Raw genomic sequence first — 144,179 nt, 5'->3', positions numbered from 1 at the left:
GGTCTTCGCTACATATTTGTCGCCAAAGCCACTGACTCCAGGTCATCTATAAGTCTTTGCTAGGTATATCTCCGCCTTATCTCAGTTTAATGGTCACCATAGAAACACCCACCCTTAGCACGCGCTCCAGCAAGTATATTTCACTGGTCATCCCCAAAGCCAACAGCTCCTTTGGCCACCTTTCCTTCCAGTTCTCTGCTACCAATGACTGGAATGAATTGCAAAAATCATTGAAGCTAGAGTCTTATATCTCCCTCACTAACTTTAAGCATCAGCTGTCAGAGCAGCTTACCGATCGCTGCAGCTGTACACGGCCCATCTGTAAATAGCCCACCCAGCCAACTACCTACTTCATCCCATATTTGTTTTGGTTTTTCTGCTCTTTTGCACACCAGTATTTCTACTTGCACATCCTCATCTACACATCTATCACTCCAGTGTTAATTGCTAAATTGTACTTATTTCGCCACTATGGCCTATTTATTGCCTTATCTCTTTACTTAATTTGAACACACTGTATACAGATGTTTCTATTGTGTTATTGACTGTACGTTTGTTTATCCCATGTGTAACTCTGTGTTGTTATTTTTGTCGCACTGCTTTGCTTTATCTTGGCCAGGTCGCAGTTGTAAATGAGAACTTGTTCTCAACTGGCCTACCTGGTTAAATAAAGGTGAAATAAAATGTAGAACAAATAATAAAATAAGAACAATAGGTGTGAAACAGTATTTACATCCTGGTGTGAAGTCATACATAGGTGTGATATTCAAATCCTAGGCAGAAGTCCCGTCCCAATCATAAATCAACAAGGTGTAAAACATTGTTTGACAGAAACTACCCTACAATAACTACTCACGAGCAGCGAGCATAACAATGACAGCTGGAGCGCACCTGATTGGTAGGGCTAAGCATGAATAGTATTAAAAAATAGTGAAAAAACATCTCCTACTACATTCCCATTAAAGTGAGATGAGAAAATTATGGTTAATATAGCTATTACGTCATCCATTTTAGCCTGATTAATACTGTAAAACAAAATATTGTGGTTGCGCAACATTGCGATGTTGACGCATGGTTCATTTTCATAAATTACGAACCTATAGCATTAATTATTCAAACAGACACAAACATGAAATTATGGCTGATAATACATTTGTTGAAAGTAATGAGCATTACAAACTACAAACATGGAGGTAAGACAGATATTGTGCACTTCTCGCCAGCTGTCCCTAGGCTGTGTTAATCCCGCCCCGCCGGGCAGGTACCAAAGTAACATTTCAGTAGTTCTGTTCTCAGACTATTTATTTTCAACCATTTACCCTAGACATTAAATTATAATTGCTAATGGTAGAGGACACATCTAAATTGTTTGGCATACAATATTATGGCGTCTTTAAGCTAACTAGTTATCTAGCTAACTAACTAGCAACTTGGTTAGCTAACGTTAGCTTTTCCAGTCTGTTTTCTCATCATGAAAGAAGCATCTGGAGTAGCTACCTTGTGGAATGGCTATGCGAAATGCCAATATTTATGCGTTGACAGCTTTGGAGTGGATCACAGACCAACACTCTACCACCACATTGGGTTTGGACTGCGAGGGACCGCCGTTGATGACCCAATCTGCACCCATCGCATCGTCCATAATAACAAGCAGGGCAGCCAGGAGGATTGAGGGTGTGCAACTTTTATTTTCTGTTAAATCAATTAATGCTGCATTTAAAATTTAAAAAATGTAAATGAAATAGCAGAGATGTGCTTTGGAAATAGCAACTTTAATGAAATATGACAATGTTTGCATTTTGTGCCTACTACTGAATATGTCACCTTCATGTGAAGAAGCATAATGATTTTCAACGCCTGAATAGGTAAAATAATTTGTGCACTGGACATTTAGCCCATTTTCGATCAGAAATACGAGGATGAGATATTGAAATATCTATGATTCAAGGAAGTCATAGGATATCTTTTGAAATGATGCATATTTTTATATGTGGAAACATATATGATCAGGTAATGACTACAGATAAAGGCTTAGATATGTCAGCATGTTGACACATACCTTTTCCGGAGTTAAAATATTCTACAAATATGTAACGTTAAGCAGGTGCACGCGTATCAGGTGCGTGTCTTCAATGTATCTCACCCCAGACTCATATGTTAGCAGGGAGTTTTCGGAGGTCCAGTTTGAATCCACGAAGAAACTATCCCAAACTATCCCAATATCCTAGCTCCTAATATGAAATGAAGGACATGCGTATCTGGAGCATATCTAGTCCTTATATCTAATAAAATGTCAGACATCCGGAAATACTGTATACGGAAATACTGTATATAGATAAAGATAACCCCTGATATGACCCTTTTCACCCAGTGTAGTTGCCAGAGATCTGGAAAATGTCTTTAAGGCTTGTCTTACTGTGTTAACCTCTTTTGATGTCTATTCTGGATAAGAGAAGAATGGGCACAAATATGATGACTCATGCCATCATGTCTTTTTACAGTCTGTATGTCTGAGATTATTAGATACATACACGGGAGGAAGCCATCATTGAATGTTCAATGTTGTGAAATGTTCTAGTTGTAATCTAACTGAATTCAACTGAAATCAACAAAAAATGTCACCATATCATTGGATTTATGCTAAAAGTTGTGTAAAAAAATACGAAATTCCCTTACATTGATGAGTTTATTACCACCCCAAAATCCCCGTTGATTCAACGTTTTTACATAAATTTTTTGGTGGAAACCATGTCAATTCAACCAGTGGGTTATTACGCAAATGACGTCCCCCCACCTCTCTCTCTCTCTCTCTCTCTCTCTCTCTCTCTCAAGATAAGACGCGCCGTCGACTGTCTCTCCCCTCCTTGCTTCTCCCCTCCTTGCTTCTCCCCATGCCCCTCTCGTTATAAAGCTGCGTTTCCGCGCTGTGAGTCCCTCCACACAGAACAGCCCAGAGGCGGCAGAGAGACGCACCAACACATCTCACACGAGAGGGAGCGCGCATCTGTTCTGTCCGCGTGGCTACATACAGCAGGTGACTGGCTGAGCATTTACAGATAAACATAAGGTAAATTTCCGCTCACTCTCACATTTGACTTCATTCTTCAAGATGTTTGTTGCCTAGCTCTGATGCTCCGATATTGTCCCTCTGCTTTGACGGGTATTAAAAAAGTGAGGGAATAGAGCTACGGTTTATTCAGTATTCTAGTTGTTGTCGTCTTGAAATATTGTGTTTTTTTAGACGCTGTCAATCAGTCAGTGTGGGTTAAAGATATGTTTCAGCGCGAGGGAACCCTATTGACTCCAGTAAAACGTGGATATTCTGGTTTACCGATGACCAAACGCTAATGAATTACCGGCTACCGATGTGTGTGTGTGTGTGTGTGTGTGTGTGAGGGGGAGAGAGAGAGACATAGCGAGAGAGAAGGGGGGCTCGGCTCTTTCTCCTTTCCCTCCTTTCTGTTGTGAAGCCATTTGACAGTTTGAAAATCATTGGTAATTGTTTGCAAATCAAATTGTATTGGTCACATACATATTGTTAGCAGATGGTAATGTGAGTCTAGCAAAATGCTTGTTCAGTGTAATCTGTTTAGTTCTCGATCGTTGTCAGTTTAAGGAATTTAAAAAGTGTATAATTTAACCTTATGTGGTGTAGTTAGCCTACGAGAATTTAGGTAGGCTACAGAAGGCCTAAGCTATTGTAGCCTATATCAGTGGTTCCAAAACTCGGGGGCGTGCCCCCTATAGGGCGAGGGGTTGGCAGGGGGTCAAAAAAAGAACTCAGTCTGGCTTTAAACTTACTCTTGAAAGTTGTAATAGTAGAATGCACAAGGTGCCGTTTCAAAATTGGGTAGTGCATCATCAGTTCCTCTTGTCATGTTAGTCATTTCATACCTTAGTGCTATTTATAACTTGTCAGAACTGTCCAGATCAACTAGCCCATGTCAGCTAATGTTTTTTTTGTTTGTTTTTTTAAGACCATAGATATTGTTGTAATTTTTTTGTCACTCAAATATAACATGAATACACATTAGACATGGTAAAATGTATAGAATTTCAAGAAAATGTGCTTTAAAACAGTAAAATTGTCTTTGCACCCCATGACAAAATGTGTAGAATTGCAGGAAAGAAGCTTTAAACCTGCAAAATTCTCTCCACCAACAAGAGGGATGTGAACAGTTTGTGTCATGAACAGTCATGCTTATACCCATAGAAATAGATGTGGCGCTCACATGCAGGGGGAAGGGGGATGTTCCCCAATGCTGGAAGGGGGGTCTTGTGTGAAAAAGTTTGGGGAAAGATTGGGAACCCCTGGCCTATATGATTGTAGCTAAATTTGATATCAAATAAAGATTCAGGACAGGTTAGTCTGTCAGCAGAACTCTGGTAAAGGCTATAAGGCAGAGACACAGAATTATTTTCAATTATTATCCAGCATTTTGTCCTCCAGGAGTGGCTGTCTCACCTCAGTTCATGGGCCTTGGTAGGACCGGAAATCAACCAACCAAACAACCAATAAATGTGTATGTATAGTTGGTCTTTTTATGAGGAAAAATAATAAGTGTGTGTTTGTGTGTACTTGTGTGTGTGTGTGTGCGGTGTATCTCACTCTGCTGTGATTTTAAATGGGTTCTGCTCTTATCAGTGTAGATAACGCCTGGCTCTGATTGGTAGATGCCCGAGTGTTCCAGGCGTGCTGTGTACCCAGGTTACTCCTGAGAAAGGATCAATACCATGCATCCTGTAACTCTGTGTGTGTGTGTGCCGCCGTGCGTGCATGTGTGTGTGTGCGTGTGTTATAATATGTACAGTGTTGAAGGCGGCACATTTTCAGTGAAACAAATGACAGTTTATTGTAACATGTACAGTGTAAAAGCAACACATTTCCCAGAGCAGGCCAGCAACACACATAATGAAGTGTTACGCAATAACACAGCAGCTAACACCACAGAATAGAATGCTGAATATGGAGGGAATAACTGCAGTGGAAATCACAGTTTGTGTGTGTCTGTGTGTTTCTCTCTGTGTCTGTGTGTATGTATGTGTGTGTGTGTCTTTGTGTCTGTGTGTGTGTGTTTATGCCATTAGTCATCGAGTCAGACAGACCACAATAGCCTGCTCTATCATTTCACCTGCAGTTTTGACTTAATGCTCTTTAGAATCTGACATAATGTGTGTCACACACACCCATACACACATGCGCACACACAGACACTTCCATTTTACCTGTGGCCCAGCCTTAATACTCTGTAAATTAACTGTGGAGTGGAGAGCCAGAGACATTAACAGCATCTTAGAGGGGATTAGAGAACTGCCCTGCACACACACACACACACACACACACACACACACACAAAGTTAGATGGGGCTGCAGCAGTTGTGCTACTCTCCCTGTTACTGTTTAAACCCCTGGTCCTGGAGTGCAACATGCTTTAGTTAGATCTACTTTAGTTCTAGACCTGGTCCTGGAGAGCCACAAGCTTTAAATCAAATCAAATGTTATTCGTCACATGCTTTGTAAACACCAGATGTATACTAACAGTGAAATGCTTACTTATGGGTCCTTCCCAACAATGCAGAGAGAAAGAAAGTAGAGAAAGAATTAAAAGTAAAACACGTGAAAATAATAAATACAAAATGAGTAATGATAACTTGGCTATATACACAGGGTACCAGTACGGAGTCAATGTGCAGGGGTATGAGGCAATTGAGGTAGATATGTACATAAAACTATGAATAAAGTGACAGATAACAAATGGTAGCAGCAGCATTTGTGATGAGTCAAAAAAAGTTAGTCCAAAAAGGGTCAATGCAGATAGTTAAATAGTTAACCAAATAGCTACCCGGACTAACTATTTAGCAGTTTTATGGCTTAGGGGTAGAATTTGTTCAGGGTCCTGTTGGTTCCAGAATTGGTGCATTGGTACAGCTTGCCGTGCAGTAGCAGAGAGAACAGTCGATGACTTTGGTGCCTAGAGTCTGACCATTTTTAGGGCCTTCCTCTGACACTGCCTGGTATAGATGTCCTGGTATATATAGATAGAGCTACAGGCTTTACAGAGTCAAAATGACAGAGTACATTTGACTCTAATTGAAGAATATTTTGCCACAGATAACATTTGGTGCCAGTCTACGAAGGGTAAAACGTACTCTGGCAACAGTTATTTTTTCACAGTTCAACATGCTCAATTTAGTGTTGATATTTAACTCTGCGTCATTGCGTTTCACTCTGTCAGTGTTAATTAACAATATTTGTTACTTTTTTAACTCAATTCCGTTTTCAGTATTCTACAGATAATTATTTGGAGTAATGTTTACTCTCACAATATAATCACAATAGTGCATTCAACTCCTATGGAGTCAAACTCAACACCATTTTGGGATTTATATGGTCCCATTTGGGGTGTAATGGTGTAAAGTCTCATTTACAGTTGAAGTCGGAAGTCAAATCAAATCAAATCCAATTTTATTTGTCACATACACATGGTTAGCAGATGTTAATGCGAGTGTAGCGAAATGCTTGTGCTTCTAGTTCCGACAATGCAGTAATAACCAACAAGTAATCTAGCTAACAATTCCAAAACTACACACTTGTGTCTATAAGGTAAAGGGGATAAAGAATATGTACATAAAGATATATGAATGAGTGATGGTACAGAGCGGCATAGGCAAGATACAGTAGATGGTATTGAGTGCAGTATATACATATGAGATGAGTATGTAAACAAAGTGGCATAGTTAGTGGCTAGTGATACATGTATTACATAAAGATGCAGTAGATGATATAGAGTACAGTATATACGTATACATATGAGATGAATAATGTAGGGTATGTAATCATTATATTAGGTAGCATTGTTTAAAGTGGCTAGTGATATATTTTACATACACTTAGGTTGGAGTCATTAACTCGTTATTCAACCACTCCCCAAATGTCTTGTTAACAAACTATAGTTTTGGCAAGTCGGTTAGGACATCTACTTTGTGCATGACACAAGTAATTTTTCCAACAATTGTTTACACACAGAATATTTAACTTATAATTCACTGTATCACAATTCCAGTGGGTCAGAAATTTGCATACACTAAGCTGACTGCCTTTAAACAGTTTGGAAAATTTCAGAAAATTATGTCATGGCTAATTGACATCATTTGAGTCAATTGGAGGTGTACCTGTGGATGCATTTCATGGCCTACCTTCAAACTCAGTGCCTCTTTGCTTGACATCATGGGACAATCAAATGAAATCAGCCAAGACCTCAGATAAAACATTGTAGACCTCCACAAGTCTGGTTCATCCTTGGGAGTAATTTCCAAACGCCTGAAGGTACCACATTCATCTGCACGAACAATAGTATGCAAGTATAAACACCATGGAACCACACAGCTGTCATGCCGCTCAGGAAGGGGATGTGTTCTTTCTCCTAGAGATGAACGTACTTTAGTGCGGAAAGTGCAAATCAGTCCCAGAACAATAGCAAAGGACCTTGTGAAGATGCTGGAGGAAGCAGGTACAAAAGTATCTATATCCACAGTAAAACAAGTCCTATATCGACATAACCTGAAAGACCGCTCAGCAAGGAAGAAGCCACTGCTCCAAAACCGCCATTAAAAAAAGCTAGACTATGGTTTGCTACTGCACATGGGGACACTTTTTGGAGAAATGTCCTCTGGTCTGCTGAAACAGAAATAGAACTGTTTGGCCTTATTGACCATCATTATGTTTGGAGGGAAAAGGGGGATGCTTGCAAGCTGAAGAACACCATCTCAACCGTGAAGCACGATGTATCATGTTGTGGGGGTACATTGCTGCAGTAGGGACTGGTGCACTTCACAAAATAGATGGCATCATGAGGATGCAAAATTACGTGGATATATTGAAGCAGCATCTCAAGACATCAGTCACGAAGTTAAAGCTTGGTCGCAAATGGGTCTTCACAATGGACAATCACCCGAAACGTACTTCCAAAGTTGTTGCAAAATGGCTTAAGGACAACAAAGTCAAGGTATTGGAGTGGCCATCACAAAGCCCTGACCTCGATCCTATAGGAAATTTGTGGGCAGAACTGAAAAAGCGTGTGTGAGCAAGGAGGCCTACAAACCTGACTCAGTTACACCAGCTCTGTCAGGAGGAATGGGTCAAAATTCACCCAACTTATTGTGGGAAGCTTGTGGAAGGCTACCCGACACGTTTGACCCAAGATAAATTTAAAGGCAATGCTACCAAATTCTAATTGAGTGTATGTAAACTTCTGACCCACTGGGAATGTGAAGAAACTGAAATGAATCACTCTATTATTCTGACATTTCACTTTCTTCAAATGAAGTGGTGATCCTAACTGACCAAAGACAGGGAATGTTTACTAGGATTAAATGTCAGGAATTGTGAAAAACTGAGTTGAAATGTATTTGACTAAGGTGTATGTAAACTTCTGACTTCAACTGCATATAGGTAGATATGCATTGGGCTAAGGTGACTTGTCATCAGGATATATGATAAACAGAGTAGCAGCAGCATATATGTCTGTATGTGAGTGGGTGTGTAGAGTCAGTATAAATGTATATGCATATATGTGTGTGAGCAAATGTTGTGTTTGTGTGTGTGTTGGAGTGACCGTGTGTAGGGCCCTGTGAGTGTGCAAAAAAAAAGATTTAGATATTTAGGTCAACTCAGATAGTCCGTGTAGCTATTTAGCAGTCGTATGGCTTGGGAATAGAAGCAGTTGTTTTTGACCCCCCTCAGCTCCCAGCTGTGCCCTGGACAGCATATGTGAATTGATTGCCCCCCATCTATCTTCAGAGTTCGTTCTGTTAGGTGACCTAAACTGGGATATGCTTAACACCCCGGCAGTCCTACAATCTAATCTAGATGCCCTCAATCTCACACAAATTATCAAGGAACCCACCAGGTACAACCCTAAATCCATTAACATGGGCACCCTCATAGATATCCTGACCAACTTGCCCTCCAAATACACCTCTGCTGTTTTCAATCAGGATCTCAGCGATCACTGCCTCATTGCCTGCATCCGCTATGGGTCCGCGGTCAAACGACCACCCCTCATCACTTTAAAATGCTCCCTTAAACACTTCTGCGAGCAGGCCTTTCTAATCTACCTGGCCCGGGTATCCTGGAAGGATATTGACCTCTTCCCGTCAGTCGAGGATGCCTGGTCATTCTTTAAAAGTAATTTCCTCACCATCTTAAATAAGCATGCCCCTTTCAAAAAAAATTTGAACTAAGAACAGATATAGCCCTTGGTTCACTCCAGACCTGACTGCCCTCGACCAGCACAAAAACATCCAGTGGCGGACTGCACTAGCATCAAATAGTCAAATCAAAGTTTGTCACGTGCGCCGAATACAACCTTACAGTGCAATAGTGCAAAAAAGGTATTAGGTGAACAATAGTGTCCCAATCGTCGTAGTGAGGAGACCAAAGCTCAGCGTGATGCGAATACATATTTTTAATGAAAGACGAAAAAACACGAAGGTCACTAAACAAACAAAATAACCAGATGAACGTGACCATGCAACATCACATAGACAATAACCCACAAAATACCCAAATACCCACTGGGGGCACTGGGGAGACTGTGGGCTCCACCGCATAACCTCCTCCCGCGTAAGCACGGGAAGTTGGCGCAGGTCTCCTACCTGGCTTTACCACACTCCCCGTGTGCCCCCCCCCCAATACATTTTTGGGGCTGCCTCTCAGGCTTCCAGCCACGCTGCCGTCTCACACCGGCGCCTCTCTGCTTTCGCTGCCTCCAGCTCTGCTTTGGGGCGGCGATATTCCCCTGGCTGTGCCCAGGGTCCTTCGCCGTCCAGAGTCTCTACCCAAGTCCATGAGTCCTGCGTTCTTTGCCGCCTCTGGCCGTTACCATGCTGCTTGGTCCATTGTTGGTGGGTTATTCTGTCACGAACGTAGTAGTTAGGAGACCAAAGCGCAGCGTGATGTGAATACATCCTTTCAATGATAGATGAAAACAAACACGAAGTACACTAAACAAACAAAATATCAAACGCCCGTGACCACTATCAAAACTGAGTGCAAACATGCAACATCACATAGACAATAACCCACGAACCACAATACAAAACAGGCTACCTAAAATGATTCCCAATTAGAGACAACGACAAACACCTGCCACTGATTGAGAACCATATCAGGCCAAAACACATAGAAACAGACTAACTAGACATGCAACATAGAATGCCCACTCATATCACACCCTGACCAAACAAAACATAGAAACAAACAACTCAAATAATGGTCAGAGTGTGACAAATAGGTAGGTTTACCCACAACGTACGTTCAGAATGCCTGTCAGAGAAGTGAGGAGAGTACTATTGTTCGAGACTACCCATCATGTTAACTGGAACAGCCTTCTCAGTAACGGTTGCAATAAATCTGCCCATTTACAGGTTAGGTTATTTTAGAAAATACACATTACATATCATTTTTTAGAATAAGATCAAAAACAATTAACAGTCGCTAGTGAAAGTCTACACACTCCCCTTGAGCAGTCTCCACATTTTTCTGCCTAAAAAGTGTATTTAAAAAATATTGTTTTCCTACCGATGAACACAACCTACTCTACATTTTCAAAGTGAAAGAAAAATTATAAATCTTCAAAAGATAAATATATTAAGATATTGAGGTATTGATTGTGTATGTCTTCACAGCCCAGAGGTAATACTTGGAGGTTATAGGTAATACTTGGTGAAAGCACCTTTGACAACAATTACAGCTGTGAATCATTTTGAAAAATATTCTATCAGCCTTGCACAACTTTTAGGGCTACATACAATACCAGTCAAAAGTGTGGACACACCTACTCATTCAAGGGTTTATCTTTATCTGTACTATTTTCTACATTGTAGAATAATAGTGAAGACATCAAAACTATGAAATAACACATGGAATCATGTAGTAACCAAAAAGTGTTAAACAAATCAAAATATATTTTTTGCAACCCTTTGCCTTGATGACAGCTTTTGCACACTCTTGGCATTCTCTCAACCAGCTTCACGAGGTGGTCACCTGGAATGAATTTCAATTAACAGGTGTGCCTTGTTAAAAGTTCATTTGTGGAATTTCTTTCCTACATAATGTTTCTGAGCCAATTTGTTGTGTTGTGACAAGGTAGGTGTGGTATACAGAAGATAACCCTATTAGGTCAACAACCAAGTCCATATTATGGCAAGAAAAGCTCAATTTTTTTATTTATTCATTTTTATTTTACTAGTTAACTGACTTAAGAACAAATTCTTATTTTCAATGACGGCCTAGGAACAGTTCAGGGACAGAACGACAGATTTTTACCTTGTCAGCTCAGGGATTTGATCTTGCAACCTTTCAGTTACTAGTCCAATGCTCTAACCAAAATAAACGACAGTCCATTACTTTCAGTCATAAATGTAAGTCAATGCAGAACATTTCAAGAACTTTGAAAGTTTCTTCAAGTGCAGTCGAAAAAACCATCAAGCGCTATGATGAAACTGGCTCTCATGAGGACCGCCACAGGAAAGGAAGACCCAGAGTTACCTCTGCTGCAGAAGTTCATTAGAGTTAACTGTACCTCAGATTGCAGTCCAAATAAATGCTTCACAGAGTTCAAGTAACAGACACATCTCAACATCAACTGTTCAGAGGAGACTTCGTGAATCAGGCGTTCATGGTCAAATTGTGGCAAAGAAGCCACTACTAAAGGACAACTGTCATGTTGTGTCTTGTCTCTGTCCTTTCCCTTCACCCTGTCTCCCTCTGCTGGTCGTTGTTATGTTACCTTTTCTCCCCCGCTTTCCCCCAGCTGTCCCTTGTCTCCTCTAACTACCCGTTCCCCACCTGTTCCCTGTTTCCCTCTGATTAGGTCCCTATATCTCTCTCTGTTTCTGCTCCTGTCCTTGTCGGATTCTTGTTTGTTTGTGTTTCATGCCTGAGCCAGACTATCGTCATGTTTGCTGTAACCTTGTCCTGTCCTGTCGGAATCTGCCGGTCTATCTGAGCCTACCTAAGTTTGGTTATTAAAGAAGCTCTGTTTAAGTTAGTTCGCTTTTGGGTCCTCATTCACTCACCATAACAGAAGAATCCGACCAAGAATGGACCCAGCGACTTCGGATCCTCTCCACTCAGCCGTCGGAATCCAGGGAGCGATGCTAGGCAGACACGAGCAGGAAGTGTCTGCTGCTCGACATGCCGTTGAGACCCTGGCCACCCAAGTCTCCAACCTCACAGAACAGGTTCACCATCTCCGCCTCGATCCACCGGCCACTTCCAGGGCTTTCGAATCTCCGGAGCCCAGAATCAATAACCCGCCGTGTTACTCTGGGGAGCCCACTGAATGCCGCTCGTTCCTCACCCAGTGTGATATTGTGTTTTCTCTCCAGCCCAACACTTACTCCAGGAGCACTGCTCGTGTCGCCTACGTCATATCTCTCCTTATTGGACGGGCTCGTGAGTGGGGCACGGCAATCTGGGAGGCAAGGGCTGAGTGTACTAACCAGTATCAGGACTTTAAGGAGGAGATGATACGGGTTTTTGATCGATCTGTTTTTGGGGAGGAGGCTTCCAGGGCCCTGTCTTCCCTATGTCAAGGTAATCGATCCATAACAGACTACTCTATTGAGTTTCGCACTCTTGCTGCCTCCAGTGGCTGGAACGAGCCGGCTTTGCTCGCTCGTTTTCTGGAGGGTCTCCGCGCAGAGGTAAAGGATGAGATTCTCTCCCGGGAGGTCCCTTCCAGCGTGGATTCCCTGATTGAACTCGCTATTCGCATTGAGCGACGGGTTGATCTGCGTCACCGAGCTCGTGGAAAGGAGCTCGCGTTCTCCGTTGCTCCCCTCTCCGCATCACTACCATCTTCCTCTGCCGGCTCGGGAGCTGAGCCTATGCAGCTGGGAGGTATCCGCATCTCGACTAAGGAGAGGGAACGGAGAATCACCAACCGCCTCTGTCTCTATTGCGGTTCTGCTGGTCATTTTGTCACTTCATGTCCAGTAAAAGCCAGAGCTCATCAGTAAGCGGAGGGCTACTGGTGAGCGCTACTACTCCTGTCTCTCCTTCAAGATCCTGCACTACCTTGTCGGTCCATCTACGCTGGACCGGTTCGTCAGCTTCCTGCAGTGCCTTAATAGACTCTGGGGCGGAGGGCTGTTTTATGGACGAGACCTGGGCTCGGGAACATGACATTCCTCTCAGACAGTTAAGGGAGTCCACGGCCTTGTTCGCCCTGGATGGTAGTCCTCTCCCCAGGATTCAGCGTGAGACGCTACCTTTAACCCTCACTGTTTCTGGTAATCATAGCGAAACCATTTCTTTTTTGATTTTTCGTTCACCTTTTACACCTGTTGTTTTGGGCCATCCCTGGCTAGTTTGTCATAATCCTTCCATTAATTGGTCTAGTAATTCTATCCTCTCCTGGAACGTCTCTTGTCATGTGAAATGTTTAATGTCTGCTATCCCTCCTGTTTCCTCTGTCTCTTCTTCACAGGAGGAGCCTGGTGATTTGACAGGGGTGCCGGAGGAATATCACGATCTGCGCACGGTGTTCAGTCGGTCCAGGGCCACCTCTCTTCCTCCACACCGGTCGTATGATTGTAGTATTGATCTCCTTCCGGGAACCACTCCCCCCCGGGGTAGACTATACTCTCTGTCGGCTCCCGAACGTAAGGCTCTCGAGGATTATTTGTCTGTAGCTCTTGACGCCGGTACCATAGTCCCCTCCTCCTCTCCCGCCGGAGCGGGGTTTTTTTTTGTCAAGAAGAAGGACGGGTCTCTGCGCCCCTGCATAGATTATCGAGGGCTGAATGACATAACAGTTAAGAATCGTTATCCGCTTCCTCTTATGTCTTCAGCCTTCGAGATCCTGCAGGGAGCCAGGTTTTTCACTAAGTTGGACCTTCGTAACGCTTACCATCTCGTGCGCATCAGGGAGGGGGACGAGTGGAAGACGGCGTTTAACACTCCGTTAGGGCACTTTGAATACCGGGTTCTTCCTTTCGGCCTCGCTAACGCTCCAGCTGTCTTTCAGGCATTAGTCAATGATGTCCTGAGAGACATGCTGAACATCTTTGTTTTCGTTTACCTTGACGATATCCTGATTTTTTCACCGTCACTCCAGATTCATGTTCAGCACGTTCGACGTGTCCTCCAGCGCCTTTTAGAGAATTGTCTTTTTGTGAAGGCTGAGAAGTGCACTTTTCATGCCTCCTCCGTCACATTTCTCGGTTCTGTTATTTCCGCTGAAGGCATTAAGATGGATCCCGCTAAAGTCCAAGCTGTCATTGATTGGCCCGTCCCTAAGTCACGCGTCGAGCTGCAGCGCTTTCTCGGCTTCGCGAACTTCTATCGTCGTTTCATCCGTAATTTCGGTCAGGTGGCCGCTCCTCTCACAGCCCTTACTTCTGTCAAGACGTGCTTTAAGTGGTCCGTTTCCGCCCAGGGAGCTTTTGATCTCCTCAAGAATCGTTTTACATCCGCTCCTATCCTTGTTACACCTGACGTCTCTAGACAGTTCGTTGTCGAGGTTGACGCGTCAGAGGTGGGCGTGGGAGCCATTCTTTCTCAGCGCTCCCTCTCTGACGACAAGGTCCACCCATGCGCGTATTTTTCTCATCGCCTGTCGCCGTCGGAACGTAACTATGATGTGGGTAACCGCGAACTGCTCGCCATCCGGTTAGCCCTAGGCGAATGGCGACAGTGGTTGGAGGGGACGACCGTTCCTTTTGTCGTTTGGACTGACCATAGGAACCTTGAGTACATCCGTTCTGCCAAACGACTTAATGCGCGTCAGGCGCGTTGGGCGCTGTTTTTCGCTCGTTTCGAGTTCGTGATTTCTTATCGTCCGGGCTCTAAGAACACCAAGCCTGATGCTTTGTCTCGTCTCTTCAGTTCTTCAGTAGCCTCCACTGACCCCGAGGGGATTCTCCCTGAGGGGCGTGTTGTCGGGTTGACTGTCTGGGGAATTGAGAGGCAGGTAAAGCAAGCACTCACTCACACTCCGTCGCCGCGCGCTTGTCCTAGGAACCTTCTTTTCGTTCCCGTTCCTACTCGTCTGGCCGTTCTTCAGTGGGCTCACTCTGCCAAGTTAGCCGGCCACCCTGGCGTTCGGGGTACGCTTGCTTCCATTCGCCAGCGTTTTTGGTGGCCCACCCGGGAGCATGACACGCGTCGTTTCGTGGCTGCTTGTTCGGTCTGCGCGCAGACTAAGTCCGGTAACTCTCCTCCTGCCGGCCGTCTCAGGCCGCTTCCTATTCCCTCTCGACCGTGGTCTCACATCGCCTTAGATTTTGTCACCGGACTGCCTTCGTCAGCGGGGAAGACTGTTATTCTTACGGTTGTCGATAGGTTCTCTAAGGCGGCCCATTTCATTCCCCTTGCTAAGCTTCCTTCTGCTAAAGAGACGGCACAAATCATCATCGAGAATGTTTTCAGAATTCATGGCCTTCCGTCAGACGTCGTTTCGGACAGAGGTCCGCAATTCACGTCTCAATTTTGGAGGGAGTTTTGCCGTTTGATTGGGGCTTCCGTCAGTCTCTCTTCCGGCTTTCACCCCCAGTCTAACGGTCAAGCAGAACGGGCCAATCAGACTATTGGTCGCATCTTACGCAGTCTTTCTTTTCGCAACCCTGCGTCTTGGTCAGAACAGCTCCCCTGGGCAGAATACGCCCACAACTCGCTTCCTTCGTCTGCGACCGGGCTATCTCCTTTTCAGAGTAGCCTCGGGTACCAGCCTCCGCTGTTCTCATCTCAGTTCGCCGAGTCCAGCGTCCCCTCCGCTCAGGCTTTTGTCCAACGTTGCGAGCGCACCTGGAAGAGGGTCAGGTCTGCACTTTGCCGTTATAGGACGCAGACTGTGAGGGCTGCTAATAAGCGTAGAACTAAGAGTCCTAGATATTGTCGCGGTCAGAGAGTTTGGCTCTCCACTCAGAACCTTCCCCTTAAGACGGCTTCTCGCAAGTTGACCCCGCGGTTCATTGGTCCGTTCCGTATTTCTCGGGTCATTAATCCTGTCGCAGTTCGACTTCTTCTTCCGCGATACCTTCGTCGCGTCCACCCGGTCTTCCATGTCTCCTGTATTAAGCCCGTTCTTCGCGCCCCCGCTCGTCTTCCCCCCCCCCCCCCCCCCCATCCTTGTCGAGGGCGCACCCATCTACAGGGTCCGCAGGATTTTGGACATGCGTCCACGGGGCCGTGGTCACCAGTACCTTGTCGATTGGGAGGGGTACGGTCCTGAGGAGAGGAGTTGGGTTCCCTCTCGGGACGTGCTGGACCGTGCGCTGATCGAGGATTTCCTCCGTTGCCGCCAGGTTTCCTCCTCGAGTGCGCCAGGAGGCGCTCGGTGAGTGGGGGGGTACTGTCATGTTGTGTCTTGTCTCTGTCCTTTCCCTTCACCCTGTCTCCCTCTGCTGGTCGTTGTTATGTTACCTTTTCTCCCCCGCTTTCCCCCAGCTGTCCCTTGTCTCCTCTAACTACCCGTTCCCCACCTGTTCCCTGTTTCCCTCTGATTAGGTCCCTATATCTCTCTCTGTTTCTGCTCCTGTCCTTGTCGGATTCTTGTTTGTTTGTGTTTCATGCCTGAGCCAGACTATCGTCATGTTTGCTGTAACCTTGTCCTGTCCTGTCGGAATCTGCCGGTCTATCTGAGCCTACCTAAGTTTGGTTATTAAAGAAGCTCTGTTTAAGTTAGTTCGCTTTTGGGTCCTCATTCACTCACCATAACAACAACAATAATAAGAAGAGACTTGCTTGGACAAAGAAACACAAGCAATGGACATTAGACCGGTGAAAATCTGTCCTTTGGTCTGATTAGTCCAAAGATTTTTTGTTCCAACTGCCGTGTCTTTGTGAGACACGAAGTAGGTGAACGGATGATCTCCACATGCATGGTTCCCACTGTGAAGCATGGAGGGTAGGTGTGATGGTGTGGGGGAGCTTTGCTTGTGACACTTGTGATTTATTTAGAATTCAAGGTCCGCTTAACCAGCATGGCTACCACAGCATTCTGCAGCGATACGCCATCTCATCTGGTTTGCGCTTAGTGGGACTATCATTTGTTTTTTAATAGGACAATAACCCAACACACCTCCAGAATGTGGAATGGCTATTTGACCAAGAAGAAGAATGATGGAGTGCTGCATCAGATGACCTGGCCTCCTCAGTCACCTGACCTCAACCCAGTTGAAATGGTTTGGCATGAGTTAGACCGCAGAGTGAAGGACAGCAGCCAACAAGTGCTCAGCATATGTGGAACTTTAAAAAAATTAACATTTAAGAACAAAGTTAAGAACAAATGAACAAATTTGTATTTACAATGATGGACTACCAAAAGGCAAAAGGCCTCCTGCAGGGACGTGGGCTACATCAAACATCTAACAAAACAAAACACAAGTATTAACAAGAAAGTACTTAAACATACAAAAAATAAACAATTTTAGTGCAATTGTATTCACTCTCAAAAAATTGTATTATAATGATTCAGGAAGATGTTATTCTTGTTGTTATTCACTAGGGTTAATGTTTTAATAAGATAGTTGAATTCAATCAGAAAAATGTGTAATTTGGGAATTTTTGTTTCTGTATGAAGTATTTGGCAACAAGAATAAATAAAAAATAACAATAATTTCAGTGGTCTTGTTATCATTGCAATAGTAACATATTATATCTTTCAGGTCAAAAACATAGGCAGTGTTCATAATGCTAAATAAGTATTTTGCAAGATTTTCCCAATATTCTGACACCAATTTACATTCAAAGAACAAGTGAGACAGATTCTCACCTTTTTCACAGAGAATGCGGATATCATCAATAGCCACAAATTTGGATATCACAGAGTTACATGGATATATATTATGTAAAATGTTGAAGTGCACTTCCTTAACTTTGTTTGGTATACAGTATTTGTAAGGCCATGCATTTTTCCAGACAATGTCAGGAATAAGCATGTTCCAGAAAAACTTTCCTCGCAGTGTAAGTTGGTTTTGTGAATGAAGAATTTGTCTTATATATTTATTACAACAAGATCTCTCAAGTAAGGCCACGCCTTCCAATCTGAGTTCTGGATAAACTTTGATCATTCCCAAAACTAAGATGAGTTTTCATTAGTGTAGTTAGACAACTGGGAACGGCTTTGATCACAGAAATAAACTCTCTGAAAGGTATTGGAAACTCTTTCAATGTTATAAATTGTTCATATGTGAGAATATTAACCTTGTTGTCGAAAATATCAAGAACAAAGTCAATATGCCTCTCACGTCAGCTGGGGTAGAACAATTACTTATTCCTTATAGTTATGAATTATTCCACAAAATAGCTTTATGTGGGTAAAAATTGTGCATTAAACATATTTTCCAGGCCATTAAAGCTTGTTGGTGAAACCTTGCTAATTTAGCAGGTAATCTTTCATGAATGTAATTACATTTCAGTAAAATTTGAAGACCTCCCAATTCATTAAACACATTATTTGGAATGAAATACCATATTGAATTAGTATTGATCAAATATTCTTTCAACCAGTTTATCTTGAGTGTTTATTTATGTCAACAAAATCCAACACTTCTAGACCGCCTTCAGCTCTTTTGTTATTTTTTCAGATGAAGTCAAGAAAGGTCTTATTGATCTCTTTACAAGATTTACACAAGGATAATGAGGGGTACACAAAATGAGACTCCCTCTGCCTTGGACAGAAGTACTCTCCCAAGTATAGAAAGGTCTCTTTGTAGCCAATTATTAAATATATTTTTAGTTCTCTTGATTTTAGGAGAGAAATTCAAATGTTGTCTAAGTGTTTTTTTTGACAGATGTATTCCTAAATATTTAACACAGTCCTTTACAGGAATATTTTCAATTTCTTTATCATCAGAGTCAAATATTTAGAAACATTCAGCATTTAGAAACATTCACTTTTAATCCTGATGCAATAGAGAATGCAGTGATAGCATTAAGGGCATGGGCGACTTGGTCTTTGTCTCTTAAGAAAAGAGTAGTATCATCAGCCAGTTGGGAAATGTTGATTTCTTTGTTAAATATGGTTAAGCCATACAGATATGCATTATTCAGAATATCTAGAGATAGAAGTTCCACAACCAAAATTAATAAAAATGGCGAAATTGGGCATCCCTGTTATACACTTCTGTTGATACTGAATCTTTTGGAAGTATTAAGGTTTAGTAGCACATAACTATTTAGATCTTTGTAAAACATGCAAATTACTTTAATAACATTTTCACCAAATCCAAAAAGTTTAAGGGACCTAAAGAGAAATTCAAGTTCAATTGTGTCAAAGGCTCTACAGAATTCCAAAAATAGGACAACCGCATCTGAGTCAATTGCAACTGAATAATCTATAAGGTCCAAGACTAAACAAATGTTAGAGCTTATGTGACGGCCCTTCATAAATCCTGTTTGAGTCTCAATTATAATGGTATCTATTCCTTTCTTTAATCTTTTGGCACAAACCAGAGCAATCAATTTGTAATCAACATTTTAATAAAGTAATTGGTCTCCAATTGTCAATGAGAGAAGGGCTTTGGAATCAATGAAATAACGCCCTGTTTCATAGTGGAGACCATTTCCCCATTTTTAATGCAATCTTGAAACATATTGAAAATCGGGTCTTCTAGTAACTCCCAAAACTGTTTATAGAATTCAACTGACAGGCCATCAGGGCCAGGTGATTTCCCTTTTTTCATTGAATTCAGAGACCCTCTAATTTCTTCAATTGACACAGGTGAATCGCAAACTGATTGGAAATCATCCTCAATTACAGGGACATAATTATGAATGTGGCAAATGTAGCTTTCACAACCATCTTCCTGAAATTGAGAGCTGTAAAGGTTGTCATAATATAAATTAGCAGCACAACATTGCTTAGAATCAAGGGCAACGGTGACATCATTGAGGACCTTTTAATGTTGCAGTGACACATCCATAACCTGAGTTGAAACCAGATTGCGTACCAGAGAGAATACTATAGACATCAAAGCCCATCAGTTGATTATTGACAAGTTTTTCCAACACTCTTGATAAACAGGACAAAATAGAAATTGGCCTACAACAGTTCGGATCAGCTTCATCTCCCCCTTTTAAATAAAGGACCGTGGCTGCCTTCCAAGCAATGGGAACCTCCCCAGAAAGGAGAGGTAGATTAAAAAGGTCAGCGTTTGACTTGGTGATGATAGGGGCAGCAACCTTAAAGAAGAAACAGTCTAAACCATCTGACCCAGATGTTTTGTTGGGGTCAAGTTTAAGGAGCTCCTCTCTGGGATAGGGGGATGCAAATGTCCCACTTGGCCAATTGCCAGGGAAAATGCAGAGCGCCAGATTCAAATAAAATACTGTAAAACTCAAACTTTCATTAAATCACACATGCAAGATAGCAAATTAAAGCTACACTCGTTGTGAATCCAGCCAACATGTCCGATTTCAAAAAGCATTTTTGGTGAAAGCATAAGAAGCTATTATCTGATGATAGCACAGCAGTAAACAAAGAGTAGCATATTTCAACCCTGCAGGCGCTACACAAAATGCAGAAATAAAATATGAAACATGCCTTACCTTTTTGACTTCTTTTGTTGGCACTCCAATATGTCCCATAAACATCACAAATGGTCCTTTTGTTCAATTAATTCCGTCCATGTATATCCAAAATGTCCATTTATTTGGCGTGTTTGATCCAGAAAAAAACACCTTCCAATTTGTGCAAAGTCATTACAAAATATCTCAAAAGTTGCCTGTAAACTTACTTTGCCAAAACATTTCAAAATACTTTTGTAATACAACTTTAGGTATTTTTAAACGTTAATAATCGATCAAATTGAAGAGGACGAGAGGAAACTAACGCTACTTTTCAAGTCTTGGCCAACTCTCAACAGCATTCCCCTTTTCCAGGATGGCTGTACTTCTTCATTGCACAAAGGAGTAACCTCAACCAAATTCCAAAGACTGGTGACATCCAGTGGAAGCGGTAGGGACTGCAAACAAGTGCCTAAGAAATATTGTTTCCCCATGAGAAGCCATTGAACAGACAGCGACTTCAAAAATAAATCATTCTGAATGGTTAGTCCTCTGGGTTTTTCCTGCTACATAAGTTATGTTATACTCACAGACATGATTCAAACAGTTTTAGAAACTTCAGAGTGTTTTCTATCCAAATATACTAATACTATACATATCTTAAATTATTGGCATAAGTAGCAGGAAGTTGAAATCAGGCACGCTATTTATCCAAAAGTGAAAATGCTGCCCCCTATCCCAAAAGAGGTTATTAAGACCTCGGACTCAGTGACCGCCTGCCGGGAGAAACTTTGTAGCGGGGCAGGGGAGAAAAAGGGAGGAGCATCGGGCTAGTTGCATTAGAAGGGTTGGAAGATGAGGATGGGATGTGCAAGAAGGCATGGCTGTGTCAAATAGGAATCCTGACTTGGTGATTTAAAGAGCTCAGCCATGTTCTCCTTGTCAGTAACAACCACATCAACATTAAGGGACATGGGCAGCTGTGAGGAGGATGGTTTATTCTCCTTTTAACCATTTTGTAGAACTTGGGGTTAGACCCACAGAGGGAGAACTGCTCCTTAAAGTAACTAACTTTGGCCTTCCGGAGAGCCTGAGTGCACTTATTTCTCATTTACCTGAACAAGAGCCAGTCAGCCTGAGTATGCGTGTGTCGAGCCTTTCTAACTCTGCCAGATCACGGTCGAACTAGGGGCTAAACATGTTTTCAATTCTCATTTTATTTATGGGGTCGTGTTTGTTAACAATACCACTGAAAATATCAATAAAGAAGGTCCAAGCGTCTTCGACAGAGCAAATCAAGCTGATTCAATACCAATTTACAGAGGCCAGGTCATGAAGGAAGGCTTCCTCATAAGTTTTTTAGCAAGCGTCTATGACAAATCAGGACAGGTCCTTTCACTGAGCAGCCATTATGAACACAGGCTGTAAAACAGTGATCACTAAGGTTAATACAGAAAACGCCAGACTGATTGACTAGAGCGTCAACTCACTTGGAGCCTGTTCTAGTGGGTACTATTATATTAAACGGATATGATTGTCTGTCATGTATAATAGGGAATCATGTTAGCTTAAATAACATTTCTTAACATTTTACCTTACCGACTACACCTCACTTGGCACAGGTCTGAATCATCTCTGATTAGAGGGGCTAGATTAAAAGTGCTGCGGAGGTTGTGTGTCTGTCAGAGAGGGGGTTAGGTTGTTGACAAATATTTGGTTTGATCTTGAGCAGCCTGTCCTCCGTCTGCTGAATTATGTAAATATGCGTGTGTATGTTTTAAGATAAAGAATGGTCTCTTATGCAGAGTCGGCGTGATGAGTGATCAGATGTGAAAGACAGTCAAACTCAATCAGGACAAATATGCTATGAATGTGACACACACACACACACACACACAGTCTTGTTTAACTGACCCTGTGGGTACACATAATTCAGTCCCATTCAAAATCCTATTTTCCCTAACCCCTAACACTTAGCTTAACCCTAACCTTAACCTAACCTTTACCCTAAACCTAACCCTAGCCACTAGAGACAATGCTGAATTAACATAAAGAAGCATTAGAAGGGTTACATCATGGTGAAAGTACAGGAAGTAGCAAGAAGCACCAGGAAGTACACATTGCTTCTTGCCCCATATAGTAAAATGGTTATATGGGGAATATGCCTCAAGTGAAAAGTGGTGTACTGTATGGGGAGTAAGGCTCAAGCAGAAAGTAGTATGTTGCATGGGAATAGGGTGTCATTTGAGACTGTATTTCGGTCTACCTATTTCGGTCTACCTAAGGTACTACTGAATTACTACACAAAATCTATTCATGCAGTAGTGACTATGTAGAGACTCGTAGGGATTGTGTTGTGAATGTGTAGTTTATGCACTACTCAACTGGAGTTTTGTAGTCTTTCCGATAGAGGTTTTTGCTGTTTGATGTTGGTAGATGGAAGTAAATAAGTAGTCAAAACATTACATCTTTACTACACAGGCACGGCATAATACACACTTGTACATGAAATAGGACAAATATAAGCACCCACCTAATTATTTATAGTTAATATTATTTTTCTTAAACAGTCTTTCTTAATAGTAATCAGGTACAGTTTTTACTACTTGATGTTAGTAGTAAATTAGTAGGCACAACACTACAACCAGACTACACTGGCTTTTCGTGACCGCAGAAGAAGGCAAAACAGCAAGTAGTTGATTGTTATCTCCTGTTTTTGGCAATCCTGAATGTAGTCATCCTCATTGTTTATCAAATGTTTTTTCTGTGTTGTCTTATGTGACCTCTGTTAGCAGATGATTAATAACGGCTTATAATTAATTGGTTGTCTCTTGTGCCTGTCTTTGGTTGTGCTTGTCTTTATTTTCTAAAAGGTTACGTTGTGTAGAAATGTGGCTGCAAAAAAAAGAGTGAGGATCTGAAGATAGTTATGTCAATGCTGAATGAGGACCAGGCCGCAAAGAGATTAACAAAAGTGTAAATATGTCATTTAATATGTAATGAATTTCATTAAAAAAATGGAAGTTATTATGTGTTGTTTGATAATATAACTACAGTTAGAAACTTGAGGAAATAACATGTGCAATAGTCAAGTACATTTAGTCAACTTACAGGAGCAATTAGGGTTAAGTGCCTTGCTCGAGTAAACATTGACATATATTTTACTAAGTTGTCTTGTGGATTTGAACCAGCAACCTTTTGGTTAGATGATACTTGCCTTCTCATTTTGAGATTAGATTGAGATGGCGTAGGCAACTATTGTAGGTTCATAATTTGTTTATGTACAAGTTTTGAAAACGCACAGAAACCTGTTTATTTTCATACACTCTAGTCGTGGCTGCCCATAAGGTTATGGCATCACATTGCATTTAAAACATGGTTTATATATTATTGTTGAAATCAGTGATTGCAGTATGGTTGAAATCCACTATTATTCTGGACTGAATCCTCCAAGGATTTACATTGGGAATCATTTATGCATATTGCCACCATCAGGAGGCGCGATATGAACATCTCCCCTCCCCTCAACAACACTCGAAGAAAGATGGCTGTGACAACTCAAACCGTTTATGGTGACAACTCAAACTGACTCAAATCTCCTTTTTCTTCTGTTAAACAGGTAATGTATGTGGTGTACACAAGCACATGATCTATAGAAAATGTTAGTCTAAATAGTTGTCTGAGTGATACTTATCGTTTACGTTGAAAGTATAAAGTTTAAATGTGTAAATTGATTGAGTGAAAACCGTTAGCAATCTTGACATTGAGATGACTGGATTTTGCGTCTAAATCAAATCAAATTTTATTTGTCACATACACATGGTTAGCAGATGTTAATGCGAGTGTAGCGAAATGCTTGCAACTAAGCTTGGCTAGCCCATAGGATAACATAAGAAATGGCAGAAGCTAATATTTTGGTTTGAACTTATTGATTTATAGCTCATCTGAGGTAATACTGTGGTTTATTTTCTACTTCGTTTATATTTTCTAGGCACTATTTCCCCATCCAAGTGTTCTATATTACAGAGTTGTATTTTGTAGAAAAACAATATGCTAATGCTAAGCTAAATGCGCTAAAACTAGCCTGTCAAGTCTATAGGGTTGCTATTAGCTTAGTGGCTACCGTTAGCTTGCTCCGTTTTGAGATGACTGCATTGGTTTATGGTTTATTTAGCTAAAGGTTAAAACAGGCCTCCTTATATGTGCATTTATTTTCATTAAAACAGTACATTATTGTTAACTTTTATATCATCGGAGTTTAAGATAAATATTGAGAAGGTTTATTTTGTAGTACAAGTCAATTCACAGTATTAGCTAGCATGTCTATTTTAAATACAGAGGATGTATGTTACTGTACTTAAAGTACTTTCTAGTCTTTCACAGCATCTGGCGGAATTATTAATGTTTTCCAGGCTCAAACGTTATGGTTCCAAAGAACATCTGGAGGGCGGCCATGCAACCAGGCCAACAGTTCCACTGATGGCAAGAGCGCTGTTGGGTGCTTTTGATGTTGACATGTTGCTGAAAAGCAACCTGCGAGGTAGGCTACCTAAGTATGGTTCTCAATCAGAGACAACGATAGACAGCTGTCTCTGATTGAGAACCACACCCGGCCAAACACACAGAAATAGAAACCAGAACACAAAATCATAGAATGCCCACCCCAACTCACGCCCTGACCAAACTAAAATAGAGACATAAAAAGGATCTCTAAGGTCAGGGCGTGACACTGTGCCTTGACATGTTATATTTCATCACTGAAAATGTCTGTTCACATACATAGGTTGACACAAACAGTACAAACATCTTATAATCTTTGGAAAGTTTTGTTCATTGAGAGATGCATAGAACCTCGTCAGTGACATTGTTTTGAATAGTTCTCCAATCACTGCATCAGACTGAAGATCGATAAGCTCAAGTTGCAGGTCAGTGGGAGCGTTATCCACATTGAAGGTGGAAGGAGAGGAAACCAACAGCATGTCATTTTCCAACACTTTGAAATCCTCAACACAACGAGAAAACTCACTGTTCAAAGTACGCAGCACCGATGTATACTTCTCCCGCTGGTCATCTAATAGGGAACAGACTAGTAATGTCGGAAGGTTGGTGAGATTGTTAGCTTCTACTTGGCGGATCAGGAGGAGTAATTTTCCCATGAAGGCTTTGACAAGGCTGTACATTTTATTATTATTTTTTTATTTCACCTTTATTTAACCAGGTAGGCTAATTGAGAACAAGTTCTCATTTGGAACTGTGACCTGGCCAAGATAAAGCATAGCAATTCGACACATACAACAACACAGAGTTACACATGGAATAAACAAAACATAGTCAATAATACAGTAGAACAAAAGAAAACAAAAACTCTATATACAGTGAGTGCAAATGAGGTAAGATAAGGGAGTTAATTAAGGCAATAAATAGGCCATGGTGGCTAAGTAATTACAATATAGCAATTAAACACTGGAATGGTAGATGTGCAGAAGATGAATGTGCAAGTAGAGATACTGGGGTGCAAAGGAGCAAGATAAATAAATAAATACAGTATGGGGATGAGGTAGATAGATGGTCTGTTTACATATGGGCTATGTACAGGTGCAGTGATCTGTGAGCTGCTCTGACAGTTGGTGCTTAAAGCTAGTGAGGGAGATATGACTCTCCAGCTTCAGGGATTTTTGCAGTTCGTTCCAGTCATTGGCAGCAGAGAACTGGAAGGAAAGACAAGAAAAGGAGGAATTGGCTTTGGGGGTGACCAATGAGATATACCTGCTGGAGTGTGTGCTACCAGTGGGTGCTGCTATGGTGACCAGTGAGCTGAGATAAGGCGGGGCTTTACCTAGCAGAGGCTTGTAGATCACCTGTAGCCAGAGGGTTTGGCGACGAGTATGAAGCGAGGGCCAACCAACGAGAGCGTACAGGTCGCAATGGAGGGTAGTGTATGGGGCTTTGGTGACAAAACGGATGGCACTGTGATAGACTGCATCCAGTTTGTTGAGTAGAGTGTTGGAGGCTATTTTATAGATGACATCACCGAAGTCGAGGATCGGTAGGATGGTCAGTTTTACGAGGGTATGTTTGGCAGCATGAGTGAAGGATGCTTTGTGCGATATAGGAAGCCAATTCTAGATTTAATTTTGGATTGGAGATGCTTAATGTGAGTCTGGAAGGAGAGTTTACAGTCTAACCAGACACCTAGGTATTTGTAGTTGTCCACGTATTCTAAGTCAGAGCCGTCCAGAGGAGAGGTCGACCAATTAATCGGAATTGCCGATTTCAAGTTTTCATACCAATCGGAAATTGGTATTTTTGGGTGCCGATTAATTTTTTTAATTTGTATTTTATTTTTTATATATATTTTTTATACCTTTTTATTTAACTTAGGCAAGTCAGTTAAGAACACATTCTTATTTTCAATGACGGCCTAGGAACGGTGGGTTAACTGCCTTGTTCAGGGGCAGAACGACAGATTTTCACCTTGTCATCTCGGGGGATTTTCTGGATTTTTGTTTTAGATTCCGTCTCTCACAGTTGAAGTGTACCTATGATAAAAATTACAGACCTCTACATGCTTTGTAAGTAGGAAAACACTGTCGATTTTGCAGGTATCAAATACTTGTTCTCCCCATTGTATATCTATTCATAGTTCAATTTTTTTTTTAATTAGGCATGCTTTTTTTTACGATGGTGAGGAAGGCACTTTTTAAAGAATAGCCAGGCATCATCTACTGACGGGATGAGGTCAATGTCATTCCAGGATACCCCGGCCAGGTAGATTAGAAAGGCCTGCTTGCAGAAGTGTTTTAGGGAGTGTTTGACAGTGATGAGGGGTGGTCGGGCAGTACAGAGAACTAGCCAACACCCTAATAGTTTCTTCTTAAATACTCTGACAGAAGTAGTTCCTGCTTCTGAGCTGGCCTGTCAGTAGAGGCTGAGCGTGGTTTAAACTCACTCAGCCTATCGTTGGCGCACAGGCTGGTCCCAGCCCCCCAGGCGCTCCCATTGGCAGGTGTAGCTGTTGCTGGGCAGAATATCTATGCGCTCATACCCTAGATACAGTTATCACACATCTGGTTCTTGTTAATGTCTAACAAAAGACAGTTTGTTTTCGCAACACTATGCTCTGTATGGCTAACCTTGGGTGTAGGCAGTTATCATGAGTAATTCATGATAACTGCCTACACCCAAGGTTAGCCATAGCCTTTCCGCTAGTCACACCATATGTTGCAAAATGTTACTTCCAACACACATAGATAGACAACTTCATGATAGGCCAAGCATATTTTCAACCCTCACGATAGTAATACAGAACTCTGCAGGCTATCTTTGCAGTAGATTGCAACACCGCCCCCTTTGGCAGTTCTATCTTGGTGGAAAATGTTATAGTTAGCGATGGAGATTTCAGGGTTTTTGGTGGTTTTCCTGAGCCAGGATTCAGACACGGCTAAGACATCCGGGTTGGCAGAGTGTGCTAAAGCAGTGAGTAAAACAATCTTAGGGAATAGGCTTCTAATGTTAACATGCATGAAACCAAGGCTTTTACGGTCAACAAATGAGAGCACCTGGGGAGTGGGAGTGGAGCTAGGCGCTGCAGGATCTGGATTAACCTCTACATCACCAGAGGAACAGAGGAGAAGTAGGATAAGGGTACGGCTAAAGGCTATAAGAACTGGCAGTCTAGCATGTTCGGAACAGAGAGTAAAGGGAGCAGGTTTCTGGGCACGATAGAATAGATTCAAGACATAATGTACAGACAAAGGTATGGTAGGAAGAGAGTACATTGGAGGTAAACCTAGGCATTGAGTAATGATGAGAGAGATATAGTCTAGAGACGTTTAAACCAGGTGATGTCATCGCATATGTGGGAGGTGGAACAACATGGTTGGTTAAGGCACATCTGATTTTCAAAAAGGCCCTTCCCTTGTAGTTTGGAATTCAGTTCATTCATGAGGGCCATGATGTCCACAGTGAAGGCAAAATCAAAAATGTATCTTGTAGTTGAGGGAAATCCACATATTGTCCTTTCATTTGCAAAAACTCAGCAATCTCTGACTTCAGGTCCCACATCCTTTTAAGAACCTTCCCCAAACTCCACCATCTCACGTTTTTGTGGTAGGGAGATCTGCATGACCCAACTGTCTCTTCCAACAATGAGACAAACTGCCTTTGGTATAGAGATTTTACTCTTATGAAGTTTACCACTTTAGTGACTGTATCCACAACATGGCTCATTTTCAGAACACATTTACAGAGCACCTCCTGATGAATAATGCAATGCAGGAAAATAATTTTCTGATCTGGGATTCAGTTCAGCTACTTGATGACTTAATGCCTTCCTAACCATCTTAAATAAACATGCCCCATTCAAGAAATTTAGAACCAGGAACAGATATAGCCCTTGGTTCTCCCCAGACCTGACTGCCCTTAACCAACACAAAAACATCCTATGGCGTTCTGCATTAGCATCGAACAGCCCCCGTGATATGCAGCTGTTCAGGGAAGCTAGAAACCATTATACACAGGCAGTTAGAAAAGCCAAGGCTAGCTTTTTCAAGCAGAAATTTGCTTCTTGCAACACTAACTCAAAAAAGTTCTGGGACACTGTAAAGTCCATGGAGAATAAGAACACCTCCTCCCAGCTGCCCACTGCACTGAAGATAGGAAACACTGTCACCACTGATAAATCCACCATAATTGAGAATTTCAATAAGCATTTTTCTACTGCTGGCCATGCTTTCCACCTGGCTACTCCTACCCCTGTCAACAGCACTGCACCCCCAACAGCAACTCGCCCAAGCCTTCCCCATTTCTCCTTCTCCCAAATCCATTCAGCTGATGTTCTGAAAGAGCTGCAAAATCTGGACCCCTACAAATCAGCCGGGCTAGACAATCTGGACCCTTTCTTTCTAAAATTATCTGCCGAAATTGTTGCCACCCCTATTACTAGCCTGTTCAACCTCTCTTTCGTGTCGTCTGAGATTCCCAAAGATTGGAAAGCAGCTGCGGTCATCCCCCTCTTCAAAGGGGGGGACACTCTTGACCCAAACTGCTACAGACCTATATCTATCCTACCATGCCTTTCTAAGGTCTTCGAAAGCCAAGTCAACAAACAGATTACCGACCATTTTGAATCTCACCATACCTTCTCTGCTATGCAATCTGGTTTCAGAGCTGGTCATGGGTGCACCTCAGCCACGCTCAAGGTCCTAAACGATATCTTAACCGCCATCGATAAGAAACATTACTGTGCAGCCGTATTCATTGATCTGGCCAAGGCTTTCGACTCTGTCAATCACCACATCCTCATCGGCAGACTCAACAGCCTTGGTTTCTCAAATGATTGCCTCGCCTGGTTCACCAACTACTTCTCTGATAGAGTTCAGTGTGTCAAATCGGAGGGTCTGCTGTCCGGACCTCTGGCAGTCTCTATGGGGGTGCCACAGGGTTCAATTCTTGGACCGACTCTCTTCTCTGTATACATCAATGAGGTCGCTCTTGCTGCTGGTGAGTCTCTGATCCACCTCTACGCAGACGACACCATTCTGTATACTTCCGGCCCTTCTTTGGACACTGTGTTAACAACCCTCCAGGCAAACTTCAATGCCATACAACTCTCCTTCCGTGGCCTCCAATTGCTCTTAAATACAAGTAAAACTAAATGCATGCTCTTCAACCGATCGCTACCTGCACCTACCCGCCTGTCCAACATCACTACTCTGGACGGCTCTGACTTAGAATACGTGGACAACTACAAATACTTAGGTGTCTGGTTAGACTGTAAACTCTCCTTCCAGACCCATATCAAACATCTCCAATCCAAAGTTAAATCTAGAATTGGCTTCCTATTTCGCAACAAAGCATCCTTCACTCATGCTGCCAAACATACCCTTGTAAAACTGACCATCCTACCAATCCTCGACTTTGGCGATGTAATTTACAAAATAGCCTCCAATACCCTACTCAACAAATTGGATGCAGTCTATCACAGTGCAATCCGTTTTGTCACCAAAGCCCCATATACTACCCACCATTGCGACCTGTACGCTCTCGTTGGCTGGCCCTCGCTTCATACTCGTCGCCAAACCCACTGGCTCCATGTCATCTACAAGACCCTGCTAGGTAAAGTCCCCCCTTATCTCAGCTCGCTGGTCACCATAGCATCTCCCACCTGTAGCACACGCTCCAGCAGGTATATCTCTCTAGTCACCCCCAAAACCAATTCTTTCTTTGGCCGCCTCTCTTTCCAGTTCTCTGCTGCCAATGACTGGAACGAACTACAAAAATCTCTGAAACTGGAAACACTTATCTCCCTCACTAGCTTTAAGCACCAACTGTCAGAGCAGCTCACAGATTACTGCACCTGTACATAGCCCACCTATAATTTAGCCCTATCAACTACCTCTTTCCCAACTGTATTTAATTTATTTATTTATTTTGCTCCTTTGCACCCCATTATTTTTATTTCTACTTTGCACATTCTTCCATTGCAAAACTACCATTCCAGTGTTTTACTTGCTATATTGTATTTACCTTGCCACCAAGGCCTTTTTTGCCTTTACCTCCCTTCTCACCTCATTTGCTCACATTGTATATAGACTTGTTTATACTTTATTATTGACTGTATGTTTGTTTTACTCCATGTGTAACTCTGTGTTGTTGTATCTGTCGAACTGCTTTGCTTTATCTTGGCCAGGTCGCAATTGTAAATGAGAACTTGTTCTCAACTTGCCTACCTGGTTAAATAAAGGTAAAATAAAAAAATAAATAAAATAAAATGAATGGGGAGCGTTGCTGCACAGCTATTTTCAGGTCTCTCCAGAGATTTTTGATCGGGCTCTGGCTGGGCCACTTAAAGACATTCAGAGACTTTTCCCGAAGCCACTCCTGCTTTGTCTTGGCTGTGTGCTTAGGGTCGTTGTCCTGTTGGACAGTGAATCTTCAACCCAGTCTGAGGTCTTGAACGCTCTGGAACTGGTTTTCATCAAAGATCTTTATGTACTTTGCTCCGTTAATCTTTCCCTCGATCCTGACTATTCTCCCCACAGCATGATGCTGCCACCACCATGCTTCACCGTAGGGATAGTGCCAGGTTTCCTCCAGATGTGACGCTTGGCATTCAGGCCAAAGAGTTCAATCTTGGTTTCATCAGACACAAGAATATTGTTTCTCATGTTCTGAGAGTTATATGTGCCTTTAGGCAAACTCCAAGCAGGCTGTCATGTGCCTTTTACTGAGTAGTGGCTTCCGTCTGACCACTCTACCATAAAGGCCTGATTGGTGGAGTACTGCAGAGATGGTTGTCCTTCTGGAAGGTTCTCCCATCTCCACAGAGGAACTCTAGAGATCTGTCAGAGTGACCATCGGGTTCTTGGTCACTTCCCTGACCAAGGCTCTTTTCCCCCGATTACTCAGTTTAGCCGGGCAGCCAGCTCTAGGAAGAGTCTTGGTGATTCCAAACTTCTTCCATTTAAGAATGATGGAGGCCACTGTGTTTTTGAAGACCTTCAATGCTTCAGAAAATATTTGTTACCCTTCTCTAGATCTGGGTCTCGACACTTCATTCCCAAGATGGCATAGCAGTTCAGACGTATTTTTGTCCTCGTCCTGTCGTGTATATAAATATATAGATATATATTTTTTTTCACATACATTTTAAATTTTCCAAAAACTCATCTTCATAACACTCTCCTGCAATCCGCTTCACCAATTTATATAAAAAAGTATTATTTACCTCAGATCTGTAATCCTCCGAGAGGCTAGCCAGAAATTAGCCAGAAGCTAGCCGGGAGCTAGCCAGAAGCTGGTCCAGAAGCTACTCTGAAGCTGGTTCAGAAGCTAGTTAGCTTATTTACTGGCTAATCGTTAGTACTCAGCTAACCACGGTTTGTGGTCATCGGCTGTCCTTTGGCTCGAGAATCTATCGCCAGTTTTGTACGGCGCGGTGCAGCGCAGCGCGGCTCGGAACGGAACATACCGGATTTCGGCCGCTGGCTCTGGACATCCATACCTGGATCTCACAGCTAGCTAGCTGCTATCCGTGTGACTATCGGCTTTCGTCAATTCCGGAGCTAACATCAATTGTTCCGGAGCTAGCCAGCTGAAGAGTTCCATCAATCACTCCTGGGCTGCAGTCACCTATCCGGACCCGTTTTGCTGCCACCGGGAGCCCCACCGGGCCTTCACAGTTGGACTGCCGACGTTGTCTACCCGAGGGAATTGTCCGGCTGGCTCCTCCGGCGCAACGTTGCCTGGGCGCCCATCTGCGGCCTGCTAGCCGTCGGCTATCTTATCGGCTGCTATCTGAATAGACAATCGGACAATTTTTATTTTATTTTTATTTATTTATTTATTTTTCTTCTTGGGCCTCTATAACTATATCTATTGTTTTTATTTTTGTTGTTGTTGTGTGATTTGGATTAATCCCCTCTACCACACGGAAACCCACTAATCTACTGACGGAACGCAAGAGTTGGCTAATAACAGACCTCCATTCTATGCTAGCTTGCTCCTATGCTAGCTTGCTACCGATTTAGCTGTCTAAATCGCCGTGACCCCCAACCAACCTCTCCACTCACTGGACCCTTTTGATCACTCGACTGAGCCTGCCTCTCCTTAATGTCAATATGCCTTGTCCATTGCTGTTCTGGTTAGTGTTTATTGGCTTATTTCACTGTAGAGCCTCTAGTCCTGCTCATTATACCTTATCCAACCTATTAGTTCCACCACCCACACATGCAATGACATCTCCTGGTTTCAATGGTGTTTCTAGAGACAATATCTCTCTCTTCATCACTCAATACCTAGGTTTACCTCCACTGTATTCACATCCTACCTTACCTTTGTCTGTACATTATACCTTGATGCTATTTTATCGCCCCCAGAAACCTCATTTTACTCTCTGTTCCAGACGTTCTAAACGACCAATTCGTATTGCTTTTAGCCGCACCCTTATTCTACTCCTACTCTGTTCCTCTGGCGATGTAGAGGTGAATCCAGGCCCTGCAGTGCCTAGCTCCACTCCTATTCCCCAGGCGCTCTCTTTTGACGACTTCTGTAACCGTAATAGCCTTGGTTTCATGCATGTTAACATTAGAAGCCTCCTCCCTAAGTTTGTTCTATTCACTGCTTTAGCACACTCTGCCAACCCGGATGTTCTAGCTGTGTCTGAATCCTGGCTTAGGAAGACCACCAAAAATTCAGACATTTTAATTCCAAACTACAACATTTTCAGACAAGATAGAACTGCCAAAGGGGGCGGTGTTGCAATCTACTGCAAAGATAGCCTGCAGAGTTCTGTCCTACTATCCAGGTCTGTACCCAAACAATTTGAACTTCTACTTTTAAAAATCCACCTCTCTAAAAACAAGTCTCTCACCGTTGCCGCCTGCTATAGACCACCCTCTGCCCCCAGCTGTGCTCTGGACACCATATGTGAACTGATTGCCCCCCATCTATCTTCAGAGCTTGTGCTGCTAGGCGACCTAAACTGGAACATGCTTAACACCCCAGCCATCCTACAATCTAAACTTGATGCCCTCAACCTCACACAAATTATCAATGAACCTACCAGGTACCTCCCCAAAGCCTTAAACACGGGCACCCTCATAGATATCATCCTAACCAACTTGCCCTCTAAATACACCTCTGCTGTTTTCAACCAAGATCTCAGCGATCACTGCCTCATTGCCTGCATCCGTAATGGGTCAGCGGTCAAACGACCTCCACTCATCACTGTAAAACGCTCCCTGAAACACTTCAGCGAGCAGGCATTTCTAATCGACCTGGCCGGGGTATCCTGGAAGGATATTGATCTCATCCCGTCAGTAGAGGATGCCTGGATATTTTTTTTAAATGCCTTCCTAACCATCTTAAATAAACATGCCCCATTCAAGAAATTTAGAACCAGGAACAGATATAGCCCTTGGTTCTCCCCAGACCTGACTGCCCTTAACCAACACAAAAACATCCTATGGCGTTCTGCATTAGCATCGAACAGCCCCCGTGATATGCAGCTGTTCAGGGAAGCTAGAAACCATTATACACAGGCAGTTAGAAAAGCCAAGGCTAGCTTTTTCAAGCAGAAATTTGCTTCCTGCAACACTAACTCAAAAAAGTTCTGGGACACTGTAAAGTCCATGGAGAATAAGAACACCTCCTCCCAGCTGCCCACTGCACTGAAGATAGGAAACACTGTCACCACTGATAAATCCACCATAATTGAGAATTTCAATAAGCATTTTTCTACGGCTGGCCATGCTTTCCACCTGGCTACTCCTACCCCGGTCAACAGCACTGCACCCTCCACAACAACTCGCCCAAGCCTTCCCCATTTCTCCTTCTCCCAAATCTGCTCAGCTGATGTTCTGAATGAGCTGCAAAATCTGGACCCCTACAAATCAGCCGGGCTAGACAATCTGGACCCTTTCTTTCTAAAATTATCTGCCAAAATTGTTGCCACCCCTATTACTAGCCTGTTCAACCTCTCTTTCGTGTCGTCTGAGATTCCCAAAGATTGGAAAGCAGCTGCGGTCATCCCCCTCTTCAAAGGGGGGGACACTCTTGACCCAAACTGCTACAGACCTATATCTATCCTACCATGCCTTTCTAAGGTCTTCGAAAGCCAAGTCAACAAACAGATTACCGACCATTTCGAATCTCACCATACCTTCTCTGCTATGCAATCTGGTTTCAGAGCTGGTCATGGGTGCACCTCAGCCACGCTCAAGGTCCTAAATGATATCTTAACCGCCATCGATAAGAAACATTACTGTGCAGCCGTATTCATTGATCTGGCCAAGGCTTTCGACTCTGTCAATCACCACATCCTCATCGGCAGACTCGACAGCCTTGGTTTCTCAAATGATTGCCTCGCCTGGTTCACCAACTACTTCTCTGATAGAGTTCAGTGTGTCAAATCGGAGGGTCTGCTGTCCGGACCTCTGGCAGTCTCTATGGGGGTGCCACAGGGTTCAATTCTTGGACCGACTCTCTTCTCTGTATACATCAATGAGGTCGCTCTTGCTGCTGGTGAGTCTCTGATCCACCTCTACGCAGACGACACCATTCTGTATACTTCTGGCCCTTCTTTGGACACTGTGTTAACAACCCTCCAGGCAAGCTTCAATGCCATACAACTCTCCTTCCGTGGCCTCCAATTGCTCTTAAATACAAGTAAAACTAAATGCATGCTCTTCAATCGATCTCTACCTGTACCTACCCGCCTGTCCAACATTACTACTCTGGATGGCTCTGACTTAGAATACGTGGACAACTACAAATACTTAGGTGTCTGGTTAGACTGTAACCTCTCCTTCCAGACCCATATCAAACATCTCCAATCCAAAGTTAAATCTAGAATTGGCTTCCTATTTCGCAACAAAGCATCCTTCACTCATGCTGCCAAACATACCCTTGTAAAACTGACCATCCTACCAATCCTCGACTTTGGCGATGTCATTTACAAAATAGCCTCCAATACCCTACTCAACAAATTGGATGCAGTCTATCACAGTGCAATCCGTTTTGTCACCAAAGCCCCATATACTACCCACCAAAAAAAAGACTGATTGAATCCTGAAAATGTGACTTATTACTGTGAGAAGGTTTTTGTTAATCGATTGCAAATAAGTATTTGACAGTGTACGGTGTTGTCATGATATAGTTTAAAAAAGAATATAACTTATAAATGACTCATGGCAGAAAGAATGGTGAATATTATTGTAGACACTGACATGGCTTAAAGGGATACTTTGAATTTCGTGATGTAGGTTGTTTTTCTACCTACCCAGAGTCTGACAAACTCATGGGAACCCTTTGTTACGGTGAGTGAATGAGGACCCAAAAGCGAACTAACTTAAACAGAGCTTCTTTAATAACCAAACATAGGTAGGCTCAGATAGACCGGCAGATTCCGACAGGACAGGACAAGGTTACAGCAAACATGACGATAGTCTGGCTCAGGCATGAAACCCAACAAACAAGAATCCGACAAGGACAGGAACAAAAACAGAGAGAGATATAGGGGACTAATCAGAGGGAAAAAGGGAACAGGTGGGAAACGGGGTGACGAGGTAGTCAGGAGGAGACAAGGAACAGCTGGGGGAAAGCGGGGGAGAAAAGGTAACCTAATACGACCAGCAGAGGGAGACAGGGTGAAAGGAAAGGACAGAGACACAACATGACAATACATGACAGTACCCCCCCACTCACCGAGCGCCTCCTGGCGCACTCGAGGAGGAAACCTGGCGGCAACGGAGGAAATCCTCGATCAGCGCACGGTCCAGCACGTCCCGAGAGGGAACCCAACTCCTCTCCTCAGGACCGTACCCCTCCCAATCAACGAGGTACTGGTGACCACGGCCCGAGGACGCATGTCCAAAATCCTGCGGACCCTGTAGATGGGTGCGCCCTCGACAAGGATGGGGGGGGGGGGGGGAAGACGAGCGGGGGCGCGAAGAACGGGCTTAATACAGGAGACATGGAAGACCGGGTGGACGCGACGAAGGTATCGCGGAAGAAGAAGTCGAACTGCGACAGGATTAATGACCCGAGAAATACGGAACGGACCAATGAACCGCGGGGTCAACTTGCGAGAAGCCGTCTTAAGGGGAAGGTTCTGAGTGGAGAGCCAAACTCTCTGACCGCGACAATATCTAGGACTCTTAGTTCTACGCTTATTAGCAGCCCTCACAGTCTGCGTCCTATAACGGCAAAGTGCAGACCTGACCCTCTTCCAGGTGCGCTCGCAACGTTGGACAAAAGCCTGAGTGGAGGGGACGCTGGACTCGGCGAACTGAGATGAGAACAGCGGAGGCTGGTACCCGAGGCTACTCTGAAAAGGAGATAGCCCGGTCGCAGACGAAGGAAGCGAGTTGTGGGCGTATTCTGCCCAGGGGAGCTGTTCTGACCAAGACGCAGGGTTGCGAAAAGAAAGACTGCGTAAGATGCGACCAATAGTCTGATTGGCCCGTTCTGCTTGACCGTTAGACTGGGGGTGAAAGCCGGAAGAGAGACTGACGGAAGCCCCAATCAAACGGCAAAACTCCCTCCAAAATTGAGACGTGAATTGCGGACCTCTGTCCGAAACGACGTCTGACGGAAGGCCATGAATTCTGAAAACATTCTCGATGATGATTTGTGCCGTCTCTTTAGCAGAAGGAAGCTTAGCAAGGGGAATGAAATGAGCCGCCTTAGAGAACCTATCGACAACCGTAAGAATAACAGTCTTCCCCGCTGACGAAGGCAGTCCGGTGACAAAATCTAAGGCGATGTGAGACCACGGTCGAGAGGGAATGGGCAGCGGCCTGAGACGGCCGGCAGGAGGGGAGTTACCGGACTTAGTCTGCGCGCAGACCGAACAAGCAGCCACGAAACGACGCGTGTCATTCTCCCGGGTGGGCCACCAAAAACGCTGGCGAATGGAAGCAAGCGTACCCCGAACGCCAGGGTGGCCGGCTAACTTGGCAGAGTGAGCCCACTGAAGAACGGCCAGACGAGTAGGAACGGGAACGAAAAGAAGGTTCCTAGGACAAGCGCGCGGCGACGGAGTGTGAGTGAGCGCTTGCTTTACCTGCCTCTCAATTCCCCAGACAGTCAACCCGACAACACGCCCCTCAGGGAGAATCCCCTCGGGGTCAGTGGAGGCTACTGAAGAACTGAAGAGACGAGATAAAGCATCAGGCTTGGTGTTCTTAGAGCCCGGACGATAAGAAATCACGAACTCGAAACGAGCGAAAAACAGCGCCCAACGCGCCTGACGCGCATTAAGTCGTTTGGCAGAACGGATGTACTCAAGGTTCCTATGGTCAGTCCAAACGACAAAAGGAACGGTCGCCCCCTCCAACCACTGTCGCCATTCGCCTAGGGCTAACCGGATGGCGAGCAGTTCGCGGTTTCCCACATCATAGTTACGTTCCGACGGGGACAGGCGATGAGAAAAATACGCGCATGGGTGGACCTTGTCGTCAGAGAGGGAGCGCTGAGAAAGAATGGCTCCCACGCCCACCTCTGACGCGTCAACCTCGACAACGAACTGTCTAGAGACGTCAGGTGTAACAAGGATAGGAGCGGATGTAAAACGATTCTTGAGGAGATCAAAAGCTCCCTGGGCGGAAACGGACCACTTAAAGCACGTCTTGACAGAAGTAAGGGCTGTGAGAGGAGCTGCCACCTGACCGAAATTACGGATGAAACGACGATAGAAGTTCGCGAAGCCGGGAAAGCGCTGCAGCTCGACGCGTGACTTAGGGGCGGGCCAATCAATGACAGCTTGGACCTTAGCGGGGTCCATCTTAATGCCTTCAGCGGAAATAACAGAACCGAGAAATGTGACGGAGGAGGCATGAAAAGTGCACTTCTCAGCCTTCACAAAAAGACAATTCTCTAAAAGGCGCTGGAGGACACGTCGAACGTGTTGAAGATTAATCTGGAGTGACGGTGAAAAAATCAGGATATCGTCAAGGTAAACGAAAACAAAGATGTTCAGCATGTCTCTCAGGACATCATTGACTAATGCCTGAAAGACAGCTGGAGCGTTAGCGAGGCCGAAAGGAAGAACCCGGTATTCAAAGTGCCCTAACGGAGTGTTAAACGCCGTCTTCCACTCGTCCCCCTCCCTGATGCGCACGAGATGGTAAGCGTTACGAAGGTCCAACTTAGTGAAAAACCTGGCTCCCTGCAGGATCTCGAAGGCTGAAGACATAAGAGGAAGCGGATAACGATTCTTAACTGTTATGTCATTCAGCCCTCGATAATCTATGCAGGGGCGCAGAGACCCGTCCTTCTTCTTGACAAAAAAAAACCCCGCTCCGGCGGGAGAGGAGGAGGGGACTATGGTACCGGCGTCAAGAGCTACAGACAAATAATCCTCGAGAGCCTTACGTTCGGGAGCCGACAGAGAGTATAGTCTACCCCGGGGGGGAGTGGTTCCCGGAAGGAGATCAATACTACAATCATACGACCGGTGTGGAGGAAGAGAGGTGGCCCTGGACCGACTGAACACCGTGCGCAGATCGTGATATTCCTCCGGCACCCCTGTCAAATCACCAGGCTCCTCCTGTGAAGAAGAGACAGAGGAAACAGGAGGGATAGCAGACATTAAACATTTCACATGACAAGAGACGTTCCAGGAGAGGATAGAATTACTAGACCAATTAATGGAAGGATTATGACAAACTAGCCAGGGATGGCCCAAAACAACAGGTGTAAAAGGTGAACGAAAAATCAAAAAAGAAATGGTTTCGCTATGATTACCAGAAACAGTGAGGGTTAAAGGTAGCGTCTCACGCTGAATCCTGGGGAGAGGACTACCATCCAGGGCGAACAAGGCCGTGGACTCCCTTAACTGTCTGAGAGGAATGTCATGTTCCCGAGCCCAGGTCTCGTCCATAAAACAGCCCTCCGCCCCAGAGTCTATTAAGGCACTGCAGGAAGCTGACGAACCGGTCCAGCGTAGATGGACCGACAAGGTAGTGCAGGATCTTGAAGGAGAGACAGGAGTAGTAGCGCTCACCAGTAGCCCTCCGCTTACTGATGAGCTCTGGCTTTTACTGGACATGAAGTGACAAAATGACCAGCAGAACCGCAATAGAGACAGAGGCGGTTGGTGATTCTCCGTTCCCTCTCCTTAGTCGAGATGCGGATACCTCCCAGCTGCATAGGCTCAGCTCCCGAGCCGGCAGAGGAAGATGGTAGTGATGCGGAGAGGGGGGCAACGGAGAACGCGAGCTCCTTTCCACGAGCTCGGTGACGAAGATCAACCCGTCGCTCAATGCGAATAGCGAGTTCAATCAAGGAATCCACGCTGGAAGGGACCTCCCGGGAGAGAATCTCATCCTTTACCTCTGCGCGGAGACCCTCCAGAAGACGAGCGAGCAAAGCCGGCTCGTTCCAGCCACTGGAGGCAGCAAGAGTGCGAAACTCAATAGAGTAGTCTGTTATGGATCGATTACCCTGACATAGGGAAGACAGGGCCCTGGAAGCCTCCTCCCCAAAAACAGATCGATCAAAAACCCGTCTCATCTCCTCCTTAAAGTCCTGATACTGGTTAGTACACTCAGCCCTTGCCTCCCAGATTGCCGTGCCCCACTCACGAGCCCGTCCAGTAAGGAGAGATATGACGTAGGCGACACGAGCAGTGCTCCTGGCGTAAGTGTTGGGCTGGAGAGAAAACACAATATCACACTGGGTGAGGAACGAGCGGCATTCAGTGGGCTCCCCAGAGTAACACGGCGGGTTATTGATTCTGGGCTCTGGAGATTCGAAAGCCCTGGAAGTGGCCGGTGGATCGAGGCGGAGATGGTGAACCTGTTCTGTGAGGTTGGAGACTTGGGTGGCCAGGGTCTCAACGGCATGTCGAGCAGCAGACAATTCCTGCTCGTGTCTGCCTAGCATCGCCCCCTGGATCTCGACGGCTGAGTGGAGAGGATCCGAAGTCGCTGGGTCCATTCTTGGTCGGATTCTTCTGTTACGGTGAGTGAATGAGGACCCAAAAGCGAACTAACTTAAACAGAGCTTCTTTAATAACCAAACATAGGTAGGCTCAGATAGACCGGCAGATTCCGACAGGACAGGACAAGGTTACAGCAAACATGACGATAGTCTGGCTCAGGCATGAAACCCAACAAACAAGAATCCGACAAGGACAGGAACAAAAACAGAGAGAGATATAGGGGACTAATCAGAGGGAAAAAGGGAACAGGTGGGAAACGGGGTGACGAGGTAGTCAGGAGGAGACAAGGAACAGCTGGGGGAAAGCGGGGGAGAAAAGGTAACCTAATACGACCAGCAGAGGGAGACAGGGTGAAAGGAAAGGACAGAGACACAACATGACAATACATGACACCCTTTTTATGTCTCTGCGTGTTTTGAGATGATTAAAGTTAGTATATTGTTAGCTTAGCGCAATTTCTTGAGGTCTTTCACAGTAGCCGCCTCCTCTCAAAAACAGGGAAATAGACTTTCTAACTATTCCAAAGCTGGGTGGTTGGTAATTTATAGTCTTATAAAGTTATACACAGTAAGCAATATTTTACAAATGTGTTAATTTTACTGATAATCAAAAGAGAAAAGATTCTATCCACTTCCTCAATCTCTGTCCTGTTGGCGTATGATGCTGCAATCTATATATCTGTCTCATGGCGTCGGTACGCGTACTAGCAGCGCCATTGCGACAGAAGCAATATTGCTATCAGCTGGCCGCTGTACCAGGAGACTTCCAGCATTTGTGCTAAACTAACGATATGCTAACTTCAACAATTTCCAAACTGCACGTGGAGACACAAAAATGGTATTCGTTAGTTTGTCTGACCTGGATCTCGAAATCTCGCAGTATCCCTTTAAAAACGAATACCCCATAACAGGGTTGAGGTCAATTTCTATTCAACAAATTGAAGATGTTAAAGGGATGGTTCACTTTTTTACACCTTTATAGTCAGATGGCTAAGAAAAAAACTATATGGTTTACGGGGGCAATTAGTGGCTATTTAAACAACTCTGAACCATAGATTACAGTTTTTCCTGGCCCATGGACTACTTTCAGGGTAGGGAACCATCTGATTGACTATAAGGTGTAAAAAAGTGAACTATCCCTTTTAACATCTTCAATTTGTTGAATAGAAATTGACCTCAACCCTGTTATGGGGTTCTCTTAATTGAATATTGCAAATAGGGCATTAATGGTCAATGATGTCTTATTCAACAGAATCTGATTAGCTTTTCACATAAAGGTTTTTTCATTTATTATATTTTTTATTTACGACCCCAACCCCTAACTGTTCTATGTGCTCTTTATCTTCTAGTTGTTGCTTTCACCCTACAAATGCTGTCATTAAGCGCTTCCCGGGTACAACAAAAGGACAAGTGGGAACGGCTTACAACTGTAAAATGCCTGAATTAAGAAGCAATGAGAGAAACAAATAAAATGAATAGGATTAAATTAAGTTTAGTGTTTTGTGTTTGTTCTAATGTTTTATTACCATGATTACAAGTATCACTGAAATAATGCTTCTATTACATATAACTAACTATATATAAAAAAGTATGTGGACACCCCTTCAAAGGAGTGGATTTGGCTATTTCAGCCACAGCCTTTGCTGACAGGTGTATAAAATTGAGCACCCAGCCATGCAATCTCCATAAGGAACATTGTACTGCCAATGGCAGTAGAAGAGCTCAGTGACTTTTAACGTGACACCGTCATAGGATGCCACCTTTCCAACAAGTCAGTTCGTCAAATGTATGCCCTGCTAGAGCTGCCCCAGTTAAATGTAAGTGCTGTTATTGTGAAGTGGAAAGGTTTAGGAGCAACAACAGCTCAGCCGCAAAGTGGTAGGCCACACAAGCTCACAGAACGAGACCACCGAGTGCGGAGGCCGTAGCGTGTAAAAATCATCTGTCCTTGGTTGCAACACCCATTAACGAGTTCCAAAACTGCATCTGGAAGCAATGTTAGCACAATAACTGTTCGTCGAGAGCTTTATGAAATGGGTTTCCATGGCCGAGCAGCCACACACAAGCCTAAGATCACCTTCCTCAATGCCAAGCATTGGCTGGAGTGGTGTAAAGCTCGCCGCCATTGGACTCTGGAGCAGTGAACAAAAATTATCTGGTATGATGTCATGCTTCACCATCTGGCAGTCCGACAGACAAATCTGGGTTTGGCGGATGCCAGGAGAATGCTACCTACCCCAATATATAGTGCCAACTGTAAAGCTTGTTGGAGGAGAAATATTGGCCTTTGGCTGTTTTTCATGGTTCTGGCTAGGCCCTTTAGTTCCAGTGAAGGGAAATCTTAACGCTGCAGTTTACAATGACATTCTAGACAATTCTGTGCTTCCAACTTTGTGGCAACAGTTTGGGGAAGGCCCTTTCTTGTTTCTGCATTAAAATGCCCTGTGCACAAAGTTAGGTCCATGCAGAAATGGTTTGTCAATCCCATCAAACACCTTTGGGATAAATTGGAACGCTGACTATGAGCCAGGCCTAATCTCCCAACATCAGTGCCCAACCTCACTAATGGTCTTGTGGCTAAATGGAAGCAAATCCCTGCAGCAATGTTCCAGCATCTAGTGGAAAGCCTTCCCAGAAGATTGGAGGCTATTATAGCAGCAAAGGGGGAACCAACTCCATATTATTGTCCATGATGTTTGACAAGCAGGTGTACACATACTCTTGTACATGAAGTGTATGTTAACACATATTGTTAACATGTATTGTGACATACAGTACCAGTCAGAAGTTTGGACATACCTACTCATTCTAGGGTTTTTCTTTATTTTTTACAGTTTTCTACATTGTAAAATAGTAGTGAAGTCATCAAAACTATAAAATAACACATATGGAATCATGTAGTAACCAAAAAAGTTGCCACCCTTTGCCTTGATGATAGCTTTGCACACTCTTAACCGGCTTCATGAGGTATTTACCTGGAATGCTTTTCCAATCATCTTGAAGGAGTTCACACATGCTGAGCACTTGTTGGCTGCTTTTCCTTCACTCTTCGGTCCAACTCATTCGAGGAGGATAGAGAGGGAATGAGAGGAGAAAAGGGGGAAGGGAGGAGAGAGGAAGGAGAAGAGGGGAGGGAGGAGAGGAAGAAAAATTATGTTTATCCCAGAAGGGAGTTGTGAGAGATGATGGATATTTGCTTGATTAATGTATTCCGTTGAGTAAATGATATCCACTCAACCCTCACCCCCCGCACACACACACATACGCTAGCAGAGGAGATTTGGTATTCTACCCTTTTAGAGAAAACACTGTGTCCTATACACTAGAAAGCCTGTGGAGACACAAATGTTAGCGTGTATGTGAGTTAGTTGTTTATCCCAGCAGGGAGTTTTGGAGGTGATGGATGGAGGATATTTGCTTCATTATTGTCTTCTGTTGAATACATTTTTTCCACTGAGTGACTCAACATCCCTCCCCAAACACACTCATACAGATTTCGTTTTCATGCTGCTCATCAATCCCTACCTGCTGCTCTAATAGAGTACCACAGTATGAGTCATAATACCCATAAAACCTAGTGGTCAAACAGGGAAATGGTTCCAATTAGTTTTTCCACCATTCATTTTTCCCATAGGGGATTTTAGAAACACTTAAAATAAGCACTGTGTTTCGTGTAGGCTTACCCTGGCGTGAGGTTTTGATAATCATGTAATTCTCTCTAGGACAATGACTTTTATCAATATATTCGCCTGTATTTAAAAATGAATAATTCCATGCTAATTTGCTGCTAATGTGGCTATCATAAAGACCTACAAATGCCATGACAATCTGGGCGAGACTGACGTATCGAAGCAAATGTAAGACTCTCTGGATTAGTTATGTAGTGTTAGCTAAATTTAGTAACAAAGAAATTGGCTACATTTCTTTAAATTTGACAATTCTGTCAACTGTCTTGTGCAAGTTTTAAATTGATCCAGTACCTGTTAGCAAAAGTATCATTTAGAGATGAAGTGCAGGACCTTGCAGGGATTTGTAGGTTAGCATGATGTCTACTTTGATGCTGATATTAAATGTTAATCACAAATAACCAGTCGCTTTCATAATGAGTTAGGGCAGAAGCGGTTAACTCATTAAGAAAGCGACTGGTCATTTGTGAGCAACATTCATAACACAGTAAAATGGCCCAGTGGAGACTAGCAAAACAGAAGAGAGATATTAGTTGTTTTCCGGATTAATGATATTGATATCTGTCGGTGGCAATGAGCTGGTGTCATAAGCATGATGTATTGTCTTTCAGAGTGGTTTTACTAAACAGCTTAGTCAAACCAGGACACCACTGGCCTGAGGAAGAGAGCAGAGTATGAACCAGATAAATTAGGAGGGAGGAACGTTCACTCTTTTGTGTGTGCATGCAGGTGTGTGAGTGCAGATTCTTATGTGTGTTTGTATGCGCCCAAGCATGCGTATGTGTGTGTGTGTGTCTGCATGTGTGTCTTTGCACATGCTTGTGTGTTTGTGTGCAACCAAGCATGAATGCGTGTGTTATTCACAGTCAGTCTGTGTCTGGGAGCGCGTTGGTATTTTTAGAGAGGCCAGGGCTTTCAGATATCCCTGTCTGCTGCCAGATCAGAGAATATTACAGTCTATCTCTGTTCTACTATATATACTCTCTGTTGTCTAGCTATAGTTATACTGTTGTATATTCTACTACAACTGTCTAGACTAATATAATGAATCACACACACACATTCACACACAATTCTTTGAGGGTCACATTAAGCAATTTGTCTCTAATGTTTAATCTCGTCAGAGGAGCCAGTAATATTCTGTGAGACGGGCTGTATAATCACACTATTAACTTGAGGGCAGTGTGTCGGAGTCTGTGTCTGTGTTTTAATGTATGTGTTTGTTCCCAATCTCTCTCTAGTCTCCCTCACCTCTCCTTCTTTCATGTGTGTTTGTTTCCCGTCCTAATTGGCAGTGTATTGCTGATTGCTTGACTACACACCACATCTGAGCTGCACTCCCCCTCTCATGCAAATGAGACAGAAATCTACTCACATTTTTTCTGTTACTGTAACAGGTTTTGTTTTAGTTTGTGTTTTTATGTGTGTGTATATGTGTGCTTGTGTGTATATTTGTGTGTGTGTTTTTTTGTTTTTGTGTGTGTTTTTATGTGTGTGTGTATAAATGTGTGCTTGTGTGTTTTTTTGTGTGTTTTTTTTGTGTGTGTGTTTGTGTGTGTGTGTGTGTGTGTGTGTGTGTGTGTGTGCAACGTGCTGGGAAAAAAACATGAAGCAAAGTTCTGAGGAAGAAATTATGAGATGGTTATACTGGTGTGAGGAAGAGAGAGACAGAGATAGAATGAGAGACAGAGTAAGAGAAAGACATTTGTAATGTCTTTATTCTTTTGAAACTTCTGTATGTTAAATGTTTACTGTTCATTTGTATTGTTTATTTAACTTTAGTATATTATCTACCTCACTTGCTTTGGCAATGTTAACACATGTTTCCCATGCCAATAGAGCCCCTTGAATTTAATTTAATTTAATTGAAAGAGAGAGAGAAGCTGTAGTAATTGTCACAGAGAGCTGCGTTCCTGAAGGAAGAGAGACAGATATAATTACATCCACCTCTCCTCTAATATCTTTCCTTGAGCTCTTCAACACTGGCTAGAGATTTTCTGAATACTTAGTGGACATTTTAATATTTCGTGGACAATGAAAGTTTTTCCACCCTCTTCATATCTTCTTTTCTCTCTACTTATTAGTTCTTCCCCTCTTCTCTCTTTAATATATTCTCTTTCTACTTATTAGTTTTCCCCCTTTTCTCTCTTTAATATCTTCTCTCTTTAATATCTTCTCTGTTTAATATTGTCACGCCCTGATCTGTTTCACCTGTCCCTGTGATTGTCTCCACCCCCTCCAGGTGTCGCTTATTTTCCCCAGTGTATTTAGCCCTGTGTTTCCTGTCTCTCTGTGCCAGTTCGTCTTGTATGTTTCCAAGTCAACCAGTGGTTTCCCGGTCTCCTGCTTTTTGCATTCTCCTTTTTCTAGTCCTCCCGGTTTTGACCCTTGCCTGTTTCTGGACCTTGTACCCGCATGCCTGATCATTCTGCCTGCCTTGACCATGAGCCTTTTCTGCCACTCTGTACCTCCTGGACTCTGATCTGGTTTTGCCTGTCCAAGACCATTCTCTTGCCTACTCCTTTGGATTATTAAACATTGTAAGACTCCAACTAGCTGCCTCGTGTCTGCATTTGAGTCTCGCCTTTTGCCTTGATAAATATATTCTCTCTACTTATTAGTTCTCCCTCTCTTCTCTCTTTTTCTGTTCTCAACTTCTCCCCTCTTCATTTTTCTAATCTTCTCCCTTCTCATACCTTCTCTGTCATCTAAATTATGTTCCCGCTTTTCTTTTTTCTAATTTATTTTTTATGATCCTCTTGTCCTCTCTTCTAATCTCATTTTCTCTCATATTCTGTTCTGTCTTTTCACATTTTCTCTCATCTTCTGGACGTATATCTTCTAAGTTGTATTCACTTTTCCTCCACTCCCTCTATTCACAATCTTTTCTTACAGATTCTCTTATATTATACAGTAGATAGACTGAGATTATTTTCTATTCTCTTCCCTGTTTTACAGATAGACTTTGCTCCTCCTGAGCCAAACCAATCATATTGTCTCCATCAGACTGAGGGCTCAACGACTAAGAGTGATTAGCAGACTCGGAGAGACAATCACAGCGACTCTAACATCTTGACGACCAATCAGCCAACTGAGGAGGGTATAGAAGGACTATAACTGCCTGATTATCCAGTCACCCTGTCCCCTCTACAGCCCCTTTAGCTGCCTCTAGCCCCCCATCAACTCCCAGGCTCTACCATTAAGCTCCCTCTAACAGCCCCCAAAACGCTTCTTCCACCATGACCAATAACAGTAGCTCCTCTGGCGTCTGGGAGAACTCTGATTGGTCAGAGTCAGCCCAGTGTCCACCCTCGGTGAGTGGAGCCACCTTCCTCATCGTGGCCTACAGCACGGTGATCGCAGTAGGGTTGCTAGGCAATGTGGGCCTGGTTTTCATCATCGGGCGGCAGAAGGAACTGCATAATGTCACCAACATTCTAATCGCCAACTTGTCCTGCTCCGACATCTTGATGTGTGTGGTGTGTTTACCTGTCACCGTCATCTACACTCTGATGGACCGCTGGGTACTGGGGGAGGCACTCTGCAAGGTGAGAACACAGACTTTTCTTCAAAAAATAAAAATCCTTGTTCAGAGTTCCTGTATCTTTGTTTGATAACCTTGCCGTGTTTGTTTGTGTCCATAATGTGCCCTTTTCTCCTCCCTCTCTTGTCCCTTATTTATCTCCTCTCTTCCCCATCAGGTCACTCCGTTTGTACAGTGTGTGTCAGTGACGGTGTCTATTTTCTCCCTGGTGTTGATTGCGTTGGAGCGCCATCAGTTGATCCTGCACCCTACTGGCTGGTCCCCAGCAGCAGGCCACTCCTACCTGGCCGTAGGTCTCACCTGGTTGGTCGCCTGCTTCATATCACTCCCGTTCCTGTCCTACAACATTCTGACCGACAACCCCTTCCAGAACCTCACCCTGCCTGCCAACCCCTTCAGGTGAGTCAGTGTGTGTGTGGGTGTGTTCATAAATGCACTCTGATACTCTGATTTCAGAGCACTCTCGTCTGAGTGTGCCAGAGCGCAGAACAACTGATGAATTTACGAACGCTCTCTTTGTCTATCATTCTCTCCCTTCCTCTCTCTCTCTCGCTCTCCTTCTCCCCCCCCCCCCCTCTCTCTCGCTCTCCTTCTCCCCCCCCCCCTCTCTCTCAATTCAATTCAAGGGCTTTATTGTCATGGGAAACATATGTTTACATTACCAAACCAAGTGAAATGGATAATAAACAAAAGTGAAATTAACAATAAAAAAATGTACAGTAAACATTACACTCACAAAAGTCCCAGAAGAATGACATGTCAAATGTAATTTTATGTGCAAATAGTTAAAGTACAAAAGGGAAAATAAAAAAACATAAATATGGGTTGTATTTACAATGGTGTTTGTTATTCAATAGTTTTTTTGTAGCAACAGGTTGCAAATGTTGCTGCTGTGATGGCACACTGTGATATTTCACCCAGTAGATATGGGAGTTTATCAAAATTGGGTTTGATTTCAAATTCTTTGCGGATCTGTGTAGTCTGAGGGAAATATGTATCTCTAATATGGTCATACATTTGGCAGGAATTTGGAAGTGCAGCTCAGTTTCCACCTAATTTTGTGGGCAGTGTGCACATAGCCTGTCTTTTCTTGAGAGCCAGGTCTGCCTACGACGGCATTTCTCAATAGCAAGGCTATTCTCACTGAGTCTGTACATATTCAAAGCTTTCCTTAACTTTTTTAGGATAGGGGGCAGCATTCGGAATTTTGGATGAAAAGCATGCCCAAAGTAATCTGCCTGCTACTCAAGCCCAGAAGCTAGGATATGCAAATAATTGGATATATTTGGATAGAAAACACACTAAAGTTTCCAAAACTGTTAAAATAATGTCTGTGAGTATAACAGAACTGAAATGGCAGGTGAAAACCTGAGGAAAATCCATCCAGGATTTATTTTGAAATGGGTGTTTTTCCATTGAAAGCCTATCCACCATATAAATGGTTGGGACCCAGATTGCGTTCCATATGGCTTCCACTAGCCATGAACAGTCTTTAGACATTGTTTCAGGCCTTTATTCTGAAAAATTAGGGAGAATTAGCCGTTTCAATGAGAGGCCAGTGGAAAGTCCCCAACCTGTTTGGTGCGCAATCCCGAGAGCGCGCCTTTCGTTGTTTTTCTTTTATATAGACGACGCTATTGTCCGGTTGAAATATTATAGATTATTTAGGCTAAAACAACCTGAGGGTTGATTATAAACATCGTTCTACATGTTTCTACGAACTTTACGGATACTATTTGGAATTTGTCTGCCTCTTGTGACCGCATTTGAGCCATTGGATTACTGAACAAAATGCGCCAACAAAATGGAGGTTATTGGATATAAAGAGGGACTTTATCGAACAAAAGGAACATTTATTGTGTAACTGGGAGTCTTGTGAGTGCAACCATAAGAAGATCATCAAAGGTAAGTGATAAATTGTATTGCTATTTCTGACTTTCGTGACTAATCTACTTGGCTGCTAACTGTTTAATGTTTTGTGTGCTGAGCGCTGTCCTCAGATAATGGCATGGTTTGCTTTCGCCGTAAAGCCTTTTTGAAATCTGACATGGCAGCTGGATTAACAACAAGTAAAGCTTTATTTTGATGTATTGCACTTGTGATTTCATGAAAGTATAATATTTATAGTAATTTGAATTTGGAGCTCTGCAATTTCACTGGAAGTTGTTGAGGTGATCCACTGATCCATGAATTACGTTTGGTCTCTCTCTCTTGCTCTCTTTCACTCTCATTCTTTCCCTCCCTCTCTCTCTCTCTCTCTTGCTCTCCTTCTCTCCCGCTCTCTCTCTCCCTCCCTCGCTCTCTCTCCTCAGAGACCATGTGATCTGTTTGGAGAAATGGCCGACTGAAAGACACCGTCTGGCCTACACCACCTCCCTGCTGCTGTTCCAGTACTGCCTCCCTCTGTTACTAGTGCTGCTCTGCTACCTCCGCATATTCCTACGCCTACGTCGACGCAGGTGACACACACATGCGCACACACACACACACACACACACACTCACGCCAGCACACACACACATGCACTCATGCATGCTCGCAAGCACAGACAGACACACACACACACACACACGACAGTCAAAGAATTGTCAGATTAATGAGTTAGTGAATAGTCAATAATAGTATGCCTACTCAGACGCAGGTAATACATCAGGACAGGAGTCAATGAATGGTAGTCAATGAGTGGCCAATGATGAATAGGTGAATAAAATAAATGAATGGAGTAATAGTCTAAGGATCATCAAAGAGGATAGACAATGAACAGTTAATTAATAAATAGAAATGTTAATGAAATGATTAAGTACCTGGTAAAGTATGGTTAAATCCCATCCGTTTAGTCCATTCCGGTGGCCACCCATTGATCAAACAAAATTACAACAGATACACATAGAACAAATAAACAGACTAAGAAAACAGAAACTAAAGTAACTGGAAAAGTGTGGAATACTGTAAATCCCATCCTTTCCTGTGTTTTTCCCCTCCAGGGACGTGGTGGAGCGGAGCCGGAAGGCCCGAGGAGCCCAGAGGATCAATGCTATGTTGGCGGCCATCGTTGCCGCCTTCGCCCTCTGCTGGCTGCCGCTCAACGTGTTCAACACGATATTCGACTGGGACCACCAGGCGCTGCCCGCCTGCCAGCATGATGCTGTGTTCTCCGCCTGCCACCTCACCGCCATGGCCTCTACATGTGTCAACCCTGTGGTGAGTGGAGTATAGTTTAGATTATTAGTATCCACATTCGCTCCTGCACATGCAGCAGCTACTCTATCTGGGGTCCACATAAAACGTACAAATTTGACAAAGTGCAGTTATAGACAAGGACATTAAATATAATTAATAATAACAAATAAACATAAACAAATAAAAATAAATAAACAAATAAAAAGAAATAAGAGTTATAAATTGGATAGACACAGAACAAAAATATTATTTACACACTATTCAAATATACATATTCATATTATTGTATACAGTTAAATTAGATATTTAGAAAGAGGAGGCTCTGTGAAACAATATGTTGTTTTTTTATCCGTTTTTTTTAAAGCTAAATGTGCTTTTTGCCTGAGTAACGTCTGGTGGCAGAGCGGTGACTGAGCGATGTATTAAATCTGTTTTGGGTTTGGGTACAGTGGAGAAACCCATAGTAGTGTGTCTGGTGGGTTATGTACAGTACCAGTCAAAAGTTTGGACACACCTACTCATTCAACAGTTTCTTTATTTGTACTATTTTCTACATTGTGGAATAGTAGTGAAGACATCAACACTTTGAAATAACACATATCCAATCATGTAGTAACCAAAAAAATGGTTAAACAAATCAAAGTATATTTTTTATTTGAGATTCTTCAAAGTAGCCACCGTTTGCCTTGATGACAGCGTTGCACAGTCTTGGCATTCTCTCAACCAGCTTCATTGAGTAGTCACCTGGAATGCATTTCAATTAACCTCACTGGGGTATGTGGGACGCTAGCGTCAACAGCCAGTGACACTGCAGGGCACCAAATTCAAAACAAAAATCCCAGAATTAAAATTCCTCAAACATACAAGTATTTTACAACATTTTTAAAGATACTCTTGTTGTAAATCCAGCCACAGTGTCCGATTTCAAAAAGGCTTCATGACGAAAGCACACCAAACGATTGTTAGGTCAGAGCCAAGTCACAGAAAAACACAGCCATTTTTCCAGCCAAAGAGAGGAGTCACAAAAAGCAGAAAGAGATATGACACTCATAGGACTTCATGTTACACAATACATGTAGGTTTTGTTCGGTAAAGTTCATATTTATATCCAAAAATCTGAGTTTACATTGGCACTTTATGTTCAGTAGTTCCAAAACATCCAGTGATTTTGCAGAGAGCCACATCAATTTACAGAAATACTCAAAATAAACATTGCTAAACGATACAACTGTTATGCATGGATTTTAGATCCACTTCTCCTTAATGCAACCGCTGTGTCAGATTTCTAAAAAACTTTACGGAAAAAGCACACCATGCAATAATCTGAGTACAGCGCTCAGAGACCAAAACAACCCAAACAGATATCTGCCATGTTGTGTAGTCAGAAATAGAATTATAAATATTCACTTACCTTTGATGATCTTCATCAGAATGCACTCCCAGGAATCCCAGTTCCACAATAAATGTTTGTTTTGTACGAAAATGTCCATCATTTATGTCCAAATACCTCCTTTTTGTTCGCGCGTTTAGCCCAGTAATCAAAATTCATGAGGCGCGATCACTAGGTGCAGACAATCTTTAGGATGTTAACATAAATCTTCAATAATGTTCCAACCGGAGAATTCCTTTGTCTGTAGAATTGCAATGGAACGCAAGCTAACTATCACGCGTGGTCAGCTCATGTCTCTCTGGCAGACCTCTGACTCAATCCCCTCTCATTCGCCCCCACTTCACAGTAGAAGCCTCAAACAAGGTTCTAAAGACTGACATCTAGTGGAAGCCTTAGGAAGTGCAATATGACCCCATAGACACTGTGTATTCGATAGGCAATGAGTTGAAAAACTACAAATCTCTGATTTCCCACTTCCTGGTTGGATTTTTTTTGCAGGTTTTTGCCTGCCATGTGAGTTCTGTTATACTCTAGCTTTTATGGCTGAGTAGCAGGCAGTTTAATTTGGGCACGCTTTTCATCCAAAATTCCCAATGCTGCCCCCTACCCTAGTGAAGTTAACAGGTGTGCCTTGTTAATTTGTGGAATTTATTTTCTTCTTAATGTGTTTCAGCCTATCAGTTGTGTTGTGACAAGGTAGGGAAGGTACACAGAAGATAGCCCTATTTGGTAAAAGAACAAGTCCATATTATGGCAAGAAGAGCTCAAATAAGCAAAAAGAAAAACAACAGTCCATCATTACTTTAAGACATGAAGGTCAGTCAATGCGGAACATTTCATGAACTTTGAAAGTTTCTTAACCTCTCTGGGATATGTGGGACGCTAGCGTCCAGTGAAAAAAGCCAGTGAAAATGCAGAGCGCCAAATTCAAATAAATTACTATAAAAATCAAACTTTCATGAAATCACACACGCAAGATAGCAAATGAAAGCTACACTTGTTTTGAATCCAGCCAACATGTCAGATTTCAAAAAGGCTTTTCGGCGAAAGCAAACAATGCTATTGTCTGAGGATAGCACCATAGTAAACAAAGCAAGATAAGCATATTTCAACCCTGCAGGCGCGACACAAAACACAGAAATAAAAATGTAATTCATGCCTTACCTTTGACGAGCTTCTTTTGTTGGCACTCCAATATGTCCCATAAACATCAAATGGTCCTTTTGTTTTGATTAATTCCATCGATATATATCCAAAATGTCCATTTATTTGGCGCGTTTGATCCAGAAAAAGATATCAAAACAAAATATCTCAAAAGTTACCTGTAAACTTTGCCAAAACATTTCAAACTACTTTTGTAATACAATTTTAGGTATTTTTTAACGTTAATAATTGATCAAATTGAAGACGGGATGATCTGTGTTCAATACAGGAGGAAAACAAACTGTAGCTAGCTTTCTGGTCACACGCCTCTATCTAACAGTACACTTTAAGTTACCCTCGTTCAAGATGGCCGTACTTCATTACACAAAGGAAAAACCTCAACCAATTTCTAAAGACTGTTGACATCCAGTGGAAGCGATAGGTACTGCAAGAAGGTCCCTTAGAAATCTGGATTCCCAATGAAAAGAGTGACCTCAAAAAAAAACAATCTGAATGGTTTGTCCTCAGTTTCGCCTGCAACATAAGTTATACTCACAGACATGATTCAAACAGTTTTAGAAACTTCAGAGTGATTTCTATCCAAATCTACTAATAATATGCATATCTTATCTTCTGGGGATGAGTAGCAGGCAGTTGAATTTGGGCATGCATTTCATCCGGACATGAAAATACTGCCCCCTGTCACCAAGAAGTTAAAGTGCAGTCGCAAAAACCATCAAGCGATATGATGAAACTGGCTGTCATGAGGACCGCCACAGGAAAGGAATAGTTAGCTCTGCTGCAGAGGATAAGTTCATTAGAGTTAACTGCACCTCAGATTGCAGCCCAAATAAATGCTTCAGAGTTCATGTAACAGACACATCTCAAAATCAACTGTTCAGAGGAGACTGCGTGAATCAGGCCTTCATGGTCGAATTGCTGCAAAGAAACCACTACTAAAGGACACCAATAAGAAGAAGAAATTTGCTTCGGCCAAGAAACATGAGCAATGGACATTAGACCAGTGGAAATCTGTCCTTTGGTCACATGATTCCAAGTTTGAGATTTTTTTTTATCATTGTGAGACGCAAAGTAGGTGAACGGATGATCTCTGCATGTGTGGTTGTCACCGTGGAGGAGGAGGTGTGATGGTGTGGGGGGCTTTGCTGGTGACACTGTCAGTGATTTATTTTTAATTCAAGACACACTTAACCAGTATGGCTACCACAGCATTCTGCAGCGATATGTCATCTCATCTGGGTTGTGCTTAGTTGAACTATCATTTGTTTTTCAACAGGACAATGACCCAAAACACAGCTCCAGGCTGTGTAAGGGCTATTTAACCAAGGAGAGTGATGGAGTGCTGCATCAGATGGCCTGGCCTCCACAATCACCTGACATCAACCCAATTGAGATGGTTTGGGATGAGTTGGACCGCAGAGTGAAGGATAAGCAGCCAACAAGTGCTCAGCATATGTGTGAACTCCTTCAAGACTGTTGGAAAAGCATTTCTCATGAAGCTGGTTGAGAGAATGCCAAGAGTGTGCAAAGCTGTCATCAAGGCAAAGGGTGGTTATTTGAAGAATCTCAAATATAAAATATTTTGATTTGTTTCACTTTAGTTACTACATGATTCCATGTGTTATTTCATAGCTTTGATGTCTTCACTATTATTCTACAATGTAGAAAATAGTAACAATTAAGAAAAACCCTTGAATGAGTACGTGTGTCCAAAATGTTGACTGATACTCTGTCTGTTTGAAGTGAATGCAAATAGATTATACAAGTGGTTAGGCATTTTCAACACAAAAATGTGTCTTAAAAAGACTAGAAGAAAAGCAGTCTCCTCAACTCAACCGTGAAAGACTGTCATGCATTTTGTTGATGTTAGTTCTCTGTGTGCAGTTATTAAGGGAAAGGCATGCTGCTTTGTTTTGTGACAGCTGCAGCTTTGCTAGGTCTGTCTTTGCTACACCGGACTATATTACCAGACAGTAATCAAGATGGGACAAGATCAAAGCCTGAACAATAGTACAGAACAACGCAGACATACCTCTCATCATCTTCACAACAACTTTGTCAATTTGACTTGACCATGATAACTGACTATCCAATGTTACTGCTAAAAGTAAAACTTCTTCAACTTGTTCATTGGTCACACTCAATGGAGTGCTGGGCTCTCTGGGTGAGGTGATGGTCTCTCTGGGCGGAGTGCTGGACTCAGGGTGGACTGTGGAAGTTTCTGGGCGGAGAGCTGGGCTCTCTGGGCGGAGTGCTGGACTCTGGGCGGAGTGCTGGACTCTGGGCGGAGTGCTGGACTCTGGGTGGAGTGTGGGAGTCTCTGGGTGGAGTGTGGGAGTCTCTGGGTGGAGTGCTGGGCTCTCTGGGTTATATGTGAGTGTCTCTCTGGGCGGAGTGCTGACTTCTCTTGGTGGAGGGCTCTCTGGGTGTGATGTTCTTATTTGCTGGCTTCCCATAGGCCGGATGCTCTTAGTCTTTCTTCGCATATTGGCCATGTACTTTAGCAACTTTGCTAAGACGTTTGCACATCACCAGTTTAGGTGGACATGGTCTTGCATGAAGTGATGGTGTCCTCTGTTCTTCAGGTCCTTTTTTACTTCTAAAAGCTTTTTTCTCATCTCCTCCTTGATCTCCTCTACTTTTCTCATTGTCACGGTCTTCATTTTGTATTTTACCTTTATTTAACCAGGTAGGCTAGTTGAGAACAAGTTCTCATTTGCAACTGTGACCTGGCCAAGATAAAGCATAGCAGTTCGACACATACAACACAGAGTTACACATGGAATAAACAAACGTACAATCAATAATACAGTAGGAAAATCTAAATACAGCATGTGCAAATGAGGTAGGATAAGAGAGGTAAAGGCAATAAATAGGCCATGGTGGCAAAGTAATTACAATATAGCAATTAAACACTGGAGTGGTAGGATGTGCAGAGGATGAATGTGCAAGTAGAGATACTGGGGTGCAAAGGAGCAAGATAAATAAATACAGTATGGGGATGAGGTAGATTGGATGGGCCATTTACAGATGAGCTATGTACAGGTGCAGTGATCTGTGAGCTACTCTGACAGCTGGTACTTTAAGCTAGTGAGTGAGGTAGGAGTCTCCAGCTTCAGAGATTTTTGCAGTTCGTTCCAGTCATTGGCAGCAGAGAACTGGAAGGAGAAGCGGCCAAAGGAAGAATTGGCTTTGGGGATGACCAGTGAGATATACCTACTGGAGCGCGTGCTACGGGTGGGTGCTGCTATGGTGAACAGTGAGCTGAGATAAGGCAGGGCTTTACCTAGCAGAGACTTGTAGATTACCTGGAGCCAGTGGGTTTGGCGATGAGTATGAAGCGAGGGCCAGCCAACAAGCGAGCATACAGGTTGCAGTGGTGGGTAGTATATGGGGCTTTGGTGGGAAAACGGATGGCACTGTGATAGACTGCATCCAATTTGTTGAGTAGAGTGTTGGAAGCTATTTTGTAAATGATATCGCCGAAGTCGAGGATCGGTAGGATGGTCAGTAGTGATGCTGGACAGGCCGTCAGGTGCGGGCAGTGATCGGTTGAAGAGCATGCATTTAGTTTTACTTGCATTTAAGAGCAGTTGGAGGCCACGGAAGGAGTGTTGTATGGCATTGAAGCTCATCTGGAGGTTAGTTAACACAGTGTCCAACGAAGGGCCAGAGGTATACAGAATGGTGTTGTCTGCATAAGAGGTGGATCAAAGAATCACCAGCAGCGAGAGCGACATCATTGATGTAGACAAAGAATAGTCGGCCCAAGAATTGAACCCTTTGAAGAGGGGGATGACCGTGGCAGCTTTCCAATCTATGGGAATCTCAGACGATACGAAAGAGGTTGAATAGGATAGTATAGGGGTTGCATCAATTTTGGCAGATCATTTTAGAAAGAGAGGGTCCAGATTGTCTAGCCCGGCTGATTTGTAGAGGTCCAGATTTGGCAGCTTTTGCAGAACATCAGTTATCTGGATTTGGGTGAAGGAGAAGTGGGAGAGGTTTGGGCAAGTTGCTGTGGGGAGTGCAGGGCTGTTGACCGGGGTAGGGATAGCCAGGTGGAAAGCATGGCCCGCCGTAGAAAAATGCTTCTTGAAATTATCAATTATTGTTGATTTATCGGTGGTGACAGTGTTTCCTAGCCTCAGTGCAGTGGGCAGCTGGGAGGAGGTGCTCTTATTCTCCATGGACTTTACAGTGTTCCAGAACTTTTTTGAGTTTGTACTACAGGATGCAAATTTCTGTTTGAAAAAGCTAGCCTTAGCTTTCCTAACTGCCTGTGTATATTGGTTCCTAACTTCCCTGAAAAGTTTTATTTCACTGGGGCTATTCGATGCTAATGCAGAACGCCACAGGATGTTTTTGTGCTGGTCAAGGGCAGACAGGTCTGGAGTGAACCAAGGGCTATGTCTATTCCTGGTTCTACATTTTTTTGAACGGAGCATTCTTATTTAAGATGGTGAGGAAGGCACTTTTAAAGAATAACCAGGCATCTTCTACTGACGGGATGAGGTCAATGTCATTCCAGGATACCCCGGCCAGGTCGATTAGAAAGGCCTGTTAGCTGAAGTGTTTTAGGAAGAGTTTGACAGTGATGAGGGGTGGTCGTTTGACCGCAAATCCATTACGGATGCAGGCAATGAGGCAGTGATCGCTGAGATCTTGGTTGAAAACAGCAGAGGTGTATTTGGAGGGCGAGTTAGTTAGGATGAAATCTATGAGGTTGCCCGTGTTTACGGATTTGGGGTTGTACCTGGTAGGTTCATAGATAATTTGTGAGATTGAGGGCATCAAGCTTAGATTGTAGGATGGCCGGGGTGTTAAGCACGTCCCAGTTTAGGTTACCTAGCAGCACGGGCTCAGGAGATAGATGGGGGGCAATCAATTAACATATGGTGTCCAGGGCACAGCTGGGGGCAGAGGGGTGGTCTATAGCAAGCGGCAACGGTGAGAGACTTGTTTCTGGAAAGGTACATTTTTAGAAGTAGAAGCTCAAATTGTTTTGGTACTGACCTGGATAGTAAGATGGAACGCTGCAGGCTATCTCTGCAGTAGATTGCAACACCGCCCCCTTTGGCAGTTCTATCTTGGCGAAAATGTTATAGTTAGGGATGGAAATGTCAGGGTTTTTGGTGGTTTTCCTGAGCCTGGATTCAGACACGGCTAAGACATCCGGGTTGGCAGAATGTGCCAAAGCAGTGAATAAAGCAAACTTAGGAAGTAGGCTTCTAATGTTAACATGCATGAAACCAAGGCTTTTACGGTTACAGAAGTCAACAAATGAGAGCACCTGGGGAGTAGGAGTGGATCTAGGCACTGCAGGGCCTGGGTTAACCTCTACATCACCAGAGGAACAGAGGAGAAGTAGGATAAGGGTACGGCTAAAGGCTATAAGAACTGGTAGTCTAGCACGTTCGGAACAGAGAGTAAAGGGAGCAGGTTTCTGGGCACGATAGAATAGATTCAAGACATAATGTACAGACAAAGGTATGGTAGGAAGAGAGTACATTGGAGGTAAACCTAGGCATTGAGTAATGATGAGAGAGATATAGTCTAGAGACGTTTAAACCAGGTGGTGTCATCGCATATGTGGGAGGTGGAACAACATGGTTGGTTAAGGCATATTGAGCAGGGCTAGAGGCTCTACAGTTAAATAAGACAGTAATGGACAAGGCTTATTGATATTAGGGAGAGGCACGCATAGCCAAGTGATCGTATGGGTCCAGTGGGTGGTTGGGCTGGCTGGGGACATGGCGATTCAGACAGTTAGCAGGCCGGGGCTAGCAAGCTAGCATAAGGGCCTTAGATGGACGCTTGTTTTTGCCTCGTGAGGTGACGTCGATAGACCAGTCGTGGAACTAGTAGGGTTCCAAGTAGCAGAGGGGTCCAAGTCCAATTGGCAAAATGGGTATAGTGGTGCAAGAAACTGGCCGATGGATCAGCTAGCAGTCCAATATGGTCTAGATAGCTAGCAGGCCGTGGTTAGCAGAATGGGCCTTCAGGGGACGTCGCGCCTGAGGGGCCTCGGGCAGATTGTCGGTATTCCAGTCGTGAAGGATCGGCGGTGTTCCGTGCCCCGTACCGGCAGTAGAAGGGGTCCGGATATTGTAGCCGTGGAGTGGGCTTCAGGAGTAGCCCAGGAGCCCTAGCCGGGAGATGGGTCTAGCATGGGCTAGCTCCAGGCTAGTTGGTGCTAGCTCCGGGATGGAAACGTTAGCCAGGAGTAGTCAACCCGGGTTGCGGTTAGCTAGCTGTGATGATCCGGTTGAAATGGTTCAGAATTTCCGGTAGGAATCCGGGATATGGAGAGAAAAATAGGTCCTGTATGCTCTGGTTTGAAACACTTTGTACGAACTGGTGAGAGCTTTCCAAGCTAAAGGTTAGCTGATGACCGCTAGCAGTGGTTAACTGAATGATAGCTGGTAGCTAGCTAGCTTCAGTTGAGGTATTCCAGTTCGGGGGTAAATAGAAATACTTTTGAAAAAACAGATCCATACCACATTGGGTGAGGGAGGTTGCAGGAGGGTATTTTGAAGTTGAGGTTTAGGAAAAATATTAAAAAGAATGCAAAGAAAAATATATTAAAAAAAATATATATATACACATATCCACTCATCACTGTAAAACGCTCCCTGAAACACTTCAGCGAGCAGGCCTTTCTAATCGACCTGGCCGGGGTATCCTGGAAGGATATTGATCTCATCCCGTCAGTAGAGGATGCCTGGATATTTTTTTTAAATGCCTTCCTAACCATCTTAAATAAACATGCCCCATTCAAGAAATTTAGAACCAGGAACAGATATAGCCCTTGGTTCTCCCCAGACCTGACTGCCCTTAACCAACACAAAAACATCCTATGGCGTTCTGCATTGGCATCGAACAGCCCCCGTGATATGCAGCTGTTCAGGGAAGCTAGAAACCATTATACACAGGCAGTTAGAAAAGCCAAGGCTAGCTTTTTCAAGCAGAAATTTGCTTCCTGCAACACTAACTCAAAAAAGTTCTGGGACACTGTAAAGTCCATGGAGAATAAGAACACCTCCTCCCAGCTGCCCACTGCACTGAAGATAGGAAACACTGTCACCACTGATAAATCCACCATAATTGAGAATTTCAATAAGCATTTTTCTACGGCTGGCCATGCTTTCCACCTGGCTACTCCTACCCCGATCAACAGCACTGCACCCTCCACAACAACTCGCCCAAGCCTTCCCCATTTCTCCTTCTCCCAAATCTGCTCAGCTGATGTTCTGAATGAGCTGCAAAATCTGGACCCCTACAAATCAGCCGGGCTAGACAATCTGGACCCTTTCTTTCTAAAATGATCTGCCAAAATTGTTGCCACCCCTATTACTAGCCTGTTCAACCTCTCTTTCGTGTCATCTGAGATTCCCAAAGATTGGAAAGCAGCTGCGGTCATCCCCCTCTTCAAAGGGGGTGACACTCTTGACCCAAACTGCTACAGACCTATATCTATCCTACCATGCCTTTCTAAGGTCTTCGAAAGCCAAGTCAACAAACAGATTACCAACCATTTCGAATCTCACCATACCTTCTCTGCTATGCAATCTGGTTTCAGAGCTGGTCATGGGTGCACCTCAGCCACGCTCAAGGTCCTAAATGATATCTTAACCGCCATCGATAAGAAACATTACTGTGCAGCCGTATTCATTGATCTGGCCAAGGCTTTTGACTCTGTCAATCACCACATCCTCATCGGCAGACTCGACAGCCTTGGTTTCTCAAATGATTGCCTCGCCTGGTTCACCAACTACTTCTCTGATAGAGTTCAGTGTGTCAAATCGGAGGGTCTGCTGTCCGGACCTCTGGCAGTCTCTATGGGGGTGCCACAGGGTTCAATTCTTGGACCGACTCTCTTCTCTGTATACATCAATGAGGTCGCTCTTGCTGCTGGTGAGTCTCTGATCCACCTCTACGCAGACGACACCATTCTGTATACTTCTGGCCCTTCTTTGGACACTGTGTTAACAACCCTCCAGGCAAGCTTCAATGCCATACAACTCTCCTTCCATGGCCTCCAATTGCTCTTAAATACAAGTAAAAGTAAATGCATGCTCTTCAACCGATCTCTACCTGTACCTACCCGCCTGTCCAACATCACTACTCTGGACGGCTCTGACTTAGAATACGTGGACAACTACAAATACTTAGGTGTCTGGTTAGACTGTAACCTCTCCTTCCAGACCCATATCAAACATCTCCAATCCAAAGTTAAATCTAGAATTGGCTTCCTATTTCGCAACAAAGCATCCTTCACTCATGCTGCCAAACATACCCTTGTAAAACTGACCATCCTACCAATCCTCGACTTTGGCGATGTCATTTACAAAATAGCCTCCAATACCCTACTCAACAAATTGGATGCAGTCTATCACAGTGCAATCCGTTTTGTCACCAAAGCCCCATATACTACCCACCATTGCGACCTGTACGCTCTCGTTGGCTGGCCCTCGCTTCATACTCGTCGCCAAACCCACTGGCTCCATGTCATCTACAAGACCCTGCTAGGTAAAGTCCCCCCTTATCTCAGCTCGCTGGTCACCATTGCATCTCCCACCTGTAGCACACGCTCCAGCAGGTATATCTCTCTAGTCACCCCCAAAACCAATTCTTTCTTTGGAAGCCTCTCCTTCCAGTTCTCTGCTGCCACTGACTGGAACGAACTACAAAAATCTCTGAAACTGGAAACACTTATCTCCCTCACTAGCTTTAAGCACCAACTGTCAGAGCAGCTCACAGATTACTGCACCTGTACATAGCCCACCTATAATTTAGCCCAAACAACTACCTCTTTCCCTACTGTATTTTATTTATTTATTTATTTTGCTCCTTTGCACCCCATTATTTGTATTTCTACTTTGCACATTCTCCCATTGCAAATCTACCATTCCAGTGTTTTACTTGCTATATTGTATTTACTTTGCCACCATGGCCTTTTTGCCTTTACCTCCCTTATCTCACCTCATTTGCTCACATCGTATATAGACTTGTTTATACTGTATTATTGACTGTATGTTTGTTTTACTCCATGTGTAACTCTGTGTCGTTGTATGTGTCGAACTGCTTTGCTTTATCTTGGCCAGGTCGCAATTGTAAATGAGAACTTGTTCTCAACTTGCCTACCTGGTTAAATAAAGGTGAAATAAAAATAAAATAAATAAAAACATGGGACAAGACAAAGACTGCTACGCCATCTTGGATTATATATATTTTTTTTCCAGAGTTCTTCTGTCATTTCCTTTTATTTCTCTCTGATGTCAGATTTTCTATCAACCATCTGTGTTCATTCTTTACCTGGCAGAGTTGGTCACGCAGCTGCTCCATCTCTACGTCAGTGCTGGTAGAGAGCTGGTCCAGGACTTGATCTTTTAACTCTACGAGTTTTGAGTCTAGCTGGGAGAGGCTGCCTCTCATTTGCACCACAATGGGTTTAGGTGATGATTTGGCCATTTCTTTGACCATGTCCTCTCTGTCTTTGTTCACTGTCTTTGTTCATTGGGTTCATTGGAACTTGCTTGTGATGTTGTAATGTTGATCAGGTACTGGTCATTTGTTCCCTTTGCTTCCACCACAGATTTGAGTGTAAAAAAAACAATGAACCAATACTGTCCCATTCAGGTATATGTTTATTGTGAGGTACCTGATCTTGCTTTTTTTCTCCTGGTCCTCCAAAATCTGAATCTGCCTCCCTTTTCCAATGCCCTTTTGTTATGTATTTTTAGTGTCTACATAGGGCAGAGTGTCATGTCGTTGGCCAACTGGTAAAACAGGAGGTTAGTTCATGTGTTTTGAAAATGCACATAGTGACCAAGTAATGTATCTAGGCTGTCCCTTTATTGCTTCAGTTTTTGGCACCTTTTGGAATGTCCTGATGTCACAGATGGTGGATAGACAAACGGGTGTGGTGAGGCTTCTACTGTTGCTGAAGGTTCCGTTGCTACTGCTCTTGTTATAGTCCCAGTCGGTATTAGATAGAACTTCGCAAACCTGCACGCATGTGGGGAAAATAACCTGTAGTTACCTCATTGGCTCACAGCAAAAACTTGACCTTTTTCAAATACAATTTTCTTGTTGTCTGCTTGTTTAAGTCGATTACAAAACTACATTTAAGAAAAGCACAACATGTCTAAAGATGACTTTTCAACAATGCCTGCTCCCTGGTGTTCTCACTACTTAGAAAAACTTCCCTCATGCCACTTTTCATGACTGTGCTAGCAGCCACTTGATTGACTGCTAGCTAGCAACCAACCGGATCATTAAGCTAGCCAAGACCAACAACACAAACAAACAGACTAGACTATAAAGCTACAAGTAGTGAGTAGAGTTACAAACAGACTACAGCTACAAGTAGTGAGTAGCTGTATAGTGTTTGTAACTCTACTTACTACTTGTAGCTGTATAGTCTGTCACTACTTGTAGCTGTATAGTCTGTTTGTAACTCTACAAGTATTGAGGTAGAGTTACAAACAGACTATACAGCTACAAGTAGTGAGTAGAGTTACAAATGGACTGTACTAAACTTAAATGTCTTACTTTGATGAAATGTTTTAGCCTAGTTGGACACAGCGCCCCAAAATTTCCCACTTTGCCACACCGAATAGCCTGAATCCAAAGGGCTCTTCTCACAGGCTATATTTCCCTATGTGGGAGCATTGCGAACCATAGGTCGGGATTTTTGACTTGGCTACATGTAACGGATTTCCTCCTCTTCGTCTTAGGAGTAAGGATCGGACCAAAGCACAGCGTGGTAAGTGTTCATGATGATGTTTAATTAAAACTCAGAACACTAAACAATAAATGACAACGTGAATTTACAAAAACCGAAACAGTACCGTGTGGCCCAAACACTCACACGAAAACAAACACCCACAAACCAAAAGTGAAACCCAGGCTACCTAAGCATGATTCTCAGAGACAACTAACGACACCTGCCTCTGATAGAGAACCATACCGAACACAAAGACCAACATAGAAAAACAAACAGACTGCCCACCCCAACTCACGCCCTGACCATACTAAAACAAAGAATAAAATAACAGAACTATGGTCAGAACGTGACAACATGCACATTGAACAACAGCAACTTTTCTGCATGTTTTATTATTTCTGTATAACAAAAAAAAAAAATAGACAACGACGTTGCCCCTTTTAAAATGGGGGTCAATAGGAAAGACTGTTGGTTTGTGGGTGTGGTCGAGGGGTAGTCATTATTAACTGAGTAATGACTGGGACTATTGCTGATAGATCTATTGTTTGAATTGTTTTGGTTTGAAAAGCCTGTTTAAAAATCAACAAGCCAGGTGCAGATTTCCTGGGCCCAGATTCACAAAACCTTAAGAAGAAATGTCTTCTTAACTACCATTTTTTCCTGAACTATAGACTTACGAAGAAAGTTAAGCAAAGTTGATATTCCTCAAAAAAGGTTATTGGAAATGTTCTTGCGCTATTTCTTATGTTTCTCCTTAAGCAAAAAGTTTATTGAAGGTTATTGAAAATAACGTTTTTAGATTTGTTCTTAATTCCAAGATAGCTAAACCCTTGTCTTAAACTCAGGGTAGTGAGAGAATACAGTCATGAAAGCAATTGAACATGTTTAATTCACACAGACTTCATCTGAAAGTTTCAGTATTGATTATTTTAAACCCAGAACATGTTTTAGAATAGTAATCTCAGTAGGAAATATGCTAACATGATTGCCATTGCTAGCTAGATAGCTAGCTAAATCAGTTGCCTAGCAACAAACATCTTAAGAAGATTCATAATTGGATATTTGAGAAGTTTGTAAGAAAATTAAATCTTGAGATATTGTTGAGGAATTGCACTTACGAACTATTTATTTTTTCTTAAGAAGCTTCTCTACTGAGTAACCAATTTGTTTGCAGTTGTTTACTTTCCAAAAAATGAATGCTTTAGAATCCATGTATCACCTCTCTTTCTCTGCTATTTTCTCAACTCTTTTGTGCAAGGGGCACTTGTTCCTTTGTATCTCTATTCTAGGGTCCTGGGCCTGTGGTTGGCTCTCTTTTTTTTACACATTTGGTCCAGTTTTGATTGTAGTTTCCCGGTTAAAAGCAGGACACAAGATGACGTGTCCTTGTTCTTGCTCTTGAAAAGCATGTCTTCCCTCTGTCCCAACAGTCCGGAAAGTTGAGAGCAGTAGTGAGAGTGGTAGTGCTAGTTACCTTCCTCTCTTTCCAAGAAGGTTAGGGTTAGGGTAGCGGTAGTGAGAGGGGTAGCTGAGTGATGTGGAAGTGCTAGCTGCCTTCCTCGCTCTCCCAGAAGATTTACAGAGGCACTGGGAGAATTCCTCAAGAAAAGCCTGAAAGGGTTGAGTGGGGTAGAGAGGGGTGGAGTGGAATTAAATCAAATTTAACATAACTGAACTGAATTTAATTTAAATTAACTTAACTGAACTCAACTCAACTGTATTGAATAAAATGTTGGAAATGTAAATGTCATTACAAACATATTAAGGTGCTGGTGCTCTGCATTTAAACTTTGTCTACACACACACACACAGGTGTACGGTTTCCTGAACAGTAACTTCCAGAGGGAGTTGAAGGCCCAGCTGCAGCGCTGCCACTGTGGATTGGGGGCGCCAGAGAGCTACGAGAATTTCCCGCTCTCCACCGTTGGCAGCGAGGGGATCACCAAGATGTCGATGCTGAACCGGGCAGGGTCAATGAGCATCGCTCCACCGCCACGGACTGAGCCCAGTGTTAACATATGCAGCTAACAGCTAGCCGACAGAGCTAGGGGCTAATGCTAATGGCTAAGAGCTAATGGACATTGTGTAATGTGTACAGCTGTCAGACACGATGTAAACAACAAGGGTAAAGTTCATATCAAGCAAGCAGCTAACAGACAGAACGCCCCAATGGACAGAACTAATAGAGAGCCGCTAACGCTAATAGAGAGAGAAAGTGGAACTAAGCAGCTGGACTGACTGTCAAAGACAGAGCTGGTTGGCCCCAGTCTCAGAGATCGGTCGATTTCTGAATTCCTACAAAGCATCGCAGGCCCTACAGAGTATACAGAATGCACTTCGCTAAAAGCAAACAAACAGATCTATACAGCTAATCGACAGAGCAGCTCATGGACAGATTGCACACATGCAGCTACGCTAGGTAGCAAACATCTGGAGAGACTGCAGCAGAGAGACTGACAGAACCAGGGACTCGTGGGCTCTGTTTCAATGGTGATGATGTATTTCTGAGCTCATTCAGCTTGTCCCCAGAAAAACTGCCTTCACCAGATATTGACATCATCCTGGGGTGTTAAGCTGTTAAGCCAGGCAGAAAGATGGACAGACTGTCAGTCAGACAGTCAATTCTGAAGTCAGGGATGCCTTGAGATCAAATCAAAATCAAATCAAATTTGATTGACCACATACTCATATTTTGCAGATGTTATCACAGTTGCAGCGAAATGCTTATATTTGGTACTCCATCAGTGCAGTAATACCTAACAATGCAAAACAAAAGACACAAATCCCTTAAAATGAATAAAGAGAAAAATGTAGAAATATCAGAGCCATGGTCAACGATCAGAATGTACATACATTGCCGTTCAAAGGTTTTAGAACACCTACTCATTCAAGGCTTTTTCTTTATTTTTACAATTTTCTACATTGTAGAATAATAGTAAAGACATCAAAACTATGAAATAACACATGGAATCATGTAGTAACCAAAAAAGTATTAAACAAAGCAAAATATATTTTATATTTGATTCTTCAAATAACCACCCTTTGCCTTGATGACAGCTTTGCACACTCAGGGCATTCTCTCAACCAGCTTCATCCAACCGTCTTGAAGGAGTTCCAACATATGCTGAGCACTTGTTGGCTGCTTTTCCTTCACTCTTTCCTTCACTCCAACTCATCCCAAACCATCTCAATTGGGTTGAGGTCAGGTGATTGTGGAGGCCAGGTCATCTGATGCAGCACTCCATCACTCTCCTTCTTGGTCAAATAGCCTTTACACAGCCTGGAGGTGTGTTTTGGGTCATTGTCCTGTTGAAAACAAATGATAGTCCCACTAAGCGCAAATCAGATGGGATGGCGTATAGCTGCAGAATGCTGTGGTAGCCATGCTGGTTAAGTGTGCCTTGAATTTGAAATAAATCACTGACAGTGTCACCAGCAAAGGACCCCAACACCATCACACTTCTTGCATGCTTCACTGTGAGAACCACACATGCTGAGATCATCTGTTCACCTACTCTGCGTCTCACAAAGACACGGCGGTTGGAACCATAAATCTCAATTTTGGACAGATTTCCACCGGTCTAATGTCCATTGCTTGTGTTTCTTGGCCAAAGCAAGTCTCTTCTTATTATTGGTGTCCTTTAGTAGTGGTTTCCTTGCAGCAATTTAACCATGAACGCCAGATTCACACAGTCCCCTCTGAACAGTTGATGTTGAGATGTGTCTGTTACTTAACTCTTTGAAGCATTTATTCCAGCTGCAATCTGAGGTGCAGTTATTTGCCGATTTCTGAGACTGGTAACTCTAACAAACGTATCCTCTGCAGCAGAGGTAACTCTGGATCTTCCTTTCCTGTGGCGGTCCTCAAGAGAGACAGTTTCATCATAGCGCTTGATGGTCCCAAGCTCCAAGCTCCTGAGTGGCACAGTGGTCTAGGGCACTGCATCTCAGTGCTAGAGGCGTCATTACAGACCCTGGTTCGAGTACAGACTATATCACAACCGGCCGTGATAGGGCGGTGTACAATTGGCCCAGCATCGTCCGGGTTAGGATTTGGCCTGGGTAGGCTGTCATTGTAAATAAGAATTTGTTCTTGACTGACTTGATTTTTGCGACTGCACTTGAAGAAACTTACAAAGTTCTTGACATTTTCCGGATTGACTGACCTTCATGTCTTTAAGTAATGATGGACTGTCATTTCTCTTTGCTTATTTGAGCTGTACTTGCCATAATATGGACTTGGTATTTTACCAAATAGGGCTATCTTCTGTATACCAACCCTACCTTGTCACAACACAACTGATTGGCTCAAACACATTAAGAAGGAAAGACATTTCACAAATGAACTTTTAACAAGGCAGACCTGTTAATTGAAATGCATTCCAGGTGACTGCACCTCATGGAGCTGGTTGAGAGAATACCAAGAGTGTGCAAAGCTGTCATCAAGGCAAACTGTGGCTACTTTGAAGAATCTCAAATATAAAACTTATTTGGATTTGTTTAACACTTTTTTGGGTTACTACATGATTCCATATGTGTTATTTCAAAGTTTTGATGTCTTCACTATTATTCTGCAATGTAGAAAATAGTAAAAAATTAAGAAAAAGCCTTGAATGGGTAGGCGTGTCCAAACATTTTGACTGGTACTATATATAGTGTGTGTGTGTATATATATATAAAATGGTGTGTATAGGCAGTATGAACAGTATATGAATATAAAAGGTATGTACAGCAGTAGTTATATAGAATGAGCCTTGACAGGAATACAGTATACATATGAAGTGTGTAAAACATTATGTAAACATTTTTAAAGTGACCAGTGTTCAGTGACTATATACATAGGGCAGCAGTCTCTAAAGTGCAGGGTAGACAACCTGGTGGCTCTCAATTGAGTATCTGTAGAAGTTTGAAGGTCTTAAAGGCCAAGACAAATTCATTCAGCCTCCTGAGGTTGAAGAGGCTCTGTTTCACCACACTGTCTGTGTGAAGGGACCATTTCAGGTTGTCAGGGATGTGCATGCAATTCAACCTGAAGCTTATATGACAGCTGTCTCTCTAACGTCAGAATAACCCTGTTGGCACTGACAGCCCTTCCTCTCAGTCACTCTCTCTGTGACAACAGTAGACAAATCTATAAGCTATTCACCAATCAGAGATCAGTCTGAAATACGCTGATACTTCTGTCAGAGAGAGAGAGAGAGAGTGGGATAGATTGAGGCCGAGCGAGAGAGAGGGGGAGAGAGAGAGCTTGAGAGACAGAAAAAGAGCGAGAGACAGAATGACACAGAAAGAGAGAGGGGGGGTAGATTGAGACCAAGCGAGAGAGACAGACAGAGAGACAGAGAGAGAGGAATAAGGACACCATGGAGTGCAGGTGGGTGCTGGGTGTCCAGCAGTGAGCCAGGGGCTAGACGGTGACTGGCAGCTGTGTCTGGCTGGAGAGGGAGTCCCTGGTGCTGCTGACGCATTGCAGACGGATCACAGGCACACAGAGCAGGCTGACTGGACTGGCTGTCTGGTCAACTGGCTGTCTTGCTGACTGAGGGCTGGCTGGTCTACTGTATATCTGTCTGGGTGGCTGGCTGGCATGTTGGCTGTCTGGCTGGCTGGTCTAATGTTTACTGTATCTGTCTGTGGCTGACTGGCTGGCTGCCTGGTTTGCTATCTGGCTGGCTGATCTACTGTATATCTGTCTGGGTGGCCGACTGTCTGGCTGGCCTACTGTAAATCTTCATCATGAATCCACATCAACTTTATGATTGTACAAAACTGTGGAAATTATGTAAAACAAATAATATATATATACATCTTGTATCTGATTTTATATTTAAAAGGTATATTTTCATTGTGGTTCCTGAGGCAGATTCTTCTTCTGTGTTCCGTTTTTTGTTTAAACTGCAAAGACTGACATCCCACTTGATTTTGTGTATCTGTAATTTCAGATATGGAGTGTTTTGTTTTAAATTTAGCTGGTTTTAATGTTCCGAATCCTATTGTTTGTAATGTCTTGTTAATTGGTGTTGGACCCCAGGAAGATAAGCTAGCGTTATGGCATTAGCTAATGGGGATCCTAATAAAAATTACAAATCCCTCGTGTGTGAAATTATCTTTAGCTAATTAGCTGTGTTGTGTTTTGGTGTGTGTGTGCAGACCCTCTTAGCTGTGTGTCCACAATATAATCACCTCAGCCCCTTCTCATTGGCTCCTGCCCCTAGGCAGTGAGGCGTGATTGGCTCTTAGCCCCAGGCAGTTTCCTGCTTAACTAGAGCCAATCATGTGTCAAAATGTATGCTGCTACATATTAATGTGTTAGCTAGGGTATGTTCAGAAACAACTCTGGGCCCTGAGTGCTGAACTACAACAGTAGACTAGAGCATATATGAACTCACCACTGAAGTAAGAGTGATACACAGAGGCTCACATCATGTTGACTATTTTACGGTCTATCTGGTCATGCTATTGATGCTCAATACTCCTAGATCACATACTCACATAGCTCCAATACTCGTTAATGTCATGGTGTAACGGCAGATTTCTTCGTCTGAAGAGGTGTAGCAAGGATCGGATAAATGCGCAGCGTGGTAAGTGTCCATGTTTTAATAGAAAAGACTGAACACTATGAAGTACAAAAACAATAAAGTCAATATAAACAAACCGAAGCAGTTCCGTGTGGCACTGACACAGGAAACAAACACCCACAAACCAACAGTGAAACCCAGGCTACCTAAGTATGATTCTCAATCAGAGACAACTAACGACACCTGCCTCTGATTGAGAACCATACTAGGCCGAAACAGAAACCAAACATAGAAAAACAAACAGACTGCCCACCCCAACTCACGCCATGACCATACTAAATAAAGACAAAACAAAGGAAATAAAGTTCAGAACGTGACAGTACCCCCCCAAAGGTGCGGACTCCGGCCGCAAAACCTGAACCTATAGGGGAGGGTCTGGGTGGGGGTCTGTCCGCTGTGGCGGCTCTGGCGTGGGACGTGGACCCCACTTCACCACAGTTTTTGTCCGCCTCCTCAACCGTCCCCGTGGCCTCTTATGAGCGGCGACCCTCGCCGCTGACCTCCGACTGGGGACCCTAGCCATGGGTCCCAAATGGACAGGAGATTTCGGCAGCGCCGGACAGGCAGGAGACTCCGGCAGCTCCGGAGTTAAGGGCGATTCTGGCATCGCCTGGCTGACTGGCGGCTCCTGGCTGGCTGACGGCTCTGGGGACTCCTGGCTGGCTGGCGGCTCTGGCGGCTCCTGGCTGGCTGGTGGCTCCTGGCTGGCTGATGGCTCTGGCGGCTCCTGGCTGGCGGGAGACTCTGGCGACTCAGGACAGACGGGAGACTCCGGCGGCTCAGGACAGACGGGAGACCCTGGCGGCTCAGGACAGACGGGAGACCCTGGCGGCTCAGGACAGACGGGAGACTCTGGCGGCGCTGGGCAGGAGGGAGGCTCTGGCGGCGCTGGACAGGCGGGAGCACCTGTAGGGAGAAGACGGAGAGAGAGCCTGGTGCGGGGGGCTGCCACCGGAGGGCTGGTGCGTGGAGGTGGCACTGGATAGACCGGACCGTGCAGGAGCACTGGAGCTCTTGAGCACCGAGCCTGCCCAACCTTACCTGGTTGAATGCTCCCCGTAGCCCGACCAGTGCGGCGAGGTGGAATAGGCCGCACTGGGCTGTGCTGGCGAACCAGGGACACCATGCGTAAGGCTGGTGCCATGTATGCCAGCCCGAGGAGACGCACTGGAGACCAGACGCGTAAACCTGGCTTCATGGCACCTGGCTCAATGCCCACTCTAGCCGGGCCGATACGAGGAGCTGGAATGTACCGCACCGGGCTATGCACACGCACTGGGGAAACTGTGCACTCCACCGCATAACACGGTGCCTGCCCGGTCCCTCTCTCTCTCCGGTAAGCACAGGAAATTGGCACTGGTCTCCTACCTGGCTTCGCCACACCCCCTGTGTTCCCCCCCCCAATACATTTTTGGGGCTTCCAACCGCGCCGCCGTGCTGCCTCCCCATACCAGCGCCTCTCTGCCTTCGCTGCCTCCAGCTCTGCTTTGGGGCGGCGATATTCCCCTGGCTGTGCCCAGGGTCCTCTCCCGTCTAGAATTTCCTCCCTAGTCCACGAGTCTTGTGTTCGCTGCTGCTGCTGCCGCCCGTTACCACGCCGCTTGGTCCTCTGTTGGTGGGTGTTTCGGTAACGGCAGATTTCCTCCTCTTCGTCTGAAGAGGTGTAGCAAGGATCGGATAAATACGCAGCGTGGTAAGTGTCCATGTTTTAATAGAAAAGACTGAACACTATGAAATACAAAAACAATAAAGTGAATATAAACAAACCGAAACAGTCCCGTGTGGCACTGACACAGGAAACAAACACCCACAAACCAACAGTGAAACCCAGGCTACCTAAGTATGATTCTCAATCAGAGACAACTAACGACACCTGCCTCTGATTGAGAACCATACTAGGCCGAAACAGAAACCAAACATAGAAAAACAAACAGATTGCCCACCCCAACTCACGTCCTGACCATACTAAATAAAGACAAAACAAAGGAAATAAAGGTCAGAACGTGACACATGGTGATTGGGCTTTCAGGATAACATATAGGAATCTGAATGTGTGTAGAGAGTCTAAATGTTCACAGATAGTTATAATGATGAAAAAACTCAGTAGTGGAAAAAGTATGCTATGGTCATACTTGAGTAAAACTAAAGATACCTTAATATAAAATTACTCAAGTAAAAGTGAAAGTCACCAAGTAAAACACTACTTGAGTAAAAGTATGTAAGTATCTGGTTTAAATGTACTTAAGTACAGTGGTGGAAAAATAACTAATTTGTCATACTTAAGTAAAAAGTTAAAGTAGATGCTATACATCACATTCATTTTATAAAGCAAACCAGACATCACAGTTTTCTTTTTTCTTTCCTTTTTTTTATACAAACAGATGGGCACACTTCAAAACAGACATTTATAAATGCACTATTTGTGTATAGTGAGTCCGACAGATCTGAGGCAGTAGGGATGACAATGGGTTATATTGGTAGGTGTGTGAATTGGACCATATTTCTGTCCTCCCTGAGCATTCTAAATGTAAGGGAGGGAACGTTATTTATAATAATGGTTACATGGAGATAATCTGACTTCTGAAATGAAAATGGATGGCTCTCCCTTCAGCAAAATATATTTGACCTAAATTCTCCCTGAATGCTTGAAATAAAAAGTGACCCTCCCCTATACCCAAAATAAGAATTAAACAATGTGGACAGCAGAGAACATGTCTACCTTTTGCCCTCACTTCATGGACAGACCAGAGCCTTAGATCAGTTTTCGTCTTGTAAGTATTAAATTGCCATGAAGAGGTTTTTATAGCGTATAAGGCTGCGGGCCAGAAGTTGTGGGTTTGCAGACATCCATGGACAAGAGTAGAGGTGGAAAGATCTCCTTTATAGTAAAAGCATTGCATGAATCTATCATCGTATTTGCAGGTCCATGAAATAAATACATTTTATAAACAGTTCATGCAATTCTACATAATTTGACATGTTAGCAGTCTTTTTTTAATGCCACACAAATTACCAAAATTATAGGCTAACAATGGACAGAGGTAGACCTATGTGTTCATCTGACAGGCTAATAATGGACAGAGAGATAGGCCTATGTGTTCATCTGACAGGCTAATCATGGACAGAGAGATAGGCCTATGTTTTCATCTGACAGGCTAATCATGGACAGAGGTAGGCCTATGTTTTCATCTGACAGGCTAATAATGGACAGAGGGAGGCCTATGTGTTCATCTGACAGGCTAATCATGGACAGAGAGATAGGCCTATGTTTTCATCTGACAGGCTAATCATGGACAGAGGTAGGCCTATGTTTTCATCTGACAGGCTAATAATGGACAGAGGGAGGCCTATGTGTTCATCTGACAGGCTAATCATGGACAGAGAGATAGGCCTATGTGTTCATCTGACAGGCTAATAATGGACAGAGCGATAGGCCTATGTGTTTATCTTATCATATTCCTCCAATGCCAAATCATGTTAGTCTTGTTTGCAACAAAACTGGCCCTGTATGCAAATAATTAAATCTGAGACTTCATTTGGAATCTGAGCATGGTATTTTCAAGTTAGCCCTACCTTTCACAACACAAGTGCTAACCTAAAAGCTGCCTGGGTTTAAACATCTTCTATTGTACAGAAAGTGAATAGCTTAAACAATTGATAGTGACAGAATTAGATTACTTCCCAAGCAAAGTCCATTTTTTTGTCTCCTTGGCTACAGCAGGTTGTAGCTCAGCCTCTGAATGTCAAAGAATTGAAACAATGATATTGCCACGTCTTTCTCTGCTATTTTACAGCTTGTTTCTAGTATCGCAGACAAAAGCATTGTTATAGAGTACTTGATATAATCGGATCAGTTTATATAAACTATATATATATATTACTATGTCATACCCTCTCATACCCCCCCAATTCCAGTCTCTTCACTGACATGAAGGTTGGCTGTTTTTAAAGAGTGCATGGTGGGTGGAGGAATTGACCGACAAAATCTATGGATATAGGAGCCTATAGCCTCATTTCATCTGTCAAACCGATAGGCCTACCTATTATTTCTTTAATTAGAAGAAATAGGCTCCAACACGAAGCCCTCTTGAAATGAATTATTCCTACTCTAATTTGCCTACTTTCAGCACCATGAGCTGTCCATTTCCAATTGATTGTGACACGGCTGCTGCTTCAAGTTTCAGCACCACAATGTAAATGACTGAAATCTGACTTATTGTGAGGTCAATTACTGTGATAAATACATCATGGGCAAGAAACATTGTTTTTAATCGAAACTATTATAGTAGTAACAAGCTATCAAAGTTGACCGGTCCTCCTTATCACCTGCGCCTTCTCCTCAAACTGAACAGAACATAAGCTATAGGCTATTTGGAAGAAACCTTTGACTCCTGAACTGACAGCGTAGTCATACACAGCACAGCCATTAGTTAGGCTGCACACACAAAAAAAGTTGGATGTGTAATGCAGCCTAGTTGTATTTACACCGTCTCAGCAGCTATCTTATAAATATAACTGTGCTCTGTGCTTCTCCGAGCATGCACTTCGTAGCCTAAAGCCTATAGGCTGTGGATCATTTGATAGAGACCGCACTAAATCGCCTTTAGACGCACTTGATATTGCACACACAGCGGAGAATCAGAAATGAGGGGCGGCATCGGGCACACATCCATATATAGCCTAATAAGCAACTCATTCTAAAACTGAAAAATCTAGACATTTCATCAATTACAAATGACATTACCCTCCCGTTCGCTGTGCCTGCAGGCTTTACTCAGGCTTACTGTCTTCTGACAAATTACTGTACAGCTGTTAAAAAATAATTACCTAAATACTACCTAGAAATACTGTGGTGAGAAATATGGTACTGAGAAACGGCACATGCTTAAAACTGAAGTGCTGGGAATGCCCCGGCATCATAGTTGTTGTTTATGTTCATATGTCTAAATAAGAAATTCATTGTTCAGAATAGATATCATTATAGTGTATGCACTTCCAACAAACTTCACAGAGTAAACACTACACACGGGAAAACACACACACACACACACACACACACACAAACACATACAGGCTATAGGACTGCTCTAACCAGCTGTTCAACTCCCATGGGAGGGTGTTTAGTGCCCCAAAACATCACAGCAACTCGACATGACAAATTTGATTCGACATCTCTGGATGATTTCCTTGCCAGGAAGATACTGTTTAAACCCTAAACTCCAAGGGCTAAACACACACACACACAGTCACAATCTGACACACAGTCACACACTGACACACAGTCACATAGTCACACTGACACACATGCAGCCATTTTACAGCTAGGTGATGACTGAATCAGGGTTTATGTCTGTTTTTGTTTCCATTTATTTTTATTCATGTGAAAAGAAGAGGTGCAAACTAGCAGTGTGACTGTGATGTTATGTTACATGTATTTCTGTCTGTGACGTTCCTTTCTGTTGCCTTGGTGCCCCATGATACCTCACTCTGTGCTGTTGTAGATGTGCTGTTGTAGAGGAGTGTTTAGTAGGCTGATGCATGTTGCTGGCCAATTTGACACACGCACACAAATGCACACACACACACACACACAAAACATAGACAACAGGTGGTTAGGACTGTATGAGTGATAACATACAAAATCATCAACTAATGTGTGTTTGAACACTTATCATCATGCATTTATGAATGTTGTGTGTGTGAGTGTGTGTGTGTGTGTGTGTGTGTGTGTGTGTGTGTGTGTGTGTGTGTGTGTGTGTGTGTGTGTGTGTGTGTGTGTGTGTGTGTGTGTGCATAATCACCACCCTAAGTGTGTTTGACCTCACTAATGATCACACATATACAGGGACCCTCACATAGATTACAGGTACAACAAACACAGACATCTAATGACCCTACAGTGTGCTGGACATGACTACAAGATATCTGGAAAATGGATCTGGTCTGTGTGTGGAGGTGGTGGGGGGGCGTGCTTTTCAGTGTGTCTGCTTTTCAGTGTGTCTGTGATTCAACTGATTGTTGAACTGAATGATAATTTCTCTCATTCTGAAAATATTTTCTTTGAGAACTATTTCTGTCTGCTCCGGAATATGATTGTTCAGAATGGTCTCTGGATTCCAGGGTAACCGTTACCATAGCTCGTTATTGATGTTGTGAGGTGATTCATGTCTCTGAGCCGATGGCCAATCAGTGGATAGTACAACCTGTAAGCATCACCCTCTAGAACTTCTCTAACGAGTCCAGACACTCTATTTTTTAAACCTTTTATTTTTTAAACCTTTTTAGAACCTTCTGTTCTCTGATCTGTGTAGCAAGCCTCAAGCAGATGTAGCCTGTCTGTGGCAGTAATGTTCTGTAAATGTGTTTGAATACAAGAGTCCAACCTGTATCTCTGTGGTTGTCTGTTCTTTCTAGAACTAATAGATCAACATGAGTCAAGAGAAACTTGAGCTCTCCTCTCTCATCACCTATCCTCTCCTCCCCTCTCCTCTTTCATCTCCTATCCTCTCCTCTCTCATCTCCTATCCTCCCCTCTCCTCTCTCATCTACTATCCTCTCCCCTCTCTCTCCTCCCCTCCCCTCTCATCTCCTATCCACTGCTCCCCTCTCACCTCTGCTCTCCTCTCCTCTCTCCTCATCTCCTATCCTCTCCTCCCCTCTCTCCCCTCCACACTACTCTCTCATATCCTATCCTCCCCTCTCCCCTCCTCTCTCCTCATCTCCTATCCTCCCCTCTTCTCTCCTCATCTCCTTTCATCTCTCCCCTCTACTCTCATCTCCTATCCTCCCCTCTCCCCTCCTCTCTCCTCTTCCCATCTCCTCTCTGTCTCTGTTGCTTTTTTTTGCTGTAATGTCACATAAGGTCAGAGGAGGATGAGAGAGGGATGAAGTGATGAAGAGAGGAGTCAGGGCTTAGAGAAACAAGATCATAATGTCTGAGAGATTGTTGCCACCTGCTAGTTTTTGTTCCCTCTCTTATGTAATTGCTGCAGATCTGAGAGACTCCTGGGAGCAGATTACAGTGCCTGTGGAGTAAGTGTGTGTGTGTGTGTGTGTGTGTGTGTGTGTGTGTGTGTGTGTGTGTGTGTGTGTGTGTGTGTGTGTGTGTGCGTGCGTGCGTGCGTGTGTGCGTGCGTGCGTGCGTGTGTTTGTGTGTGTGTTAGGGTGTTACTCTATCCTCTTTGTGTGTTCTGGCCCTGATATTTATATACATTTCAGTGGTCCTGAGAGAGAGAGAGAGAGAGAGAGAGAGAGAGAGAGAGACAGAGAGAGAGAGAGAGAGAGAGAGAGAGAGAGAGAGAGAGAGAGAGAGAGAGAGAGAGAGAGAGAGAAACCTAACCTCCCCCTCCCCTCCTCCTTACTCCCTTTCCCCCTTCCCTCTCCCCTCCCATCCTCTTTACTCCCTTTCCCCCTCCCCTTACCCTCCCCTCCTCCTTACTCCCTTTCCCCCTCCCCTTACCCTCCCCTCCTCTTTCCTCCCACTCCCCTTACCCTCCCCTCCTCCTTACTCCCTTTCCCCCTCCCCTTACCCTCCCCTCCTCTTTCCTCCCTCTTCCCCTCCCCTTATCCACCCCTCCTCTTTTCTCCCCTTACTCTCCCCTCCTCTTTCCTCCCATTCCCCCCTCCCCTTATCCTCCCATCCTCTTTCCTCCCTCTTCCCCTCCTCTTTCCTCCCTCTCCCCCTCCCCTTATCCACCCCTCCTCTTTACTCCCCCTCACCTCCTCTTTCCTTTCTCTTTCCCCTGGCCCCACACTCGGCTCTCTCCTCATTTATCTCTTGATAACTCATCCATTATTCATTATTTTATTTTCCTTCCAAATAAAGACAGAAAACATCAGAGATGCGCCAGACTAGTACCTTATTTATACTCTCTATTTATATTCTCTCGCTCCATAAATACCATAGCAACACCATGGGGGAGACACACACCTACACTCTCACTATCATACACACCAGTTGGCTGGTATAACCTTAATTGGGGATGATGAGGTCGTAGTAATGGCTGGAACTAAATTAATGGAATGGTATCAAACACATGGTTTGATACCATTCCATTCACGCCATACCAGCCATTATTATGAGCCATCATCCTTTCAGCCTCCTGTGATGCACACACATACACACACACACACAAAACCATGTGCACAAGCAGACACAGGCATGCCCACAAACGCACACACACTGCCAGGTGAAAGTGTATATGCCAACCACTAGTATCACATCTCTTTTATAACTTTCTCTCTCTGTCTGTGCTCTGTGTGTTGGTGACTGGGGATCTGGGCAGGAGACATTCACACAATGCAACAGCAAAGATAACTGCACACAATGCCACAGCAAAGATAACTGCTTAGCAACTGTGTTAACACAATACAGATACACACACACATACACACTAACACTCAAACTGTCCCTACACTACGGTGGCCCTCGGCTGATATGTGAATTAATGTTTGTCCCTTTGGGCTCAATGAGCTGAGAGCAAACATACCATATAGAAGATACAGAAAGCGGGTTTCCTATCTCTCTTCCTCATAGAAGAATCGAGACAGCCATAGTAAGTGTACAGGTAACTGCCAAAATAATGGAAACACGAGAAATGACAAAGTATATTGAAAGCAGGTTATTCCACACAGGTGTGGTTCCTGAGTTAATTAAGCAATTAACATCCCATCATGCTTAGGGTCATGTATAAAAATGCTGGCCAGGTCATTATTTTGTCTCCATGGCTATGCCCCCATACGATGACAATGGCCCCATCCACCTGGCACGAGTGGTCACTGAATGGTTTGATGAGCATGAAAATTATGTTAGCCATATGCATTGGCTATCTCAGTCATCAGATCTCAACCCAATTGAACACTTATGGGAGATTATGGGTGACTGAGACTGCGTTTTCCATCAACAAAACATCAAATTATGGAATTTCTTGTGGAAGAATGGTGTCGCATTCCTCCAAGTTCCATACACTTGTAGAATCAATGACAAGATGCATTGAATCTGTCCTGGATCGTGGTGGCCCAATGCCCTGTTGAGATGTTTTATGCTGGTGTTTCCTTTATTTTTCGCAGTTATCTGTAGCTTACTCCTGCTCCTATACTCCTCATGGTTCCTCCTGCTCCTCTGGTGGTGCAACACATACATCTAGTGGCCAGAGAAGGTTACTGCATGTCTGTTTAACTCTTCGCCTGTCAGTCATATGGACACCTCCATTCAGACTGATGCTCCATAACTTCCTCTGGTCTCCTGAGATTGAATCATTCAAGACAAGAAATTCCCACTGACTCCTTACTAAGTTTTGTTTCTTTGTTGCAATAATAGCCATAATAATAGCCATAATAATAGCCATAATAATAGCCATAATAATAGCCATCTCAGGTGGTGGTTGTCATTGGGAGTCTGATTGTTAATGTGGGAGTAAATTCACAATGGATGTGTCATTCAAATCACTCATTATTAAAGGGTTTCTTTGAACTAATAAACTATGCATGACAATGAAAATAAATGAATTACTAATAAATCCTTCACTGTAGAGATACTTATATTTCAAGTTTCAACATAACCACTTATACAAATAGAAAAAATGACACTGCTGAAATAGTAAGACGACCACTTTTGATCTCACATTGTGAATGATTGTATTTGTCACATGCACCGAATACAACAGGTGTAAACCTTACAGTGAAATGCTTACTTACAGACCCTTAACCAACAACGCAGTTTTAAGAAAAAGAAGTGTTAAGTAAAAAATAGATAAGTAAAAAAATGTAAATAACAAATAGTTCAAGAGCAGCAGTAAAATAACAGTAAAATAAACAGCAAGGCTATATACAGGAGGTACTCTATCCTTCTCCTCCATCTCTCTATCCTTCTCCTCCATCTGTCTGCTTAACTCCCTCTCCATCTGTCTGCTTAACTCCCTCTCCATCTGTCTACTTAACTCCCTCTCCATCTGTCTGCTTAACTCCCTCTCCATCTGTCTGCTTAACTCCCTCTCCATCTGTCTGCTTAACTCCCTCTCCATCTGTCTGCTTAACTCCCTCTCCATCTGTCTACTTAACTCCCTCTCCATCTGTCTGCTTAACTCCCTCTCCATCTGTCTGCTTAACTCCCTCTCCATCTGTCTGCTTAACTCCCTCTCCATCTGTCTGCTTAACTCCCTCTCCATCTGTCTACTTAACTCCCTCTCCATCTGTCTGCTTAACTCCCTCTCCATCTGTCTGCTTAACTCCCTCTCCATCTGTCTGCTTAACTCCCTCTCCATCTGTCTGCTCAACTCCCTCTCCATCTGTCTGCTTAACTCCCTCTCCATCTGTCTGCTTAACTCCCTCTCCATCTGTCTGCTTAACTCCCTCTCCATCTGTTTGCTTAACTCCCTCTCCATTTGTCTGCTTAACTCCCTCTCCATCTGTCTGCTTAACTCCCTCTCCATCTGTCTGCTTAACTCCCTCTCCATCTGTCTGCTTAACTCCCTCTCCATCTTAGTCTGTGAGATCATGATGTTCCTCTGTAACTCAGGCAGGATTATCTTCACCAGGTTTCTCTCTGCTTCAACTCTGGCCTCTCCTTCATAGCTTCCTCTCATCTCCTCAATCTCCTGTCTGTGTCTCTCCTCCCTCTCCCTCCTCTCATTATCTCTCTTCGCTCTGTCTCTTTAGCTTTCTCTCCATCTCCTCCCTCCTGACAGATTCTCTCTTCAGCTTCCTCTCCAGTTTTCTTTTGAATTTATGTAGTTCTGTCCTTGAGCTGTTCTTGTCTATTGATGTTCTGTATTATGTCATGTTTCATGTTTTGTGTGGACCCCAGGAAGAGTAGCTAATGCTTTTGCAACAGCTAATGGGGATCCTAATAAAATACCAAATGTTATTCTCTTCATCCCTCTCTTCGTTCACCTGTCTCTCCAGTTCAGTGGTTCTTTCACTGAGTGTTCTAATGTCTACCTCATGCTCCTGGATGTGGTATGACTTTCATTGTAAAGTGTAGTACTTCTGAATGAATGCCTTTAGAAGTTAATTTAATATGTGACCAAAGTCACCAGAGTGTAACTGAAGTGGGTCACAATGTATGAAACAATTCATAGCATCCTGTTGGTTATGATTATCATAAAGACAAATTAATTACAAAGACCAGACACCTCCAACAGCTGTCATTAACTTATTTATTATACTGAATTTACAAAATGAAAAGTAAAAGCAACACTTGAATAAACAGTATTGTACATTTATTTTATTTTTTGACGTTTTGAAAAGCGGTCCACTGTACACAAGGCTTTTTAAGTATAGAACCTTTTAAAAAACACCCAGAATCTGAAGTGGACTTTCCGGTGCCAGGGCACAGGAGTAAGGCGGACACAGTTTTGGACACAAGCCCTTTACTGCCACTGAGACGTAGGGAAATCAGCTTAGCCATAATAACACCCAGACTTCTAGTTGTACATGAGGGGGAATAGAGGGTAGAAAACTAACTGATAATAATCCACCATCTTGTGCTTCTACATGCTTATTATGTGAATGGTCCTACTACAGTCTATAGCAACTAAACATTGCTCTCTCTCAATTGTTCTAACCCATACACTTATGGTGTTTTAAAATAACTTACAGGTAACATTTAACAGGTGATTTCCACCATCCTTTAAATGGAGCCAAATATGGAGTCTTTGGAGAGAAATCAAATTACAATGTTTGTGGCCTTTCACCCAATATTCAGCTAGTCCCTGACCCTTGACTAACACCGAGATCAGAGATCACTCCAGGTTGTAGCTGCCCATAACCACAGATCTAGGATCAGATAAGCCTTCATCAATCTGAAGGTTAACCAGAAAGGTGATTATTAAATATGAACCTGTATTGTATCAATGGTTAGTGGAGACTTGGACCTCCTCAGAGATGATCCTGTCCAGGCATACAGCTCTCAGATCAGTCTCTGTGCAGTACAGAACACTAACATGCTTTATGGACAGCACTTTGTCCTGTTTAATCTTTACAAGGCATTCAAGGGTCCCATTCAGCTGGTCCCAAAGTTCAACTGTCATATCTTAAACGGTCATTTAGAAATAGCAATGGTCATCTAATGGTTATTTAAAGTTGAAATCCCCCCCGTTGGATCTGGTACCAAGTGAGGAGGATACATCTCACCGGTCCTTTGTTATCAAACCATTTCCACTAATGTCATTTTCAAACAAAGAGAAAAAAAACACAGCTAATTGAATGGAGATACTTTACACATCATAAGGATAGGTTAAACATCGCTGTCGTCTAAACATGTCCATTAGTTGTTGTTGAAGAACACATGTGGGAGGGTTGGTGGAAAGAGAAGTTCTTTGAATGTTTTCCAATTAATTGCTTGAATATTTGATGAGGCAATGTAAAACACAGTGGTATTCTCTACCCGTCTACAGCATGACCTATTCCTATAGCAGACTATCCTAACCCTGACCCTCAACACAATCTAATTCAACAAATGGAAACAAAAAAATGTAAGAAAACAATGGTGAATTCAACTGCTAACATTAACATGGTGATTTGTAACTGTGACGACCAAGATATTTTTTTAAAGAACGCAAAACAATTAAATCAATCTCTTCGGTTTGGAATGGAATTCTTACAGAATCGAAAAACGTTCACCTTCTTTGTCATTGGATGATTGCAAGGTATCGTACAGGGCAGGGTAGATAGGAGAGTAATATAAATACTTCAGGGTTGAGTATAGCATTGCCCCTTTAAGAACAGAAAGAACAGTCCACAGTATTGACATATATGCCCACGCAGCCCTGGGTGTGGGAGGAGGTGAGAGGCCCACAGGCTTGCCTGAAGGGCCACCCCGCTCTCTCCCACATGGCTGGTAACAGAAGGCATGCTGAATTGAGGGAGGGTGTATATGGAAAGTCCCCTTGCCAGAGGATGGGGGAGGCCTTAAGGGGAGGGGCAGACATGGGGCTGTGGGATAGTTCCAGATGTTGGGGCAAATCAGTAATGTGGGGAAACAGAGCAAATACAGGAGCATTGGAGGGTAGTGTCGTGACAGGTTGGGGCAGCACAGGGCAGATAGGTCATGTTGAGGTCAGTTTAAGGGCAGCGGTGTTAGAAGGTCTTCCTGTGGATGGCCCGTGCTCTGTCCTCCTCATACTCCTTCTTACTGACCCACATCTTCTTAAAGGTGTCCAACGACGCCAGGATGGAGCCACTACACAGAACACAATAGAGGGAGGAGAGGAGAGAGGGATTAGGGAATAGAGAGATGTGAGAGTGAGTCTGTGTGTGGTGACCTCTTACCCGATCCACGTGGAGTAGAGCCTCTCCTGAGGGGCGGAAATCTGGACAGGAAACACAGAGAGACAGAAAGTCAGCAGGGACTTGCTGAGGAGACATCCTGTCCACACATGCTAAAAACAGACTCATATAGCAACATGCTGAGCTCTGGCCAAGAAGAGGTGAAAAGTTGGGTCATTAGTTACCATACCTTGATCTTCACGTCTTTGGGAGCGAGCTTCTTCACTTCGCTTAGTAACCTGTCCCCGAAGCCTGCAACAGAAAAGACTGTTAGCTAAGGAGCCTTCAACCACATGAGAAAACACCTTCACAACACACTAGTATTAGTTGTTGTTGGTCAGTGTGTGTGTGTGTGTGTGTGTAACCTTTGAGCAGTGTGGATCCTCCAGACAGTACGATGTTGGAGAAGAGTGTGCGTCGGAGATCCATGTCAGACTTCTGGATAGCGAAGGCCAGCACCTCGTGGATCCCCTCGCTCTCGTCTCCGATCAAGTCTGGCCTGAACAGCAGCTCTGGGGCGCGGAACCTGGCTGGACCAATCTGGACAGGGGCAGAGGTCAAAGGTCAGAGTTTGGCTCAACTGGGTGTCGAAGTGATGATGATGTTTGTAGTCCCTCAAAATAAAACAAAGGTGTGTGTGATGTTTGACTCACATCCAGCGTGCTACCGTCGGGGAGGGTGTACTGGGCCTTCTCGGTCTCCAGAGTCTCATCCTTCTGGGGGTTCAGGGACAGGTAGCAGGCTCTCTGAAGACAGAAACACACACATTACCAAGACATCCCTATTGACAGTAAGGCTGTCCAATATATTGAATTAATTAGATGAATTTGAATATATGTTTTTCTGCGATATTCCAAATGCCTGTATCGCATTTTGTCTTTATGAGCGTTTATGTCCGCTTGTTCTCGTGTTGTATTTTTGGTCCCGTCTCTTTTGCTCCTTCTGTGCTGTGTGCACCTCCCCATTTACACCAGAGATCTGTATGTAATGATGAGATGCACATCTCACCCCTAACAATGGGAGTCGTTGTCCCAAAGTCGGGTAGGCAGATGACAAACTTAGGTCCAAAATAAGCCCAAAGAAAATAAGCGGTTTCAAATCGCTATTTGAATTTGAGGTCAACAGAATCAGTCATATGGACACAAACACATTGAGACATTATTTAACTGTAATAAAGGACAAGTTAACCTTTCTGACGATACCCTTTGTATGTCTCAACTCCTCACATTGCGTACAGAGCAGACATTACTAAAACAGGAGTATCAATGAACATTGATTCTGGAAAAAGAAGGCTAAGTTTGTCGTGCCACATACCACTCGCAGCATTTTAGCCAAAGACTTATACTGTCTAGTCTGTGTTTTATAAATGTGCAATAAGCATAAAACGCAATTATATAAGGAATTGTCAACTCGTGTCATTCTGAGAAATAAGGTAGACCACTTGATTTCAACATGTGAACAAAGTGGACAGACTAGCATGCTGTTCAAACAGTTGGAGACGGACAGCAGGGTGTGTTTATAACCATTCAACTGTTTTGCCTTGTTAGCTAGCAGATACATCTAAGTTGGCTTAAACTTGAAATATAAAATTAGCTGGCTAATCACTAGCACGTGGGCTGGAGAGATTGTTGATGAGACCTGTGTTAATGTCCTATAGCCTGCCTGCTATAAGAAGTTAGTCATTATTAGTGGATGTGCATGGTTCTGGGTACATTTGCAACAAAAGAGGGCAATTTCATGGACAGACTTGAAAGCTGGATCAGCGATTATAAAATGTTTAAAAAGCAGGTTGAATTATTTTGATAAAATAATTATTAGTGTGTCTTATGGTTGTGGAAGGCTTATATTTATCCTAGGTATAACTTCACACGCCCTGAATTCATTAGATTATTGCTGACTGTGTGAAATGCAGTGCATTTGACCTTTAATTGTACAACAATGCTTATTTAGAGAGAACTTAAAAATAAAAAAAATTATAATAGAGATATATATTGTGAATCACCCATAAGTTTAAAAAAAAATTGAGATGTGATTTTTAGGCCATATCGCCCAGCCCTAATTGACAGCAATTCCTATTGAGCCCTTCATTTTCTTCTAGTTAGGTCACACACACACTGTCCGTCCCTTACCTCTTTAATGGTGCGGACCACCTCAAACTCTGCGGAGGTATGGAAGTCATAGCCCTCCTTGCGTAGCAGCAGCCGGAGGTAACGGGACACGTCCCTTCCAGCGATATCCACCCTCATGATGGAGTGGGGAATGGCAAAGCCCTCGTAGATGGGCACTGCATGGGTCACTCCGTCGCCCGCATCCAACACCACACCCGTGGTACGCCCTGTCGCATAGCTGGACCAGAGAAAGGGCCGTGAGTATAACAAACACACAGAAGCGTGCCTGCACACACTAACACACACGGTATGTACACAAACACACAAACAGTGTAGCGTACTCACAGACTGAGGACTGCCTGCATGGAGATAAAGAGGGCGGGAACGTTGAAGGTCTCAAAGAACACCTCAGCTGCCTTCTCCCTGTTCTTACTGGGGTTCAGAGGGGCTTCAGTCAGCAGGACAGGGTGCTTGAGGGGAAGACAGATCTAGTTAGCATGCGATCCAGAAGGCTGAAAATCCCTTTCTTAGTCATACCAGCTCCCTTGTCTGTTAAATACTTTTCACACACTCACAACATCCATAATTTTTTATACAATTCAATAAATCAAGAAGCCTAACATTTACAACAATGGTTAACGGTTCACACATTGAGGAGATTAGAGACAGGAAAAGGGGAGGAGGAGAATAAGGAGATGAGAGGAGAGCCCACCTCCTCTGAGAAGGTCTGCAGCTGTTCCTTAGAGTAGACATACTGCCAGATCCTCTCCATATCGTTCCAATCCTTCACTATACCATGCTCCATAGGATACCTTACTGACAGCAACCCTCTGTGCTCCTGGGAGGGAGGGATAAGAGAAGGGTTAGAGGCTTGTTGAAACTGGCCCCTTCATAGTGTGTGTGTGTAAGGCTATGGTATGAAGCCTACCTCTGCTTTGGGTCCAATGAAGAGGTCCCCCTCCAGGGCTCCTGCCATCACGCGCACGTGCTTGGGACGGCCCACACTGGATCACACACAGCAGAACACAACACAGTTAGAAACAACCCCACAGATGTTATCGATCTGAATCACAGCTGTGTCTTATTGATGTAGGATAGGTACAAATAAAGGAGGTCTTACTAGTTGGGGAAGCAGTATTTGGGGATCTGGTCTCCAGCAAAGCCAGCTTTGACAACACCTGAACCCTGGGGAGAGACAGATGGAGGTAGAGGGAAGAGTAGGAGAGGTAGAGGGAAGATTAGGAGAGATAGGACAGGAGAGAAAGTTATTCATATCAAGCTATGACTACTTAAGTTGTCTGTCCCAACCCACCACAATTAACACTCCTTGTGTGTGTGTTGAGTCATAAGACACAGCCTGAGGCAGCGGAAGGCATTATCCCACTCTGTCTGAGACATCACACACATTACAGCCCCTATCTTCTGGGTTATGGCAGCATCACTGGGCTTTAACATGCCTAGTGTTTCCTTCCTAGAAGGGTTTGAGTAAAACATTAGCCCATGAAAGGCCCCTGGGCTCATGACAGGGCAATGAAAGGCCTCTGGGCTCATGACAGGGCAACAGATGACACAGGTAGTATTATGTTGACAACAACACAACAGTTATCACCTGCAAGGTCCGATACACTCATTCATGTCCAATTATCTAGCAAATAAGCTCATTTTGGAATTAAGTTTTTTATTTCTAGTGTGGTGCGCATAATCAGTGACAGGTGGCGATAGCGAACGCTGCTAGCTAACTTCTTTCTCGGCCAACGCATTTCGCATAGATGGCTAGCCGTTCGCAAGGTGGGGTTTGTGTATCTAGCCAGTTTTGCAGCTAGTTACCTAGCCAGTGTTGCAGCTAGTTACGTTAACTGTAAATGTATCATATAAATCTAGTTAGATAGTTATTCTTCCAGAACAGAACATATATGGAGACGATACAGGCAAAACAGTGTTTGGATGAAAAATAACAACGTCAGCTGATTCTGCAGCACACACAGCAACATACATATTTGACAAAGAGACATTCTACTACACGAGGTGCACGTGGAAAGAGGTGGCTAAGCGCAAGTGGAATATATTTATGAATAATAAGCTAGTACAATGTATTCAGTAATGTCAGCTATCAAAGCACAGCTAGAACAATAAGAAGATATTTCACCGGATGTATAAATGTGAATCATCCGCTTGGCGTTTCCACTCACTACCGAATATGGTAGTGAGAGGAAGCCCAGTGGCGAGCAGTGGGAGAAGATGGATTTTGGCCAACATTATGCAAATGTCCTCATAGATGAAACATTTGATCTCAATACAGTTTTATTTTCCCAAAACTAGAATATGTTGTAGACTAACCCTTTGCCAAAGTAAAAAAAAAAAGTGGCGTTTAGAAGGGGTGCAAAGGCGAATTGAGTTATTGCACACGCGCACTTCAGAATAGGCATTCCCTGACGGAAATATGCAGATGTATGCTACAACAGGCCGATAGGATCTCGCTAGCTCGTACTCGGCTCTGCCCACCTCTTTCCTTGTTCAGCCCACTATGACTTTGTTTCCATTGGACACGACAGGCTGTGGCCTATCTTGGTTTAGATATAAAAATCTTTGATCAAAACCTCCAACACAACACTAGCTAGCTAACCTCCCTGGCTAGTCGTTAGCTAGGCAAGGGTGTGGATGAGTGACATCATACTTACATTATCGATCACAACCGGCTGGTTAGCTATAATGTCATAGGACTCCATGACGAACTAATTGTTTAAGATATGATTCTATTAATCCTTTGATACAATCTTGCCTATTTGATATTTTAATCATGTAAATAACGCCCTGTCACTCTGCTCTCAGACCACTGGTCGCTGCTGCTTGCGTTGATCACAACCCAACCCAGTAGGTATGCGGTTGTCTCTAGAGTAGACTGACAGTGGCAACACCCAATGGAAATACTGCCAGCTGGAGCCCACGTGCTCGCTGTCAACCCCAGATTTAGGGTTGTGAGCTTGTGCACTGTTTTTGCCGGCTTGCTTTTCCATCATCATAATCATTATTATCATCATCACCATCTTTATGAATAAATGTACCTTCAGCTAAATAAACTTTCCCCCTTTACAAGATGAATAGATGAGCATCAGAGAGGGTGGAAACATAATGTCTATTACATTATTATGTGCATGTTTGGGAAATCATGGGCAATTATTAGTGAACAGAAATGATGTATGTTTTATTTGTCTGTAAATTCCACAACATCCAAAAATGTTCAAGTTGGAGAAAAAACATGTATTTGCCTTTAAGAAAAAGTGTCTGTAAACCGGAAGGACTGTTTTGTATTTTTGTTCGTCCGTAGGACAGGCAGTTCGAATATTTTGTATAAATCAAAACTCCTTTATTGTCATCCAACTAGTTAAACATTTTACTGTAAAGCTACTTCGGGATTTTTATATAGAGGTATTGTCGAGGTAAGAAACCACTGTCATTATTCAACAACAACTTAAAGTTATGAATTCTTCTAATCTATAGTTAGCTAGCTAGGTAGTTACGTACCGGAGGTAGCTAGTATGGCTACTCTTAACACTTGCCCGTTAGCAAGTATCACAAAGCGATTAAAACTTATGAATGGCAAATTGTATGGACATGTCATTTTCTGATCCAACTAAAACATAGAAAATATGCATCACAGCATTAACTATAGCTAAGATTAGTTTGCAGTGGTCACTGGGGCATGTAATTTAGCCAAGGCCTTTGTAGCCAGTTACAAGTTTGACCGGAAGTGAGTTTGTGAACGTAGATGAAGCAAGCTAATACAGGCAGTTAGTAAATAAATGCTGTCTATATTTTAGCCAGATGTAGAGAAAGTGAAATAATGTGTGTGTAGGTCTTGCCTGGCTGGCCCATGGTGAGACGGGGACCTAGAGGAACTGAACAGACACAAGATGGCCTGTGTGGAGGAGCCCCCTGAGAAGTAAGTAAGTGTGTGTGTGTGTGTGTGTGTGTGTGTGTGTGTGTGTGTGTGTACGAGCATTAACCTGTGTCTCCCAGGCACTGCTGGGTGTGTTTTGCGACAGAGAGAGAGGATCGCGTGGCAGAGTGGGTGAGCCCCTGCAGATGTAAGGGCTGTACCAAGTGGATCCACCAGGCCTGTCTGCAGCGTTGGCTCGATGAGAAGCAGAAAGGAAACAGTGGAGGAGCCGTCAGCTGCCCTCAGTGTGGCACAGAGTACCGCATTGTCTTTCCCAAAATGGGTAACTAACACACACACTGCATCATCTTACCCAAGGTGGGATATAGAACAATCACACTACACACCACAATGAAAGCTCTATTCTGTAGCTTTCATGTCCAGGTGTGTCAGTTAGTTCATGGCTGTCTATATATGTTTGTCCCCCCCACCCTCCAGGGCCGTTGGTATACTTCCTCCAGCAGATGGACAGTGCTCTGTCACGGGCCAGTCCATTCACTGCTGCCGGTGTGGTGGTGGGGACAGTCTATTGGTCAGCTGTCACCTATGGAGCTGTGACTGTCATGCAGGTACATACATGCCTCTTGACTTCTGACCACTGAACCTTAACCCTGTCATACCTGTTATACCCTTGACCTCTAACCCATAACTAACACTAACTACTCACTAGTTCAGTAACTAGTTCAGTGAATCCATTGCAAACAACAATGCAACTCAAAACACAAGAGTCCCAGTTCACCTCTTTCCCTCCCTCTTTCTCCAGGTGGTGGGCCATAAGAAGGGCTTGGATGTGATGGAGAGAGCAGATCCTCTGTTCCTCCTGATGGGTCTACCTACCATCCCAGTGATGCTTGTCCTGGGCAAGATGATCCGCTGGGAGGACTACATACTGAGGCTGTGGCAGAGACACTCCTCTAAACTACAGTTGCTATTGCCAGGTATACATGCATGCATACATACATACAGTGGGGCAAAAAAGTATTTAGTCAGCCACCAATTGTGCAAGTTCTCCCACTTAAAATACTTATTTTCCACCATAACTTGCAAATAAATTCATTAAAAATCCTACAATGTGATTTTCTGGATTTTTTTCTCCTCATTTTGTCTGTCATAGTTGAAGTGTACCTATGATGAACATTACAGACCTCTCTCATCTTTTTAAGTGGGAGAACTTGCACAATTGGTGGCTGACTAAATACTTTTTTGCCCCACTGTACGTACATACATACATGCATACAAAAGTGAGAAGACAGGTTGTCTGCCTGGGTTATGTCTGTCTGTCTGTCTGAGGTATGGTTAACTCTAGAGGTTTAGTAAACGTTACAGCATATAGTACATTCTGCAAATGAAATGAATTTAACAAAACAATTTTTAACTATTCCTCTCTTCCCCTCCCTCCCAGGTATAGGTCGTCCGTTGCCCCGTGTGCCAGCTGATGGGGTTAATGGAGGGGACCACCTGTCAGTGTCTCGTACTCTGTGTGGAGCTCTCATCTTCCCCTCTGTAGCCAGCCTGGTGGGACGACTGATCTTCGGCAGGGTACCCTCATCTCTGCAACGCACCGTTCTGGTGAGGGGAGAGTGTATTTGTATAGTATGTCTCAAGGCTGGGGTAGCATTTGTTTTATGTTTATCTCTCGCTCTCCTTCTCTGTGTTGTAGGGTGGTATAGCATTTGTGGTGATGAAGGGAGTGTTGAAGGTGTATTTCAAACAGCAGCAATACCTCATTCAGGCCAACCGCCACATCCTCAACTACCCCGAGAGAGGGAGGGATGGAGAGACGGAGGGACGGAGCGAGGGAGGAGAAGACGACACAGAGGACAGCGGAAATGAGTGAATGCAAGACTCCCCCTCCCCAACCTTAACCCCCCAGAATCCTCTGTTCCCAATCGCAATGTAGTTTTATTTTACTCAGACAAGGGGTGTGTTTAGGAGGTGCATTACATTTCCAAAAAGAGAACTTGTCCAATAGGAATGCAATTGTTAGTTTTTTTCTCCCATTTGTCTCCTGAATGCGACCCAGGTCTTCTATTTGCATTGTAAGATATCCACCCAACCATGACTGTATGTGTGAGCGTGTGTGTACACTGTAGAGCCCATGCTATTTTATTTGCCTGTATGAATGAATTGGCTAATAAAGTGATTTGATTGCTACATTCTGCATTCTCTCTGTTTGATGTGATTGATTAGGATCCCCATTAGTCAACTCCTATGGCGACAGCTAGTCTTACTGGGGTCCAACATAAAGCAAAAAAGACAGACAAAATACTTTACAAATTGCATACATTTAAAAACAACATGTAGTGTATGTGTGCATCTAACAGTTCCACATACATGTCAGTACATACATCAAGGAGGTCACATGAGGGAGAGGCGTTGTGCCCTGAGGTGTTGCTTTATTATAATTATTTTTAAACTGGTTTGCTGTTCACCTGCGCTATATAAGATGGAAGGGAGAACTCATGACTGTATAATACTCTACATTTCCTTGAATTTGTTCTGGACCTGTGGGGACATGTCTAGTGGGGTAAGTGTGTGTGTGTGTCAGTGCTGTGTGTAAGTTGACTATGAAAACAGTTTCTTATAAAAAACATATTTAATAATAAGATGAAACTAGAGCCAGCAGAAATTGCTTTGTGGAGTGTGGTGTCAAAAAAGCAGAGCATATGTTTATTACGGATAGACCTCTCCCCATCTTTACAACCATTGAATCTATATATTCTGACCATGACCGTTCACAATCTTAGGTAACACCAAGTAATTTAGTCTCCTCAACTTGTTCAACAGCAACACCATTCATTACCAGATTAAGGACCCTGGGACTAAACACCACCCTCTGCAACTGGATCCTGGACTTCCTGACGGGCCGCCCCCAGGTGGTAAGGGCAGGTAAGAACACATCTGCCACGCTGATCCTCAACACGGGGGCCTCTCAGGGGTGTGTGCTCAGTCCCCTCCTGTACTCCCTGTTCACTCATGACTGCACGGCCAGCGTACGACTGCACACCATTAAGTTTGCCGATGATACAACAGTGGTAGGCCTGATCACCGACAGCCTATAGGGAGGAGGTCAGAGACCTGACCGTGTGGTGCAAAGACAACAATCTCTCCCTCAACGTGATCAAGACAAAGGAGATGATTGTGGACTACAGGAAAAGGAGGACCGAGCACGCCCCCATTCTCATCGACTGGACTGTAGTGGAGCAGGTTGAGAGCTTCAAGTTCCTTGGTGTCCACATCACTAACAAACTAACATGGTCCAAGCCCACCAAGACAGTCGTGAAGAGGGCACGACAAAACCTATTCCCCCTCAGAAGACTGAAATGATTTGGCATGGGTCCTCAGATCCTCAAAAGGTTTTACAGCTGCACCATCAAGAGCATCCTGACGGGCTGCATCACTGGTATGGCAACTGCTCGGCCTCCGACCACAAGGCACTAGAGAGGGTAGTACGGCCCAGTACATCACCGGGGCCAAGCTTCCTGCCATCCAGGACCTCTATACCAGGCGTTGTCAGAGGAATGGCCCTAAAAATGGTCAAAGACTCCAGCCACCCTAGACATAGACTGTTCTCTCTGCTACCGCACGGCAAGCGGTACCGGAGCGCCAAGTCTAGGTCTAGAGGCTTCCAAACAGCTTCTACCCCCAAGCCATAAGACTCCTGAACATCTAGTCAAATGGCTACCTAGACTATTTGCATTAAGCCCCCCTCTTCTATGCTGCTGCTACTCTCTGTTATTATCTATGCATAGTCACTTTAATAACTCTACCTACTTGCACATTGACTCTGTTCCGGTACCCCCTGTATGTAGCCCCGCTATTGTTATTTACTGCTGCCCTTTAATTATTTGTCATTCTTTATTTAACCAGGTAAGCTATTTGAGAACAAGTTCTCATTTACAACTGCGTCCTGGCCAAGATAAAGCAAAGCAGTGCGACAGAAACAACAACACAGAGTTACACATAGAATAAACAAGCATACAGTTAATAACACAGTTTGGGTCTAGAGTGTCACCCCCTTTGAAGAGGGCCCCTTTGATGGCCGTGGCAGCTTTCCAATCTTTAGGGATCTCAGACGATACCAAAGAGAGGTTGAACAGACTGGTAATAGGGGTTGCAACAATGGCGGCGGATAATTTGAGAAAGAGAGGGTCCAGCTGATTTGTACGGGTCCAGGTTTTGCAGCTCTTTCAGAACATCTGCTATCTGGATTTGGGTGAAGGAGAAGCTGGAGAGGCTTGGGCAAGTAGCTGCGGGGGGTGCGGAGCTGTTGGCCGGGTTTGGGGTAGCCAGGAGGAAAGCCTGGCCAGCCGTATAGAAATGCTTATTGAAATTCTCGATTATCGTGGATTTATCGATGGTGACAGTGTTACCTAGCCTCAGTGCAGTGGGCAGCTGGGAGGAGGTTCTCTTATTCTCCATGGACTTTACAGTGTCCCAAAACTTTTTGGAGTTAGAGCTACAGGATGCAAATTTCAGTTTGAAAAAGCTAGCCTTTGTTTTCTTGACTGACTGCGTGAATTGGTTCCTGACTTCCCTGAAAAGTTGCATATCACGGGGACTATTCGATGCTAGTGCAGTCCGCCACAGGATGTTTTTGTGCTGATCAAGGGCAGTCAGGTCTGGAGTGAACCAAGGGCTATATAGATTGAGGGCATCTAGCTTAGATTGTAGGACTGCTAAGCATATCCCAGTTTAGGTCACCTAACAGAGCGAACTCTGAAGATAGATGGGGACAATCAATTCACATATGGTGTCCAGGGCACAGCTGGGAGCTGAGGGGGGTCTATAACAGGTGGCAACAGTGAGAGACTTATTTCTGGAGAGATTAATATTTAAAATTAGATGCTCGAACTGTTTGGACATACACCTGGAAAGTATGACAGAACTTTGCAGGCTATCTCTGGAGTAGATTGAAACTCCTCCCCCTTTGGCAGTTTTATCTTGACGGAAAATGTTGTAGTTGGGTTTGGAAATCTCAGCATTTTTGGTGGCCTTCCTAAGCCAGGATTCAGACACGGCAAGGACATAACGGCTGGCAGAGTGTGCTAAAGCAGTGAGTAAAACAAACTTCGTGAGGAGGCTTCTGAACAAATGAGAGTGCCTGGGGATAAATGAGAGTGCCTGGGGATACGCAGGGCCTGGGTTAACCTCCACATCACCTGAGGAACAGAGGAGGAGTAGGATGAGGGTACGGCTAAAGACTATCATAAATGGTTGTCTAGTGCGTTGGGAACAGAGAATAAAAGGAGCAGATTTCTGGGCGTGGTAGAATAGATTCAGGGCATAATGTACAGACAGGGGTATGGTGGGGTGCGGGTACAGTGGAGGTAAACCCAGGCACCGAGTGATGATAAGAGAGGTTGCATCTCTGGACGGGCTAGTTATGCTGGGTGAGGTCACCGCATGTGTGGGAGATGGGACAAAGGAGGTATCTGAGGCATGTTGAGTGGGACTAGGAGCTCCGCAGTAAACTAAAACAATGATAACTGTCCTAAACAACAGTGTACAAGGCATATTGACATTTGAGAGAGAGGTAAAGTGAGGCATAAAGCAATCACGGGTGTTGATTGGGAGAGCTAGCTAAGGCAACAACTGGTAAGACAACAACAGCTCTTATCTTACTTTTTTTTTTTTTTTTCTTAAAACTGCATTGTTGGCCAAGGGCTTGTAGGTAAGCATTTCACTGTAAGGTCTACATCTGTTTTATTTGGCGCATGTTACAAATACAATTTGATTTGATTCAGCAGAGTTCTAGAACTTAGGGAACGATTTGTGCCAAATACAGATCTCTTAGTTTTTAGAGATGTTCACAACCAGTTTATTACTGGCCACCCATTCCAAAACAGATTGCAACTCTTTGTTAAGGGTTTCAGTGACTTCGTTAGCTGTGGTTGCTGATGTGAATATAGTTGATCATTATACATGGACACACATGCTTTGTTTAATGCCAGTGGCAGGTCATTGGTGAAAAGAGTAGAGGGCCTAGAGAGTTGCCCTGCAGTACACCACACTTTACATGTTTGACATTAGAGAAACTTCAATTCAAGAAAACCCTTTGAATTATATTAGATAGATAGCCCTGATTCCACGATATGGTAGAGGTTGAAAAGCCATAACACCTACGTTCTCAACAGCAGGTTATGGTCAATAATATCAAAGGCTGCACTGAAATCTAACAGTACAGCTCCCACAATCTTCTTATCAATTTATTTCCACCAATCATCTGTCATATGTGTCAGTGCTGTACATGCTGGGTGACATTCTCTATATACCTGCTGAAAGTCGTATTAATTTGTTCACAGAGAAAAATTTGGTAAAACAATTTTTTCCAACAGTTTGCCTAGAGTTGGCAGCAAGCTGATATAGATGAAACATATGACAGATAAGAGTGGCTATAGAGTCAGTTACCATCCTTAGTAGCTTTCCATCTAAGTTGTCAATGCCAGGTTTGTCATTATTGCTCGATAACAATGATTTTTCCGCACAAGTAGACAATGGACCTGATCGGACAGCTCAGAGCCTCTGCTCCTTTTTGTCCATAAGAAACAATTTGATTGGTGGAAGAGGCAGGGCAGGCCAGGAGCAAGGCATCCCCCGAGGCTGAATGCCCTAAGGTTTTTATCAGAACGGTTGTAGATTAGTTTCGCCTTTTTGCTTTTCCCGACATGAGTTCGTGGTGTTTTGTTTTAAAAATAGAAGTAAAAAAGAAAAGAAAAATAACAAATGAGGGATAAAAGAACGTCATTAAAATTATAGCTCACAGTTGTGCATGGGGAGAGGGGTCGGGGTGCTAAGGAGTGCATTCACATATCTACACATTTTCATACACACACGTTTTTTTGTAAAAAAAAAAAAAAGTCTTGTAATTTTTGTATTTTTTCTTCCTCTCTTCTAGGTCAGCTTCAGCATTATGGACATGGGTGTATCTGTGGTCCATTTAGCCTGTCTCAAGGCTTCCTTCAATGATGGGTTGTGAGTGGCTCTGTTGATGAACTTCTGGCCAATGATTGACTGCCTATTGTTGATTGATGTCAGTCCAGATATGCTGTTAACGTAGTGGTTGCTGATGTATTTTGGTAGTCTGTAAGCCATTTTTGTTGCCAATTCATCTGCTTAAGGACAGGAAGCGAGGAAAGGAAGCATTAATTGTTTAGAAAAAATTATTTTGACCAATGACATCTCGGTAACTGCATGTGAGTTACCACCTTATTCATCGCCATTGGACAACATTCACTCTTTAATCGTTGATTGGACGACATCGTTGCAACGCTTTTTCAAGCTTTTTATTTTATTGCGGATGTTTTGGTTCCAATCGAAAAAATCAGAAACGGGTGCATTTAGCTAGTTGACTCAAGCCGAGCAGCTAAATAACCAGGACTATCATGAAGAGAGTCACTCTGTTTGTCAACGGAACGTCTTCCAATGGCAAGGTAAGCTAGTTTCCGAGAACCCTATCGGATCCCTTTCTATATCAACGGCAGCACAGATAACATCACTGCATAGCTACTGCTGTAGCTAGCTACAAGCTACATCTCATCTGACCACAGTAGGTACGCTAGGTTGCCAGCAGTTTCGTCTTTTGTCAGTGTACATCGCCAGATATATATTGTCGCAGGGTTGTATCTGTGGGCTTCGTGTGTATTTTGCCGCAGGTTGTGGCGCTGTATGGATCGCTGACAGACCTGCTGTCCGTCGCTAGCAGTAAACTGGGAATCCGAGCCTCCAGCGTTTATAACGGGACAGGCGGTCTTATAGACGACATAACGCTTATAAGGTGAGTTCAAAATTGGCGACATAGCCGAACTAATCAGCTAGCTAGGCAGGATAAAGTTATGTTCACTGCTAACACCGTGCGTGTGTGTTCTGCAGGGATGATGACGTGCTGTATGTGTCTGAGGGCGACTCCTTTGATGGTAAGTTGACTACAACCTCTCAACAGCTCTATCAGGAGGTACAGTGTGGGATATTCTGTGCTTCTATCTGGGTGGGATGTACTTGCTATCTGTATGACTTCCCTCAGATGCGAGAAAGACAAAGTGTGCAGACCCCCAGGATGACCCTGGTTGTCCAGACTGGTTCCAAACTCACACTGATTGGCTGACGCTCAACGTTGGGGGTTGCTGCTTCACCACCACACGGTAACCATGACAACCTTGCAGTCTGTCCACTCCATTCTATTGATACACATAACCTGTGTGGTGTGTTTTCTCCTCAGGAGCACTCTGGTCAGTAAAGAACCAGCGAGCATGCTGGCCCACATGTTCCGAGACAAAGGTGATGATGTCACTCCCACAATTCACCACTCACACTCTCCTCCACTCAATTTTCATGTCCCAAATTCCGTGTGTGTGTAGATGTGTGGGGTAATAAACAGGACTCCCATGGTGCCTACCTGATAGACAGGAGTCCAGGCTACTTTGAACCAATCCTCAACTACCTGAGACACGGACAACTCATCATCAATGACGGCATCAACCCACTGGGTATGCCACACACTCACAATGTACACACTGGACTTACACACACACACACACTAATAGCTACTTCATCTCTTTCTCTGTCTCAGGGGTCCTGGAGGAAGCTCGGTTCTTCGGCATTGAGCAGCTGGCTGAGCAACTGGAGAACCTGATCAAGGTGTGTGTGTGAATACCGTAAGTGTGCATGAGGCTTGTCTATCCTAACTACACCATATTTTCTCCTTCCCAGAGTTCCCAGCCTGCTGATGACCACTCCCCTCTAACCAGGAAGGAGTTTGTACGTTTCCTGTTGGCCACACCCACCAAGTCAGAGCTGCGCTGTCAGGTAGCACACACTCACCAAAATGTATCTGTTTTCAGTGGCTATGCTCTATCTTGTCTGACACTGTCCTCTTTGATCTCCCTCTATCTCTCTCTCACTCACACACACACACACACACACACACACACACACAGGGTCTGAACTTCAGCGGTGCAGACCTGTCTCGCCTGGACCTGCGCTACATCAACTTTAAGATGGCCAACCTGAGAGCTGCCAACCTCACTCACGCCAACCTCAGTGGTGCCAACCTGGAGCGGGCAGACCTGTCCTCAGCCTGCCTTGACGTGTGTTACTGTGTGTGTGTGTTACAGGGAGCTAACCTACAGGGTGTTAAGATGCTGTGTTCTAATGTGTGTGTGTGTGTGTGTGTTACAGGGTGTTAAGATGCTGTGTTCTAATGTGTGTGTGTGTTACAGGGAGCTAACCTACAGGGTGTTAAGATGCTGTGTTCTAATGCGGAGGGTGCATCTCTGAGAGGCTGTAACTTTGAGGACCCTGCTGGAGTCAAAGCCAACATGGAGGGTAACACGCACATATAAACAAATTTGACTTGACTCAACACACACACACACTTGGATTGCAAGGTTCAATATCTTTTCGATCATACTTGGATTTGTATTGGTGTGTGTTAGGTGCCAACCTAAAGGGGGTGGACATGGAGGGTAGTCAGATGACAGGTATCAACCTGCGAGTTGCCACACTGAAGAACGCCAAGCTGAAAAACTGCAACCTGAGAGGAGCTACACTGGCTGGCACAGACCTGGAGGTAAACACACACACACACACACACACACACACACACACACAAAACACCTCTCAAACATAGCTCCCTCCCTCTCTTTCTCCCCCTCTCTCTCAGAACTGTGACCTGTCTGGATGCGATCTACAGGAAGCTAACCTTCGGGGCTCCAACGTGAAGGGAGCCATCTTTGAAGAGATGCTGACTCCACTGCACATGTCTCAGAGTGTACGATAACCCCACTGCACATGTCTCAGAGTGTACGATAACCCCACTGCACATGTCTCAGAGTGTACGATAACCCCACTGCACATGTCTCAGAGTGTACGATAACCCCACTGCACATGTCTCAGCGTGTGCGATAACCCCACTGCACATGTCTCAGCGTGTGCGATAACCCCACTGCACGTCTCAGCGTGTGCGATAACCCCACTGCACATGTCTCAGCGTGTGCGATAACCCCACTGCACATGTCTCAGAGTGTACGATAACCCCACTGCACATGTCTCAGAGTGTACGATAACCCCACTGCACATGTCTCAGAGTGTGCGATAACCCCACTGCACATGTCTCAGAGTGTGCGATAACCCCACTGCACATGTCTCAGAGTGTGCGATAACCCCACTGCACATGTCTCAGAGTGTGCGATAACCCCACTGCACATGTCTCAGCGTGTGCGATAACCCCACTGCACATGTCTCAGCGTGTGCGATAACCCCACTGCACATGTCTCAGCGTGTGCGATAACCCCACTGCACATGTCTCAGCGTGTGCGATAACCCCACTGCACATGTCCCAGCGTGTGCGATAACCCCACTGCACATGTCCCAGCGTGTGCGATAACCCCACTGCACATGTCTCAGCGTGTGCGATAACCCCACTGCACATGTCTCAGCGTGTGCAGTAGGGTTATCGTACACGTCTCAGATTGTGCTACTCCTCCACTGAACCCCACACAAACACACTCCTGGTCCTTAAGTCATTCCTCCCAACCCCCTGTGTAGCTCACCACTGATTTTCTCTTCTCAGAAGAGACTAGTTGCCCAATACTATATCAACCCTTAGGAGTCACTTAGCTGCCCGAGGGCAGTGGTTGTTCCTCTGACATGAGTGAATGTGAAACGAGACCCAGGAATGTTTTAGTTCTGGTACACATGTTTGTATATATGGCGTAAAAGGTTCTACATGTTTGTATATATGGCGTAAAAGGTTCTACATGTTTGGATAATAATATATGTATTTTGAAGGTAGATACGGCAGATTCGGGCCAACTTCCGCAACAACAAACGGTGTGAGGCTAAACTTCTCGCTGTTTTGGTCTCGCAGCTATCACGTTGCAGCAGTGTGAATCTGAGGTTCATGGCAAAAGTTATATGGCTGAGTCTCACTTTAATGGGTCCACATGTACATTATCCTACATGGACCATCTTCTCCATGCCAGGGGTTGGATTTCCATCACATGGTGCTACACTTTATCATTGTGAAAAGTTGTTCTATTTTTGTATCACACTATCACTGTATAATTACTGTCTTATGTCTTTTGCAATAAAGGCTCTAGCCTGTTTTTAGTATCTAGTTGTGTTTTTATGTCAACGGTTCCTCTAAGTGATCCGCACGTATATTTGGCATGCTTTACCCTCGGAAACTTGAGTTAAAGAGACAATATTTGGAAGGATGTCCCCGGCAGACGAGGCACGCATAAAGTGATGCACACATACAAGGGTGTGTAGGGTAACTGGAATGTACCTTATTGTGAAGGTTTGTGTTTGAAACCTGCCTTTTTGGGACAAACTGAAAAAAAAGTTCTACAGCTGTACCGTTGACAGCATCTTGACTGGCTGCGTCCCTGCTTGGTAAGGCAACAGCACCGCCCTCGATCACATGGTGCTATAGAGGGTGGTGCGACAGCCCAGAACATCATGGGCTGAGCTTCCTGCCATCCAGGACCTCTATATCAGGCAGTGTGAAAGGAAGGCCCAAAAAATGTTAGGACTCCAACCACCCAAGTCATAGACTGTTCTCTCTGCTTCTGCACAGCAAGCGGTAGCGGTGCATCAAGTCTGACACCAACAAGCTCCTGAACTGCTTCCATCCCCATGCCATAAGACTGCTATATAGCTAACAAAATGGCTACACAGACTATCTGAGTTGACCTGTATATCTAAAAAAGAAAATCACACTCACAGGGCCCTATACACAGTCACTCCAACACACACAATCACTCACAGGGCCCTACACACAGTCACTCCAACACACAAAAACACAATTTGCTCACACACACATAATTAGCATATACATTTATACTGACTCTACTCACCCACTCACATACAGACAGACATACAGTGTATGCTGCTGCTACTCTGTTTATCATATATCGTGATGACTAGTCACCATAACCCAATACATATCTACCTCTAAACAGTTGAAGTAGGAAGATACATACACCATAGCCAAATACATTTAAACTCAGTTTTTCACAATTCCTGACATTTAATTATAGTAAAAATTCCCTGTCTTACGTCAGTTAGGATCACCACTTTATTTTAAAAATGTGAAACGTCAGAATAATAGTAGAGAGAATGATTTATTTCAGCTTTCATTTCTTTCATATTCCCAGTGGGTCAGAAGTTTACATACACTAAATTAGTATTTGGTAGCATTGCCTTTAAATTGTTTAACTTGGGTCAAATGTTTCGGGTAGCCTTCCACAAGCTTCTCACAATAAGTTGGGTGAATTTTGGCCCATTCCTCCTGACAGAGCTGGTGAAACTGAGTCAGGTTTGTAGGCCTCCTTGCTCGCACAAGCATTTTCAGTTTTGCCCACAACTTTTCTATAGGATTGAGGTCAGGGCTAAGTGATGGCCACTCCAATACCTTGACTTTGATGTCCTTAAGCCATTTTGCCACAACTTTGGAAGTATGCTTGGGGTCATTGTCCATTTGGAAGACCCATTTGCGACCAAGCTTTTAACAGTCCCTCCTGCAGCAAAGCACCCCCACAACATTATGCTGCCACCCCTGTCCTTCACGGTTGGGATGGTGTTCTTCGGTTTGCAAGCATCCACCTTTTTCCTCCAAACATAATGATGGTCATTATGGCCAAACAGTTCTATTTTTGTTTCATCAGATCAGAGGACATTTCTCCAAAAAGTATTATCTTTGTCCTCATGTGCAGTTGCAAACCGTAGTCTGGCTTTTTTATGGCGGTTTTGGAGCAGTGGCTTCTTCCTTGCTGAGCGGCCTTTTAGGTTATGTCGATATAGGACTCGTTTTACTGTGGATATAGATACTTTTGTACCAGTGTCCTCCAGCATCTTCACAAGGTCCTTTGCTGTTGTTCTGGGATTGATTTGCGCTTTTGGCACCAAATTACGTTCATCTCTAGGAGACAGAACGCGTCTCCTTCCTGAGCGGTATGACAGCTGCGTGGTCCCATGGTGTTTAACTTGCGTACTATTGTTTGTACAGATGAACGTGGTACCTTCAGGCATTTGGAAATTGCTCCCAAGGATGAACAAGACTTGTGGAGGTCTACACATTTTTTTCTGAGGTCTTGATTTCTTTTGATTTTCCCATGATGTCAAGCAAAGAGGCACTGAGTTTGAAGGTAGGCCTTGAAATACATCCACAGTGTCACGCCCTGGTCGAAGTATTTTGTGTTTATCTTTATTTATTTGGTCAGGCCAGGGTGTGGCATGGGTTTTTGTATGTGGTGTGTATGTATGGGGATTGTAGCTAGTGGGGTGTTCTAGTTAAGTCTATGGCTGTCTGAAGTGGTTCTCAATCAGAGGCAGGTGTTTATCGTTGTCTCTGATTGGGAACCATATTTAGGCAGCCATATTCTTTGAGTTTGTCGTGGTTGATTGTCCTTAGTGTCTTGATGTCCTTGTTCTGTGTGTATGTGCACCAGTATTAGGCTGTTTCGGTTTTCGTTACGTTTATTGTTTTGTAGTGTTTGTATTTAGATTCGTGTTTATTTTAGTTTAAATAAACATGGATCGCAATCTACACGCCGCATTTTGGTCCGACTCTCTTTCACATACAGAAAACCGTGACAGAATCACCCACCACAACAGGACCAAGCGGCGTGGTAACAGGCAACCACAGCAGCAGGAGTTGCGTAATAAGGATTTCTGGACATGGGAGGAAGTCCTCGACGGGAGAGGACCCTGGGCTAAACCAGGGGAGTGTAGCCGCCCAAAGGTGCAGCAGGAGAAGAGGCAACAGGAGCAGCCCAAAGAGGAGTACAGTATGGACCATACTTCTTGGGAGGAGATAGACAGGTGGGCGGTCGACCCAGGGAGAGTGCCGGAGCCCGCCTGGGATTCGATGGAGCAGTGCACGGAAGGTTATCGGAGAATGGAGTTGGCGACGCAAGCACGGCGGCGCGCAAGGAAGCCCGGGAGTCAGCCCCAAAAATGTCTTGGGGGGCTAACAGGGAGTATGGCTACGCCAGGTAGGAGACCTGGGCAGACTCCCTGTGCTTACCGGGGGGCTAGAGAGCCGGGGCAGGCACCGTGTTATGCTGTGGTGCACACTGTGTCTCTAGTGCGGGTGCATAGCCCGGTGCAGTACATTCCAGCATCGAGCCAAGTGCCATGAAGCCGGCTCTACGCATCTGGTCTCCTTGGGCCGGCTTACATGGCACCAGCCTTGCGCTCGGTGTCTCCGGTTCGCCTGCATAGCCCAGTGCGGGCTATTCCACCTCGCTGCACTGGCAGGGCGACCGTGAGCATTCAACCAGGTAAGGTTGGGCAGGCTCGGTGCTCAAGAGCTCCAGTGCGCCTGCACGGTCCGGTCTTTCCAGTACCACCCAGCCCTGCGGTAGCAGCTCCCCGCACCAGGCTTCCTGTGCGTGTCCTCGGCCCAGTACCACCAGTGCCAGCACCACGCATCAGGCCTACAGTGCGCCTCGCCTGTCCAGTGCTGCCAGAGCCTTCCTCTCCAGCGCTGTCGGAGTCTCCCGCCTGTCTAGCGCTGTTAGAGCCTTCCTCCTCTACAGCGCTGCCGGAGTCTCCCGCCTGTTCAGAGCTGCCAGTCTGCAAGGAGCTGCCAGTCTGCAAGGAGCTGCCAGTCTGCAAGGAGCTGCCAGTCTGCAAGGAGCTGCCAGTCTGCAAGGAGCTGCCAGTCTGCAAGGAGCTGCAAGGAGCTGCCAGTCTGCAAGGAGCTGCCGGAGCTGCCAGTCTGCAGGATGCCGCCGGAGCCGCCAGTCTGCATGGAGCAGCCGGAGCCGCCAGTCTGCATGGAGCAGCCGGAGCCGCCAGTCTGCATGGAGCAGCCGGAGCCGCCAGTCTGCATGGAGCAGCCGGAGCCGCCAGTCAGCATGGAGCAGCCGGAGCCGCCAGTCAGCATGGAGCAGCCGGAGCCGCCAGTCAGCATGGAGCAGCCGGAGCCGCCAGTCAGCATGGAGCAGCCGGAGCCGCCAGTCAGCATGGAGCAGCCGGAGCCGCCAGTCAGCATGGAGCAGCCGGAGCCGCCAGTCAGCATGGAGCAGCCGGAGCCGCCAGTCAGCATGGAGCAGCCGGAGCCGCCAGTCAGCATGGAGCAGCCGGAGCCGCCAGTCAGCATGGAGCAGCCGGAGCCGCCAGTCAGCCGGACTCTTCCAGATCTGCCAGTCGGCCGGGATCTGCCATATCCGCCAGTCGGCCGGGATCTGCCAGTCAGCCAGGATCTGCCAGTCAGCCAGGATCTACCAGTCAGCCAGGATCTGGTAGATTCATCAACCTGCCCGAGCTGCCCCTCACTCCCGAGCTGCCCCTCACTCCCGAGCTGCCCCTCACTCCCGAGCTGCCCCTCACTCCCGAGCTGCCCCTCAGTCCAGTGGGGTTCTGGGTGAGGACTACTAGGCCATGGTCGGCGGCGAGGGTGGACTATCCTAGGACGCGAGGGGACTAAGACATTGATTGAGTGGGGTCCACGTCCCGCGCCGGAGCCGCCACCATGGACAGACGTCCACCCGGACCCTCCCTATTGTTTTGAGGTGCGTTCGGGAGTCCGCACCTTGGGGGGGGGGGGGGGGGTTCTGTCACGCCCTGGTCGAAGTATTTTGTGTTTATCTTTATTTATTTGGTCAGGCCAGGGTGTGGCATGGGTTTTTGTATGTGGTGTGTATGTATGGGGATTGTAGCTAGTGGGGTGTTCTAGTTAAGTCTATGGCTGTCTGAAGTGGTTCTCAATCAGAGGCAGGTGTTTATCGTTGTCTCTGATTGGGAACCATATTTAGGCAGCCATATTCTTTGAGTTTGTCGTGGCTGATTGTCCTTAGTGTCTTGATGTTCTGTGTGTATGTGCACCAGTATTAGGCTTTCGGTTTTTGTTACGTTTATTGTTTTGTAGTGTTTGTATTTAGATTCGTGTTTACTTTAGTTTAAATAAACATGGATCACAATCTACACGCCGCATTTTGGTCCGACTCTCTTTCACATACAGAAAACCGTGACACACAGGTACACCTGCAATTTACTCAAATTATGTCAATTAGCCTATCAGAAGCTTCTAAAGACATGACATCATTTTCTGAAATTGTCCAAGCTGTTTAAAGGCACAGTCAACTTAGTGTATGTAAACTTCTGACCCACTGAAATTGTAATACAGTTAATTATAAGTGAAATAATCTGTCTGTAAACAATTGTTGGAAAAATTACTTGTGTCATGCACAACGTAGATGTCCTAACCGACTTGCCAAAACTATAGTTTGTTAACAAGAAATGTGTGGACTGGTTGAAAAACGAGTTTTAATGACCCCAACATAAGTGTATGTAAACTTCTGACCAACTGCAGATCCAGTATCCATGCACATTGTAAATATGGTACTGGAATTTACCCTGTATATATTATGCTTAGATACTTTATCGTGTTCTACCTTGTTATTTTTAGTATGACATTGTTACTGATTATTGCATTGTTGGGGTTAGAGCTGGCAAGAAAGGCATGTCACTGTGCATTTGACATTAACTTGAAAACCACAAGCTTCATCTTACTGTGTTGCTTGCTGTAATTCCTTCTGTATGCAGAAGAGGACAGTATTCTCAGTATCTGTGGCCAGGATTGGTCTCTCTCAAAGCAGATGTCAAACACCTGACCTTACAGAAAATGCTTACAAGATTCCTTGAGGAATTTTTGCCTTTGTGAGATTTTTCCTGTGGGTTTTCCTTTAGGATTTTTCCTAACTTTTTAGTAAGATATGTAAGGCGGTGTCAGAGGAAGTCCCTAAAAATTGTAAAAGCCCCCAGTCACCCAAGTCATAGAATGTTCTCTCTGCTATCGTATGTCAAGCGGTATCGGAGAGCCAAGTCTGGGACCAAAAGGCTCCTGAACAACTTCTACCCCCAAGCCATAAGACTGCTGAACAGTGAATCAAATGGCTAAATTACTATTTGCATTGAACCCCTTTTTATTTGCACTGACTCTCTTGCACCAGCTCACTGGACTCTACCCACACACTCACATATACTACACTGGCACTCCAACACACACACTCACATATACTACACTGGCACTCCAACACACACACTCACATATACTACACTGGCACTCCAACACACACACTCACATATACTACACTGGCACTCCAACACACACACTCACATATACTACACTGGCACTCCAACACACACACTCACATATACTACACTGGCACTCCAACACACACACTCACATATACTACACTGGCACTCCAACACACACACTCACATATACTACACTGGCACTCCAACACACACACTCACATATACTACACTGGCACTCCAACACACACACTCACATATACTACACTGGCACTCCAACACACACACTCACATATACTACACTGGCACTCCAACACACACACTCACATATACTACACTGGCACTCCAACACACACACTCACATATACTACACTGGCACTCCAACACACACACTCACATATACTACACTGGCACTCCAACACACATACACACACACTACATATGCTCAAACACACAAAACGCACACATGCACATAGACACAGTTTCACACTCTTTCACGTTCTTCACATATGCTGCTGCTACTCTGTTTATCTATCCTGATTGTCTTGTCACTTTTACCCTTACCTACATGTACATATTACCTCAACTACCTCATAACCCTGCACATTGACTCGGTACTGGTACTCCTTACACTCTCATTTTTATTGTGTAAATATTAGCTTTTTACATTTTTGTACTTTTTAACTATGCGTTGTTGGGAAAGGGCTTATAAATAAGCATTTCATGGTAAAGTCTATTCCTGTTGTATTTGGTGCATGTGGCAAATCCAATTTGATTGATTTGATTTGTTTCTGTAGACAAACCACAGAGCTGATTGGATGGATGTGGCTTTCACTAACGACCCGTGATGGATGGGGAAGTGCGTGTGTGTTTCTGTCTGTGTGTCGGATTTGTGGGTGGGAGACCCTGTATGGTGGCATGAGGCTGTGGGGGCGGGACCACAGAGGGGTCCTGTGGCCTGTGGTCAACTCAAAGGGGGCGATGGCACGGATATGCTAATTACTGAACACAAACAAACACATCATAGGTAGAATGGCTGTTCATCAAAGTGCTTTCCTTAGCAAGAACTCTCATGATATAACTCAGCTTCAATTATTCCTATTTGTATTCTTCCTATCTTTTAGTAGAATTGAAAATGGCATACCAAAACAACTAGCTATTTTTGGAGGGGCAGAGACACAAAGTCTCTCTCTCTCTCTCTGTATATCATGAATGTGGGCTGTGAAACTGTGAGATTCAAACTGTCACAAGTCAGTGAACTCCACAATAATAGAGTCTTGATACTTGATACTTGATACTTATGTGTGTAAAATGCATGGTAATGCATTGTATTTACAGTGTATCCTTGAGTGTGGTGGAGAAGCTTAAATTCCGATGACATCACAGATAATCCTGCTCTGTCTGTGTGTGTGTGTGTGTGTGTGTGTGTGTGTGTGTGTGTGTGTGTGTGTGTGTGTGTGTGTGAGAGAGAGAGAGAGAGAGGGTGTGCCTTTTGTGGTGTGTGCTGGAATCCTTAGATTTGGGGTTAAAGGGCGGGACACGTTCCATTCCTAAACCCCTCAGGCCTCCTCCCTTCCTTCCTCAATACCTTGTCTGCTTGAACACTCTCCTGCAGCATGAGCTCATGGGCGGAAAACACACACACTTATGGTGCAGGCAGGCAAGCATGTGCAAGGTCTTGATTGATCTTTGGAAACAATTTTTTTGTGATTTATTTTATTTCTAAAGCATACTGATTTAACAGGTTCAAAAGGTATAGATGTAGTCTTGCCTCAGTCCTTCCCTCTGAGAGAGACCACAAGCTCGGGAATGTGGAGTTTACACAGCCAAGCAGTTTTATTTGGAGGACAGAGAATGTCCCTTCAGTCAGGCCAGAACCCACTTCCTTTATAAATACACTCTCCTCTCTGGAAGGTCCTGTGTTTAGTTGAGCTGGGTGCATGTTTTAGTTCATGCTAGCTGATACTGTGTGTATGCTAGTGAGAGTGAAGAAGTGGCGAAGCAGAGAGGCAGGCATGGTCATCACTCATGCTCATCCCTGCCTGGGGAGGGAATCCAGCATAACTGGAGAGGTGGTTATATGGACCCAGTCTTTCTCTCCCATCTACACACAGGTGTGATCACGTGTTTCTACTGTTTTAACAAGGCTTGTTCCAGGATGTTCCTACAGGTTTCCAGAAATTTAGAATAATTTAAATGATGTTTTAGGATGTTATTTTCCTTATATTAAAACTGTGGTTTAAAGGGTTTGGTAGTCTCACCCATCCTTTTTCCATTCCATCTTCACTCTCCTCTCTTTGACTCTAGCCCTGCTCTTTTCTCTCCATCTTCCTCTCTCTCTCTTGCTCTCTCTCAGCCTCTCTTGGCAGCCATTTTGGTTCCTCATGTCACCCTCTGTGGTCCGACATCGTCTTGGGTAACGCCTTATAAAACAGCTTCATATAATGCCACATTCAACACACAGACACACACACACTCACATTTCGCTGCTCTACCAAGGTCAGCCTGACCATACAGGGCTGAACCAGAAGACTGAACTCACACACACACACAGCTCGGCTGGCCTGGTTAAAGTGTTTAATTAGCAGTAGTGGTCATGACTTGATGTCGTCGTATGCTTGTTTGTGCATATGCTTGTGCGAAATATGTGTATGAGGGGTGTGTGTGTGTCTGGGTTACAGTGACAACTGTGATCAGTGACATGGTAAAGGCTGAGATCACAGAGGCTGAAGTCATGGGTCTCACAATCTACTGTGGTGTGAGAGGGCTGTTGTGCGCTGACAAGGCTGGTAAGGTTTGGGGCCGGGGAGAGGCCCGGGCTGGGGCTGGGGAGAGGGCTATGGCTGGGTGATAGGGCTGAGGCTGAGACTGGGGAGAGGGCTATGGCTGGGTGATAGGGCCGAGGCTGGGGAGAGGGCTATGGCTGGGTGATGAGGCTGAGGCTGGGGAGAGGGCTATGGCTGGGTGATAGGGCTGAGGCTGGGGCTGGGGAGAGGGCTATGGCTGGGTGATAGGGCTGAGGCTGGGGCTGGGGAGAGGGCTATGGCTGGGTGATAGGGCTGAGGCTGGGGCTGGGGAGAGGGCTATGGCTGGGTGATAGGGCTGAGGCTGGGGAGAGGCCCGGGCTGAGGCTAGGGAGAGGGCTATGGCTGGGGCTGGGGAGAGGGCTATGGCTGGGTGATAGGGCTGGGGCTGGGGAGAGGGCTATGGCTGGGTGTTAGGCTGAGGCTAGAGCTGGGGAGAGGCCCGGGCTGAGGCTAGGGCTGGGTGATGAGGCTGGGGCTGGGGAGAGGGCTGAGGCTAGGGCTGGGGCTGGGGAGAGGATCTGGGCTGAGGCTGTTTGTGTGGTTTTGGCCTTTAGCTCAGAAGAGATCTGTGTGTTTCTGTATTTAGTTGTCCTCTCTTTTCCCCTGTTCTGTGGCTACAGCGGGTATCCTCTCTAACTGTCTGCTATCTTCTAAACACACACATATCTTCTTATTTCCTCTTCTGTGTTCAGCTAGACTGGAGTGGACTGAGCCTGCAACAGCTGGTAAAATCTGGTGTGCGTGCATGCATTTGTATGTGCATCAGTATGCTTGTGTCTGGGGCAGATCTATGGGCACCTTGTAATGATAGTAGATGTGTGTTTGGGGCTCTGCAATTCTGAGGCATTCAGAACTGCATTCTCTAGAGGGTAAACACACACAGTGTTAGAGTTTCCTTAAAACGGCAATCAGCTGTTGAAACAATAACAAAGCTTACTCCCACCCCTGTTTCGGTAAAAAGTAAGCACTCTCATAAACAGAGCTGTGGATGCAAGGACTGACCTTCAATGATATCAAAATAATAATTTTAACCATGTTTTGAGGCTGTATAGCATTTATTTACATTTACTTTGTTACAAACGTAGTAAAATGAGCTTATATTTTTGTTTCTGATGGGTTACGACAGTTGAGCTAAGAACATGAGGCATTTGAAGTTATATTCTTCAAGAATCAATAGGTACATATCAGTGGATGCTGGTGGTAGGAGTTATAGGAGGATGGGCTCATTACAATGAGCCGTTCTTCAATAGCTTCTCCCACCAGCCTCCTCCTCTCCTCCTCTGGTACATATGAGTTAAAAGTTTTAAAAGTATGTAGCAACTGCTGACTGGGGCTGGAGACAGGGCTGGCTGGGTCAGAACTAGAAACAATTTTTTGCTTTATTCCATTCTTCAAAATAAACCACTGGTTTAGGACCTCCTGTCCCCCTCCTCTTCTCATCTCTCCTCATCTTCCCTCTCCTCATGCCCCCACCCCCCCCCCCCCCCCCCCCCTGCTATACTCGCCAATGTGGCGTCAGCAGCAACCAGCTCCAGATGTGCCACCCCCCCCCCCACACACAACCCCACACACACACACCCTCTGCACGTGTGATGTGGTCTGGACGATATGCTCCCGGCCTACCCTGCCTATCCTCTACCCCGCCCTACACAGAAACGCACACACCCGTACGGACACTTGCTTGTGTGCACACACAGCCACCAGAGGAGAAGAGAAGCTCTGGGTTTATGACGTGTTTTTTTTTTAGAAAAGCCAGTTTAAGACTCCCATAGGGCGGACCAGGCCATGTGTGTGTGTGTGTGTGTTTTTTTATGTCAATATCAAATCATTTCTTGGTAACTGGGATAGTTTTCAATTAAAATGGTGTTCTCAGGCAAGAATTTTGCTAGGACTGTCTGGGAGTGGTCTAAGTGGGGAGTGTGTGTGTGTGTGTGTGTGTGTGTGTGTGTGTGTGTGTGTGTGTGTGTGTGTGTGTGTGTGTGTGTGTGTGTGTGTGTGTCAATATCAAATCATTTCTTGGTAACTGGGATAGTTTTCAATTAAAATGGTGTGTGTGTGTGTGTTATTGGCAGAGAGGTTTGGAACTCTCTTTCTTATTTTTCTATTAAAGGTGCAATATGCAGAAATCACTGCCACTTCCTGGTTGCTAAAAGTCTAATAGTTCGCAGAATTTCAGTTTATGTGATAAAACAAGCAATGTGTAGTGTAGAGAATCATTGTACCATCTAAACCACTGTGAAATATATTTTCAATAACCCAAAATATTGTATTTTCAGCTGTTTATGCTGGTGTACAAAACTGAAATGAAAAAGAAGCCAAAATTAAACGTAAGAATGGGAAGCATAGAAATAGTGCACATAGAACAGATCTACCACGTCTAACACTTGCTTTCTAAAGAGAACGACAGAACTATAACTCACATTTCTATATGAATTTGGTTGGGTTGCCCAAAATGTTACATATTGCATCTGAAGGTAATTTACAGCCTGGTGATGTCCCCAGGCAGGCCAAAACTCCCACCAAAACAGTCTGACATTTCTGGCGGTCTTTTCAAAAAGCTCTTACACTAAGAGGGCACTATCCTCATTTTCACAATTTCACAGTACTAAATATATATTTAAAAACAGAGGCAAATCACGTTTTTGACTGCACTGACTGCACTTACTTGTTGACATTTTTTGTGCCTTATATGAAGCATTTTTATACAGCCCATATTCCTTTTGAGGCTGTAATGCAGCATTTAGCTAACCTGTCGTCAGTGGAGTTTGCACACCATCGAACAGACTGATAGACAGTCAGATATATGAGGTACCCAATAAATAAATGTTATTGGGTTATTTTCCAATTTGGGATCCCTAATGCATGCTGGGAAAGTAGTTGACCTTTGGCCATTATTGACTATACCAGGAAGTACAGCTTGTAACACCATTCCCAGTTCATCCATCACAGCCAATAGCATTACTGATTCTTATAAAACAGCCATTCCTACTGTAGTCTAGCCAGCCCCCTGTATCCCATGCCAATGTTGCCTGGACATGCAGACACATTTCACACAGCATCAGTCAATGGACGCAGACAGAACATACAAGTGTTTTTGTGTGTTTCTCTCTCTGCATCACCTTCCTCTGATTTTTAATCAACTGTTTACTCAGACCAGGCCCAGTTACATCACTGCCCAACCAGTTAGCCGCGCACACACACACACACACACACACACACACACACACAGCAGGGCTCTCCAAGATATGAAAGCCATTTCCCTCTGTCAGAATTTTAGTTAAAAGGGCAGTAGACACAAATGCTGAGTAGCCTAGTATTTAACGTCTTGTGAGAATGTTGCCAAAACACAAATAAACAGGCTGTCTATTTCCAAAATATGCTGTGTTAAGATCAGTCAAGCCAGTAGCCAACTTTTATATTTATTTGTGACAGACCTACAAGTCTACAGTGTAGGCTAAATCATTTTGAGTTCCTGCAAGTGAGAGGGAGAGGGGAGTGAGAAGGGGGAGGAAAGGGGGAGGTCTCCTTCAGAATCTCTCAACACACGGTGAGAAGTGTTTGGGGGAGGTCAGAGAGCTGGAATTCGCCGCTCGGATATACATTCAATGACCTAACGTTATAATGTTGCCAGACAATTCGCCTCGCAAATAGATCTATGCGGGTTGCAGTTTTCTGCAAATGTTTTTCCCGACAGTTGCAAGACAATACAGAAGATGGTCGGAGTTTCCACATGTTTTCTCCAAGAATAGGAACGTATTGAGTAAAGTCAAATGCCTTGAGATTTGCTGCTGTTAGAGATATCTTTACTGAAACCGGTAGAAAACTTTAGGCTACGTGTGAGGTATTTGTGCTGAACGTGTTTTTATACCTCTTCTCTCGGAAGATAGAGACCGCTCCATTGCTACTCCGAAATCAATGGCCATTAAGGTTACTCGAAGCTTCACCGCGCCACTGCGTTTGAACTCTGGAAAAACACCGCATTGTTTACGAGAGTTGTGACTTTAAGGTTTAAAAGACATCGATCGAATCGGACATTTCATTACTTTCTTTTAGACGTCTAACCTACCTTCTCGAGGGGAGCTGCACAAGGATCAGAAATTCAGGTGAGACACTACCTTCAATGCGAGGGTAGCCTAGTGGTTAGAGCTTTGGACTAGTAAACGAAAACGAAAGATTTCATGTTCAAATCCCCGAGCTGACAAGGTACAAATCTGTCGTTCTGCCCCTGAACAGGCAGTTAACCCACTGTTCCTAGGCCGTCATTGAAAATAAGAATTTGTTCTTAACTGACTTGCCTAGTTAAATAAAGGTTTAAAAAAATGTTTTAAAAAATGTCCACACTGTCAATGATACAATGTTGCAGCTTGCTTTGGCCTACGTGATCTGTAAACATTTGAGAAAACAATTATACTTTAAAATAAAGTAGGTATAGACCGATCTGGCCACTCATGATCATATTGGAATTATCCTACATAGGCTATAAGAATGTTATGCAATTTAGGGGGCCCTGCCAGTGTTAGCCCTAACAAAGTAAAGAAGAAAATCACCCCGATTTAGATGCCGTCGTAAACTATAACTATTGGTAACCATTTCATAAATTCCAACCTTTATAATGCCTTATTATGAAGGCTTCATTAATCATGTATAATATATACACAAAGATGACCACATAATTACAAACCACAGTCCAGCTAGTAAGATTTGACCCATGTCTCTCTCTGACTGAGGAACACACCGTAAAGCAGCCAGCCGAGTCACATGCCACCGCAATGGGCAGACTGGGCACACCGACCGCTGTGGGTGTACATGTATCAGTTTAATCTGTTTACGGTAAATGAGGCTTGTGCGTGTGACATTCCAACTCTGATGAGATCCGGCTGTTCATTCAGCAGCACGCGCCATATCTGCTGTTCGTTGACTCATCACAGCGCTACTGCTTGACCGGTGAGTCACGCGCAGAACCAAATGTTTATTTTTTTATTTTACCTTTATTTAACTAGGCAGGTTAGTTTTGAACAAAATCTTATTTCCAATGAAGGCCTAGGAACAGTGGGCTAACTGCCCTGTTCAGGGGCAGAAAGACACAAGATAAAAAAATGTTTTACCTTGTCAGCTGGGGATTTGACCTTGCAACCTTTCGGTTACTAGTCCAACACTAACCACTAGGCTACCGAACTGTCACCTACTCCTTAGTAGAATGGGAATAACAGTAGTACTGTTGCCACATGATCTGTGGGCCATGCATGACATTGAAGTTATTGGGCTGGTTTCCTGGACTGAGATTAAACCTGGTGCTCAACTAAAAAAAACACTTTAAATCGAGATTCTCCTTTGAGAGTTTTTTTTTATCTGTCCAGAAATGGCTCATTATGATCACATGACCATTTTGGATGTTTATGTCAGCACATACACACAATGATGATAATAATGGTGTGATGTGAGAGTTCAGTTTCAAGTGTATTTGTGTAATGAATCTTACTCGCCAGGGTAACAGTGAGAGAGAGATGCTGAATGTGAGTGTGAGAACTGACTCACTCTGCCATTTGGGAATGGAGAGAATGTGTGATGGCTGCTAATCTGTATCAGATACCACATTATGGGAGGAGAAACAGATGAGTAGAGAGAGATAATAGAACAGATAGAGACTGAGAGAGTGATAAAGAGATGAGTGGGGAGGTAGATAGAGGTGTATGGTAAGGCACTGAGCTGTTATCCAGGCCTATAGAAGACTCCAGGGTCACTGACCAGGAGTGTGAGTGAGTTAGGAGGATTAAAGTCCTACAGCAGACCTGTGTGCTTTCTGTTCTACTCTCAACCTGTCCTCTGTCTCCAGACATTCAGCCTCTGTAAGTAACAGTACTACAGCTGGGTTGTATAGTTGCACAATCAATGCCTTCATGGAAGCTTCATGGTAGCATATCTCAGCCATGGCTCCCCTTGACACACAGGTACACACCATGAGCTGTTTTCCAGTTTACAGGAAAATGGTGTGTTACTATGACAGCGTTACTATGACGAGTGGACCAGGCCAGGGCTGAGGCAGAATGTGGTGTGTTACTATGACAGCGTTACTATGACGGGTGGACCAGGGCTGAGGCAGAATGTGGTGTGTTACTATGACAGCGTTACTATGACGAGTGGACCAGGGCTGAGGCAGAATGTGGTGTGTTACTATGACAGCGTTACTATGACGGGTGGACCAGGGCAGGGCTGAGGCAGAATGTGGTGTGTTACTATGACGAGTGGACCAGGGCTGAGGCAGAATGTGGTGTGTTACTATGACAGCGTTACTATGACGAGTGGACCAGGCCAGGGCTGAGGTAGAATGTGGTGTGTTACTATGACAGCGTTACTATGACGAGTGGACCAGGCCAGGGCTGAGGCAGAATGTGGTGTGTTACTATGACGAGTGGACCAGGGCTGAGGCAGAATGTGGTGTGTTACTATGACAGCGTTACTATGACGAGTGGACCAGGCCAGGGCTGAGGCAGAATGTGGTGTGTTACTATGACGAGTGGACCAGGGCTGAGGCAGAATGTGGTGTGTTACTATGACAGCGTTACTATGACGGGTGGACCAGGCCAGGGCTGAGGCAGAATGTGGTGTGTTACTATGACAGCGTTACTATGACGGGTGGACCAGGCCAGGGCTGAGGCAGAATGTGGTGTGTTACTATGACAGCGTTACTATGACGGGTGGACCAGGGCTGAGGCAGAATGTGGTGTGTTACTATGACAGCGTTACTATGACGAGTGGACCAGGCCAGGGCTGAGGCAGAATGTGGTGTGTTACTATGACAGCGTTACTATGACGAGTGGACCAGGCCAGGGCTGAGGCAGAATGTGGTGTGTTACTATGACAGCGTTACTATGACGGGTGGACCAGGGCTGAGGCAGAATGTGGTGTGTTACTATGACGAGTGGACCAGGGCTGAGGCAGAATGTGGTGTGTAGGTAAAGGCTTTTGGAATGGAACACCTGGAGAGGTCACATCTGCCAGAAAGAGAGGGAGGGGGAATTACAAATAGAATTTTAGGAGAACTAGAAATTGTTTGACTGAAGGAATTAGAGGGGGGGTAATTTTAGGAGAACTAGAAGTTGTCTGACTGAAGGGATTAGATGGGGGGGGGGGTAATCTTAAAAGTACTAGAAGTTATCTGACTGAAGGGATTAGATGGAGGGGGGGGGGGATAATCTTAAAATAACTAGAAGTTGTCTGATTGAAGGGATTAGATGGAGGGGGGGGGTAATCTTAAAAGAACTAGAAGTTGTCTGATTGAAGGGATTAGATGGAGGGGGGGGGGGGTAATCTTAAAAGAACTAGAAGTTGTCTGATTGAAGGGATTAGATGGAGGGGGGGGGGGGGGGTAATCTTAAAAGAACTAGAAGTTGTCTGATTGAAGGGATTAGATGGAGGGGGGGGTAATCTTAAAATAACTAGAAGTTGTCTGATTGAAGGGATTAGATGGAGGGGGGGTAATTTTAGGAGAACTAGAAGTTGTCTGATTGAAGGGATTAGATGGAGGGGGGGGGGGGTAATCTTAAAATAACTAGAAGTTGTCTGATTGAAGGGATTAGATGGAGGGGGGGTAATCTTAAAATAACTAGAAGTTGTCTGATTGAAGGGTTTGGAGGGGGGGGATAATTTTAGGAGAACTAGAAGTTGTCTGGTTGAAGGGATTGGGGGGGGGTAATTTTAGGAGAACTAGAAATTGCTGACTGAAGGGATTAGGGGGGGGGGGGGTAATTTTAAGAGAACTAGAAGTTGTCTGACTGAAGGGATTAGAGGGGGGGATGTATGGGGAGGAAGGCATGGAAGAAAGATGGAGTAGGGAGATGTTTCTGGTATGTTGAAGCCCTCTCCTCAATAGAGAGCTGGTGTGATGCTCTATTCTTGGCCTAGCGACTATATGCCACCCTGTGTGTGTGTGTAGTTACCATCAGTTTTTTATCATATCAACCTCCCTGAGTCATTCTAAGCTATACACAGAACCAGCAAGCTGACTCGGTGGCTTCTAGTTTAAACCAACAGCATCTGCAGAATAACAGCTCAGAAAACAACTAGCACTGGACTTGAAGCTATTTTGGAAGGTTTTACTTGCAATGATCATCATTTGTAGGGGTTTTCTACCCTGCTCTGGTTCAAAGCAACTCTCTTTGTATAAGACCGTCTGTTAAATTGCTGAAATGGATGTCAAAGTTACTGTTATCTGCTGTTTCCTCTCTCTGAAGTTAATTTTAGAAGTTAAAGAAGCCACACAGCAAGGCTAGGGCCAGGAGAAAGTGGTCTTATTTCTGTTCTAATTGTGTCTGTGGTGATTATGTGGTGATTTTGGGGGGTGGGGGGGGGGGGGGGGGGGGGGGTGTAGAGCTGGAGCAAAAGCCTGCATACTCTACTCTTACTCTCCCTCATTCTCTCTCTCACCTACAGTATGTAATAAGAAGACTGTCTGCCTAGCTGTTTCTGTGCTGGGCTCTGCTGTCAGCCAGCCAGCAGTACGATGGAGACTCTCCACCATAAAACTCATAAATCTGCAAACAAACTCATCAATTTAAGAGACTCTTTACGTTAGTGTGTGGTTGAGTTACGGGCGGTGTCAACGAGGGTAAATTCTCTGTGTGTGGTGTAAATCAAGGGCATTAATGACATCTTCATAAACCTGCCACTCTACTCTTTACTGTTACATATCTCCCACTCTGGGTCATCACCCTGACACGCACAACCACACGCACACTGGCTGCCAGTTCTGAAGGACAGAGTAACCCTCAGTAATGCCCACACCATCCCTAGCTGCCAGCTACAGTAGTGTCCAAGTTTCAGTAATGTTAATGTACCGTCAAGCTGTTCAACATGTTTCTGACTCTACAACAGTATATAATGAGAAGGGAGATTATGTATTATAGAATATGTTTACAGCTCTCCTGGGTGTTAGTCTCTCTTCATCAGTGTTTGTTTGTGGTCTGAAGCAATCTCATAACACCTAAACACCAGATCCATCTTCTCAATGAGACTTTAACACTGTGGCACTGGCAGGCGGACTGGGGGGCATATGGTGTTTGGGCTGGGGGTGCGGGTTAAGGCGTCCGCAATCTACGCATGCTTCCCATCAAATAGTTTGTGCATATATTAATCATGACGTTCTTGTTCGTTTTGGTATTCGGTAAGGTTTTTGTGGCTGATCTTGTACACAAACATTTTTCTCGAGAAAAGCCGAAGTCGGTAGCCGAAGTCTACGCCCCTTTGTCGGTGATTGGTCAACAGTAGGGATTCTTCAATTAAGTGTTTGTCATTCAACCAGAGATTAATAATTTTCATGCAAATTTTTCAGTTGAGAAATACTTCTAAATGAATGACAGAATTCTTGAGTTACCTTAGATGAAGTCTGATTATTTTGAGGAAGTGTATACTGGCTACGGCGTCTCAAGATGGACAAACAGTACTATTGCTGCTTAATGACTTTTAAGGGAGTATGCGAGCGCACTCATTCAGCACTCGGCTAGGCGCCAGCCAAACCGAAGCATGCTGATGCCTTTAGGGGGAGGCATAACAAAACTCTGATAAAACACAGCTCTGTTTTGGAACGTTTGATGGGCATTAATATGTGACAGGTGAGCTTATTGGACAAGCGTCAAACAATGTTATAGTGTGAGGAGTGTTGGAAGCGGAGTTCTCATCTGAGATCTGTGAAAAGAGACACCAGAGCATGTGTCAGTCTCTACCAATGTCCTCCTGCGAGCATGGGCTGACCCGTTAGAGCCTGACCCATATGTTTTTCGGGTCCGATTCCGATTTTGGGGGGGACAAACTTACCGATACTGATATACATTTTCCACATTAAGTTCTCATAAATTGCCATCCAAAAGAGCAATTGTCCAATAATTGTGCTTCAAATATTGATTTCATACATTGTGACAATAATGACAAGTGTTCATATAAGCATGAGATTCCATTTTTTTCATTCTATTTATTAAATATTGGTTATCGGCTGATAGTATTGGGGACCTGATATATCGGACGGGCTCTAGACGGGGTAGCAGTGTCACATCCTTTTCTTGACATTTATTTTCATAAAATGTCTTGTCTTGTCTTTAACATATTCATCAATGTCCCTCTCTTTTTTCCTCTTACAGTTCCCCACCTGAAGAGTTGATGGTTGTAGGCTGATACATTTAAGCGCCCTCTTCAGCCTGCCCTGTACCGGTAGCCCCTACCATTCCAGTACTGTACCAGTTAACCTATACCAGTGCCAGTATGTTGTTGTCTCGCTCGTCTCTGCTGCTCCTTTGGTCACTGCTGGTTCTACTGATTTACTCTCCCCTGACCCAGTCCAGACCAGCTGCTGCCCACGTCAGCGACACAGGTAAGAGACATAGGCCACATAAAGATCTTAAATTCTCTTTCTTTCTTGTGCTCTCTCGGTTGTAGTTGACAGGCAGGGCTACGTCTCATTAGCTGTGTGTGTGTGTGTGTGCCTTCTTTTCCTCTTTGTTATTTCATCTCTTTTAATCCCTCAGGCTGAGGGTTCTGGGTTCAGGCTGAGGGTTCTGGGTTCAGGCTGAGGGTTCTGGGTTCAGGCTGAGGGTTCTGGTTTCAGGCTAGGGGTTCTAGGTTCAGGCTGAGGGTTCTAGGTTCAGGCTGAGGGTTCTGGGTTCAGGCTGAGGGTTCTGGGTTCAGGCTGAGGGTTCTAGGTTCAGGCTGAGGGTTCTAGGTTCAGGCTGAGGGTTCTGGTTTAAGGCTAGGGGTTCTAGGTTCAGGCTGAGGGTTCTAGGTTCAGGCTGAGGGTTCTAGGTTCAGGCTGAGGGTTCTGGGTTCAGGCTGAGGGTTCTGGGTTCAGGCTAGGGGTTCTGGGTTCAGGCTGAGGGTTCTGTGTTCAGGCTGAGGGTTCTGGGTTCAGGCTGAGGGTTCTGGGTTCAGGCTGAGGGTTCTGGGTTCAGGCTAGGGTTTCTGGGTTCAGGCTGAGGGTTCAGGCTGAGGGTTCTGGGTTCAGGCTGAGGGTTCTGGGTTCAGGCTAGGGGTTCTAGGTTCAGGCTGAGGGTTCTGGGTTCAGGCTGAGGGTTCTGGGTTCAGGCTGAGGGTTCTGGGTTCAGGCTGCTACCATGGTGGTTCAATCCCACTGACTCTGTTCTGCTATCTGGAACTGTTCCGTTAGTAGTGGGTCTCTATTCTGAGCTCGAGAAAACAGAACATACACTTACATTTATGGATGTGTGTTTGGGGTGGGGAGATTCTATATTTGAGCTAGAAAGAAGCTCTTCAAGGTTTGTCCATTTAGTTTAAAGCTGAGGATGTTTACAGTGATTTTTCATGGTGCAATGGTTTACATATCCTGTCCACACACGCACGCATACATACATGAGCACACACACACAGCTGGTTGGAGGTGGAACAGAAATGCTGTTTTTGGTAGGAAAGGATGAATGCCGTCTGAAAGGAGATGGTTTTATTTGTATTGGCGAGTACTGTAATCACAACCATCCTGACCAACCCTAACACCCTGTGTTGTGTGCGTGTGTTTGTACGCACATGCGTGTGTATGTGTGTGTTTCGCTTCCAGCCATCTGGTATCCAGCTGAGAGTGTGTGTGTGTGTGTGTGTGTAATACTGTTGTTTTGTAACCCATAAATTCTTGTTTTTCTCTCTTAGTCAAAAACACCTAAATGTAACTTTTGTGCCGCAAACTCTTTTTCCATAAACAAAGTCTGCTCCCAATTTCCCATATCCTTCTCTCCTTCTCGTTGCTTCGTTCAAATAAAGGTTTAGGTTTTTGGACTTCAACCAACTCCCCCTGCTTTTCTCTCTTTTAGTGGATTCCTTTCTTTTTTTCAGTAATTTGTTTGCTCTCATTGTCTTTATCCCCTCTCTCTGTCGCTCTCTCGCTTCCCCGCTCTCTCTTTCTCTCTCACGCGCTCTCTCTGTCTATTTTTGACAACCTCTCATTGAGAATGTTCCCCCTGCTATGAGCAGGCAGTATTCAAGACCTCCCATAATGCAGTCTCTGTAGACCTCTCCCTCTAGATGACAGACATGCTGTATTCAAGACCTCCCATAATGCAGTCTCTGTAGACCTCTCCCTGTAGATTACATACATAATGTAGTGAGGTTGGGAGCTTGAATTCAGGGATGGTCTGTGTCAGTCTGTGGTGATGCTGATTATGGACCTAATATCTGTAGATTAGAGGAGAAATGATGACTGCTTTTCTGGTGTAGGTCCTGCTGAGAGGTTGGGAGGTATTGAATCTGTGGCAGAACATGTCCTGAGTTACCAATATATTGTATAGTAATCAGTAATCCTGATGAGAGGTGAAAAGGGATGTGTGGTAGTAAATATCCCTGCTTATAGTAATCACTGATCTGATGTGGCCGGATCTGTGAATGCTGTGGAATGGAACCTGAGCCGACTGTGTCTAATGGTAGAAGGAAGTAGGCTTTTTCTCATTCAACGTATTCAAACAGGACCCATTAAAGATCTGAAACCTGCTGCTTTTCCCTCCTCTCTCCCAACTCACCCTCACATCCCTCCTCTCTCCCAACTCACCCTCACATCCCTCCTCACCCTTTGTTCAAAACCATTTGTCAGGATGAAGGTGGTGATTATTAGTGTGTTTGTTTATCTCTGAGCTGGGGGTTAGGGAGCAACAGGGGAACTGTGTGTGTGTGTGTGTGTGTGTGTGTGTGTGTGTGTGTGTGTGTGGCAGCTTAAAGGGGTAAAAATGTGAAAGGTTAATCTTTAAGCCGTTTCCCTTTTCACTCAGCAGGAGCATCCCAGACCCCCACAGAGTAACCCTGCCTCAGCTCTTCCTGTTTAAACACACACACACTGGTTTCTATGTTTGGTTTACGTTTTCTTCTCTCTCCATAGCTGACATGCTGGCATCTTCTGAGGACGAAGATGATGATGATGAGTCTTCTTCAGAGGAAAATAAATTATCCAACAATCAGAAGCTCCAATGTAAGCTCCTTCTTCTGACCTCTTTCCCCTGCCACTTTTCTTTCTCTCCCCTTTTATTGGTCTGAAAAAGTAGTTACTAGCCAAACCAACTGAAGAAAGATTGATATTGATATATATAAATACAAATAAATAAATATAAATACCCTCTCTCTAGTGATGGCTCCTCAGTGGGCGACTCCAGACAAGATGGAGAAGAGGCTCCATGCTGTTCCTGCCAGTAAGACTGTTAAATTTCGTTGCCAGGCGACTGGTAATCCCACACCAACTTTGCGGTGGTATAGGAATGGGAAAGAGTTCAGGAAAGACCAGCGCATTGGAGGCTTCAAGGTATGTGTTTTTGTACAGCCCTCTGCTTCATACTGGGTTGTCTGAGTTGTGTATCATCTGTCAAAGCCCCAGTACAGCCAGAAACGTGATTGTCCTGTGTTTTATACACGGAGTGTACAAAACATTACGGACACCTCCTATTTCCATGACAAAGACTGACCAAGTGATTCCTGGTGAAAGCTATGATTGCTTATTGATGTCACTTGTTAAATCCACAATCAATGTAGATGAGACAACAATTGCAACCCAATATTAGGAAGGTGTTCTTAATGTGTTGTACACTCAGTGTATATACAGTTGAAGTCAGAAGTTTACAGACACCATAGCCAAATACATTTAAACTCAGTTTTTCACAATTCCTGACATTTAATCCCAGTAGAAAATTCCCTGTTTTAGGTCAGTTAGGATCACCACTTTATTTTAATAATGTGAAATGTCAGAATAATAGTTGAGAATTATTTATTTCAGCTTTTATTTATTTCATCAGAAGTTTACATACACTCAATTAGTTTTAGGTAGCATTGCCTTTAAATTGTTTAATTTGGGTAAAACGTTTCGGGTAGCCTTCCACAAGCTTCCGACAATAATTTGAGTGAATTATGGCCCATTCCTCCTGACAGAGCTGGTGTAACTGAGTCAGGTTTGTAGGCCTCCTTGCTACGCTTTTTCAGTTCTGCCCACAAATTTTCTATGGGATTGAGGTCAGGGCTTTGCAATGGCCACTCCAATACCTTGACTTTGTTGTCCTTAAGCCATTTTGCCACAACTTTGGAAGTATGCTTGGGGTCAGTGTCCATTTGGAAGACCCATTTGCGACCAAGCTTTAACTTCCTGACTGATGTCTTGAGATGTTGCTTCAATACAGCCACATAATTTTCCATCCTCAGGATGCCATCTATTTTGTGAAGTGTACCAGTCCCTCCTGCAGCAAAGCACCCCCACGACATTATGCTGCCACCCCCGTGCTTCATGGTTGGGATGATGTTCTTCGGCTTGCAAGCCTCCCCCTTTTTCCTCCTAACATAACGATGGTCATTCTGGCCAAACAGTTCTATTTTTGTTTCATCAGACCAGAGGACATTTCTCAAAAAAGTACGATCTTTGTCCCCATGTGCAGTTGCAAACCATAGTCTGGCTTTTTCATGGCAGTTTTGGAGCAGTGACTTCTTACTTGCTGAGCAGCCTTTCACGTTATGTTGATATAGGACTCGTTTTACTGTGGATGTAGATACTTTTGTACCGGTTTCCTCCATCATCTTCACAAGGTCCTTTATTGTTGTTATGGGATTGATTTGCACATTTCGTACTAAAGTACAATTGCGTGATCCCATGGTGTTTATACTTGCATACTATTGTTTGTACAGATGAACGTGGTACCTTCAGGCGTTTGGAAATTGCTCCCAAGGATGAACCAGACTGTGAAGGTCTACAATTTTTTTTCTGAGGTCTTGGCTGATTTCTTTTGATTTTCCCATGATGTCAAGCAAAGAGGCACTGAGTTTGAAGGTAGGCCTTGAAATACATCCCCAGGTACACCTCCAATTGACTCAAATGATGTCAATTAGCCTATCAGAAGCCTCTAAAGCCATGACATAATTTTCTGGAATTTTCCAACCTGTTTAAAGGTACAGTGAACTTAGTGTTTGTAAACTTCTGACCCACTGGAATTGTGATACAGTGAAATAATCTGTCTGTGAACAATTGTTGGAAAAATTACTTGTGTCATGCACAAAGTAATGTCCTAACCGACTTGCCAAAGCTATAGTTTGTTAACAAGAAATTTGTGGACTGGTTGAAAAACTAGTTTTAATGATGCCATCCTAAGTGTATGTAAACTTCTGACCTCAACTGTATTTCCACACTATGAGGTTGGAATAATACTGTGAAATTGTGAAAATTATATGAATGCCCTTTTAGTGTAAGAACTTCGTGAAAAGACCGCCTGAAATTTCAGCCTGTTTTGGTGGGATGGAGTTTTGTCCTGCCTGGTGACATCACCAGGTGATAAATTAGTTAGTTCCAAACCTCTCTGCCAATAACAGCTAGTTTTCAGTGTTCCCCTCCCCACTCAAACCAATCCTAGACAGTCTTAGCAAAATTCTTGCTTCAGAAATGGCTCTTGCTATAAAAAAAACAGAAAAAAACAATCACAGTAAGGTGCGTTACACAATATTTTTTTATTTGATATTGAGATAAAAATGGATGCATTGAGCCTGTAAGTCAGAGAGTAAATAGCATACCTAAAAACTAATATTACAGTACCAAGGGATACTGTGTAAAAAGACAACAGCAGGGGTCCAAGCACTGAACCTTGGAGAACACATGTTATTTCTACTTTGCCAAAATTAAATTACTAACACACAACACAAAATGTGTATTTTTCATGGCTCTTCTCACGTTTTCACTCCTTTGCCTCTTTCTCTCACGCTCTTCCTCTCTCGCTGTCTCTTTCAGCTCCGGGACCACATGTGGACAATAATAATGGAGTCAGTGGTTCCGTCTGATAAAGGCAACTACACCTGTCTGGTGGAGAACAAGCACGGCAGCCTCACACACACCTACCAGCTGGACGTAGTGGGTCAGTGTGCATATAAATACAGTACCAGTCAAAAGTTTGGACACACCTAGTCATTCCAGGGTTTTTCTTTATTTTTACTATTTTCTACATTGTATAATAATAGTTAAGACATCAAAACTATGAAATAGTACACATGGAATCATGTAGTAACCATAAGTGTTAAACCTATCAAAATATATTTGTGTTTCTTCAAAGTAGCCACCTCTTGCCTTGATTTGCACACTCTTTGCATTCTCTCAACCAGCTTCATGAAGTAGTCACCTGGAATGCATTTCAATTAACAGGTGTGCCTTGTTAAAAGCTAATTTGTGAAATGTCTTTCCTTCTTAATGCGTTTGAGCCAATCAGTTGTGTTGTGACAAGGTAGGGGTGGTATACAGAAGATAGCCCTGTTTGGTAAAGACCAAGTCCGTATTATAGAGTTCAAGTAACAGACACATCTCAACATCAACTGTTCAGAGGAGACTGCATGAATCAGGCCATGGTCAAATTGCTGCAAAGAACCACTGCTAAAGGACACCAATAATAAGAAGATACTTGCTTGGGCCAAGAAACACGAGCAATGGACGTTAGACCGGTGGAAATCTTTATTTTGGTCTGATGAGTTCAAATTAGAGATTTTTGGTTCCAACCTCCATGTCTTTGTGAGACGCAGAGTAGGTGATCTCTGCATGTGTAGTTCTCATCGTGAAGCATGGAGTAGGAGGTGTGATGGTGTAGGTGGTGCTTTGCTGGTTAAACTGTCTGTGATTTCTTTAGAATTCAAGGCACACTTAACCAGCATGGCTACCACAGCATTCTGCAGTGGTGGTGTGTCCAAACTTTTGACTGGTACTGTATATATATTGTGTGTGTTTACTTTTGTTATGTGTGCCTTGAGTGGTGGGAGTGTGTATGTTAGTGTTTTTGTATCACTCACATTGCATTGATGTTTTCTGTGTATTCTAGAACGTTCCCCTCACAGGCCCATCCTCCAGGCAGGCCTGCCAGCTAATCGTACGGCCATGGTTGGTAGCGACGTGGAGTTTGTCTGTCGAGTGTTCAGCGACCCTCAGCCCCACATCCAGTGGCTCAAACGCATCACCATTAATGGCAGCAGAGTGGGACCAGACGGACTGCCTTACGTACGCGTACTGAAGGTATACACACACACACACACACACACACACACATATATGTACATGTTCTGAAGGTAACGCACACTGTATTGACGAGGGCTATGTCACAAAATCTCTCTTTCTCTCTCAGACTGCAGGGTTTAACACCACAGACAGGGAGATGGAGGTGTTTACTCTGAGGAATGTGTCTGTGGAGGATGAAGGAGAGTACACCTGTCTGGCAGGAAACTCTATAGGACTCTCTCACCACTCTGCCTGGCTCAGTGTGATCAAAGGTACACTTGTGTACAAACCTTTGCAGCCCAATGTGCTTTGTATATTTCCACTTAAAATGGAAGAAGAAAAAAAACAATGTAAAAAATGTTCTGAATTTATCCCACTTCACTCCCTCTCCTCCAGATCTGCCCCCCTCCCCTGTACCATCTCAGGCCTACCTGGAGATCTTCATCTACTGCGTCGGTTTCTTCATCATCATGTTCATGGTCGCCGTAGCGACCGCCTGCCGACTACGCTGCTCCCCGAAGAAGAGCGACTTCAGCAGCCAGCTGGCCGTTCACAAACTGGCCAAGAGCATTCCCCTACACAGACAGGTAACACACACACACACTAGTGACCCATGATCGTGTGATGGGTAACCTTTGCCTGAGATGTGAATACTTTTTTTCCTGAGCTAATCCATAGGCTTTAGTTCAGCAGGCTAACTCTTATTACAGTATATCCTCTCTCACTACCTCCCCTTCTCTTTCTCAAGGTGTCAGTAGACTCCTCCTCCTCTCTACAGTCGGGGGTGTGTCTGGTCAGGCCGTACCGCCTTTCCAGTGGAGCCACGCCCACCCTGGTTGGCATGTCAGTGTATGAGCTGCCCGCAGACCCACTCTGGGAGCTGTCACGAGACAGGTACTAGAGGGCTTATATCCCTGCATAGAGAATACCCAATCTATAATATCGACATACATAACCCTACATATTGCTTACATCATCTGCACACGGTACTCATAACGTAACCAAGGAGATTCATAACCTCCATGCACAGGACATTCATAGCCTTGCGTGTCTGTGTTCTAGGCTGTCTCTGGGGAAGCCACTGGGTGAAGGTTGTTTTGGTCAGGTTGTGCTAGCAGAGGCTGCAGGTCTGGACAGAGAAAAACCCTCTCGTCTCACCAAGGTTGCCATCAAGATGCTAAAAGGTACATAGAACTACTTCCTGAAATATATTCCCAATATTTAAGGAGATAATTCAAAATAAACTGAAAAACAGTGTTTGTATTGGTTGATATTGATTTGATGTCACATCCTGTTTCCTATGTAGCGGACGCCACAGAGAAGGACCTGAGTGATCTGATCGCTGAAATGGAGATGATGAAGATGATCGGGAAACACAAAAACATCATCAACCTGCTGGGAGCCTGCACACAGGATGGTAATACTGGTGCTGTTTGTGTCCTTGTGTATGTGTGCTTGTGTGTGTGTGCGCGTGCGTGTGAGCGAAATAGCATTTTATTTGCACAGATGAGTACAATGGCCACAGTACCAAGGGGTTCAAGCGCTGAACCTTGTGGAACACCACATTGTGTATTATAACCCTTCCCTCTCTCTCCAGGCCCTCTCTACGTGGTGGTAGAGTATGCATCTCAGGGCAACCTGAGGGAGTACCTGCGTTGTCGGAGGCCTGTGGATCTGGAGTACTGGTCTGGGCCAACCCAGGCCCCCCTGGACAGCGTAGAGGTCAGGGAGCTGGTGTCTGCTGCCTACCAGGTGGCCAGGGGCATGGCATACCTCGCCTTACAGAAGGTCAGAGAAGAGACCAGTGTTTTTGTCTGTCTTTTTGTCTGTCTGTCTCTCTCTCGCTCTTCTTTTCATCTTTCTGTGTTTCATTCTCTTCATCTGAATCTATTATTTTATCTTACTCTACCTCTCCTTTACTGGACATTAGTGTAAAACAGTCAACCAATAAATGAATCAATCACATTTTCTTCTGTAGTGTATCCACAGAGACCTAGCAGCCAGGAACGTGTTGGTGACCGAGGACAATGTGATGAAGATAGCAGACTTTGGTTTGGCCAGAGACATCCACCACATAGACTACTACAAGAAGACCACCAATGTAAGTAACATGATCACAGTGGAGCGAGTAGACGACTGAAATTCAGACAGACGGACATATAGATGTTTTAACCCAGGGGTGGCAAACTCATTCCACGGAGGGAATGAGTTTTTCAATTAAAACCTAGACAAAAGCATTAGACAACCAGGTGAGGGGAGTTTCTTACTAATTAGTCAGCTTAATTAATCAATCAAGTACAAGGGTGGAGCGAAAACCTGCAGACATTTAGCCCTGAGTTTAACACGTGGTTTAACCCCTTGTTTTCCTCCCAGGGTCGTCTGCCAGTGAAGTGGATGGCTCCAGAGGCTCTGTTCGACCGCATCTACACACACCAGAGTGACGTGTAAGTCACACTCCTAACTCCTAATATACATTCTGTGGTGTTGTGCTATCCATCCTGTTGTTATGTGCCTGTCGGTTTACTTTCAAGCCCAGCAATAACTGTCCCTGAGAAAGTGATGTTGATTGTATTGAATTCTGTTGTAGGTGGTCGTTTGGGGTGTTGCTGTGGGAGATCTTTACTCTAGGAGGATCTCCCTACCCAGGGGTCCCTGTAGAGGAGCTGTTCAAACTGCTGAAGGAGGGACATCGTATGGACAGGCCAGCCGCCTGCACAGAGGAGCTGTGAGTACACACACACACAAAAAAAACACAAGTATACTGTAAGAATGTCCTCGCAAGTAGAGTAATACAAACACACGCTCTGTTGTAACACTGGTGTGTGCTCTCAGGTATATCATGATGAGAGACTGCTGGCACGCTGTTCCATCTCGCAGACCAACCTTCCAACAGTTGGTAGAGGATCTGGACCGCACACTCTCACTCATGACCAACCAGGTAAACAAACACATTCACGTGCGCACACACACAAACAGTGTCATTTTCGTATCATTTGAATTATTCCCCTGAACGTGTCCTCCCTCCCTCTCTCAACTCTCTCTAGGAGTATTTGAATCTGTCCATCCCTGTGGTCCAGTATTCTCCATTGGGTCCAAACACCAGCAGCTCCTCTGACTCTGTCTTCTCCAGGGAGACGACTCACAGAGCAGAGTACTCTCCCCTGAGCCCATCCTGGACCTCCACCCAGCACACCCCCTCTAGGACCCCCTCTCATACCTCCACCCTGGCCTACGCACACCGCAAACCTTCCAGAACCCCGTCTTGAACCTCCATCCTAGCCTACGATCACCACAGCATCTACCCTGACGTACACCCGCGGACACAGCCTACGCTGATCTAAAAACACTGCCCCGCCCGTACACCTTAACCTATCCACCTCCCTCTTTATCCACAGATAAAGACAATGGAAAAGACAGACACATGGAGGGTTATAACAGAGTCATAAGACATGAAATAGAGTTTGCACAAATATGGACTCTTCTCTCCTCCTCCCCAGGACTATACTGAACTATTAAAGGGATAGTTCACCCAAATTACACATTGGGAAAGGGGGATACCTAGGCAGTTGTCCAACTGAATGCCTTCAACTGAAATGTGTCTTCCACATTTAACCCAACCCTTCTGAATCAGAGAGGTGCGGGGGATGACTTAATCGACATCCACGGTGCCCAGGGAACAGGAACCAACTGCCTTGCTCAGGGGCAGAACGACAGATTTGTACCTTGTCAGCTCGGGGATTCAATCTAGCAACCTTCCGGTTACTGGCCCAACACTCTAACCACTAGGCTACCTGGAGGTTTTCTTAAACTGTAAGCAAGGTATGAGACAATGTATGAGAGCAATCCATGCTTTGGTTTATTTTCCCTGGCACTATTTTCACATGCTAACATTTTAGTATTTGTGACACATATCCCATTCAAGTCATGGGACTGATATTAGCATTTGTCACCCATGGACAAAACATCTAAGTGACTTTGTTGAGCTTCACAATCAATTTAAAATACTTTTGGATAATTTGGATATAATGTGCAAAAAAGTATAAAATCGGTTCCATGACTTGAATTGGATCTGTGCCACAAATGCTAAAACAGTGCAAGGGAAACTAAACCAATGCATGGATTGCTGTCATACATTGTCCATAGACTGCTTATAGGATCATAGACTGCTTACAGGGTCATAGACTGCATACAGGGTCATAGACTGCATACAGGATCATAGACTGCTTACAGGGTCATAGACTGCATACAGGATCATAGACTGCATACAGGATCATAGACTGCATACAGGATCATAGACTGCTTACAGGGTCATAGACTGCATACAGGGTCATAGACTGCATACAGGGTCATAGACTGCTTACAGGGTCATAGACTGCTTACAGGGTCATAGACTGCATACAGGATCATAGACTGCTTACAGGGTCATAGACTGCATACAGGATCATAGACTGCTTACAGGATCATAGACTGCTTACAGGATCATAGACTGCTTACAGGGCAAGGAAACCAATGTGTATGTTTTATTTGGGTGAACTATCCCTTTAATGTAGGGAGACTCTCCCAGGAGCAAGAGGAGGAGGAAGAGGAGAAGGCTGCTACACATTATTGATCTTCATCGCCATATTATGAAACAAGCTGCTGCTTTGCTGAGCAAACCATACAGGATATAAAAAGGACATTGATACCAAGGAAAAATAATGTTGTTCTTTTGTAAATACAGTATATTACGAATTGTTAATATGAATACATATTTCCAGTATTTTTATTTTATACATGGTAGCTTGTTTTTATCCCTGTCATTGAAATGACATCTAAGAGAGGTGTGGATATGATGCTATGTGTTAGAATCAGAGGAAAGAAGTGGCTATGATACTATGTGTTTTAATAAGCTAAAATAGCAGCAGTGTTAGTCAGTCAGGGCTTGCCTTCAGTATCACTCTCTTGTCTGGACTCTATGGACACTACAGTGTTATGTTGAGGTTAATGATAATGTAAATGAGAATGCCATGGTTTTAAAACAGTGGCAAATTCACTTACCTCCAATGGAAGTCTACCTGCCTTTACAGAGAATGCCTTTATTAAAGGTGTTGTAATAAAGAAAATGGCATTACAAAACTTCAATGGAGTGTTTTTGAATGAGAAAGAAAAGAGGGAGAGAGAAGAGAGCACATGCTGAACTGATCAGCCAGCCAATCCACCAGGACTTCAGGGCTGAATGAAGGAGAGGTGAAAGACTGTGTGATGGGAGAGAAACAGAGCGAGGATAGGTTCAGCTGTTGACTGCAGAGGAAGCATTCACTCCACCAGATGTGTATGTGTGTCTGTATGATTAATGGTGGGAAGAGAGGATTGGTCAGTACGGTCGCTCTATCAATCACAGCAGCAGAGAGCAGCTTCCTCCCTGGCACAGACACCCACATACACATGGCTTAGGTCCAGAGTCTGGAGAGCATGTCTGTCCCTTGGAGAGGAAACATGTTAAACTTCTGGCTGCATTCTCTCCAGTGAGATTTTAGATGGTTCTGTGTCCTGTATTCTATTCCACAGCTCATGACTATGTGTTATAACAAAACCACTTCATACAGATCTTGTCCTTATTATTACAGTTTCAGATCATAGAAATTCTCAAGATCCCTCCAATTCTCTGTCTCAATTTTTTGATATACCTGCTTTCCCTGAAAGGGTTAAGCTTCCATGAACTCTACCTGAGTGACTGTGTAAATCTAGGCTTGTGTAAACGTGTTTTCTCAAGGCTCCTCGTATTCCTGTTAACCCAGCCATCTGCCCTATTGCCCAGCTGATGACCACTATAACACACACACACACACACACACACACACACACACACACACACATGCGTGTGTGAGAGAGACAGACAGAAAAAAAGAGTTACAGTTGTACTCAGGTCAGCAGCATGTAGACTACCTCATACCAGTGGTTCCTAGACTGTTTTACACTGTGACCCATCTGAAGCCTTCCAGAATTCCCTGCTGCGACCACAATAACAATCCAGAAGGAATGGATCTGCTGTGATCCAAACCACCATTTTAGAAACATAACTTTTTACTACAGCCATTTGTTTCTGAGGCAATTGAGACAGGTGTGTTTTACCACATGTATTCCTGACATGTTGAAAGGAGAGAATTTTATTTAACTAGACAAGTCGGTTAAGAACAAATTCTTATTTACAATGACGGCCTACCCCAACAAACCCAGATGACACTGGGCCAATTGTGCACCACCCTATGGGACTCCCAGTCACAGCCGGATGTGATTCAGCATGGATTTGAACCAGGGACTGCAGTGACACCTCTTGCACTGAGATGCAGTGCCATATAATGCTGCACCACTCGGGAGTAGGAGAGAGAGAGAAAGAAAAAAGAGAGGTAGAAGAGAGAGAGAAAAATCATGTTTTCTATGTCATTACTGAACACTTAGGGACTCATTAGCAGTATAGATGATTCCCTCTGGTACCCCCCCCCCCTTCACACTGTTTGGGCCAACAACCTGATCACACACAATCATTAGCCATATTATTATTATTATGACATCATAACTGATCAGACTGATTGATAAAGGACCCGTTATCATTAGTTATATTGTCAGTGGTATTATCTCAACACTTGATCACAATAAACAGGAAATGTTGAACCACTGCTGTACACTGGTTTCCTGGACACAGACTTGTTTGGAAAACCGGCCCTAAGTACTTGAACAGATGAGTATGTGAAAGCATAGAAACTGACTGAGAAAGTGGTGAGAAGACAGGTTTTACAGGCCTGTAATTTAGACTGCTGGCTATATGTACAAAAGTCTGGTAAAGACATAGGCCTGGGGAGTTTGGCTGGGACTGGAGAGACATACCACAACTAGTCTTGCTGTACCAACGACTGGGCTATACCAAGGTAGCACTGCCCCTGACCAGGGATCAGCCAACGTAGCGATGCCCGTGACCAGGGATCAGCCAACGTAGCACTGCCCCTGACCAGGGATCAGCCAACGTAGTGATGCCCGTGACCAGGGATCAGCCAACGTAGCGATGCCCCTGACTAGGGATCAGCCAACGTAGGGATGCTCCTGACCAGGGATCAGCCAACGTAGCAATGCCCCTGACCAGGGATCAGCCAACGTAGCGATGCCCCTGACCAGGGATTAGCCAACGTAGCAACGCCCCTGACCAGGGATCAGCCAACGTAGCGATGCCCCTGACCAGGGATCAGCCAACGTAGCGATGCCCCTGACCAGGGATCAGCCAACATAGCACTGCCCCTGACCAGGGATCAGCCAACGTAGCACTGCCCCTGACCAGGGATCAGCCAATGTAGCACTGCCCCTGACCAGGGATCAGCCAACGTAGCACTGCCCCTGACCAGGGATCAGCCAATGTAGCACTGCCCCTGACCAGGGATCAGCCAACGTAGCACTGCCCCTGACCAGGGATCAGCCAATGTAGCATTGCCCCTGACCAGGCATCAACCACAGGACTATATTGCCACCCATTGGATTGAAATGGGAATGACAGCAAACTTAGAAAATACCTTAACCTCACACTACACCAATGCAAATTATTAAAGATGACCAATGTTTGAAACTGTGATCGTTTAATCACCAGTGAGTCTCGACACAAATCACCTCAGACAAAATTATGAAGATCACAACATTTATTCATAGCAGAGAGAATGACCCCAAGCCCCACGGTGTATAGTAAGTACCAGACTAGCACACATTCTCACACAGGATCTCAAAACATACACCACATAACCACATCTGAGGAACACAGCATAGGATCACTCTATAATGTCTTTACACACTACAGGATCTTACATTAACACAGATGAAGACAGAGGGACGCGGTGAGTCCCACGACCAGCATGGTGACATCACACTGTCCCTCTGAGGTGGTGACATCCTCATAGAGCAACACATCAGCCAGTGACGTCATATCAGGATGTCAAACCCCACCCACTGGGGGAAACTCAAACCAAGTTACAACTAGATACAACACAACATCAACATCATTAATAAACATTCTGTAAGAAAATAAATATCAATAATATTATTATAATAATATACCCATCGGTCTTTAATGACTGGCCAAAACGGGGATGTCATGGCCGTAGTGCCACGTTGAAATCCAATGGAACTACAGTGATGGTTCGTTTTCTTAGGTGGCATTTGAAATGTTTCAATTGTTAATATTAAATGTTCAGACTTTTCAACAGCTCTCGTGTTTAGTCGAGTCTATTCTGAGCAGATATAATCCTCCACATTCAAGCTCTAGGTAACAGGTTTCATCTCCCCTTTCATCAAGTATCAACCCACACAGAAATACCTTCAACAGCATTTACAGATAGATACTTCCCCAAATCAAATACTACATTACAACAGCCCCAAACTTCCATTAATAATTTAGCCTTAATCATTTGAGGGTAAAGCTATGTGTGTGTGCATGTGTGTGAAAATGTGTGAAAATGTGTGTGTGTCAGTGTGCGTGTGAGTCAGTGTGTGTGAGCAAAGCTATCATGAGTGTGTTTTGTGTTTAAGGTAGCTGTGGTGTGTGTGTGTACACATGAATGTATGCTTAAGGTATAAGTGGTGTGTATGTCTGCCTCCTCTTCTCCAATCTACTCCATCTCTCTCTCCAATGCCTCCACAGAGCGTTTCCTAGCGAATAGGTGGGTGGGGTCTCTTCCTCTCATGCTGGGCTGGATCTTGAAGGAAGGAGGCGACCCCATTGGCCAGCGCCAGCCAGCGGGGGCTGAGTTAGGACCCTGGTTAGAACCCTGGGGGCAGTGTTTGTTCTGCAGCAGCTGGAAGAGAGTTTCCATGTCTGGCCCCAGCCTAGCAACAAGCCCTGCCCTGACCACAGCCACTGTCTCCTCATCACAGGCTAGCAGGGACTGGAGCAGAGTGCTGTAGTACCTGGAACACACACACACACACACCGTGTTATGACATACACACAGTACGAACAAATAGAAAATGTATGCACTCACTACTTTAAGTTGCTCTGGATAAGAGCATCTGCTAAATTACTAAAAATGTAAAAGGTTAGACACACATACGCCGCGACACACACACACACACACACACACACACCTGTTGGGGAAGTGTGCAGGGACCTGCACCACCTCTCCAATGGCCTCAGGGTTAGAGCGAGCCACACCACAGATGTCCAGTCTACTGTAACACTCCTCCTGGACCTAAACACACACACAATAATTTAAACTCAGAAACTAGCATTTCATGTTGACACACAGTAAAGGACGACAAGTGGCCAAGTGGTTAAGAGTGTTGGGCCAATAACTGAAAGGTTGCTGGGTTGAATCGCAGAGCCAACTAAGTGAAATATCTGTCAATGTGCCCTTGAGCAAGGCACTTAACTCTAATTGCTCTGGATATGACAAAAATGTAGAGCTCATTTCGGCACAGATAGGATGATATGAAGGCTGACATGGTGTGCATCTCTAATAAAGCAGAGGGACTGACCTCAGAAATCATTCTCTGGAAAACTCCACAGCGCCTGATGGTCTGAAAGACTTTAGACGTGACGCCGTTGGCAATACACCTCAGACTCTCCTTTACAAATGTCTTACCCTGCACACACACACACACAAACACTGGGTTAGAGCCACTGAAGTGGGTCGTCAAAAAAGTGTGTGTGTGTGTGTAGGCTTACCTGTGTGTTAAAGGTAGCTGCGGTGTGAAAGAATAGTTGACAGATATCGTGCATGCCATCAGTGTCACAGGTAGAATTCTCCAGGCAGGCAAATGTACCACATCCCACGGCTAGAGCGCCATTCAAACACCTAGCCACATCCGCTAGAGAGAGAGAGGGAGAGAGAGAGAGAGAGAGAAAGAGAGAGAAAGAGAGAGAAAGAGAGAGACACAGAGAGAGAGAGAGAAAGAGAGAGACACACAGAGAGAGAGAGAGAGGGAGAGAGAAAGAGAGAGACAGAGAGAGACAGAGAGAGAGAGAGGGAGAGAGAGAGAGACAGAGAGAGAGAGACAGAGACAGAGAGAGAGAGAGAGAGAGAGAGAGAGAGAGAGAGATAACTTTAGCAATGGTCCAGTCCTCTTGACAGAGGCTGTAATGGAATAAACTAACATACATTAAGGAATTTGCCTATATCTCTAGCCATGGCAGTGTACATATTTTTTGAATAAAGGCAACTTTCATAACCACCTCTTGTGCATGGACCTAATACATCCTGTCTCTGCAGACTTTTCGAATAAGAACTGCCGTTTGAATATTTTTCACAGTTGGCTAACCAGATGTAGGCTACTCACAGGGGCTGTTGGATGAGAAGCGTGCACGGCGAGGAGAAGCTTCCTCCGGGTCGGTGTCGAAGGTGGCGGCAGTTCCCAGGACGAGGAAGACCGCGCACAGGCCGAATTTTGCGAGCATCTTGTCAGATGGTGATGTTCTTCGATGGGATAGGTTGGACAGGTCGGCTTGAATTGTCGGTGGAGAACAGTTGGGCTGTTGATATCTGGTTCGATCACTGACCGGTGTTAGTTACGGGCTGTTTTTATAGCCGTTTTTACATACATCACTAGATAACCCACGGGTTTGTCCAATCAGCGCCCGGCATCTCCAGTGGGGGTCAGCGGCGCGCGCCATAGAATGTTTCCACTGAGCTTGCGCTTTGGAACTTTTAAACTTTCCGTGCGTGGGCTTATATTTATTCATGATAGAACTTTCATTGTGAACACTGAAACTCTTGTGATGATTTTATTCCCAAGTGCACTGTGTTGTGAATTACTTAAGTAAAATACTGTATTGAAACAGGCAGGGAGGGAGCAGGCCTCGAATCCTAGCCCGAAGTCCAACGCGCTATCGACTGTACCCCAAAAGCATGCTCAAGCAGCATAGTCGTTATCCGCGTTTATAAACACAGGGTCGTTATAATACTTTAAAAGTACAACTTCATTATTTTTTCGGGGTATGTGTACTTGATTTCACTGTTTATATTTTGGATACTTTTACTTTTACTTCACTAAATTCCTAAAGAATGTACTCCATACATTTTCCCTGACACCCAGAAGTGCAAGCTACATTTTGAATGCTTAGCAAGACAGGAAATGGATCCAATCCACACACAAGAGAACATCCTTGGTCATCTTCTGCCTCTGATCTGGCGGACTCACTAAACACAAATGCTTCGCTTGTAAATTACAGTTGAAGTCAGAAGTTTACACACACCTTAGCCAAATACATTTAAACTCAGTTTTTCACAATTCCTGACATTTAATCCCAAAATTCCCTGTTTTAGGTCAGTTAGGATCACCACTTTATTTTAAGAATGTGAAATGTCAGAATAATAGTTGAGAGAATGAATTATTTCAGCTTTTATTTCTTTCATCACATTCCCAGTGGGTCAGAAGTTTACATAAACTCAATTAGTATTTGATAGCATTGCCTTTACATTCTTTAACTTGGGTCAAACATTTCAGGTAGCCTTCCACAAGCTTCCCACAATAAATTGGGTGAATTTTGGCCCATTCCTCCTGACAGAGTTGGTGTAACTGAGTCAGGATTTTTAGGCCTCCTTGCTCGCACACGCTTTTTCAGTTCTGCCCACAAATTTTCTGTAGGATTGAGGTCAGGGCTTTTTGATGGCCACTCCAATACCTTGACTTTGTTGTCCTTAAGCCATTTTGCCACAACTTTGGAAGTATGCTTGGGGTCATTGTCCATTTGGAAGACCCATTTGCGACCAAGCTTTAACTTCCTGACTGATGTCTTGAGATGTTGCTTCAATATATCCACATACTTTTCCATCCTTCTGATGCCATCTATTTTGTGAAGTGCATCAGTCCCTCCTGCAGCAAGCACCCCCACAACATGATGCTGCCACCCCCGTGCTTCACGGTTGGAATGGTGTTCTTTGGCTTGCAAGCCTTCCTTTTTTCCTCCAAACATAACAATGGTCATTATGGACAAAAAGTTATATTTTTGTTTCATCAGACCAGAGGACATTTCTCCAAAAAGTATGATCTTTGTCCCCATGTGCAGTTGCAAACCGTAGTCTGGCTTTTTTATGGTGGTTTTGGAGTAGTGGCTTCTTCCTTGTTGAGCAGCCTTTCAGGTTATGTCGATATAGGACTCCTTTAACTGTGGATACTTTTGTACCTGTTTCCTCCAGCATCTTCACAAGGTTCTTTGCTGTTGTTCTGGGATTGACTTGCACTTTTCGCACCAAAGTACATTCATTTCTAGGAGACAAAAAGCGTCTCCTTCCTGAGCGGTAATGATGGCTGTGTGGTCCCATGGTGTTTATACTTGCGTACTATTGTTTGTACAGATGAACGGGCTACCTTCAGCCGTTTGGAAATTGCTCCCAAGGATGAACCAGACTTGTGGAGGTCTAACATGGAGGTCCTGTGGACTGTGGAGTGTGCCCCTGGCTAACTTGAAATACAAAACAAACAAAAACATTTTTTTTTGTAATTACATTTACTTTTGATACTTAAGTATATGTAAAACCCAATAATTTGAGACTTTTACTCAAGTAGTGTTTAACTGGGTGACTTTCACTTTTAGTTGAGTAATTTTCTATTAAGGTATCTTTACTTTTACTCACGTATGACAATTGGGTACTTTTTCCACCACTGCAAGTGCATAGGGCGAGGTTATAAGAGTCTGCTGTGGTGAGAGAGACAAATGTTCAGGTGAGTTCGGGGGGGAAACAATATTTGTCTACAAAACAAGGAACATTTCAGTATTGTGAAAAGACTAGCCTACAATTAGCTCAAGTTTCATTTAGAATGCTTCAGCTTTTTTTTAGCTTTATTTTTTAAACAATAGAACCCCATATCCTGGGTAAATTGGCCCTAGGAAATAAAAATGTGTTGCTTTTAACAATTTCGGTCACGTTTCATTTGAAAGGTTCAATCGTGTAGGCTTCCTCGGCATACACATCACAGACAAACTGAAATGGTCCACCCACACAGACAGTGTGGTGAAGAAGGCGCAACAGTGCCTCTTCAACCTCAGGAGGCTGAAGAAATTTGGCTTGTCACCTAAAACCCTCACAAACTTTTACAGATGCACAATTGAGAGCATCCTGTCGGGCTGTATCACCACCTGGTACGGCAACTGCACCGCCATCAACCGCAAGGCTCTCCAGAGGGTGGTGCGGACTGCTACCTGGCTTCTTCACGCATTGCACCGACAGAAACAAACATCTCTCTGGTAAGAAGAAGGGGGGGGGGTGTATGCCTTATGATTAACGAGACGTGGTGTGATCATAACAACATACAGGAACTCAAGTCCTTTTGTTCACCTGACCTAGAATTCCTTACAATCAAATGCCGACCGCATTATCTACCAAGAGAATTCTCTTCGATCATAATCACAGTCGTGTATATCCCGCCCCAAACAGACACATTTACAGCCCTGAATGAACTTCATTTGACTCTATGTAAACTGGAAACCACATATCCTGAGGCTGCATTTATAGTAGCTGGGGATTTTTTAACGTGGCTAATCTGAAAACAAGGCTCCCTAAATTTTATCAGCATATTAAATGCGCGACCGGGGCTGGCAAAACTCTAGATCATTGTTACTCTAATTTCCGCGACGCATATAAATCCCTCCCCCGCCCTCCTTTCAGAAAATCTGACCATGACTCTATTTTGTTGCTCCCAGCCTATAGACAGAAACTAAAACAGGAAGCGCCCGTTCTCAGGTCTGTTCAACGCTAGTCAGACCAATCGGATTCCACGCTTCAAGATTGCTTCGATCACGTGGACTGGGATATGTTCCGCATACCGTCGGACAATAACATTGATGAATACGCTGATTCGGTGAGCGAGTTTATTAGCAAGTGCATCGGTGATGTACAGCGCCTGTTAAAACAATCCCCAACCAGAAACCGTGGATTGATGGCAGCATTCACGCAAAACTGAAAGTGCAAACCACTGCTTTTAGTCAGGGCAAGGTGACCGGAAACATGACAGAATACAAACAGTGTAGCTATTCCCTCCGCAAGGCAATCAAACAAGCTAAGCGTCAGTATAGAGACAAAGTAGAGTCGCAATTCAATGGCTCAGACATGAGAGGTATGTGGCAGGGTCTACAGTCAATCACGGACTACAAAAGGAAAACCTACCCGCGGACCACGATGTCTTGCTCTCAGACAAACTAAACAACTTCTTTGCTCGCTTTGAGGACAACACAGTGCCACTGACACGGCCCGCTACCAAAACCTGCGGGCTCTCCTTCACTGCAGCCGACGCGAGGAAAACATTTAAACGTGTTAACCCTCGCAAGGCTGCCGGCCCAGACGGCATTCCCAGCTGCGTCCTCAGAGCATGCGCAGACCAGCTGGCTGGTGTGTTTACGGACATATTCAATCAATCCTTATCTCAGTCTGCTGTTCCCACATGCTTCAAGAGGGCCACCATTGTTCCTGTTCCCAAGAAAGTGAAGGTAACTGACCTAAATGACTATCGAACCGTAGCACTCACTTCCGTCATCATGAAGTGCTTTGAGAGACTAGTCAAGGACCATATCACCTCCACCCTACCTGACACCCTAGACCCACTCCAATTTGCTTACCGCCATAATAGGTCCACAGACAACGCAATCGCAATCACACTGCACACTGCCCTAACCCATCTGGACAAGAGGAATACCTATGTAAGAATACTGTTCATCGACTACAGCTCAGCATTTAACACCATAGTACCCTCAAAACCCGTCAATAAGCTCGAGACCCTGGGTCTCGACCCCGCCCTGTGCAACTGGGTCCTGGACTTCCTGACGGGCCGCCCTCAGGTGGTGAGGGTGAGGGTCTCTCTCAACTCAGTTGCCGGAGAGGAAGGAAATCACTCAGGGATTTCACCACGAGGCCAATGGTGACTTAAAAACAGTTAGTTTAAACTGTAACTGTGATAGGAGAAAACTGAGGAAAAAAAACATTGTAGTTACTCCACAATACTGGATTACAATACTAACCTAATTGACAGATTGAAAGCAAGGAAGCCTGTACAGAATAAAAATATTCCAAAACATGCATCCTTTTTGCAACAAGGCACTAAAGTAATACTGCAAGAAATGTGGCAAAGAAATTCACTTTTTTGACCTGAATACAAAGTGTTATGTTTAGGGTAAATCCAATACAACACATTACTGAGTACCATATTTTCAAGCATAGTGGTGGCTGCATCATGTTATGGGTATGCTTGTAATTGTTAAGGACTGGGGAGTTTTTCAGGATAAAACATACATGGAATGGAGCTACTGTAAGCACATCTACACTTGAGTACTTACGAAGGAGACAGTAAATGTTCCTGAGAGGCCGAGTTACAGTTTAGTCTAAAATTTACTTGAAAATCTATGGCAAGACCTGAAATGGTTGTCTAGTATTGATCAAGCAATTTGACAGAGCTTGAATAATTTTTTAAAGAATAATGGGCAAATGTTGCACAATCCAGGTGTGAAAATCTCTTAGAGACTTACCCTGAAGTACTCACAGCTTTAACTGCTGCCAAAAGTGCTTCTACAAAGTATTGACTTATGTAAATGAAATATTTCTGTATTTCATTTTCAATAAATTAGCAATTTCTTTGAAAAACATGTTTTCACCTGGTCATTATGGGGCATTGTGTGCAAAAAATAATATATTTCATCCATTTTGAAGGCACTGTATGTGTGTTATCAGGGGGAAAGAGGTAATTTGTGAAGGTGGCGGAGTTTCCAAGATGACCTGTGTTACCGGGGCAACTTCTTTGGATCTGACACACACACACACACACACACACACACACACACACACACACACACACACACACACACACACACACACACACACACACACACACACACACACACACACACACACACACACCTCTTCAGCCTATAATGAGTTAAATGATCTGATAAGGACCTCAGTGCTGTGACGTCTGAGAACGGAAATGATCCTGTTTTACCTTTCATTAACTTTCCCCTCATTCACTCTCACACTCATTCTCACACTCTTCCTCTCATTATTTCTCAAATTCTTCCTTTCACACACACTGTCACCTCTCCCTCCTTCTGGGTGTTTCTGCATGACACTGTGTTCTGTTAAGGTATTCAGAAATTTCATACAGGGTTTCAGGTTTTTATTTTGCTTAGATGTTATGACTAAATGTTGTGAAACTGTACACTATTCCTGTACCCATTCAGAACATATCAACACAAACAAATCTCTAGAATATACTTTGTTTTGTAGAACACTGTCATGAAGAGCATGTGAAAATAACAGCTGATTGTCTAATTACCTGGAGATTCTATAATCCTCAGCTCACCCTGGCAGAGACAGCCTGTGTATCTGATAAACCCACCTGGTACACTTGGTAAACCTAGTACACCTGGTAAAACCACCTACACCTAGGCAAGTTCGCATTCAAATGACTTTTAAAGCCTTGAGACAATTAAACATGGATTGTCTGGTGGAAAAAGCACCCAGTTGTCATACTTGAATAAAAGTAAAGAACCTTAATATAAAATGACTCAAGTAAAAGTGAAAGTCACCCAGTAAAATACTACTTGAGTAAAAGTCTTAAAGTATTTGGTTTGAAATATACTTAAGTTTCAAAAGTAAATATAATTGCGTAAATATACTTAAGTATCTAAATTAATTCCTTATATTAAGTAAACCAGAAGTCCCCATTTCTTTCATGGATAGCAAGGGGCACACTCCAACACTCAGACATCATTTACAAACTAAGCATGTGTTTAGTGAGTCCAGAGGATCATATGCAGTAGGGATGACTGGGAATGTTCTCTTGATAAGTGTTAATTAGACAATT

General features: G+C 44.2%; 6 protein-coding genes across 12 annotated transcripts; 4 read left to right on the top strand and 2 right to left on the bottom strand.

Moving 5' to 3' along the window:
- The first annotated feature begins 47,616 nt into the window (after window positions 1-47,616).
- LOC110523430 (neuropeptide Y receptor type 1) lies at window positions 47,617-67,582 on the top strand. The gene is made up of 5 exons (XM_021602111.2): window positions 47,617-48,197; window positions 48,351-48,592; window positions 50,506-50,652; window positions 51,178-51,394; window positions 66,472-67,582. The coding sequence occupies exons 1-5, from the start codon at window positions 47,889-47,891 to the stop codon at window positions 66,685-66,687; spliced, it is 1,131 nt and encodes a 376-aa protein (XP_021457786.1). The 5' UTR covers window positions 47,617-47,888; the 3' UTR covers window positions 66,688-67,582.
- Window positions 67,583-82,378: 14,796 nt separating this feature from the next.
- Window positions 82,379-89,512, bottom strand: LOC110523429 (beta-centractin). Its single transcript, XM_021602110.2, has 11 exons — window positions 89,290-89,512; window positions 87,732-87,796; window positions 87,540-87,615; window positions 87,324-87,449; window positions 86,957-87,081; window positions 86,633-86,849; window positions 85,157-85,249; window positions 84,869-85,043; window positions 84,694-84,755; window positions 84,507-84,547; window positions 82,379-84,417 (listed from the first exon to the last, which is right to left on the bottom strand). Exons 1-11 carry the CDS (start codon window positions 89,335-89,337, stop codon window positions 84,315-84,317), a joined length of 1,131 nt encoding a protein of 376 aa, XP_021457785.1. The 5' UTR covers window positions 89,338-89,512; the 3' UTR covers window positions 82,379-84,314.
- Window positions 89,513-89,990: 478 nt separating this feature from the next.
- march5 (membrane-associated ring finger (C3HC4) 5) lies at window positions 89,991-92,702 on the top strand. Its single transcript, NM_001164066.2, is given in 7 exon segments — window positions 89,991-90,048; window positions 90,465-90,551; window positions 90,629-90,831; window positions 90,987-91,117; window positions 91,312-91,486; window positions 91,951-92,117; window positions 92,209-92,702. Coding segments are annotated over 6 exon segments (882 nt in total). The 5' UTR covers window positions 89,991-90,048; window positions 90,465-90,522; the 3' UTR covers window positions 92,386-92,702.
- Window positions 92,703-97,534: 4,832 nt separating this feature from the next.
- LOC110523428 (BTB/POZ domain-containing protein KCTD9) lies at window positions 97,535-101,660 on the top strand. Of its 7 annotated transcripts, none has more exons than XM_036977051.1 (13): window positions 97,535-97,981; window positions 98,204-98,325; window positions 98,421-98,464; window positions 98,572-98,689; window positions 98,767-98,825; window positions 98,906-99,034; window positions 99,118-99,185; window positions 99,258-99,353; window positions 99,485-99,646; window positions 99,767-99,872; window positions 99,983-100,116; window positions 100,177-100,305; window positions 100,338-101,660. In XM_036977051.1, the coding sequence occupies exons 1-13, from the start codon at window positions 97,934-97,936 to the stop codon at window positions 100,356-100,358; spliced, it is 1,236 nt and encodes a 411-aa protein (XP_036832946.1). In that variant the 5' UTR covers window positions 97,535-97,933; the 3' UTR covers window positions 100,359-101,660. The 7 variants fall into 7 exon arrangements, 6 of the variants coding, with proteins under 6 accessions (XP_036832946.1, XP_021457779.2, XP_021457781.2 ...); XR_005051683.1 differs by having other exon boundaries at window positions 97,540-97,981; window positions 100,177-101,267; window positions 101,299-101,660; XM_021602104.2 differs by having other exon boundaries at window positions 97,540-97,981; window positions 100,177-101,660.
- A 12,262-nt stretch (window positions 101,661-113,922) lies between these two features.
- Window positions 113,923-132,146, top strand: LOC110523426 (fibroblast growth factor receptor 1-A). Its single transcript, XM_021602101.2, has 17 exons — window positions 113,923-114,504; window positions 120,532-120,761; window positions 123,261-123,350; window positions 123,505-123,677; window positions 126,132-126,255; window positions 127,204-127,394; window positions 127,504-127,648; window positions 127,773-127,963; window positions 128,125-128,270; window positions 128,439-128,560; window positions 128,683-128,793; window positions 128,974-129,164; window positions 129,355-129,477; window positions 129,750-129,820; window positions 129,964-130,101; window positions 130,209-130,314; window positions 130,421-132,146. Exons 2-17 carry the CDS (start codon window positions 120,653-120,655, stop codon window positions 130,640-130,642), a joined length of 2,253 nt encoding a protein of 750 aa, XP_021457776.2. The 5' UTR covers window positions 113,923-114,504; window positions 120,532-120,652; the 3' UTR covers window positions 130,643-132,146.
- Window positions 132,147-134,974: 2,828 nt separating this feature from the next.
- On the bottom strand, window positions 134,975-137,827 carry LOC100135946 (stanniocalcin). Its single transcript, NM_001124290.1, is given in 5 exon segments — window positions 134,975-136,298; window positions 136,476-136,579; window positions 136,866-136,973; window positions 137,056-137,198; window positions 137,667-137,827. Coding segments are annotated over 5 exon segments (771 nt in total). The 5' UTR covers window positions 137,785-137,827; the 3' UTR covers window positions 134,975-136,000.
- Window positions 137,828-144,179: the final 6,352 nt, after the last annotated feature.

This window comes from Oncorhynchus mykiss, chromosome 5 (assembly GCF_013265735.2).
Source record: "Oncorhynchus mykiss isolate Arlee chromosome 5, USDA_OmykA_1.1, whole genome shotgun sequence".
Classification (NCBI taxonomy): domain Eukaryota; kingdom Metazoa; phylum Chordata; class Actinopteri; order Salmoniformes; family Salmonidae; genus Oncorhynchus; species Oncorhynchus mykiss.
The sequence above is the reverse complement of the archived record's forward strand: the minus strand, read 5'-3'. Positions and strand labels throughout refer to the sequence as shown.

Excerpts from the sequence above, each read along its gene's own strand:
- LOC110523430 (XM_021602111.2), top strand. The coding sequence starts at position 47,889 with ATGACCAATAACAGTAGCTCCTCTGGCGTCTGGGAGAACTCTGATTGG. Across the intron at positions 50,653-51,177 it reads CTACGCCTACGTCGACGCAG|GGACGTGGTGGAGCGGAGCC; the intron begins GTGACACACACA and ends TTTCCCCTCCAG. Across the intron at positions 51,395-66,471 it reads CTACATGTGTCAACCCTGTG|GTGTACGGTTTCCTGAACAG; the intron begins GTGAGTGGAGTA and ends ACACACACACAG.
- LOC110523429 (XM_021602110.2), bottom strand. The coding sequence starts at position 89,337 with ATGGAGTCCTATGACATTATAGCTAACCAGCCGGTTGTGATCGATAAT. Across the intron at positions 87,797-89,289 it reads AGCCGGTTGTGATCGATAAT|GGTTCAGGTGTTGTCAAAGC; the intron begins GTAAGTATGATG and ends GTCTCTCCCCAG. Across the intron at positions 87,616-87,731 it reads AAATACTGCTTCCCCAACTA|TGTGGGCCGTCCCAAGCACG; the intron begins GTAAGACCTCCT and ends TGTGTGATCCAG.
- LOC110523428 (XM_036977051.1), top strand. The coding sequence starts at position 97,934 with ATGAAGAGAGTCACTCTGTTTGTCAACGGAACGTCTTCCAATGGCAAG. Across the intron at positions 98,326-98,420 it reads GACGACATAACGCTTATAAG|GGATGATGACGTGCTGTATG; the intron begins GTGAGTTCAAAA and ends TGTGTTCTGCAG. Across the intron at positions 99,647-99,766 it reads GCCTTGACGTGTGTTACTGT|GGAGCTAACCTACAGGGTGT; the intron begins GTGTGTGTGTTA and ends TGTGTGTTACAG.
- LOC110523426 (XM_021602101.2), top strand. The coding sequence starts at position 120,653 with ATGTTGTTGTCTCGCTCGTCTCTGCTGCTCCTTTGGTCACTGCTGGTT. Across the intron at positions 126,256-127,203 it reads CTACCAGCTGGACGTAGTGG|AACGTTCCCCTCACAGGCCC; the intron begins GTCAGTGTGCAT and ends TGTGTATTCTAG. Across the intron at positions 127,649-127,772 it reads CTGGCTCAGTGTGATCAAAG|ATCTGCCCCCCTCCCCTGTA; the intron begins GTACACTTGTGT and ends CCTCTCCTCCAG.